Source organism: Gadus macrocephalus, chromosome 20, assembly GCF_031168955.1.
Source record: "Gadus macrocephalus chromosome 20, ASM3116895v1".
Taxonomy (NCBI): domain Eukaryota; kingdom Metazoa; phylum Chordata; class Actinopteri; order Gadiformes; family Gadidae; genus Gadus; species Gadus macrocephalus.
The window spans coordinates 11,061,425-11,181,140 of record NC_082401.1 but is presented as its reverse complement, the minus strand read 5'-3'; the positions used below and the strand labels follow the sequence as shown (position 1 = coordinate 11,181,140).

Here is a 119,716-nt window from a genome sequence, read left to right as displayed (position 1 = left end):
ACCTGGTAAGCCCAAACGAGTAGTGCGCCTTCCTTGGGAGGTGTTTCAGGCACGTCCAGTGGGGAGGAGACCTCGGGGAAGACCCAGGACTAGGTGGAGAGATTATATCTCAACACTGGCCTGGGAACGCCTCGGGATCCCCCCGTCAGAGCTGGTCAATGTGGCCCGGGAAAGGGAAGTCTGGGGCCCCCTGCTTGAGCTGCTCCCCCCGCGACCCGACCCCGGATAAGCGGATGACGATGAGGAGGAGGTCTCGCAAGCGAATATCAGAAGATGTGATACCAAACATGTACCAGTCCGTGAGGGAGAAAGTCAAGACACACATTCAGTCAGCAGAGAGGGTGGGGGTTACCACTGACACGTGGACATCTGTAGCTACGGAGTCATACATGAGTGTCACCACACACTTTATTGACGCCGATTGGAATTTGACCTCATATGTGCTACAGACAACCGAAGTGCAAACGGACCACCGCTCAACTAGCCTGATGCTGACAGGTGCGATTGAAGAATGGGGGCTGATGAGCAAAGATCCGGCTATCGTAACAGACAACGCCTTCAACATGGTGCGTGCTGTTGAGATCATGGGGCTAACGCACGTTGGCTGCTTTGCACATATCATCAACCTCGCCTCACAAGCCGGCCTGAAACTCCCAAATGTCGCACGCCTGCTTGCGAGAGTGAGACACATTGCGAAGTTTTTTCATCGCAGCACCACAGCCACCCGCGTCCTCAAAGAAAAACAGAAACTACTTCAACTCAAACAGCACAAACTAACAATTGATGTGATAACCAGATGGAATAGCGCACTTGAAATGCTGGAGAGATTTCTCGAGCAGCAGCCTGCGATATCTGCCGCCCTGCTCTCCCCCGAGGTTCGCCGTAATGAGAGCGACCTCTGAAGGAGGACGATATCACAGATGCGGAGGATGTGGTTAAAGCTTTAAAACCCATGAAAAGAGCGACGCAGGTGATGTCGGAGGAGAAGACTCCAACGCTGTCAGTAATTACACCTCTGCATTCTCTGCTTATCATGGAGATGACGAGCCAGCCAGAGGACTCCATGCTTATTAAGGAGATAAAGAAAAACCTGCAAACGAGGTAAGCCTATGCTATGGGTGTGGGAGAGAAAACTTATGAATTGTGTGTGTGTGCTGACCACTAGTGTGTGCTGACCACTAGTGTGTGCGTGTGTGTGCTGACCACTAGTGTGTGCGCTGACCACTAGTGTGTGCGTGTGTGTGCTGACCACTAGTGTGTGCGTGCTGACCACTAGTGTGTGAGTGAGTGAGTGAGTGAGTGATAGAGATAGAGATAGATAGAGAGAGATATATATACATACATACACACGTGTGTGTGTGTGTGTGTGTGTGTGTGTGTGTGTGTGTGTGTGTGTGTGTGTGTGTGTGTGTGTGTGTGTGTGTGTGTGTGTGTGTGTGTGTGTGTGTGTGTGTGTGTGTGTGTGTGTGTGTGTGTGTGTGTGTGTGTGTGTGTGTGTGTGTGTGTGTGTAAGCATTTGTAAATATACACATAAATGTATGTGTATTTGTATGTATATTTATGAATAAATATCAATAAATGTACTTATGTATACATGCAGGCAACGGCAGAGGAAACAAGCTGGACAGGGTGATTATTATCCTGCCGTCAAATAGTTGACAGCATGTACTACACACGCAAAGAGGAGGGAACAGTAGAGGCTCGACCAGAGACGATGCAGAGAGAAACAGAGGCAGGTGGCGGCAGTGTTTCCCATACATAGACCATTGTGTGGCGCGGCGCCACAGAATCAACATCGAGCGCCACCAATTGATTGTCTTTTTTTATTTTTTTGACATAAAAAAATATATATATGCATAAAAATGAAAATGTAAGCCTACTCGAGAAACTGCACCAGAGTGGCCTTGTAGGCATTAGGAGTACTTCTGAAGCACTTGCGCACATTGTGTGCGATTTGAAAAGCAGGGCGTGTATGTTTAGGCTGTGTGCGAAGTGCTTCTATACCGATATGGAGCCATTCCTTCCAGACGAAACCAGCCAGGTGTCATGGAGTCAATGGCAGAGGGAGAGGGTCTGCACTGAAGGGAAAACGTGTTCACATTTTGTGAAAAAAACTCTTGACTGGGGCGTGGGAGGAGCTTTAATGAAAAACTCGATTGATTGGCAAAGTACACCTGGACTTCTCTGAGAACTAAGCTTGTAAGGTCCAGCACTACCATTGGGGGGAGACGAAAACGGGCCACTGGCCATACATGCATGGTTTATACTGCAGAAGGGTCACAAGCTTATGTCACAATCTCTGACTCTGTAAGACATGACGAGCGGGCAGTATGGGCACATCTGAAGCCTGTGTTAGACGAAGTTCAAGCTAATGCAAGCATTACAACTGTGCACTTCATGAGTGATGGCCCACTAACGCAATATAGGAATAGGAAAAATGTATATTTGATGTGCACCTTGTGCTTTCTTCGTTGCATAAAGGAGCTAACATGGAACTTTTCGGAGAAGGCACATGGAAAGGGTGCACCAGATGGTGTTAGTGGCTCAATAAAAAGGATTGCCGATGCATTTGTGCTTCAAGGAGGTGATATCCAACGCCCTGAAGAATTGTACTCCTTTCTGACAAAAGCCAATTCTAGTGTGAAATTCCATTGGGTGTCAGAGGCAGACATTGCCAGGGTGGATGAGGCTGTGCCAGGTAGTTTGCCAGTAGTCAGAGGCACTTTGGGTATTCATAAAGAGACAACAAACACCCCAGGCAAGATCTTCTACTACTTCTTCTAATTAGGGAATGATCTTGCGCCCCAAGGGCGAAAGGAGGAGGCGTGTTCTGGCTCAAACGTTCCCTGGTGCTATTTTGCAGTTTCAGAAACCACTTGCGCCACAAACCAGGCAATACCTGGTTTAAAGTCAGTGGCACGTTGTTCAGATGTTATTTTAAGGGCGCATGCATAATGTTGCTTATGCACCTCGCGCATACACTTTGCTTCTCTCATCTACCTAGCCACACATTCTTGGTAAATTATTTGGGAAAGAACAGCTGATACAGTGGTAATGAGTTGTACTTTTAAATCAATGCATCTGCAAACACCGTACAGCAAACACATATTTTCTTGACAGACATCGTGTACTACATGCCCATAACTTTTAGGATTGATGAATATTTGATCTTGAGAAAACATTGTTTAATCATGAGTGAGAAAAGAATGAATGAATGCGGGCGCACGTGTGTACGTGTAAAATAATGAATGAATGCGGGTGCACGTGTGTGCGTCCATCTGTTTAAACACACGCAAACTAAACACGTAACGCATAATATAGTCCATGGCAATGTATATTAACGGTGAGACACATGCATATTAGGAACACAAGTCGATAACGATAATGCATACAATACCAGTGTTTCCCGCAGGATTTTTTTCAGCAGCGGTGGTGTGGTCCCCGATCCCTCTAGGGGGGTCCGGGGGCATGCTCCCCCGGCGTAATTTTTTTTGTACCCTTTACATTGGAATGCATGAATCTGGTGCACTTTGAGAGGAGAATATGCACTTAAATCCTATTCAAACAGTCCTGTGTATTACTGTAGATGGGATTATTGGTGTTGTAACTTTGCCTTTTGTGTCTTCATTTACAGATTTTTATATTTTTGTATAGTAATATTTAAACAAAAAATGCCACAACGCAAATATAATTTGCACAATTTATTTACAGATTTTTGCCTAATGCTTAAACACTAAACATGGTTGCTATGCCCAAAGCATAACTGTTTTTTACATAAGACACTTTGTTCAAAAATGAAATCTCCTGCAACAATGGGCAAAACACATCTTCTTAAATTATAAACCTAACTAAAATTTGAAAAGAACACAGACTCACACACATGAAAAATAAAAAATAAAGCTAATTGAATACCAATCAGTGTGAGCCTTAGCACTACAAATAGACCTCAGGTGAGCTCAGCTCCTATGTGAGACAGTGAGAGTCAGGGGAAGAGGACAAGAGAGCGATGATAAGCTTGTTATTGCTTAAAACACTTCTTCTTAGTCTTGGGAGTCAAAAAGTGATGAGAAAATTATAAAATAAAAATAAGTTATACATAATAGAAACTATTCATGATCTTTTAAGAAGTCCTTAGGTTTTTTCCCTGCATTTATGCTAATGACCACATGCTTACAGGCGATTAGCATAAATCCCTAACTAAAATACGCGATGTAAACGGATTTTATATGGCAATAAAGAACAACATCGGATCTAACAGTATGGATTCATTTTTCAAAGTTCCCGAAAATACCTAGGCTATAAATTCCTGACTGGATATAAGCTCCTGTAAAGGCTATGAGTGATCCCAAAAAGAGCGACAACACGCACACATAGGCCTACACACACACACAATACTAGAGGAAAAACGGCAGGTTGCGGTTTATAGATACAATAAAATAATTGGGCTCAGAGGGTTTTTAACACTGGTGGTCATGTAGTCTCTCTCTCTCTCTCTCTCTCTCTCTCTCTCTCTCTCTCTCTCTCTCTCTCTCTCTCTCTCTCTCTCTCTCTCTCTCTCTCTCTCTCTCTCTCTCTCTCTCTCTCTCTCTCTCTCTCTCTCTCTCTCTCTCTCTCTCTCTCTCTCTCTCTCTCTCTCTCTCTCTCTCTCTCTCTCTCTCTCTCTCTCGTAACTTTGCAACCGTGTAGGGTAGCCTACTGCAAACAACTGCCACACTCGCTGTGTATTTTTCTTCTTTGATGTTGGTTACGTGACGATGTGCCGCGTGCTGCGCAATTGACGTTACGCGCTGTACATTTTCTAAAAGGAGCTACGTATAAAAAAAAAAATAATAATTAGGAGAAGGATTTTTATTGCAGCGGCGGAGAAAATTCAGCAGCGGCGGCGCGCCGCTGCTGTGTGAACGTGGGGGAAACACTGAATACTGATAAGAAACAATGTTTATAATGTATTGCGTATATCATTAAATAGAACCAGTTATATCATAGAAGTTTTCCTTGCCAAAATTTATTTGAGGTATATTTCTGAAGTTGTGGAGGAAAACCTTATTCCATGTGTGAATTAGGCCATATTATTTGGCCATTTGAAGTTTGAAATTCATGTGCATCCGTCTCATCGGAAACTGCAGACGCGCTGTCAAAATATCAACTCTCATCTCATCTCATTTTCGACCGCTTATCCGGGGTCGGGTCGCGGGGGGAGCAGCTCAAGCAGGGGGCCCCAGACTTCCCTTTCCCGGGCCACATTGACCAAAATATCAACTCGTCAGATTAAAATGCGCTCATGGCTCTTAAAGGGGATGGGAGCTGGCACTCATTGGTTTATTGCACGTTACGCCCAAATCACACCTACGGGTAATTAGGCTACTTCAGACCAACCCTTTTTAGATTTGCGCCGGGCACAAGTCATTTTTTGCGCCGGTAAAATAGCGACATCTCCATAGAACCGTCCACAAAGCTACTTGCGCTTGCCGCTGTTAAAGGGAACCTATTATGCTTTTTCGTCATGTTTAACCATACTAAAGTGTCAAATAATGACTTACATGCATTTCGACGTATTCCCTGCTGACAGTCTGGGATGGCTGTGCAGAGCGCTTAAGACTCGGGACAACGTTTGAAATTCACTTGTTCACATTTCCAGGAAATCATCTACGTAGAGGCACTCCTGCCGCGCCCCCATATGCCTGGTCAAATCTGCCCGCGCGCGCTTCAAGGAAGGTAACCAATCACAACGGAGTTCGGTTGGCAGGAGGGGGGCGATGGGGCAGAGAAGGACGAAACCGAGCGTTGACAGAAAAGGCTGAAATCGCCCAGATGATAGGAAGAGTTTCCCGAAAATCTATATCGTTTTTTGTGTATGGTTAAACATGAATATCAATAATTAAAACAACGTTTATAGGTCATAAAAGTCGAAAAGCATAATAGGTCCCCTTTAAAATAAGGCCCGTGGTTGGAAAGATGGTTATTGTCTCTTATAGGGCCCGACTGATATTGATTTTTGAGGGCCGATGCCGATTATTTTCAGAGAAAAATTACGATTACGTTTTAATCGGCCGATAAAAAAGAAAAGAAAAAAAAAGCATATAAAACGTAGTTTTTGATACCTTAAATATACTTGAAACACTTTTGACGAATATGTGAATTGAATGCAGAACCTTTGAGTGTTTTAGAATACATTTACAGTCAAAAATTAGTGTAATTTAAAATGTAAAATAAATAACTAACTCCCAATGTGCTGCGCTCGTGAGCAGTGACTAACACGTGCGTGCTGAGCAGTATGGTCTCACCGTTAGAGTCTACAGTATAACAGATTAACATGGCCTGGGACCTAAAGAAAAACAGGCACAACATGCTCAAACAACGCGTCTTGTGTACATTGGTGAGGTGAGCGCGCAGCTGCCTGAGCGAGGGTGCTTTCATGTTGTACGGTAAAATTCAATCTCCTCTTTTTTACTCCAGCTAAAGTTGTTAGTTAGCTAGGCGAGTAGGAGCGCAATCTGCAGGATACTAAGCGCAATAACATTTCTAAAAATAAAAATCGGTTGTAATCTGCGTCTTTTTGGCAGATGTCGATTATTTTCAAAAAGGCTATAATCGGCCGATTGAATCGGTCGGGCCCTGACAAAAAGCCTTTTGTTGGGCAGGTACTGAAGATCGTAGAGGAAGAAATCGAGGTCTCCTGTATGAAATTCTTCGGCTGGGATGAAGAATTGCTTCATATGGCCCCAAACCCGAGATGTGCTATTCCACTTCCAATCAGATGTAAAAGCGGTCATCTCAGAACCAGAACCATCAACCAGTCGAAGCTCAAGATTGTAATCTGAGGATTGGGAAAGACTCATCAGTCTGAAAATACAATGACAAGCCCTTTGTAGTAGTGGTGTTTGTTTGTGTGCGTGCGTGCGTGGGTGGGGGGCGGGGGATGTTTCTTCATTTGCATCGAGAATAACAGGTTTGTCTTTATTTTTAGTGGTTTAGTAAAGCGTTTAATTTTGTTGCAGCTGAAAGGCGAAAAAGAGTGTGGGGTTATGCATTTGATATGAACTACATTTTGAGATATTAAAGAAGACATGATTGTTCATAACCTGATACCAGATAAATCAACTGACAATTCGATTGAAAGATAATATTCCTGTTTGTCTCAACAATGGTACAATTATTTGTTATGTTATACTGTTTTTCGCAGCCAAGTGAAAAGCACAAAACGGTGTGAGTCTTTTGATATGAGCCGTTACTGTAAATGATACGAGATTAGGTTGTTCATAGTCTCGCAAAGCCAGACCAAACTACAGCAAGTAGAATGGTCTGGAGCCACGTTACCTCGAGCCGTCTATCCGTGGGGAAACTGGGCGGGCCTCTTTTTATTTCTTTAAACCAATCACAATCGTCTAGGGCGGGGCTAAGCCCGGGAAGCAGCAGCAGTGTCCATGCAAAATAGAACATCTTTCTTCCTCAGCAAATGCTGTAAGCAAATCTTTTGCAGTTCTTTGCAATTTTCGATGGAAAGAGCCAAACATGCCAACTTTACAGCGCCGTCAAAGTCCTCTTCAAAACTCGCCATACTGCCTAGTTTCCGAGTTTGAGGGGGAGCAAACGGAAGGGGAGGAGTCGCGGCCAAATCCGACGCTAGGCAATAGACGCTGTCCACTTCCGTTCAGCCAGACTAGGTTGTTCATAACCTTTTGATAGCAGATATGAATTAGAGCCCGACCGATATAGAATTTTTAAGGCCGATACCGATACGAATATTTTGTGATTTAAAAAACCGATATGCCGATATATCGGCCGATATATATATATATATTAAAAAAAAATCCAGAAACGCGCAACAAAACAAACACATTTCCCTAACATTGGTAATTTGTAGTTATCCTTTAAATCCTTTTCACTCTCAGCTAACACGTAACAACAGCAAAACTGGACATGGTAGTCATGAATTAAGTCATGCTTATCGACTTTAGAGAATTGATGGGGATGTTCTTTTAATTGTTATTCAAGCAATGTATGTCTCGTGACAGTTGCCAACTTACCATAAACACACTTGCACACATGAACAACACCGATGATCACCGTCGATCTCCGTCATTCACTCTGCCTAAATCACCGGGTTTGGGCGTTAAAGCGCCCTCTGGTGGACAGACTTTTTTTATTTTTATATTCATTTATCGGCCATTATAAATGCCGATACCGAATAGTTTGAAAAATGCCTAATATCGGCCTGCCGATATATCGGTCGGGCTCTAATATGAATATTACTGGGTTTTTTTAACTGATAATTTATCTCACTGTTTTAAATTTGACTGATAGTCATGTATTACATATAGCACATACTGGCTGTGTTCCTTCTTGTATTGAAGAGAGTTGAGTTGACTAAAAGTGTTGTTTGTTGGGAAATATATTCTACTCTTTCTTTGAAACTATTCTGAATTGGCCTACATCAATTTTTTACAAAAAAATGCAATGAAAGATGTACTATGTCATATGGTAAAACTAAATTTGTCATAAGGTAAATCATTTCATTTTAAAATAAAGAAAATAAATACTTTGTTAGTTTACATGGTTAATGAAAATAATGGAGCTAGTATGATATATATAAATATATAACTTCATGGCATTTAGTTATATATTACGTTTATATTTATTATATTTACGCTGGCATGCAAAATAATGGAGAGCTAGTATGATATATATAAATATATAACTTCATGGCATTTAGTTATATATTACGTTTATATTTATTATATTTACGCTGGCATGCTAGCCGCCTGTGCAAGGTACACGCCCCCCAGGGCCCAGACCTGGTTGTGCCCGCTGCTAGAGTTCGGCCGGCTGCATGGTTAGAGGCTGCACCAATCCCAGCTCCTCCAGCACAGCCCAACGGGCCAGTGTTTGTTGCTGTACCTGAGCCCCGCCCAGTTCGGGCATGGCAGGCCCGAATGTGGACTTGCTTCCACCAACTAGCCTTTATCATACATAGTTATGCATATAAAAAAAAAAAAGATAAGACGACACGTGTTTACTCATTGTATTGTACTATATAAACGTTAGACGTACTGCATGTAAACATATTTTTGGAAAAATTATATAAAGATCTAATAAATATGGGTTGCTTGCACGTTGTGTTGCATGATAGCAAAATTATGACTTCGTTACAATACCTGCCCAAAAATACCACGATACTTGATACTGAACTGATAACACGGTGAAAATCTAAAATATCTGGTAAGAGACGAATAATGGTCCATTTCGGTCTCACAAATTACTAATGCATTTCTTGGCTCACATATGTGACCAGTGTTGTACCTGAACACGTTCATTGAACGATAGTTCATCAAGTCGTTCATATTTTGGGCAAACGTGAACTGAACGTACTCTATTACTGCCTGATGAACTTTACTGGGAACTCGTTCATTCTGGTGTCTGTGAACGGCACGCTCGGTTTAACTTCCTTCAATAGGGGGATTATTTGTTTATCAACACGGCGGATGCGTGCAGAATGATCGAAAATAGAAAATTTGTTTGACCGGTTGCCATGGTTATCTCTGTGTGGTTAATTTGCAGTTGCGGTGTTCTCAGCTTACTGTCACATTAAACTATAATCAGAAAAGGCTATATGCTATAGACCCTATAGTATCTGTGGTATAAAGGCTGGGACGAATTTCAAATTATAAATATGTACACTTTATGTTGAAAGTATAGACCGTCGCGATTCCCATTGAAACGAATGGCAGGTTGATTATTCATCAAAACAAAGGCTGGTAAATTGTGAAAAATGAATGAAACTAATCAGACAACGCGGTTTTATGCTATAGACCCTAGAGCAGGGGTCTTCAACGTTTTCCAGGCCAAGGACCCCCAAATTGATGGAGATGGAGCGGGGACCCCCTACTTATAGTATAAAATTGTGTTTCATAATTAAACTGGTCCTATTGTGCCATGTATACATTTACCTTGTTATTTTGCATTCAATACAAAGACATTCAAATAATATACAGGTTAATATATTCATGTTTTTATTTTGAACATGTGCAAGGTACAGTGAGTAGGGTGACCATGCCACTGCCATGCATAAACATAACATAACGAAGTGATACCTTCCAAGATCACCAATGTCTGTCAATTGCCAGTCATTATCGAAAATAATACCCTTCAGGGCGAAGCAAGACATCACCGCTTCGCTTCGCGTCGGGTCGGGGCTCCCGATAATGACCGGCGTTCTGTACAACATTATCCCTTACATACATCAGTCCAGACCAACATAACGGTTGTGCGTGAGACATACGGACATACGCTTACCCTTTTTGTAAATGCCATACATACAGTACATTCGGATTGCATGACAGGAATAGATCTATTCCGATCAGTAATCTAATCAGAAGTGTCAATAGCCGCGCTTGCTGCTACTGCTTCTTTATCAATAAAAGTATTATTTTCTTTTTAATAAAAGTCAGGATACTAAAAAATAAGTGTATTGTATCCTTTTTTGCGTGAGGGTATCGTGATACCTTTCTAGCATCGGTATACCGTGCAACACTAATATGGGTAGATTTAAAATGTCAAGTTCATATTTGAAACCTCCAAGTTTGTCAGCAAAGCATCCGTCTATACATTAATTTAGCTCAAACCTGTTAAGAGCAGGTGGAAGCTTCTCAATGGGCTTCTACAGTACGTTGAGTAGATGTCATGAGTCAGTAGCTTGAACAATAGGGGGCCATCACAGTTTTAGGGGTCTTTTCAGGTATAAATGGAGGGGCTTGACACAGGTGGATCATCAGTTGACCAACGGATCTCTGAGAAACCAACACAGCCATCATGATGGGCAAGGTATATATATATATATATATATATATATATATATATATATATATATATATATATATATATATATATATATATATATATATATATATATATATATATATATATATATATATATACACACACACACATAGTTTTAACATAAATAATTGATTTGCGTCAAGATAATGACATGATACAGATTAAAGCCAACTAGTTAAATTAAGAAATGGCATGATATACTGAAATTATAAACTTTGGCTGACAAATTCTTTGTTTCAGATCACTTTCTACGAGGAGAAGAACTTCCAGGGTCGCTCCTATGAGTGCATGAGCGACTGCTCCGACATGTCTTCCTACATGAGCAGGTGCCAGTCCTGCAGGGTGGAGAGCGGCTGCTTCATGCTCTATGAGAAGAACAACTACATGGGCCAGCAGTTCTTCATGAGGAGGGGAGAGTACAACGACATGCACCGCATGCAGAGCATGGGAATGATGTTTGACAACATCAGGTCCTGCAGAATGATCCCCTTTGTAAGAGAAATCACAGTTCAACTTTTACGCTGAACTAGCTCAACTGTTACATTGACTGTGTTGATGACTCTGCTGACAATGTTTTTCTGAATCTCTGCTTTACAGCACAGAGGCCAGTTCAGGATGAAGATCTACGAGAGGGAGAACTTCGTTGGTCAGTTCAATGAGATGATGGACGACTGTGACAACATCCAGGATCGTTACCGCATGTCCGACTGCCAGTCCTGCCACGTGATGGACGGCCACTGGCTGATGTACGAGCAGCCCCATTACAAGGGCAGGATGATGTACATGAGGCCCGGAGAGTACAGGAGCTTCAAGGAGATGATGAGCTGCCAGAGGTTCATGAGCATGAGGCGTATCACTGACATGTGTTAAGTTTCCTCATCAATAAAACATGATCTAACTTAAATTTGCTGGATTTCTTGCTTGACCACTGAGCATACAGAAGACCAGAAGAGCAACATTTTAAAGCCAACCTTGAGTGTTTTGAACCACTAATCTCACAGCAAGATTCCATGAGTTGGCCTAATGTAGGAACTAGGGATGCACCGAAATAAAGATTCTTGGCCGAAACCGAAAATGAGAATGAAATTATTAAGCCAATTATTAGTTCCATTTAGGGTTGCCGCGGTATACGGAATTACCGGTGTTGAGGCCAACACCAAGTGTGTTGCACACCGGCAACTACGAGTTATTATTTTATTTATTTTTTCAGTAATAAAAAGAAATTCGACGTCATCTTTAGGCCTATTTGATTAAAAAAAAAAGTTCGGCAGTTTGTCTTTGCACTGTTTTATTTTTTAAACTGATAGAAAGGCTACCTAAAAGCGTTGGAACGCACAAGACCGGTAACCATAGCAACGCCAGTAAACAAACCCCCCGAAGCCCAATCCCTACGAGAGCTCCCCACGCTACAGCCATCTGGAGGCGCACAGAGCTTTTGGCCGTGATATTATCTATAAAATTATATTATACTATTATATATAGAACGTTATAAGACGCCGCACCGAGAATTTACGCGCTGCCAGACGCTGTCACCGAGTGTGAGAGGAGAGTTGACGGAGAAGATGGCGGTTGACCTAGTTTCAACGTTTATACCGTTTATATACCGGTGTTGACACGAGTATATTACTCGGTGTGAAAATGTCAACACGCGGCAACCCTAGTACCATTGCATTTATGGCTATGACTGTGTACTAACTTCATTAAAATCAAGGCATTGCAATTTTTGCAAATCGCTATACGTGGGTCTTTCTCAGAAACATTGAAAACGTCGACACCACAGATACTGGCGCTTAACCAGATTCCAGACAAGCGTGTGCTGGCCGCGCTTTTTGTTTGCGTCATCACAAATTTCTGTTTCGGTCGGGTTTCGGTGGCCGAAAAATCGGTGCATCCTTAGTCAGAACCAAGGCTTCCAAACGTCTATCCTCTGAGGTTTATCACGTTAATCACAGAATGTGCAATGGTAGAGAAGGTGTAGCATTATTTTAAATGTCGTTTGCACCAATGGTTTGCACCATCGCTGCATCTCCATAATCATAATTTCCAACCAATTTATTTGTCATCTTTAATTTCGGAATAGCCAGGGTATCTTCTAGGTTCCCCCACCTTAGCCTCGTAAGATCATCCTGATATTCAGGGGTTGATTTTATCAATGGCCTGAATGGGTAGCCATTTATTTCCTAATAAGGGCACAGCCTTACATTGTTAAAAAAAACTCTAGACTGGTACTCTTGATGGTCAACTCCCTCGAGTGACTGTTGATTAATCCAAGCATTATTTTAATGTTTTCCGAAAGGGAGCCGGAGGTATTCTCACGAGACTACCTCCGCTTCAGAAGTGATACAGTTCAATATGAAAACGAAGATCTTAATCACCAATGCCGGTATGGGTGATCTAACCATTGTATGTCTCCCCTTGCTTCACTAAAATATCCGTTTCGTTTCAATTATCAAAATCACTTTGTTATGCTGATTCTACATTTTGCATAAGCACAAGACAATTTGTAGTACTTTTATGGAATTCCCTGTTAATTTGTCCACATGCTCTTTACCAACCGATAAAGATTGATTCCAAAAGACAGTGGCAGTGTTACTATAGCAGTGAAATGTGTTCAAATTGTATCCAAAAATAAGAATTAGTCTTGGCAATTGTGAGTATGCACATAGATTTGGTGCCTCTAAGCTTGATTGTATTGATTACATTATCTGAGCGTTAACTCCAACTAATTTAAGATTAAAAAAACAAAATATTAATTCAAACACAAAATACATGGATCTTCCGAAAACGAAATAAAATGAAAACAAATCAATAAAGGTCGGAAAATCTTGTGCCCACCGTCTGCTGCAGTTTGTTTTCTAATAGGTGGGAATGGTATTAACGCTGTATAAACTCTGTTGCAGCAATCAGCAGGCAAGATAGTGACGGATAAGAAAAGAGGCAAACAAACAAACTGAAATAGAGCAATACCTTCCAATGGGAAAACAACGATGAACAAAAGAAAACTGATTAAATATTACTTATATTTTACGTAAACAATAAATAAAATAACTTATCCCAATGTCCAGATGTCTTTGCCTAGCTTGGTCACTAGGGCTGTAATGATACACCAACTCACGATTCGGTTTGTATCATGATTTTTCACCCACGGTTCGACACATCCCCCAATTCTTTTAAATTGAAGAAGCATTTTAAGTTATATTAAGTTACATAACAATTAACTTAATGTAACATTTAATAATAAATAATTTGGAACACTGAATAGATTAGAACAGAAAGAATAATATTAGGGTACAGCTAAATGAATAAATAACTAGAATAGTTTGGTAACACTAACCTAGCGTTGCCACTAGAAAAAAACGGTGCCGGTCAAAGTGACCTGCATAGGTTTCGTTTTCCATTGTGTGTAAGAATTAAGTACCCAGCCTGTCAAGATTCGATGGCCGCTTCATTCCGACCTATAAGCAGACCAACTGCCAGTCAAAGCAAACAAAACACTAGAGACAGGGATCACGCAGGCTATTTTTGCGTGCTTGGCCCACTCTGGATAAATGTTGTTCAGTTCGCATACGAGGACTTTGCAGGCTGTGGAGAAATGCAATCCACCGTAGCCACAGAGCGCTGTTTTCACAGCAAGGGCATCTCGTCGCAGACTTACGGCATCGATAAGAGGAGCGGACAACAGAACCCTGGCACTAACAGCTCATATCATGTGGCTTGATCTGGACTGGAAGGATAATGGGAGATAGAAAGGGAGTGTCGCACTCCTGCATCCTCACACCGCGAGACAGGTTTTTGGCTCAGAGTGTCGCGATTTCGGTTTCGATACGCATATCATAACAGCCCTATTGTTCACCAAAATAGGAAAGGATAGTGAAAGTCAGGTTGCACAAGTCCATTCTTTACTAGTACGGTGACATAACTTCAAACCTAGTCACCATTCAATATTTATTCTTTTAACAACTTCAACATTAGGGAGCAGCCATGATTTACAGCCAATGACATCATAGTGGCCCTCACAAGGTCAGGTGACCTCTGTGATTGGGCAACTAAAATGTGACATGTAGTTGCCCAAACTACATGTCAACTGGGCAACTGATTATTTGCTTTTAAATACGCTAAATATGACTACAAAGTAAACGTCCTCCTATATCGTGGGAGCGGAGCTTTCTACAGCGCTGTGCATCGGTTTTTGGTGAAACAGGAAAATAAGAATCATAACAATAATTTGTGTTCAGTCACTTCCGTAAAGCCTAACGCCACAGATTGAGTAGAAGAAAAAGAGTCCCTTTCGTTATGTTCCTTCAGACTCCGAAAACTGCCCATGTGCGAAGTAAATGTAACGCAAATAAAAAAATAAAGACCTGAAAATTAGACAACGCCAGGATAAGAAAGGCAAAGAAAGGAACTTCTTAATAAGTGGGACGAGAAGTTTCCGTGGGTCAGTCATGACAGCAGATAAAAGTTGACCGATTGTGGTTTTGACTTCCCCGCAATCTGATTCATCAACACAATTTCACTATATTACAGGTGTAGTATGTTGACAGTTTAGGACACCGTATCGGCAAAAAACCTAACGACATTAGTTGCTATCGAAATCTGTGCGAGAAAACACTTAAATCTAAGTTCTAGCTACTTCTGTTTTAGGGACCGTACACAAATTACACTCCAGACTGGTGGCATAGACTTTACCATGGAGTTGTTTCAGGAAAGAAATCACAAATAAATAGAAAAACATTTTCTTATTCTGATTGCTGTAGTACTTGCAATGGTAGGCTGCCATTTGCTACAGGGGGCATTTGCTGATTGCTTCTATGCTGCATTATAGCGAATCAGGATGCAATTAAAGGTCCCATGGCATGCTACTTGATGGATGCTTTAATATATATATTATGGGGCCCCTAGCACAGTATTTGAAGACGTTCCCGAAATTCAGCCTTGTTGCAGAATTACAGCCACGACGAGCCAGTGGCATATTGAGCTTTCCCAAAACGTGCCGTTCCGGTGTCTGTAGCTTTAATGCAAATGAGGAGGAGAGAGGCGGGTCAAGGAGGAGGGTGGGGGTGTGGCCCTGAGCAGCTTGCGGCCACGGAACCATGCGCTGTGACAAGTGGACGCATCGCAATGGCGAGGCGCACACAGCCTTTGCCCGTGTTTTGTAAATATTCAGTCCAGGAGCTCTATATCGAAATAATATCATATCATAAATAAATATCTATATCATATCATGTATATTATCACGGCCAAAGCTGTGTGCGCCTCCAGACGATATTCTGGATCTCAAACGACTGCGTCGGGTTCTCCGACGTCTCCAAGGTATATGCAGGAATCAGAGATGAATTTACTACCTTTTACTACCTCCACAATAGAGCTGCACGATTATTGCCAAAATGATTATCACGATTATTTTGATCAATATTGATATCACGATTATTCATTGAAAAAAAAAGAATTTCTAACACCCCCTATTGGTAGGAGCCAGACACTGTGCTCTAGGGCTGTCACTTTTTCCAAAAATGAAATTCGAACGAATTTCGAATGTCCATAATTAATTCGAATACATTCGAATACATTCGACCCCCCCCCCCATAGAACTATTAAAAAAAAAAAAAAAAAGAAACACGACAACAACTGTTGTCGTGTTTCTTTTTACTTCTTGTGGAAATCACGTATACCTACTGAATTCATAACAGCACAGGATAAAAACACATCTTTGATAACACATTTGTAAACACAACAAGAGGAAGCTCCGACACACAAGTGCGGCTGTCTTTTACGCATTAACAATAACTGCTCGGAGCGCGATATGCGGAGCGCATGTCGTCCATGGCACACACAGCCTATATAAACGAACAATCTGTGAGGCCGACCTCCAACACGGCATGCTGCTCTTTTGTACTTGTAAAGAAAATTACAAGTAGTCTCGCAGCTCTCCGTTACCGCTGCAGCTGCAGCCGCTACAGGCTGCCCATCGCGCCCAGCGCAGCAGCGGACTTTTCTCCCTGTCGTGTGCGATCAGTGTCGGTCTCCGTTTCAATGAGCTCGTGTGAGAGGCTTTCAGTCACGAGATGTTTCTGTGCAGGGGAAAGGTGGACTAACCGGGAGAAGCGGGGATCCAGGAGGGCCGCTTTATTGAGGAAAAGCCACTCGCCGCTCTCTTCTTTATAGCGCATTTTTACAGTTCGAATGGAGAATTACACTTCGAATTCGAACTTTTCACCCCACCTTCGAACGAATATTCGAACTTCGAATAAAAAGTGACAGCCCTACTGTGCTCAGCGGCAAATTGCCGCGAGGCCACGCCCCCCCCCCCCCCCACACTTTTTCCGGCTTTGCGCCGCTGTGTGCAGGATGGACTCACGCAGTCGCAGACAGGTGTACAGGGAGCGCTTGGTTTGCTTTGCAGCGGAGGTAGAGGTATACTGCATGGGCGGGGCTCGTTTCTTTTTTTGCGGATGCATTATTAAAAAAAAAATATCGCAAAAATATCGCGAGAACACTCACTACGTGTCATCGTGAGACGCCAATATCGTCATTGCGATAAAATTCGATATATTGTGCAGCCCTACTCCACAATATCTTTTACTACCAACACGACAACAAGCAGCGGGGCAGGGGGGTATGCAAAGCACCACTTACTATAAGGTATAAATGTGACACTGCCGCAATCCCTGTAGTCCTAGTGCTGCTGCTGCTACAACGACAGAGAGTAGAGGTCTGCACTCCCGCCGAGGTCCCGCGGGATGTGACGCAAAATAGTGCGGCGCGGGACAAAATATGAAAGCTCATTGCGGGTGCAGGCGGGAATAGAGGTGCATTTGCGGGTGCGGGCGGGCGGGATGATACACTGCACTACCGCAAATTAAATATGAGGGTAAAGTAAAATATACAAATTATCATGAAGCCCTCATCAATAAGCAAAACCTATTTTTCAAACAACTTTTCCTTCATGGTCGAAGCAGCAGCCGTTTCTTTTACCTTTCATTTTTCATTTAGACGTGCTGGTACCAACCTGCAGAGTTTTTATTTTTTTAATATGCGACTGTTTCGTGTTTCAGTTACTGAAACAAGGGCCTTAATTTTAAATTTGATATTTTACTACCTTTTACTACCGCGCGGACACCCTGGTCTCTGGTTCTTCCACATCAATCTGAAGTAAACTTAACCGCACGCTGCCGGACGATGGCTAGGGTTAGGGTTAGGGTTGAGATTACCCCAACTACAGTATTGTTGTGGAAATACCAGAGACGTCAAAGAACGCCATAACACCAACACCAGAATGGTTATCCAAATAACAAAGAAGGCCGAATGCCTCTTTGATTTGTTTTTCAATAAAATGAATAGTTTAGATGTTACAGATGTAAGAGTTAAGTCTACCTCAGTTTTACTTGAATTTCTTCTATGTTTACTAAACACTGCATATATTTAAAAATAAAGTTATTCACCAGAGGGTGAACTTTTTTGCACTGAACTTGCCGTAAAAAATATATAGTAGATATTTCTTCTCGGGTCTCAGGTTTCTATATGTTTACATTTTACACTTTGCACATGTTTTTGGAACACTTGATTTTTGTTAAGCACTTTATTATTGATAATTGTTAAGTTTTCATCAGGATGGTATTTATTTGAGTGTTTTCCATGGCTGTGTTGTTGACATTCATTTCCATTGTCTGCCTACAACCAAAAAACGATGTCGATTTTCGGGAAACTCATCTGGGCGCTTTCAGCATTCTCTGTCAACGCTCGGTTTCGTCCTTCTCCGCCCCCTCGCCCCCCTCCTGCCAACCCAACTCCGTTGTGATTGGTTACCTTCCTTAAAGCGCGCGCGCGCAGGCAGATTTGGCATATGGGGGCGCGGCAGGAGTGCTCTACGTAGATGATTTCCCGGAAATGTGAACAAGTGAATAGCAAACGTTGTCCCGAGTGTTTAGCGCTCTGCACAGCCACCCCAGACTGTCAGCAGGGAATACTTCGAAATGCATGTACGTCATTATTTGAAACTTTGGTATGGTTAAACTTGACTATCAATCATTATAACAACGTTTATAGGTCATAAAAGTCGAAAAAGCATAATAGTTAAGATTAATAAAAACAAAAAAAAAGTATATTTTTACTTACAGGAGAACGGATTCAAAAAGTTTTGGATTGTCAAAGGACAAGCTGTTGCTCCCAGACTGGCCAAACACGCAGTAAGGAGGGTTATTCTGCCATTCAGCACTACATACCTGTCTGAGACAGCATTCAGTGCCCTTGTGACAATAAAAACAAAAGCCAGAAACAGACTTGATGTCCACCAGGACTTTAGAATGAGTTCACATCTGAGTGTAGGCTACAAGCACGGTCAACTATTTACAAGTGCAAAAACACAACATAGGCCTATTCTTTATTTTGCTGACCACTTGTTTTTTATCCCGACAAAAGCCTCGTAAGGACAGTTCCTCTGATCGCACCATCTTTCAACATCTTTGTTTAATGCGACTGCATCACCTTCTCTTACATGATCAGCAGCTAGCGGATTTCTTTCTTTTCAGTTTGAACTGCTCATGATGATATGCTGCGTTGTCTCTTTTGAGACAGCGCAACCGCCCCCCCCCCCCCCCCCCCCCCCCCCCCCGCAAAAAAAATAATAAAAATAAAACTCCAATGTGTGTAGGGTCCGGGGGGGTAAATTGGGGTTCTAGCTCAAGCAGGTAATTTACCTCGGGCAGTGTAATCGCGCGGACCGTGCCGCGAAAAAGGCGTGCATAGGCCTCGCCTCGCGCTGCTCGAGCAGTGCGTCCGTTCGAGCTGAGACGACACGAGGATCACTGGTGGCGCTCTACTCTCGACGAGACACGATGTTGCGCTGGTTGAAGCCGAAAGAGCAGCAATCTGAATGTGCCCAGCCCCAGAACATAGCACAGCCAGGCCCCAGCCACCCAGTACAATATGGAAATGCTGGCGACCCACCTTGTCCCAGAGAGCCTGAGGTAAGCTAACGTTAACTACAGAATCACCACCACCATTCCCGGCAACGACGATGCCCGCGAGTCTCGTGGCAGAAAGCTTTTAGTGGCTAACGATGCCAGTTTAAGAGACAGTTTAGGTGTGTTATTACCTTGTTTCAACAGTGTAATTTAATTATACTGGTTATCCACCATCAACAAAACTGGTAGACTGTCAAAGTTGACTTTAGCAGGGCTATTCCTACCTATTTCTTTAAATGGCAGTCGTTAGCAGAAATATTATCGCAGCTCTAAATCTATGTGTATTATCGTTATTTCGGCTTATAAACACCTGATTTATTATTATTATACTTTATTATGAAATATTATAACGAGGGTGGAGACCCACTCACTAAGCACAGACGGATTCTGCCCCGGATTTACGCACCACGAAATAATGTTTGTTAAAATGAAACTCATGTAAAGCCTACTTTCGAGGCAGGAGCATTGCTAGATCATATCAAAACCATATTTTGTGGTTCTAAATCCTAACAAGTATACCAACTGCATATCATATGTCAGTGTAATGCTAGCCGTTGGAAGATTTGTATTTATTTTCTTTTAGGGTTTAGTAGGCTGTTGTGTTTTTGACAATTTGGTTGATTAATCCTTTATTAATCAACATCAACATTTCTTATTTTCTACAGAAACAAGGAAGCTCCTATGAGGCAAAAAGGAAGAGAAAGTTCCTTCCAGAGTGGAAAAAAGATTACGCTTTCACTGACTGGGATGCAGATGCGGAACTGATGTACTGCAAGACCTGTCGGAGCTGTCCAACCCAGGCCAGGGGGAACAGCCTGTTCAATGGCGTCACAGGAGAAAAAGTCAGGGTGAAGACGATTAAGGAGCATGTAGCCACAGCGCTCCACAAATCGGCAGCAGAACCCTTGCAAGCTAGAGAATATCCAGTGGGGGGGGAAATAGTGTCAGCCTTTGACAGGATGGAGGCAGCTGTGCAGGACAAGATGGTTAAACTATTCAACATTGCCTACTTCATTGCAAAAGAAGAGCAGCCATTCACCCTTTTCCCCAAGCTGATGATGCTTCACAAAACCAATGGCCTCGACCTTGGCTCAACCTATCACAACAATGTGGCCTGCAACACCTTTGTTGAAGTCATAGCCTCATGCTTCATTGAGGACCTCAAGGAGGAGTTGCAAGCAGCCAGGTTCTTCTCCGTCATGTCTGACTCCTCAGTTGACCGTTCGGTTAAGGATCAGGAGATGATCTACTGCACCTACCTCGTGGATGGCAAACCAGTGAACCGGTTTATCCAGATTGTTACCCTGGATCACACCCATAGCCAGGGCATTTTGGATGCCATTCTGAAAGGGCTGAAAGTGGTAGGTGGTTTTGTTTACTTTTGAATGTATGAATGAAAGAATGCATGCCTCTATTGTATTCATATTATAACCTAATGTAATGATGCTAAATCTTTTAAAAATTCCAACTTTATCTCCAAGGTTGGGGTTCAAGAGGAGGACCTGAAGCTGCGTCTTGTGGGGTTTGGATGTGATGGCGCTTCCGTAATGCTGGGAGTGAACAACGGAGTCACAGCCAGACTAAAGCACCTGTGCCCCTCCCTAGTGGCGATATGGTGCGTCGCTCATCGGCTGGAGCTGACTGCGCTCGACTGTTTGAAACAGCTTCCCAAGCTGAAGGAACTAAACGAGCTGCTACGTATCATCCACAAACATTACACAGTCTCTTCTAAGGCGTCACGGGAGCTGGAAGAGATCAGCAAGGCGATGGAGGTCTCCATTCTCAGGCCAGGGAACACCGAAGGTATTAATATGATAAAGATCTGTTTGTTATATTTTATTCTTAATTGAGACAGTGTATTTTAATAGGAGACAGTGCACATTAATGAACATTACTGTAAGATTTGTAAATATGCCGGTTCAGACAGCCAGGGGGGCTAGTTTTCAACTGTAGTCTAAAGGCTTGATTCCACCGGAGGCGTACGCGCCGCGGGACGGCTGCGCCGCGGTCACCGCTGCTGATCGCTTCCACTATAATCAATGAGACCATTTCCACCGGGCGCGCCGCGGAACGTTTCAGCAGCGTCCCAGGAGCGACGTGCTGCGCCGCGGCGCTATCTTTCCGACCAATTCTATTTTTGCCGCGAGCCGCTGCTAAACCGCGTCAATTTCGACAGAGCAGGTCGAGCCGGGCAGGAAGTGAAAAGTAAAAGCCATAGAGCATCCGGTCAATTTTCAAAATAAAACAATACTCAGCACATGTAACTTCACATCAACATTATTACGTCATGACCGGTGGCACCAGGTCAGCAGTCAATCAATCAAAGGGTCTCAGAGGGTCGGCAACATGGACGACGAGAGACTCAGTCGAAGTTCAGCAACATGAAGTCATTTATGTACAAAGCGTGGCATTTAATTGCAATAGTTTTGGGAGTGGAAGGTGAGTACATTAGGTTTAGGATTATCGCGTGATCTCGTGATCTCGCGTGAATGCGGCTGTCTCGCAAGGCAGCGCTACGCTGCCGTTACACGCCCGGTAGGAATGGACGCAGGGCAGAGGACGCAGCCGTTCCGCGGCGCGTACGCGTCCGGTGGAATCCCGGTGTAAGACAGATGTCATGAGCACTAAAAATAAATAACAGCATAAAATAATATCAATGTTGATGATAATGATGAATTAAAACCAAAGTGAAACTGAATGTCTAATCTCTGCTGTCTGATTGCAGGTACCCGCTGGCTACCACACACATCGCATGCCCTGGAGGTCCTCATGAGGAACTACAAGCCTCTGCTTGTACACTTTGAGAACCACGCCAGTGATCCCCATGACAGGGAAGCGAGTGCAGCCATGAAGGGGAGGGCAAAGCTTATGCTGAAGTCTCTGAAGCAGTACAGCACTCCTCTTCATCCACCTCATGCTGGACGAACTGAAGCAGCTCAGCCTCTTGTTTCAGAAAGACGGCCTCACACTCCAGATGGTCTCGGATGGGCTGCAGACTACATGCATGTTTTTTGTAGCTATGCAGGTGAGGAACAATGTTCCCTTATTTTACATTATTGCATATTAAATTTAGGCTGTAACAGCTAAAAGTCAGAGTTGTATGATTGAATTGTGGTTTTTGGTGATGAAATTATTATAAATGTTTGTTCATGTAATGCAGACAAACCCAGGCCCAAGGCTGCAGCGGTTCCTGACCGAAGTTGGGACTGGATCCAACTGGCAAGGGGTTGAGATCAACAGGACCAGCACCGATGATGACATCTTTAACAACATCAAGCTTCGCCTCACCAACAGCTTCTGTGAGTTTGTGTCAGAGCGTTACGAGAGTCTCGAGACTGGCATTCTGAAAACTATTCGACTTATCCAGCTGGCCAGAAGACACCACCGCCCTGGCTACATTTGGCACAGATGAACTAAATGTCATCATGGAGCATTTCCGCCCAGTCCTGGAGCCATGCAAGGACTTTGTATCTGAGGATGCAGCAAGGCGAGAGTGGCTTGACCTCAAGATCCTGGTTGCCCGTCGCTACAGGCATCTCGATTCCCAGGTGAGTGATCCTCCAGGGGTTTCCTCCCCACTAACAGCAACATTGTACTTAAATAGCACATTTCCTACAAGTAGATTGCAGCTCAGTGTGCTTAGGTCCACAAAGAATCCCAAAATAAAAACATGCAGGATGAACAGACTTTCAACCCATTTTCTCAGGTGCTGTGGCAGAGGCTGATCCAGGGTGCCATTGGAAGAGCCGGTCAGTTCCAGCACATGCAGGTGGTAGCAGAGATCAGCCTTGTCCTCCCCATGAGCAGCTCCTGCTGCGAGCGTGGTTTCTCGTGCATGAAACGGGTGAAGTCGGACTGGAGGTCTCACCTAGCAAATGACACTCCGACCAGCCTCATGCTAATCTCAATGCATGGCCCTCCTCTGGACGAGTACAACTCAATAAAGGCAGTCACTAAATGGTGGAGTACTGGCAGAAGGTCACGTAGACCACAGTTCTGCGACTGTGGGTCCTTGTCATCTACAAATAACTTACTATTTCCTCAACATACTGTTTTGTGTTTATTATATTATCAGTAAGTAACAACTGAAACTGTAAAAAAGATTTATGGGAAAATTCGGGACGATTCGGGACGGTTCAAAATGTTTTTCGGGACGGTTCCGGGACGGTGGTGAAACAAAGTTAATTTTAATCCCTGCAAGGTAGCCATTAGTTTATGAATTAATTAACTGGCACAGAGTAAAAAAACGTAAGGAATAACTTGTTTACTGTTATTGATGTTTACTGTTCTTGTAATTATTACACATAAACGTGTATAGCTGTGTCCCAACCTTCACTGACATGATGTGCATGTGAATATCAAAAGACTACCCCTGTTTTGTTGTCTGAATGAGATCTGTGACAGAGCTATATGTAAGAAGGTGTGTGTGTCCACTCACCTGTCAGTTGTTAAAGGAAAAGAGATAGTAAAATGTCCTTGCAGTTATAATTTCTGTTCATATTTGTATACAGTGTGTGTCTGTGTGTGTGTGTGTGTGTGTGTCTGTGTGTGCGTGTCTGTGTCTGTGTGTGTGAGAGAGAGTCCATGTGTCTATATACAGTGTAAAAGCAGGAGAATAAGAACAAAAGCCTACAACTGCTGTTTATTTTTGCAAATCAAAGTTTGTAATTAATCACTCTATTCTTTATTTGTGTGTATGTGGGTCGGAGTTAGGGTTGGGGGGGCCTTGCTTGTCTTGGACCCTGGCAGGGGGGTCCTCAAGGAAAAAAGGTTGGGAACCACTGCTTTAGGCCATGCTGTAACCGTCAAAATTGTGGTAAAAAACGTCCGTGTTGCCATAATAGGCTGCTGACAGACAATAAGGAAAAGCGAGACAGTAGGCTAATGTAGGCCTAACAAAACTGATTTGTACAGTGTTACATGAACGTTGGAGACACAGAGGAATAACCAAGGAATAATTAGTTTATTGGCTAAAAATAAAAAAACACAGACCGATTGTCCCTCCGTTCCCTCAGCACTTCGGGAGAATGCAGAACCAGCAATCCAAACCATGCTGGGTCATTTTGGCCAAGACATTGCAAGCGAGGACGATTCGGCAACAGCCACCACATTCATCGATGCCGCAAGCGCGAAGCGAGATGCCATCCCAATGATGACAGCCCTCCGCAGTTACGGGGGCTTGTATTTTTCATCGGCCTGCGAGATGCTCATAAGAGATTACGCGGAAATCTTCCCAGAGTGGGTCAAACTGGCAAAGGTAGCCTGTGTTATCCCCGTCTCCAGTGTGCCAGCGGAGAGAGGCTTCTCCCTGCAGAACCGCATAAAGACTGCTCAGCGAAGCCGCCTTGGGGAAGGAAGAGTCACAAGGCTTATGCGCATTGCAAGCAGCAGAGACACTCTCGATACATTTGACTTTAATTCAGCAACGGCACGCTTCACAGCTGCCGAATATCGAAAGAAGTAAAATATTGTTTTTATTTATTTTATGCTGTAGGCCTAGTTCAAGTCACGGCCGGCAATTCACTGTTTCTTATCCACTTTAAAATACTCCCTTCTCTTGTTACACTGTAGTTTAATGATTTTAATTTAATTATTTTCATTACAGTCTGCATTTTATAATGTTAAGCGCCAGTTTGTTTTACTGTAGGTAGCCTACTATGTATTGTTTTAGGCTATTATTATTTATGCCTTGCCTTGCATTATATTATATTTGTTCATCTGCACTTTTTTTTAAGTGCAATAAACACGGTTATTATATCCGACCGATTTTTTTCCAATTTGACCGGTAAAATTAAACCTTCCCGGTCATATGACCGGCACCAATTTCTTCTAGCGGAAACACTGCCCCCACTACAGTCTCGTTTTGGAAATATGAGAGACGTCAGTGAACCAACGTGTTATGCGCCATTACACCAACAGCAGAACGGTTATCCAAATAACTCATTGTCGGGCCAAATTCTCTGGGCGGGCATGGCAGAGAAAGGGGATGTAGCTTGGCCCTTATGACAACATATGGGGCCACATTCCAAATCAGCGCCGTTGAGCTTCTATTATTTCAAAGGCGATAAGGATACCTAGTGCTCGGTTTACACCGAAAGCAGGTTTTAGCCATTGGGGGATCATAGGCAGGCTAGGGGAACTCATATTTATGTTAGAAAATCAAAGTGAGATTTTCATGCCATGGGACCTTTGATAGTTTTAAATATTCACCAAAAATCTACAAAAATACATTTTGTCATTCTGATTGCTGTAGTAGTTACCAATGGTGGGCTGTTACCTACTACAGGTGATTAGTTGCAGATCATTTTTCATTATATCGAATCGGGATGCAATTAATAGTTTGAAATACTCCCCAAAAATCTATAAAAATAGATTACTATTCTGATTGCTGTAGTAGGCCCTATATGAATATATTAATTGATTAATTGAGGCCCTAGGGTTTCTTCTGTTGGGCTAGCTGGTTTGACAGCTTTGCAACCATATTAGTTACGTTTTTTATTTGAATAAATTATTATAATTCAATAAATAATAAATGAATAGGCCTACATTTTTCATTTTGGGCAGGTATGTTTTGTTATTGGGCAAATAAAACGTAACACTTGCCCAAAGGGCAAGTACAGGGCTCCAGAGTGCAACCAAAATATTTAAGGCTGCGACATATAATTTTTCTAGGTCGCCCTGGTGCACCTAACGCTGCCCGGGTGAAAACATACAAATCAACAAACACCACTAACCTCTTGGTGAGTTGCACATTTCTGAAAACGAATGTTTAGGATTGTTTAAGGACAGGTTTGTGAATGTCAATAGCCAGCCTTCTAAAGCAGGCAGGGGTGATTCAAAATGCGCCAAATACCCGAGACAGGACCAATAGTCAACATTTCGGTGTCAACCACTATATTTCATCTTGGACAAATGTAACCCAGGTCCCATGTAGTTAAAATAAGCAAGAGTGGTTAATACAATGGGACTGGGCCTGGGCTCGTTGTAGTAAACTACAACTTTGTGTACCCTTAATAATGTTTGCTATTTTAATAATGACCACCACAACTGTACTTTAAATGCAAAAATCCCTTAACAGGTATTTATTCATCAAATGAATAAATGAAATAAAAGATTTTCAAAATAAACTTGAAAATAAATATAATCACTTTTAGAATTGTTAAGGTACCTTCAAATAGTAATTTACAACAACTCCCAAACGCAATAGTTTACCTGTGGTCCCACACACACATTCATATGAACTCAACATTAAATAAGATTTGAAAGCGTTGCAGGCCTGTTTATTGAAGCTTGTGCGCTGTGGGGCCTGAAAACGGTAATGGCCGCCTCACTCAAGAGCTGAGCACAAAATAAAAGCACGTGCATGTGTATGTTAGTACTCACGAATCCAGGGTGTTGTTAGTAGAGATAGGAGAAGGGGGATGAGTCTCACGATGATAATGGCAATGGCGTTAGCGGTCACAAATCAAACACACGAGCGGGCAATGGCACGGTGGCGAAGTCACAAGGAAGAAAAACACAGCACAGCCGGGCCATCGGTTGGAAACCCGTCTCTCTCTCTCTCTCCAACGTCCGTCTCCTTAAAGCATATTATCCGAATTGAGCTGCAATATCAAACGCTATCTCATGTCAAATTAGCTTTGCTTTAGCTTCAGAAATGTCACAATGTTAAAGCTACGATATGCAGACACATTAGCACCGAATGCTACCGCTAGCGAGCACGTCGCTAACCGTGTGTAACACATCCAGTCTCTTTTCACTATAACAGTTAGATATAGCACAAAATACAGGCATATATATATTCACCTCTTGCAAGTCACACACAAGTTTATATCAGGACCACGAGTTGTCGACCTCCACGATAAAACTTAAATGCTCCCCACACCGCGATGCCTCCTCCTTTAACTCTCAGGTCGATAGCGTCTGTTTCTCTAGTCCTCACTACTCTACTCCCCACACTAACCTGCGCCACTAATCCCGCCACTTACACAGTGACTTTACTCTGATTGGCTCGTGAGGCCTTAACACAACCAAAGACAAAACAGGAATGAAATGATTGACATATGACAGGTAACAGGTTAGCTTACACGTACACACACGCTTCTTCTTCTCTACTTTTCTCTCGGATCACAGATGTTTTACAGACTTAATGAACTTAAAGACCTTTATATGAATTTATCTTTTAACTGTAAATAGTCTTCATAAACTACATTTTATATTTATGCTTTTAACCAGCACACATTTTAAACATTTTTAACTATTATGAACTCTATTTATAAACCTTTTTAAAGCACATGTTATTCCTACTGTAAATAATTTTTTATGCTCTGTAACTTATATGCTTTTGTACAGGGCTACACAAACCAGAAAGGGGGCTCAATGTGCCAAGTACCGGAATTATCCTTCAAACATCGACGAGCACGTGAACGCACAACTTTTATTTTTTTGCATAGTGAGCCGATCCGTGGATCACTTGCGTCCCAAACCGTGAAGGTTGATCCGTTGCACCACTAGCTTGTTTGTTTAAAATTGCGAGCGACCTGAGTGCCAGCGTTGCTGAAACGGAGTAAAAATTGCGAGCGACCTGAGCGCCAGTAACTGAAACAGAGAATTATTTTTCATTAAAATACTAAGCCTTATGTTCCATCAGCCCCCGATAAACTAGACCCCACGACACGCACAAACTTGAACACGCAATAAACGGCAGCCGTGTTAAACAACCCACTGCATGTAAAACTACCCATCTGTCCTAAAGGACAGCGCGGATCCGTCTTCCATCTAATAAGCAAATTTTTTATTTAAAACATGATCATTGCACACCAGGTTTATATTTTGCTACTTTTGTTGGTAGGATAACATGCGTCTCTTGCAGGCCTTTATTAATCTGTAGGCTACCCTATATTTAGGGTGTATCGGTAAAAAGATTTACTCTTTAATTTGGAGTCTCATCTCATCTCATTTTCTTCCGCTTATCCGGGGTCGGGTCGCGGGGGGAGCAGCTCAAGCAGGGGGCCCCAGACTTCCCTTTCCCGGGCCACATTGACCAACTCTGACGGGGGGATCCCGAGGCGTTCCCAGGCCAGTGTTGAGATATAATCTCTCCACCTAGTCCTGGGTCTTCCCCGAGGTCTCCTCCCCACTGGACGTGCCTGAAACACCTCCCAAGGAAGGCGCCCAGTGGGCATCCTTACCAGATGCCCGAACCACCTCAGCTGACTCCTTTCTAAGTAAAGGAGCAGCGGCTCTAATCCGAGTTCCTCACGGATGGCTGAGATTCTCACCCTATCCCTAAGGGAGACGCCAACCACCCTTCTGAGAAAACTCATCTCGGCCGCTTGTACCCGCGATCTCGTCCTTTCGGTCATCACCCAGCCCTCATGACCATAGGTGAGGATAGGAACGAAGATCGACCCGTAGATCGAGAGCTTTGCCTTGCGGCTCAGCTCTCTTTTCGTTACAACGAAATTTGGAGTTAGCATATTAAAATTGCAGCATATTCACCTATAAATATATGATAATACAATTATCATATAGAATTGTTTTAATATTATAAATAATAGTGTTGGAGCACAATGTTGTTTAGGGGAGAACTACCCGCCGTTCCAGGGCATTTGCACAGGTAGAAGGTTGTGAAAACACGGGTTAAGGGTTGCCTGGAAAGCACCATTATCAGGGCTCCAGACCGTGACCAAATGGTTGCATTCTGCGACCAAAATGTGAGATTGTGTGACTGAAAATGTGCCCTTTTTTGTTTTTTTATTTAACAGGGGAAGGGCGCGTCAACGATTCCGGAATCTGCAGCAGGCCAATGAGTGTGAGAAGGTTAGGGAATGGCCACTGTTAGCGGCTAATGTGTAGAGAGGGAGGGTCATAGAGATTAGATATCAAGCGTGCGTAAACGTCTCTGTGAGCAAACTATTGACTCGTTCTTCCGACTTGCGGCTAGTGAGCCAGTGCCAGAGTCCTGCACGGGACTTATTTTGCAAACCTGCACCTCTAATACTTAAAACCGCATTGACCCGTGTTCAGACAGTAGCGCAAATACATTCCGCACCCAGCCTGACCCACTATAAATTGATATCGACACACGCCCCGCACCCGAAGGAATATTAAAGATCCCATGGCATGAAAATGTCACTTTCTGAGGTTTTCTAACATTAATTTGAGTATCCCTAGCCTTCCTATCCTAGCCCAGTAGCTAGACATTTTGTATGGTGTAAAACAAGCACTAGGCATTCTGCCCCGCCTTTGAAAAACGAAGCTCAGACGAGCCATTTTGGAATTTTCCCCGTATGTCGAAATAAGGGGAGATGCCACCTCCCCTTTCTCTGCCTTGCCAGCCCAGAGAATTTGGCCCACCAATGAGATACGACCGTGCGAGTGCCACGTGCGTGTGTGTGTGTGCGTGTGTGTGTGTGTGTGTGTGTGTGTGTGTGTGTGTGTGTGTGTGTGTGTGTGTGTGTGTGTGTGTTAGTGTGTGTGTGTGTGTGTGTGTGTGTGTGTGTGTGTGTGTGTGTGTGTGTGTGTGTGTGTGTGTGTGTGTGTGTGTGTGTGATTACACACACTGTAACGCAAGTGTTGTACACTTGCGTTAACCGTGGGGGTTATCTCAGCCATAGTTGAGAAGGAATTGGGGGAAAGGAACTTTGGCTTTGAAACCCTGAGGTACATGAACCACAACATGGAGGAGAAAGGCATTGTTGCCTCTGAATGTCTCCCGCTTGAGCCCTGCTTCCCACTGCCGAGGGACCACCGCCTCGGTGCTGCCCGCTGCAGGAGGCGGTGGTGCCCAAGCGCTGCCGAGGCGGTGGTCCCTCGGCGGCGCGGCTCGGGCGGGAGACAACCGCAGTCAACAATCCCTTTCTCCTCCATGTCGTGGTTCAGTCTACTTCAGATTGATGTGGACGTGGAAGAACCAGAGACGTCGGAGAACCCGACACAGTCATTGGTGATTCATAATATCGTATGGAGGCGCACACATCCACTGTACACAGAGCGCATGGTACCGTGGCCGCAAGCTGCTAAGGGCCACACCCCCAACCTCCTTCTTGACCCACCTCTCTCCTCCTCATTTGCATTAAAGCTCCAGACACCGAAATGGCGCGTTTGGGGAAAGCTCAATGTGTGACTGGCTCGTAGTGGCTGTAATTCTGCACCACGGCTGAATTTTGGGAACGTCTTCAAATACTGTGTTTGGGGCCCACTAATATCTACATTAAAGCATTCATAAAGTAGCATGCCATGGGACCTTTAAACACATTAGATGGAACGCCGGGGTTTTATACTATGTTGTGTTTGGCCTGGTGCAAAAAAAGCACATAATTCACTGGTTTTAGTTGACCGCGTCGCTTCTGAATAACTTATCCTGCACCAGAGAAGTCTTGTTGCAATTGCAAATCCTGTGTCCGACCCACGCTGTTCAGGCTTCCGATCCCGACCCGCACCCGTGTCCGACACAGTACATTATTTTTCATCTGTTTCATCCAAATTGTGAGGGTCACCCGTCGAGTACCCCCGGGTACCCGAACCCGGTCAGGCCTTCATGTGCCATAAAGGGCTTTTAATACGGCAGGTGTTTGTCGTGCCTGCTGCATTCTCAATGGAGAGGCGAGCGGGCAGAGAAGAGGCGCAGCTTCCCGTCAAGCGGCACGACAAGCGGGCGCACTCCCGTGAAACTGTCGCTTCCGTGCTCGTCGAACGTAAACGTGCACGCACGTGGAAACAGTCGCAATAGATGAGAATCACAATAAAATGCGACACTGAAATTGAAACTGCACATTGTTATTTCTGCATCTATCATCAAAATATGTATCAGTAATACAGTGGAAAAAAAAAACACATTGGCATGTTGACTTACGGTGTGTGCCCCTAAAAGTTCTGTTTGTGCCCCTACAATTTTTAGTTGGGGAAAACAGTGCTCCTAGTTAAAAAAGTTAGTCTGGAGCCCTGATTATTCTTGTTTAAAATACATTCATGTCAAATGAAAGCTATAGAGGGCGATAAAAGGTGACGTTATGCTGTTAAAGGCGACGCAATGAAATTCTGTGCTGGTGCACCAAAAAAAAAAAGGTTAGGTGCACCAGTAGAATCAAAAAGTTAGTCTTGAGCGCAGAAGTGGCTTAAAAAGCTTAATGTCAAGTCCCACTAGACAGCCCTACTCAGCAAGCTTTATTGTAAAAAAAAAAAAAAAGTATGGTTACATGTGTTGACTCTGTCTCTCAGAGTTTAAAATAGCTGACCGGATTGAAAAATTCCAAGTTCATTTTGAATCCTCTTAAGGTTTTTCCGTGAAGTATCCATCTATACGTTAAATAAGCTCGACCCTGTTAAGAGCATGTGGGAAGCTTCTCAATGGGCTTCTACAATACATTTAGTCAAGAGTCATGAGTCAGTAGTTTGAACAATAGGGGCCGTCATGCAGTCTTTTGGTCTGTTCAGGTATAAATGTAGGGGCTTGACACAGGTAGACCAACAGTTCACAAACCGATCTCTGAGAGACCTGAGAAACCACCACCGCAATCATGATGGGCAAGGTAAGGATATATTAACATAAACCATTGATTTGTGTTTATATAAGAACATAAATATATTGTATATTAAATATTGTAGCAAACTTGTTATTAGCAATAAGTTATAGCACAATGTTCTATAAAGATATACCATGGTTGACAAATTATTTGTTTCAGATCACTTTCTACGAGGAGAAGAACTTCCAGGGTCGCTCCTATGAGTGCATGAGCGACTGCTCCGACATGTCCTCCTACATGAGCAGGTGCCAGTCCTGCAGGGTGGAGAGCGGCTGCTTCATGCTCTATGAGAGGAACAACTACATGGGCCAGCAGTTCTTCATGAGGAGGGGAGAGTACAACGATATGCACCGCATGCAGAGCATGGGAATGATGTTTGACAACATCAGGTCCTGCAGAATGATCCCCTTTGTAAGATAACTCACCAACAGTTCAACTGTTACACTAACAAAATTAAACTGTTAAATTGACTTTGTTTGCTAATAAGTCAGCTTAAACTCTTTCTCTGAATCTCTGCCTTACAGCACAGAGGCCAGTTCAGGATGAAGATCTACGAGAGGGAGAACTTCGGTGGTCAGTCCAATGAGATGATGGACGACTGTGACAACATTCAGGATCGTTACCGCATGTCCGACTGCCAGTCCTGCCACGTGATGGACGGCCACTGGCTGATGTACGAGCAGCCCCACTACAAGGGCAGGATGATGTACATGAGGCCCGGAGAGTACAGGAGCTTCAGGGATATGGGCATGAGCGGCCAGAGGTTCATGAGCATGAGGCGTATCACTGACATGTGTTAAGTTTTCTCATCAATAAAACATGATCTAACTTACATTTGCTGAATTTCTTGCATATTATTTGTGAAATAGGACCACTGAGCATACAGAAGACCATCAGCGCAACATTTGAAAGCCGACCTTGAGTGTTTTGAACGTCTGATCTCACTGAGAGATTCCATGAGTTGGCCTAATGTCGGAACCAAGGCTTCCAAAGGCCTATCCCCCTGAGGTTTATCAAAGAAGAACTATCCCGTTAATCACAGATTTTGTAATGGCAGAGAAGGTGTAGCTGTGTATTACGATCACTGCCTCCATTTGATCAACAATTTCAACCGATCAATTTGTCAATTTGTCACCTAGCCGGAGTATCTTCTAAATGTTCCTCCACCTTAGCATTGTGAGACCATCCTGATATTCACGGTTGGTTTTAGCAATGATCATTAGCCATAGGCAGCATATCTTTCCTAATATGGGCACAGTCTTATATTGTTAAAAAATCTCTATACTGTGGTACTCTTTAGTTTCATCATCAATAAAACATGATCTCACTTAAATTTGCTGGATTTCTTGCTTGTTATTTTTAGTGAAATAAGACCACTGAGCATAAAGAAGACCAGAGTAACATTTTAAAGCCAACCTTGAGTTTTGAACCAAGAGTTGGCATACTTTCTGAACCAATGGCATCCAAAGGCCTATCCCTCTGCATCTTTCATACAACAGTTGATTACAACCAACAGACCTTATGTGCACAAGAGACTGAAACTTTAGTAAAATGTTCATACAAGTTGATGTTTACCTACCTTTTCTCATTTAATTTCATTGAAGTGCATTGATACTCACATTGTGTTGATATTGAGCTTACATTTATTGGTGGTTACACTAAATCAATAAACTGTATTACTGTGATTTTAAAAGTGTATTGCTGTTACTTAGCAAGTGTTTAATGTGTCGGTAGCTTACCTTTGCAAGAGGTAGTACGTTTATTTGTTCATCACTCAGAGTAATTTAAGATAAATACAGCTGAAAACAAATTCCTAAAAAATATTGCAAGCTACACTGTACTGAGGTAATTACTAAGCTAAAGATAATATTTGATTCAAACCCAACCGAGTAAAATATCAAGATTTGGAGCTAGCCCCTGAGAGTGACGAATAAGGTGACGGGTACTGATGAGATGAAGCAGCACTGCACAGAGGCACAACCACAAATGACTGAAGGCACTGAAGCTGATAACCCCACTACCTCAGAAGAGCCAAAGAGAAGAGCCAAAGAGAGCCAAGAACTGCACAATGAGTTGCAGTGGAAGACTATCATTAAGGATTCGAAAGGTACGCTGAGTGGTCAATGCTCAAACGAACTGCTGCATGAACTCATTACTAATGTAAGCTATACTTCAAAGAATCTGAATAATGTTTATGAAGAGCTAAGACAAAATTACATTCCAGACCATGACACACATCGCAGAGTAGACAACTGGGAAGCAATAACAAAGAAGGTAATCAGAACTGCAAGAGGTTATCTAAAAACTGAAAAAGGTTAAGTTCAAGTGGATGAAGAACAAGGTGTTGTCTGCAGCCTCAGACTTTAACAGTCTGCAGCCTCAGATAAGATAAGCGTCAAATCTCAGTGCACCAAGTCTGCTCAATCTGAGGTAGGGCTGAACGATTAATCAAATTCAAATCAAAATCGCGATGTAATAGACCGCGATATGCAAATCACAGCCACATTTTTTTACGTTACTAACTGGAGATCAGTACGATTTTTATTTATTTTGATGTTAATAACGATGTTATAATATATGTATTTAGATGTTAATAAAGATGTTATAATATAAATTCATCTCAGCACATCGGCCTGGCCTAAAGGAAAGAGCAGTTTATATGTTGACTGCATATAAACTGCTTTTGAATCGTGAATAATACAGAACATAAGGAACTTCAAAATAAATCACAAATTTTAAAAAATCAAATATTAAATCCCAATTGCAAACTTGGTCAAAATAATCGCCATTAGATTATTTCCCCAAATCGTTCATCCCTAATTTGAATGCAGCTCCAAAATCATAATTTTCACACAGGCAAGACTCCAGATTCACCCTTTCACACTGTAGGCTCTTTCAGTGTGTTAGGAGGAAACAGGGGAGATGAAACGGTATTTTGTTCGAACCCCTCACTACTTGAGATCCAGTCTTTTGGAAGAGTGATGCGCTAAAAAATGGATTAAGCGTGAATGGTTATTTGCCTAACAAAGGATGAATGTTGAGATTAGGGTTATCCGCCTGTTAGCCCCGCCACTAGCCTATTAGCTCTGCCGCAAGCCTCTTAGCCCCGCCGCTGGCCTGTTAGCTCCGCCACTAGCCTGTTAGCTCCGCCTCTAGCCTGTTAGATCCGCCGCTAGCCTGTTAGCCTTCTAGTGAGAGAGAAATGGAAGAAAAGAAAGCTCAGAGTGACCACACCAAGAAGAAGGTCATTTGAGGTCTACTCAATGGTGCAGATGCCCCTAGCAAGAGAGTCCTCAACTCATACAGCTACAACACCACCTACTCAGAAGATGAATGCGAATGGAGCGGCCTCCGTATTGACGCGATGGACTTTCTGGAGTTACTCAACTGCTAAACATCTCACATAAACTTTCCCACCCACAACCGTAGACACATCCTAGACCTGGTTTTCTCCACTGGCCTCCACATCCACAATGTCTCCAGCAGCGACCTCTCCATCCCGACCACCTGGCCATCACACTTTTCATTGACATTACCGCCCCCCAAGCCTGGGTCCTCAGCGTCTTTAGGGATAGATCACAGTTTCTGATGCTCACCCTCTTCAAGACAATGGTAAGGAGTAAAGTGGAGTACTGTTGTCCTGTCTGGAACCCGTCAAAGATATCCGACATTGAAGCTATCGAAAGAATCCAATGTAACTACACATGAAGAATCAGCTCCGGAGAGCTTCACTACAGGGAGCGTTTGAAAAAACTGGATCTGCTGATCTCCTATCCTCCACACTTGAAGATAGCAAACGGCCTTGCCCCAAATGATATTGGATGATGTCAAAGACCTAATCCGACAGGGGCTAAGGGCTATTGTACCACCACTGAACAACAAAGCCCAGAGGTCTGTGGCCAAACACTAAGCAAACTCCTTTGCTGAAAAGGCGGCAAGACTATGGAACAACTTGCCGAAGAACACCAGTACAATAAATAAACTGGATCCCTTCAAAGTTGTGCTAGCCAAACTACTGAAGTCATTCCCTGACACACCGCCAACCAAAGGCTATACAGCAAAGAATGATAACTCACTTCTCGAGTGGAACCTGCAGAAAGGATCTTTGACGGGATGATGGGTGGACTGACATGATACTGTGGACCCGTTACGATCCTCGCCGGACCTACTCTAAAAACTCTCAGAAGAATGCTCAGATGAAGAAATGGAAGCGCCGCTCCATCAACATGTCCCCCTGAAGGAGGACAAGAAGGAAGTCAAACAGGAAAGTAACCTGTCAAAGCATCACCCTTAAATCACTATCTATGCCACGCCTGAACCAAGAAGATAGCACAGCAGCTCTTGTGAAAGTGTTCGCAGACTTTATCAGTGCAAGTCGTCTTCCTATACCTGCCCATCAACATTTAACGGCATCCACTCAGATTCAACGACTGTAAGGTTTAATTTCAGAGACTGAAACAGATAAAACATACCTGGTGAAGAGAAGATATATTCCCTGCGAAGGCATGCGGGTGGAGTTGCAAAAAAGGCCAGAGAGTTATTTCCTGCTAGGCACAGAGTGGGCCTATCACCCAGCGTTGACCATCTTAGAGGAGAGATATGGCAATCCATTCCTCATTGCCAAAGCCTCCAGAGACAAGCGTAATACGTGGCCCAAAATAAGATCCAAAAGGTAGCTTTGAACTACGACAACTTTCTGACTTCCTGCGCAGCTGTGAGGCCACCATGTCTCAAATTAAGGGTCTTGAGTTAATATAATGACTGCAACGAGAATAAGAAAATGCTTGCTAAACTTCCAGCCTGGCTGAGCTAAAGATGGAATAGGAAGGTCATGGAGGAAGAAGAACATAGTCGAAGGTTCCAAAGCTTCAGCCAGTTCGTCAACCCGATAACATCCCTGCATGCTCTAAAACCAAGTGAAAGTGAGAAGAGTAAGGATCCAAGGAAGAGAGTTCCTAGAGTAAAGGTATTATTATGTGTGAATGGGGGTCATCAGCAAAGGAACCGGCAATCGTCACTGACAATGCTGCCTACATGGTACGTGCTGCAGGTCTGATGGAGCTTTTGCATGTTGGCTGCTTTGCCCACACATTTAATTTAGCCTCGCAGGATGCTCTTAAAATCCCTGCTGTCACACGGCTGCTAGGAAGAGGGATGCGCATTACCGGTTTCTTTCACCGAAGTAGGGGAGAGCCGGGTCGATTGAAACACTTTTCAGTTAAACGTCTTTTTCAAAGATGTCGTTATGTATACAAATAATTTCAACATGTGATCAACAACTCACATGTGTGTTCTCTTAGTTACAAGTGTAATTTAATACATATGTTGGATGATCGAACTGTTTTTTAACTTCGAACGTAGGTTGGTCGGGACGTTTGAAACACACATGCGGGACAAATGAAACAGCATATTTTAAAAAGAAACTATTGACCTTACTCTTGTTTTTATGCAACATACCGGACAACATAATAGTGTACTCATCATTGCAAAAATTTCACATAATTCCGCACAATATAAATAGGTCAAAATATATTTTTGGCCCGTGCGTAATTGTGCGTGATTGTCAAGATGCACATTTCGATTAAAACTCACCTTTCTTCTTTTGGACGACTAAATTTGCATTAAATTTACTTATTTCCCTGTCCTAAGTCATGTTTAGGGATACAAAGTTGAACGTCCTTTGATTTATTTTAAACAAAAACTACCAGTTCAACCGGATAACATGACACCTGTTGCGTTTCAAACAAGTGTTTCAATCGTCCCGACAGCGACTACTGACACTTAAACCTTTTTTACCTCTAAACTTCAAAACTCTGACATTGCACACTTTGTCACAGGTTTATACTAATTCATCAGTTGTATAGTCATATTATTATGGCATGAAACAAAAAACACAACTATTTATTACAAAAAAACTACCGCAGGAAGGACTTTACTTAGCGCTCTCGAAAACAGGTTTGGGGGATAATGGTGCGTTTTAATATCCATCCGTCTCGGAGGTCCGAGGACGTTGCCTAGCGACAAGCACAAACACGCCCCTTTTCCTCGGACGGCGATCTCGCCATCTCGGAACTCAGTGGTGACCGAGCGAAATTCCGAGACAGAATTCAAGATGGCTGCGCCCGTTGTGACTTGAAGTATGAACTGTTTTCATTGTGCTTGGACCACTTTGGTGGCTTAAATTGTAATTTCAATCACTCGTATTACTGCAATACCTTACTGCGTCCGTATCTCTGCCTATGTACACAAATATATTGTATTTGTGTACAGCACTTCGGTCAACTACTGTTGTTTTAAATGTGCTATATAAATAAACTTGACTTGACTTGACTATGGCCTATAGCCTACTTATATTGGATCGCCTGGTCCTCTGCCAATGCTACCGCGACAACAGCTTTCCGGGTGGCGTCCATGTTTTCCTCCAACGACCGAGCGAAATAATAAAACGCTTGAAGTGTGGGCGTGGCGTCAGATCCGAGATCCGAGTCGGTTCGCAGAGAATACTCGAACGCACCATAACATTTGAACGGTGGGACGTCATTACACGAAATTTCCCGGGGTTGGTCAGTCTTGCGTGCTGAACGTAGTGACGAAGTTTGACGTGAAAGCCTTGCGTGGTTTTCGAGGAAATCACTGTGTTTCAATCGTCCCGTGTTTCAATCGTCCCACGTTTCAATCGACCCGGCTCTCCCCTACCTTAGCCAGTCAGCCACTCAAAAACGATGGCACATTCTAATCCTAATTATAATTGTTTATACTTTCATGCTGCAAGTTTAGCTCAGGAACTGTTTTATGTTCATGATAATAAGCTAAATATCGTCGTTCATTATGGCCATCAGTCCAATGCAAGTTATTTTGTAAGCAAAACGATGGCACTTTCTAAGCCTAATTATAATTGCACTTCTTTAAAAGTATGCACATTATGAGCTTCACAGTGTTGACACTTCAACCTAACAGAAGAGGGACATTTTCTATTTTAAAAGCATACTCAGTCATTGTAATCTAGAACCGAGTATGCCTAAATTGATATGCCCTTTTACATTTGTCGATGTTATGTTTATTACTTTTATGCTGCAAGTTTAGCTCAGGAACAATACTATACAATGTTTTATTCCCTTTTTGCTAATTAAAGCACCCAAACAAAAAGAGCGCTCAAGTCACTAGGGGGACCGCTGGTGCAGGAAGGTCTGCTCTCAGAGCAGAGAGCCAGATAGCAACAGTTAGCCACGATGCCCATGTCCAAATGTCCGAGGGCGATAGAGTGTGTGAGTGTCAGCGTATGTGTAATTTTTTTTTAATTTAATTTGATTTAATTACTTTGGCAGGAAGTATCCACATGGATCCTGCCAAGGAAAGAGAGGTAACAGACTGGCTCTCAGCCTCCCACCAGACATCCTGATTCACTTATACCCAGCTTTAATGTCAAAAAAAGATATGGTTTACTACTTGTTCAGAATTTGTGTTTTTGTCTTTGGGTTGAGAAATTGTCATATAAGGCAAGGGATAATGCACAAAGTGGTGTCCATTATCAGGAATTAATGGACGACGACGGTGGAGGTCTATGCCTTGGGGCTTCTTTGTTCACGCCTTGTTCACACTACATGCGTCCGTCGACGGAAAGCTGAGGGCGTGTCTGATGTATAGGGGACTACTAGTCTTTGTAGACACATACTGCAGCAAATCAAATCGCTTCCCGCTACAAAGCCGATGTGTGGATTAAATACAAAAGGTGAAACTAACAAGAGGTGACCTGATTTTTCCTGCTTCTTCCTGCTTGTTATGGCAAAATGGATCCAGTAGATGCGTGGGTAGGCTACTATTTGCATAACCGCGATCTGATTGGCTGAAGGATCCGCTGCTGCCTGAAGAGTTGAACATTTCTCAACTTTTGACGCCCCACAATGCATTCCCTTTTCATAACCGATTCATACCTCCGGTTCCGGATGGAATTTGTCTGTCCGTACCAAGGGTTGTCTCCGGGACTACCCTTCATACCTCCGTCCGGTTTCAGCGTTGTTATGGGTGCTACGCAATACATCCTCTAGAGGGCAGTGACTCTTGCGTCACAAATTACCGGCATCGACAATCGCAAACATGGCATCTGTAGAGATGATTTTGCTTTGTGTCATCCGAAATTGGCAAAAAAAGGCGCATAAAGTGTAGGCCTACGCGACGGTGGCATGTGACACCCCTCACCAACCCGCAGAATATCTCCTCAAAATGTTTCGCCATTTTTAAATGACCAGTACAACTCATTGCCAAAGCAGGTGAACAATAAAATAAAAAGGTCAGGTATATTGTATAACATAAGTATAAAACGTTAAATACAATATATATATGCATCTTAGATATTATACTACTCTCTATTTTCGCGAATGGTTGCACTTACTCTACACTGACTCTATATTGCCGCCTTGATTTCCGGTGGTATTGCTCCGTTTCTCCCGGAGCACTCCGGATTCGTAAGCTCAGAGGCGACGGACCCACTGACGGACGAAACGACCTCCGGGAAAGGACGAAAGGGTTTCTATCCGTATTTACCGTACGATATGAATGAGCCTTTAAAGGCCCATTCACACCCGGTAAATACGGAACCGGACCGTTTCGTCCGGTCCCGGAGGTGTTTCGTCCGTAAATGGGTCCGTCGCCTCTGAGCTTACGAATCCGGAGTGCTCCGGGAGAACCGGAGCAATACCACCGGAAATCGAGGCGGCAGTATAGAGTCAAAAGTCAGACAATTCGCGAAAATAGATAGAGTAGTATAATATCTGATATATATATATATATATATATATAGCCTATATATATATATATATATATATATTGTATTTTAAATTTTGTACTTATATTATACTATATACCTGACATTTTTATTTTATTGTTTGTTGTTATTGTTCCCCTACTTTGGCAATGAGTTGTAACTGGTCATTTAACAACATTTTGAGGAGATAATCTGCGGGTTGGTGAGGGGTGTCACATGCCGCCGCACACTTTTTTCACTTTTTTTTCAGATGACACAAAGCCAAATCATCTCTACAGATGTCATGTTTGCGATTGACGATGCCGTTAATTTGTGAAACTACAGTCACTGCCCTCTAGAGGTTTTATGAATTTCGTTCGGACGAAATTCGTCCATCGCCCGAAACGTTGCCCCTGGAGCTACCCTTCATACCTCCGTCTGGTTTCAGCCTTGTTATGGATGTTACGCAATAAATCCTCTAGAGGGCAGTGACTGTCGTTTCACAAATTAACGGCATCGACAATCGCAAACATGACATCTGTAGAGATGATTTGGCTTTGTGTCATCCGAAAAAAAAGTGCAAAAAGTGTGCGGTGGCATGTGACACCCCTCACCAACCCGCAGATTATCTCCTCAAAATGTTGTTAAATGACCAGTTACAACTCATTGCCAAAGTAGGGTACAAAACGTCAAATACAATATATATATATATATATTGCTTAAAAAAAATATTTATGAATTCCATTTAGATCATCAGTAAGTGTGCCTGATTACTATCGGTTCCTATTGCTTGTCATTCACTGTTTATCTCTTTTGAATGAGTTCGTTGTTTATTGTTGTTTGTTTTGTTTTGTTGTTTGTATTATTCTTCTTTTATTGATATAGTGTGACTTTAATAATAATTTATACTATATACCTGACATTTTTATTTTATTGTTTGTTGTTATTGTTCCCCTACTTTGGCAATGAGTTGTAACTGGTCATTTAACAACATTTTGAGGAGATAATCTGCGGGTTAGTGAGGGGTGTCACATGCCGCCGCACACTTTTTTCACTTTTTTTTCAGATGACACAAAGCCAAATCATCTCTACAGATGTCATGTTTGCGATTGACGATGCCGTTAATTTGTGAAACTACAGTCACTGCCCTCTAGAGGTTTTATGAATTTCGTTCGGACGAAATTCGTCCATCGCCCCAAACGTTGCCCCTGGAGCTACCCTTCATACCTCCGTCTGGTTTCAGCCTTGTTATGGATGTTACGCAATAAATCCTCTAGAGGGCAGTGACTGTCGTTTCACAAATTAACGGCATCGACAATCGCAAACATGACATCTGTAGAGATGATTTGGCTTTGTGTCATCCGAAAAAAAAGTGCAAAAAGTGTGCGGTGGCATGTGACACCCCTCACCAACCCGCAGATTATCTCCTCAAAATGTTGTTAAATGACCAGTTACAACTCATTGCCAAAGTAGGGTACAAAACGTCAAATACAATATATATATATATATATATATATATCAGATATTATACTACTATTATACTACTTTCGCGAATTGTCTGACTCTTGACTCTATACTGCCACCTCGATTTCCGGTGGTATTGCTCCGGTTCTCCCGGAGCACTCCGGATTCGTAAGCTCAGAGGCAACGGACCCATTTACGGACGAAACACCTCCGGGACCGGACGAAACGGTCCGGTTCCGTATTTACCGTAGGGTGTGAATGGGCCTTTACACCCCTTGCCCACTGCATCCATCTGTTGACGGATCTCATTGACTTTGCATGGGGCGATCACGAAATGCATTGTGGGTTTGTTCGTTCCGTCGGCTCCCTCTCTTGCGTTCAGATGTTGAGAAAATTGTAAATTTTCAGGCTGCAACGGATCTGTCAGCCAATCAGATCTTGGCTCCGTCAGCAAATACCACTCCCCCATCTGTCAGACACGCTTTCTGTCATCCGTTGACGGACGGATGCAGTGGGCAAGCTGCGCTAGAACCAGAGGCAGGCCTCTGCAAAGTCCATTAATTCCTCATTATGGACACCTCGAAGGGCATTATGCCGCTTATACAATGGTCACTTGCCAAAGAAAAGAAATTTAGACCATTAATTTATATTTTCAGGCATTTTACAATCCAAAGTAAAGTAAAGTAAGCACTGGTCATCTGGTTGTGCCAAGTCCACGAACAAATTTAATGATGAGAACTGTTCTCTATAGAACTTCTTCTGCTTGGAATAAGCTCGCCTTTAGCATCAGACTCACCAAAAGTAGACGTTCTTTCAAATATTTGCTTAAAAAAAATATTTATGAATTCCATTTAGATCATCAGTAAGTGTGCCTGATTACTATCGGTTCCTATTGCTTGTCATTCACTGTTTATCTCTTTTGAATGAGTTCGTTGTTTATTGTTGTTTGTTTTGTTTTGTTGTTTGTATTATTCTTCTTTTATTGATATAGTGTGACTTTAATAATAATTTTAATAATTTACCAGCTCTCGTTTTGAAGGCTGAACAGACAATTTTACTGGAACTAAAGGTGTCCATGTATCAGGAATTAATGGACGCCCTGCAGCCCTTCAGAATCAAGTATTCCCAAGACTATGGTGTAAAAATAATTTAAAAATATCTGAGCGAATTGAACAATTCTGGGTTTTAATCCTATTTAAGTTTCTCGTGTATCCATCTATACGTTCAATTAGCTCAACCTTGTTAAGAACATGTGGAAGCTTCTCAATGGGCTTTTACAGCATGTTGACTGAGAGTCATGAGTCAGTAGTTTGAACAATAGGGGCCGTCATGCAGTCTTTGGGTCTGTTCAGGTATAAATGTAGGGGCTTGACACAGGTAGAGCATCAGTTCACCAACCGATCTCTGAGAGACCACCTACACCACAATCATGATGGGCAAGGTAAAGAAATATTAACATAAATCATTGATTTATCATTCTATTTTTATAATAACATAAAAAATAAATTGTACATTAAATATTATAGCCAACTTGTTATTATCAATAAGTAATAGCATAATGTTCTGTAATGATATACCATGGTTGACAAATGTTTTGTTTCAGATCACTTTCTACGAGGAGAAGAACTTCCAGGGTCGCTCCTATGAGTGCATGAGCGACTGCTCCGACATGTCCTCCCATATGAGCAGGTGCCAGTCCTGCAGGGTGGAGAGTGGCTGCTTCATGCTCTACGAGAGGAACAACTACATGGGCCAGCAGTTCTTCATGAGGAGGGGAGAGTACAACGACATGCACCGCATGCAGAGCATGGGAATGATGTTTGACAACATCAGGTCCTGCAGAATGATCCCCTTTGTAAGAGAACTCACCAACAGTTCAACTGTTACACTAACAAAGTTAAACTGTTAAATTCATTTTGTTTGCTAATAGGTCAGCTTACACTGTTTCTCTGAATCTCTGCATTACAGCACAGAGGCCAGTTCAGGATGAAGATCTATGAGAGGGAGAACTTCGGTGGTCAGTCCAACGAGATGATGGACGACTGTGACAACATCCAGGATCGTTACCGCATGTCCGACTGCCAGTCCTGCCACGTGATGGACGGCCACTGGCTGATGTACGAGCAGCCTCACTACAAGGGCAGGATGATGTACATGAGGCCCGGAGAGTACAGGAGCTTCAGGGAGATGATGAGCGGCCAGAGGTTCATGAGCATGAGGCGTATCACTGACATGTGTTAAGTTTTCTCATCAATAAAACATGATCTAACTTAAATTTGCTGAATTTCTTGCATATTATTTGTGAAATAGGACCACTGAGCATACAGAAGACCATCAGCGCAACATTTGAAAGCCGACCTTGAGTGTTTTGAACGACTGATCTCACAGAGAGATTCCATGAGTTGGCCTAATGTCAGAACCAAGGCTTCCAAAGGCCTATCCCCCTGAGGTTTATCAAAGAAGAACTGTCCCGTTAATCACAGATTTTGTAATGGTAGACCATCACTGCCTCCATTTAATCAACAATTCCAACCGATCAATTTTTCAATTTGTCACCTTGCCGGAGTATCTTCTAAATGTTCCTCCACCTTAGCATTGTGAGACCATCCTGATATTCACGGTTGGTTTTAGCAATGATCATTAGCCATAGGCAGAATATCTTTCCTAATATGGGCACAGTCTTATATTGTTAAAAAATCTCTATACTGTGGTACTCTTTGTTGGTCAACTCCCTCCAGTGAGCGTTGAATGATCAAGGCATTATTTTAATGTTTTCCAAAAATGGTCTCACGAGACTAGAACCTCAGAAGTGCTGCAGTTCAAAAAGACCAGGAAAAATGTAAGGTACACTGCCGTTCTTGGTGGTCCAACCATTGTAATCGCCTCCCCTTGCTTAACTAAAATATCTAAGATACAATTATCCAAATCGCTTTGTTATGCTGATTCGGCATTTCACATAAACACAAGACCTTTTGTAGTACTTTCATGGAAATTCACTGTTATTTTGTCCACATGCTCTGTACCAACCGATAGAGATTGATTGCAAAAGACAGTGGCAGTGTTACTATAGCAGTACAATGTGTGTAATCCAAAAATATAAATGAGTCTAGGCCAGGAGTCTTCAATGTTTTCCAGGCCAAGGACCCCCAAACTGATGGAGAGATTGAGCGGGGAACCCCTACTTATACAGTGCATACAATTGTGTTTTATCTTAAACTGGTCCTATAGTGCCATGTATAAATGTACCTTGTTATTTTGCATTCAAGACTAAGATATTCAAATAATACACAGGCTCATATAGTCATGTGTTTATTTTAAACATGTGCAAGGTCCAGTGAGTAGGGTAGCCATGCCACTGTAATTCATAAACATAACATAACATAATAAACTGATACCTGGCAAGATCATCAATGTCTTTCAATTGCATGTAATCATGCATAAAAGCTATTCAAATAGACATTTTTAAAGCATAAATGTGGAAACGAAAATCAGTGATTTGTTAGTGTCTTTCTTATCACTCCGAAATAGTCTGGTAACTTATCAACCCCAGCGAGTCCGGTTGCTAGCGACGTCAACGTCTTTGGTGGACTATTTCTCTGCTGATCGCTTATTTCCCCGATAATGGCCGGCATTCTGTACATTATCCCTTACATAACAGCACTCTCTCTCTCTCTCCCAACAGTCTTGGCTGCGCACTAACATCCATATACGTATTGTTTGCGGCGGAGGAGCGGGTAGATATAAAGGCCGGACGAGTCGCTGTGCTGTCCTTCTTCTTAATTGAAGGAGCAGGCAGAGAAAAGCTCTCTCCTGCTGGGCTTTCACTAAAATCAAATACATAAAATTGTTGCAGCCAGTCCTGATGTGTCAGGTGTGCGTGAGAGACATACGAACGTACGCTTGACACTTTTGTAAATGCCATTCGGATCGCATGATAGGAATAGATCAATTCCGATTAGAAATCGGATCAAAAGTGTCCATGTAAACGTGGCTAGTGTGTTGGATTCATGTTAATGTGCATTTAAAGACATTTCAATTTGTGGAAAAAATTGCGGGGGGAATATAAAATAATTGTCTGATCAACCACAACTTTCGCAACCCCCCTGCAGTACCCCCTAGGGGTCGCGGATCCCCTGTTGAAGACCTCTGGTCTAGGCAATTGTGAGTATGCACACATATGTGTGCCTCTACCTTATCAGCTTGATTGTATTGCTTACTTTATCTAAGCTTTTACTCCAACTTATTTGAGATTTAAAATAATAACGAAATTGTGTGTTTACTTCAAGGCATTTTAATTAACATTGCAAATATAAGATGGAATATTTGCCAACACAAAATACATGGATCTCCGGAAACTAGATAAAATAAAAACATAAAAATCAATAAAGGTTGGACCATCTTGAGGCCACTTTCTGCTGTGTTTTTTTTTTCTAGTAGGTGGGAACAGTATGAACGCTGTAGAAACCCTGTGGCAGCAATCGGGAGGCAAGACGGTGCCGGAAAATAAAATGGGCAAACAAACAATAAACTAACCAATAATTCCAGCTGGGTAAACAATGAACGAAACAAAACAGATTAAATATGACTTATATTGTACACATCAACAATAAATAAAATAACTTGACCCAATGTCCAGTCGTCTTTGCCTAGCTTTGTCACCAAAATAGGAAGTGAAGATCAGCTTGTACAAGTCCTTTCTGTACTATTATGGTGCCCAAACTTCATACATAGTCACCATTCAATGATGTTTTTTTTAACACCTTCAACATTAGGGCACAGCCATGATTTAAAGCTAGTGACATCAGCAGAGTGGCCCTCGCGAGCAAGAGTCCATCATCCGTCCAATACAAAGTGAATGGGAGGGGAGAGCCACACTCGAGGCCCTGCATTAGGTGGGGCAGAGCCGCGGGCAAGGGATTCTTCAAAGGCTCGCGTGTGGTCAGGTGAACTCACTGGCGGTTAAAGGGGAGGGAAAAAAGTTGAACTTCAGTTAACTTTATGGAAATGAGCGCGACTCGCAGCGCGTGTTCGGCCATGCGTTTGGACAATTGGAATTTAGTGATTACTGGTGGAGCATACGGACTCTTGGTGGAATTTAATGTCCTGGTTTTAAGCCCTTCCATCGACAAAGTGGTAAACTCCCGACAAGCATCCAATAGAGAGGCTTTGAACAGGGCGCTGCCACATTCGAGGCAACGCATTTAGCGGGCCCAGCTGTTAGACTTGTGAGATCACCATGACCTTGCGAGTAGCCGAGTACCCATACTGTTTTTCTTTCTGCATAATCATTCTGGCCTTGACCCCATTGAAAGCTACTTAAAAAATAAATAAAAAATAGGTCGAATCGGTACTCGGAGGAGGACCTTTCTGTTGATGATAACCAAGAAATACCGCAGTCTGCTGAATTAAGAAAATACATGGCACTCTTAATTGTTCATCCAAATTAAGACAGAATCATGGTCAAATATTTACAGAAATCTACACAAAAGCTTTTTTGCAGCGGAGTATATGTTTTGATTTACTTCAAACTAGATACGGCAAGAGCAAAGAGAGCAAGACCAGCACATAGTTATTTTATCCGTTTGGCAAAGGCCAGACAAATTCATATGAAAAGCAAACTTGACTATCTGGATGATCCCACTAACTATAGCCTCCTTGTTCGGGAGGGCTTTAGAATTCGAATCAATTACTTGATCATTTTGAATGGATGTGTTTTTTGACAATTTAGAATCAGAATTGTCCAACATCCAAGTTAAGGTTCAATTATTGTGTCATATATATCTATACATATATCTATACATATATATCTATATCTATACATATATATATCTATCTATATATATATATACATATATATATATATATATATATATATATATATACAAGTTCATTTTGAATCCTCTTTAGGTTTTTCAGGGCAGTATCCATCAATACGTTAAAATAGCTTAACCCTGTTAAGAGCATGTGGAAGCTTCTACAGTATGTTGAGTCAGAGTCATGATTCAGTACTTTGAACAATAGGGGCCGTCATGCAGTCTTTGGGTCTGTTCAGGTATAAATGTAGGGGCTTGACACAGGAAGAGCATCAGTTCACCAACCGATCTCTGAGAGACCACCAACACCACAATCATGATGGGCAAGGTAAAGATATATGAACATAAATCATTGATTTGTATTCATGTAATAAGATTCAATATATTCTACATTAAATATTGCAGCCAACTTATTGTTATCATTTAGTAATAGCACAATGTTCTGTAATGATATACCATGGTTGACAAATTCTTTGTTTCAGATCACTTTCTACGAGGAGAAGAACTTCCAGGGTCGCTCCTATGAGTGCATGAGCGACTGCTCCGACATGTCCTCCCACATGAGCAGATGCCAGTCCTGCAGGGTGGAGAGCGGCTGCTTCATGCTCTATGAGAAGAACAACTACATGGGCCAGCAGTTCTTCATGAGGAGGGGAGAGTACAACGACATGCACTGCATGCAGGGCATGGGAATGATGTTTGACAACATCAGGTCCTGCAGAATGATCCCCTTTGTAAGAGAACTCACCAACAGTTCAACTGTTACACTAACAAAGTTAAACTGTTAAATTGACTTTGTTTGTTAATAGGTTAGCTTATACTGTTTCTCTGAATCTCTGCATTACAGCACAGAGGCCAGTTCAGGATGAAGATCTACGAGAGGGAGAACTTCGGTGGTCAGTCCAATGAGATGATGGATGACTGTGACAACATCCAGGATCGTTACCGCATGTCCGACTGCCAGTCCTGCCACGTGATGGACGGCCACTGGCTGATGTACGAGCAGCCTCACTACAAGGGCAGGATGATGTACATGAGGCCCGGAGAGTACAGGAGCTTCAGGGAGATGATGAGCGGCCAGAGGTTCATGAGCATGAGGCGTATCACTGACATGTGTTAAGTTTTCTCATCAATAAAACATGATCTAACTTAAATTTGCTGAATTTCTTGCATATTATTTGTGAAATATGACCACTGAGCATACAGAAGACCATCAGCGCAACATTTGAAAGCCGACCTTGAGTGTTTTGAACGTCTGATCTCACAGAGAGATTCCATGAGTTGGCCTAATGTCAGAACCAAGGCTTCCAAAGGCCTATCCCCTGAGGTTTATCAAAGAAGAACTGTCCCGTTAATCACAGATTTTGTAATGGTTGAGATGGTGTAGCTGTGTATTACGATCACTGCCTCCATTTGATCAACAATTCCAACCGATCAATTTGTCAATTTGTCACCTAGCCGGAGTATCTTCTAAATGTTCCTCCACCTTAGCATTGTGAGACCATCCTGATATTCACGGTTGGTTTTAGCAATGATCATTAGCCATAGGCAGCATATCTTTCCTAATATGGGCACAGTCTTATATTGTTAAAAAATCTCTATACTGTGGTACTCTTTGTTGGTCAACTCCCTCCAGTGAGCGTTGAATGATCCAGGCATTATTTTAATGTTTTCCAACAATGGTCTCACGAGACAAGAACCTCAGAAGTGCTGCAGTTCAAAAAGACCAGGAAAAATTCAAGGTGCACTGCCGTTCTTGGTGGTCCAACCATTGTAATCGCCTCCCCTTGCTTAACTAAAATATCGAAGATACAATTATCAAAGTAGCTTTGTTATGCTGATTCGGCATTACGCATAAATACAAGAGCTTGTGTAGTACTTTCATGGAAATTCACTGGTATTTTGTCCACATGCTCTGTACCAACCGATAGAGATTGATTGCAAAAGACAGTGTTACTATAGCAGTACAATGTGTGTTATCCAAAAATATAAATTAGTCTAGGCCAGGGGTCTTCAATGTTTTCCAGGGCAAGGACCCCCAAACTGATGGAGAGATTGAGCGGGGAACCCCTACTTATATATTGCATAAAATTGTGTATTATCTTAAACTGGTCCTATAGTGCCATGTATAAATGTACCTTGTTATTTTGCATTCAAGACAAAGATATTCAAATAATACACAGGTTCATATATTCATGTGTTTATTCTAAACATGTGCAAGGTCCAGTGAGTAGGGTGACCATGCCACTGTCATTCATAAACATAACATAACATAATAAACTGATACCTGGCAAGATCATCAATGTCCGTCAATTGCATTTAATCATGCATAAAAGCTATTCAAATAGACATTTTTAAAGCATAAATGTGGAAACGAAAATCAGTGACGTTTGTTAGTGTCTTTCTTATCACTCCGAAATAGTCTGGTAACTTATCAACCCCAGCGAGTCCGGTTGCTAGCGACGTCAACGTCTTTGGTGGACTATTTCTCTGCTGATCGCTTATTTCCCCGATAATGGCCGGCATTCTGTACATTACCCCTTACATAACAGCACTCTCTCTCTCTCTCTCTCCCAACAGTCTTGGCTGCGCACTCACATCCAAACACGTATTGTTTGCGGCGGAGGAGCGGGTAGATATAAAGACCGGACGAGTCGCTGTGCTGTCCTTCTTCTTAATTGAAGGAGCAGGCAGAGAAAAGCTCTCTCCTGCTGGGCTTTCACTAAAATCAAATACATAAAATTGTTGCAGCCAGTCCTGATGTGTCAGGTGTGCGTGAGAGACATACGAACGTACGCTTGACACTTTTGTAAATGCCATTCGGATCTCATGATAGGAATAGATCTATTCCGATTAGAAATCGGATCAAAAGTGTCCATGTAAACGTGGCTAGTGTGTTGGATTCATGTTAATGTGCATTTAAAGACATTTCAATTTGTGGCAAAAATTGCGGGGGGAATATAAAATAATTGTCTGATCAACCACAACTTTCGCAACCCCCCTGCAGTACCCCCTAGGGGTCGCGGATCCCCTGTTGAAGACCTCTGGTCTAGGCAATTGTGAGTATGCACATATATGTGTGCGTAGACCAATAAATTCAGCTGGGTAAACAACAATGAACAAAACAAAACAGATTAAATATGACTTATATTGTACACATCAACAATAAATAAAATAACTTGACCCAATGTCCAGTCGTCTTTGCCTAGCTTGGTCACCAAAATAGGAAGTGAAGATCAGCTTGCACAAGTCCTTTCTGTACTATTATGGTGCCCAAACTTCATACATAGTCACCATTCAATGATGTTTTTTTTAACACCTTCAACATTAGGGCACAGCCATGATTTAAAGCTAGTGACATCAGCAGAGTGGCCCTCGCGAGCAAGCATCCATCATCCGTCCAATACAAAGTGAATGGGAGGGGAGAGCCACACTCGAGGCCCTGTATTAGGTGGGGCAGAGCCGCGGGCAAGGGATTCTTCAAAGGCTCGCGTGCGGTCAGGTGAACTCACTGGCGGGTAAATGGGAGGGAAAAAAGTTGAACTTCAGTTAACTTTATGGAAATGAGCGCGACTCGCAGCGCGTGTTCGGCCATGTGTTTGGACAATTGGAATTTAGTGATTACTGGTGGAGCATACGGACTCTTGGTGGAATTTAATGTCCTGGTTTTAAGCCCTTCCATCGACAAAGTGGTAAACTCCCGACAAGCATCCACTAGAGAGGCTTTGAACAGGGCGCTGCCACAATCGAGGCAACGCATTTAGCGGGCCCAGCTGTTAGACTTGTGAGATCACCATGACCTTGCGAGTAGCTGAGTACCCATACTGTTTTTCTTTCTGCATAATCATTCTGGCCTTGACCCCATTGAAAGCTACTTAAAAAATAAAATAAAAATAGGTCGAATCGGTACTCGGAGGAGGACGTTTCTGTTGATGATAACCAAGAAATACCGCAGTCTGCCGAATTAAGAAAATACATGGCACTCTTAATTGTTCATCCAAATTAAGACAGAATCATGGTCAAATATTTACAGAAATCTACACAAAAGCTTTTTCGCAGCGGAGTATATGTTTTGCTTTACTTCAAATTAGATACGGCAAGAACAAAGAGAGCAAGACCAGCACATAGTTATTTTATCGGTTTGGCAAAGGCCAGACAAATTCATATGAAAAGCAAACTTGACTATCTGGATGATCCCACTAACTATAGTCTCCTTGTTCGGGAGGACTTTAGAATTCGAATCAATTACTTGATCATTTTGAATGGATGTGTTTTTTGACAATTTAGAATCAGAATTGTCCAACATCCAATTTAAGGTTCAATTATTGTGTCATATATATATATATATATATATATATATATATATATATATATATATATATATATATATATATATACATATATATACATATATATATACATATATACATATATATATACATATATATATATATACATATATATATATATATATATACACATATATATATATATATATATATATATATATATATATATATATATATATACATATATATATACATATATATATATCAGTGGAGGCTTCTCCATTGAGGAGAGGGAGGAAGATCCTCCCTAACATTGTTGAGAATAAAAAATGTAGATTGCCCAGACTATTGTAATGAATTAATGCCCTTAAATATGACTACTTTATTGCCTTTGAATATATAATGTTCGTTTCCCTGGGTAAAGGGACATTAGCACCTCCTATCGCCTTTTGACAATTACTTCAGGGAGGAACGTCCTCCCTCCGCCTCCGTTGACTCCCATTCATTTTCCCGAAAGTACTGGCGGCCGGTGGATAACATGGGTTTCAATGGGAGAGAGGAGGAAAGTCCTCCTCTGAGTGGGTGGGACCTTAAGGGGTCTGATTCGCGCAAAAATCTATCCGTCTGCGCTATGAACCAATAAGTAGGATCCCTGGATGTTGAGCAGTGTTGCCAGATTGGTCCGATTTCCCACCCAATTGGGCTACTTTTAACCATGTTAGGCTGGAAGAATTATCATTGGGCGGGAAATCTGCCCAATCTGGCAACGCTGTCGATAACAAACCCGGTCTGCATTGACGCGGTGCTCAGTCTGAGAGACGCAGAGCAAGTGAAATCTGCGATAGCGAGATCCTAAATGCACAATGGAAACATTGTAAACGGAGGACATTGTTAACGTCTTATTACAAAAAGCATTCCATTCATTCAGTTACAGTGCTAAGTTAGCGACCAAAGAAAGAGGTAGACCACTTCCCAAAATCAAGGTCTCCAGAAGTAATGGCAACGTCAGTGTTGTTGTGAGTGCTACATGGTTTGCTAGGTACGCAATGACTTACTGGTAGCATTACAAGCAATTGTAACTGAAAATAAACATAGCTAAATAACTTCAGTCAGTGAGGGCAAAAATAGGCCCAATGATAGGCCCAGATTTTTTTATTTACTTTTACAAATCAATAGTAGGCCTGATTTGACTAATATGCTTTGCATCCTTTCCTTCTCAAATTACAGTGATGCCACTGGTGGCTTTGTATACATTTTGTTCACATAACTCCCTCCCTTCTATTTTGTAGTTCACCAAAACACCCTGAAACAACTTGAGTCTCACATTCTTATGCCACCATACACCAACAGTGCAAGCAGGCCAATGGCAACCAAGCGCGCAGTCCTTCCTCCCTCACTTTAAAAACGACCAGCCGCCACTGATATATATACATATACATATATATATATATATATATAAATATATATATATATATATATATAAATATATATATATATATATATATAAATATATATATATATATATATATATATATATATATATATATATATATATATATATATATATATATATATATATATATATATATATATTTATATATATATACAAGTTCATTTTGAATCCTCTTTAGGTTTTTCAGGGCAGTATCCATCTATACGTTAAAATAGCTTAACCCATTTAAGAGCATGTGGAATCTTCTACAGTATGTTGAGTCAGAGTCATGATTCAGTACTTTGAACAATAGGGGCCGTCATGCAGCCTTTGGGTCTGTTCAGGTATAAATGTAGGGGCTTGACACAGGAAGAGCATCAGTTCACCAACCGATCTCTGAGAGACCACCAACACCACAATCATGATGGGCAAGGTAAAGATATATTAACATAAATCATTGATTTGTATTCATGTAATAAGATTGAATACATTCTACATTAAATATTGCAGCCAACTTGTTGTTATCATTTAGTAATAGCACAAAGTTCTGTAATGTTATACCATGGTTGACAAATTATTTGTTTCAGATCACTTTCTACGAGGAGAAGAACTTCCAGGGTCGCTCCTATGAGTGCATGAGCGACTGCTCCGACATGTCCTCCCACATGAGCAGGTGCCAGTCCTGCAGGGTGGAGAGCGGCTGCTTCATGCTCTATGAGAAGAACAACTACATGGGCCAGCAGTTCTTCATGAGGAGGGGAGAGTACAACGACATGCACCGCATGCAGAGCATGGGAATGATGTTTGACAACATCAGGTCCTGCAGAATGATCCCCTTTGTAAGAGAACTCACCAACAGTTCAACTGTTACACTAACAAAGTTAAACTGTTAAATTGACTTTGTTTGTTAATAGGTTAGCTTACACTGTTTCTCTGAATCTCTGCATTACAGCACAAAGGCCAGTTCAGGATGAAGATCTACGAGAGGGAGAACTTCGGTGGTCAGTCCAATGAGATGATGGACGACTGTGACAACATCCAGGATCGTTACCGCATGTCCGACTGCCAGTCCTGCCACGTGATGGACGGACACTGGCTGATGTACGAGCAGCCTCACTACAAGGGCAGGATGATGTACATGAGGCCCGGAGAGTACAGGAGCTTCAGGGAGATGATGAGCGGCCAGAGGTTCATGAGCATGAGGCGTATCACTGACATGTGTTAAGTTTTCTCATCAATAAAACATGATCTAACTTACATTTGCTGAATTTCTTGCATATTATTTGTGAAATAGGACCACTGAGCATACAGAAGACCATCAGCGCAACATTTGAAAGCCGACCTTGAGTGTTTTGAACGTCTGATCTCACAGAGAGATTCCATGAGTTGGCCTAATGTCAGAACCAAGGCTTCCAAAGGCCTATCCCCCTGAGGTTTATCAAAGAAGAACTATCCCGTTAATCACAGATTTTGTAATGGCAGAGAAGGTGTAGCTGTGTATTACGATCACTGCCTCCATTTGATCAACAATTCCAACCGATCAATTTGTCAACATTGTTGAGAATAAAAAATGTAGATTGCCCAGACTATTGTAATGAATTAATGCCCTTAAATATGCAGTAGGGCCGAGATCGTTTATTGGCCTGTGGCATGTGCCACCGCGACCACTGACATACCATGGCATATGCCATTCTGGAACGGTAACTACCGTTCTGAAACGGTAACTGCCGTCGCGACCACTGACATTCCATGGCATATGCCGTTCTGGAACGGTAACTGCCGTTCTGAAACGGTAACTACCGTTCTGAAACGGTAACTACCGTTCTGAAACGGTAACTACCGTTCTGAAACGGTAATGCCATGGCATATGCCTTTCTGGAACGGTAACTACCGTTCTGAAACGGTAACTGCCGTCGCGACCACTGACATACCATGGCATATGCCGTTCTGGAATGGTAACTGCCGTTCTGAAACGGTAACTACCGTTCTGAAACGGTAACTACCGTTCTGAAACGGTAATGCCATGGCATATGCCTTTCTGGAACGGTAACTACCGTTCTGAAACGGTAACTGCCGTTCAGGTGGAACGGTAACTGCAGTTCCCAACAATGGTATGTGACACCAGCATAACTCCTCCGTATAATTTCAAGACAGGTATTGCCATAAATGTAAAGGTATATATATTTGGTATTTATTGACACAATATCACAACATAACGCCGTAAATAAAGGGATTTACACGTTTCTCTCGTCCGTGCTGTTGTTAGGATATTTCCGATCTGTTTTGTTGTTGCTTTTGTAATGACAGATGCTTTTGAAAACAGCCGGACTTGCTCCGGTGACGGTAGTTATAGCCTAGCCTTCTAGGTGGCCATAGAGCTAGTCTATTGCTTTGTTCCAATATCCATACTATCCGCAGTCATTATACTTTATTTTAGTATGACTTTTTTTTTTATATATTGTTTGAGTACGTAGTGCGTTGCAATTAAGATCAGGGCGAAAGGAAGTGTAGTGAAAGGACCCGGATGGTATACTCAAACGGTCAAACCGATGAGTGTGGATTGATGTACACCTTTCGTGCTCCACGGCAGCGATCTAATAGCTACGTAGCTGAAGAGGCGGAGCCAGGCTGAGCCAACGTCGGCGCATTTTCTTTAATAGGTCCATGCATTTTCCACGTATCCTGCATTAATGGAGTCATTTTGTTGTTTTAATAGCTTTATAACTACTATGTGTAAAGAGTTCACCGTTCAAAGCGAGATGTTTATTGCGGTTGCGATCGTAGTTTCCGGTTAGTGCACCAGAGCCAGGTCCCTATAGGGGTGGCACTGTAGGCTATGGCTAGACAGTCATCCATTTTTCCACTCGTGTTTTATCAAGATGTTCTAGTAGCGTAGACTATAATAAAGCCTATACTGTATGACTGCTTCAGCTCATAACTATTCAATAGGCCAAATATTAAGTTTTGCATTTGTTGTTATTGGTGTTTAACCAAATAATTTAAGCAGGCCTATAGGTTCCTATCATTTAACCCTGATCCAGTGTCATAAACCTTTCTATATCGACATGATCCAGTGGTATCATGGCATACAGGCCACCGTTTTTCCGCTGGCATGCCACTCATGTAAAATGGTATTACCAGTTTCTACTGGCACCTACCGTTTTTCCGCTGGCATGCCACTCATGGAAAATGGTAATTACCAGTTTCTACTGGCACCTACCGTTTTTCCGCTGGCATGCCACTCATGGAAAATGGTAATTAACAGTTTCTACTGGCACCTACCGTTTTTCCGATGGCATGCCACTCATGGAAAATGGTAATTACCAGTTTCTACTGGCACCTACCGTTTTTATAAGAATGATTGTGTAGCTGTGAATCATGAGTGGTATGTGTGTATGAACGGGCAAATACCACAGGAAAGGAATATCTACTGGCAAACGGTAGGTGCCAGTAGAAACTGGTAATTACCATTTTCCATGAGTGGCATGCCATCGGAAAAACGGTAGGTGCCAGTAGAAACTGGTAATTACCATTTTCCATGAGTGGCATGCCAGCGGAAAAACGGTAGGTGCCAGTAGAAACTGGTAATACCATTTTACATGAGTGGCATGCCAGCGGAAAAACGGTAGGTGCCAGTAGAAACTGGTAATACCATTTTACATGAGTGGCATGCCAGCGGAAAAACGGTGGTTCCAGTAGGAAATGGAACTTCCGATTAACATAATTGGCTTGCCAGCGGAAAAACTTTTGGCCTGTATGCCATGATACCACTGGATCATGTCGATATAGAAAGGTTTATGACACTGGATCACTAGAACATCTTGATAAAACACGAGTGGAAAAATGGATGACTGTCTAGCCATAGCCTACAGTGCCACCCCTAACGGAAACTACGATCGCAACCGCAATAAACATCTCGCTTTGAACGGTGAACACTTTACACATAGTAGTTATAAAGCTATTAAAACAACAAAATGACTCCATTAATGCAGGATACGTGGAAAATGCATGGACCTATTAAAGAAAATGCGCCGACGTTGGCTCAGCCTGGCTCCGCCTCTTCAGCTACGTAGCTAAGATCGCTGCCGTGGAGCACGAAAGGTGTACAATCCACGATTCCACACTCATCGGTTTGACCGTTTTGAGTATACCATCCGGGTCCTTTCACTACACTTCCTTTCGCCCTGATCTTAATTGCAACGCACTACGTACTCAAACTATATAAAAAAGAAGTCATACTAAAATAAAGTATAATGACTGCGGATAGTATGGATATTGGAACAAAGCAATAGACTATAGCTCTATGGCCACCTAGAAGGCTAGGCTATAACTACCGTCACCGGAGCAAGTCCGGCTGTTTTCAAAAGCATCTGTCATTACAAAAGCAACAACAAACAGATCGGAAATATCATAACAACAGCACGGACGAGAGAAACGTGTAAATCCCTTTATTTACGGCGTTATGTTGTGATATTGTGTCAATAAATACCAAATATATACCTTTACATTTATGGCAATACCTGTCTTGAAATTATACGGAGGAGTTATGCTGGTGTCACATACCATTGTTGGGAACTGCAGTTACCGTTCCACCTGAACGGCAGTTACCGTTTCAGAACGGTAGTTACCGTTCCAGAAAGGCATATGCCATGGCATTACCGTTTCAGAACGGTAGTTACCGTTTCAGAACGGCAGTTACCGTTTCAGAACGGCATATGCCATGGTATGTCAGTGGTCGCGACGGCAGTTACCGTTTCAGAACGGTAGTTACCGTTTCAGAATGGCAGTTACCGTTCCAGAACGGCATATGCCATGGTATGTCTGTGGTCGCGACGGCAGTTACCGTTTCAGAACGGCAGTTACCGTTTCAGAACGGCATATGCCATGGTATGTCAGTGGTCGCGACGGCAGTTACCGTTTCAGAACGGTAGTTACCGTTTCAGAATGGCAGTTACCGTTCCAGAACGGCATATGCCATGGTATGTCTGTGGTCGCGACGGCAGTTACCGTTTCAGAACGGCAGTTACCGTTTCAGAACGGCATATGCCATGGTATGTCAGTGGTCGCGACGGCAGTTACCGTTTCAGAACGGTAGTTACCGTTTCAGAATGGCAGTTACCGTTCCAGAACGGCATATGCCATGGTATGTCTGTGGTCGCGACGGCAGTTACCGTTTCAGAACGGCAGTTACCGTTCCAGAACGGCATATGCCATGGTATGTCAGTGGTCGCGGTGGCACATGCCACAGGCCATTAAACGATCTCGGCGTCTCTCTAAATATGACTACTTTATTGCCTTTGAATATATAATGTTCGTTTCCCTGGGTAAAGGGACATTAGCACCCCCTATCGCCTTTTGACAATTACTTCAGGGAGGAACGTCCTCCCTCCGCCTCCGTTGACTCCCATTCATTTTCCCGAAAGTACTGGCGGCCGGTGGATAACATGGGTTTCAATGGGAGAGAGGAGGAAAGTCCTCCTCTGAGTGGGTGGGACCTTAAGGGGTCTGATTCGCGCAAAAATCTATCCGTCTGCGCTATGAACCAATAAGTAGGATCCCTGGATGTTGAGCAGTGTTGCCAGATTGGTCCGATTTCCCACCCAATTGGGCTACTTTTAACCATGTTAGGCTGGAAGAATTATCATTGGGCGGGAAATCTGCCCAATCTGGCAACGCTGTCGATAACAAACCCGGTCTGCGTTGACGCGGTGCTCAGTCTGAGAGACGCAGAGCAAGTGAAATCTGCGATAGCGAGATCCTAAATGCACAATGGAAACATTGTAAACGGAGGACATTGTTAACGTCTTATTACAAAAAGCATTCCATTCATTCAGTTACAGTGCTAAGTTAGCGACCAAAGAAAGAGGTAGACCACTTCCCAAAATCAAGGTCTCCAGAAGTAATGGCAACGTCAGTGTTGTTGTGAGTGCTACATGGTTTGCTAGGTACGCAATGACTTACTGGTAGCATTACAAGCAATTGTAACTGAAAATAAACATAGCTAAATAACTTCAGTCAGTGAGGGCAAAAATAGGCCCAATGATAGGCCCAGATTTTTTTATTTACTTTTACAAATCAATAGTAGGCCTGATTTGACTAATATGCTTTGCATCCTTTCCTTCTCAAATTACAGTGATGCCACTGGTGGCTTTGTATACATTTTGTTCACATAACTCCCTCCCTTCTATTTTGTAGTTCACCAAAACACCCTGAAACAACTTGAGTCTCACATTCTTATGCCACCATACACCAACAGTGCAAGCAGGCCAATGGCAACCAAGCGCGCAGTCCTTCCTCCCTCACTTTAAAAACGACCAGCCGCCACTGATATATATACATATACATATACATATACATATATATATATATATATATATATATATATATATATATATATATATACAAGTTCATTTTGAATCCTCTTTAGGTTTTTCAGGGCAGTATCCATCTATACGTTAAAATAGCTTAACCCATTTAAGAGCATGTGGAATCTTCTACAGTATGTTGAGTCAGAGTCATGATTCAGTACTTTGAACAATAGGGGCCGTCATGCAGCCTTTGGGTCTGTTCAGGTATAAATGTAGGGGCTTGACACAGGAAGAGCATCAGTTCACCAACCGATCTCTGAGAGACCACCAACACCACAATCATGATGGGCAAGGTAAAGATATATTAACATAAATCATTGATTTGTATTCATGTAATAAGATTGAATACATTCTACATTAAATATTGCAGCCAACTTGTTGTTATCATTTAGTAATAGCACAAAGTTCTGTAATGTTATACCATGGTTGACAAATTATTTGTTTCAGATCACTTTCTACGAGGAGAAGAACTTCCAGGGTCGCTCCTATGAGTGCATGAGCGACTGCTCCGACATGTCCTCCCACATGAGCAGGTGCCAGTCCTGCAGGGTGGAGAGCGGCTGCTTCATGCTCTATGAGAAGAACAACTACATGGGCCAGCAGTTCTTCATGAGGAGGGGAGAGTACAACGACATGCACCGCATGCAGAGCATGGGAATGATGTTTGACAACATCAGGTCCTGCAGAATGATCCCCTTTGTAAGAGAACTCACCAACAGTTCAACTGTTACACTAACAAAGTTAAACTGTTAAATTGACTTTGTTTGTTAATAGGTTAGCTTACACTGTTTCTCTGAATCTCTGCATTACAGCACAAAGGCCAGTTCAGGATGAAGATCTACGAGAGGGAGAACTTCGGTGGTCAGTCCAATGAGATGATGGACGACTGTGACAACATCCAGGATCGTTACCGCATGTCCGACTGCCAGTCCTGCCACGTGATGGACGGACACTGGCTGATGTACGAGCAGCCTCACTACAAGGGCAGGATGATGTACATGAGGCCCGGAGAGTACAGGAGCTTCAGGGAGATGATGAGCGGCCAGAGGTTCATGAGCATGAGGCGTATCACTGACATGTGTTAAGTTTTCTCATCAATAAAACATGATCTAACTTACATTTGCTGAATTTCTTGCATATTATTTGTGAAATAGGACCACTGAGCATACAGAAGACCATCAGCGCAACATTTGAAAGCCGACCTTGAGTGTTTTGAACGTCTGATCTCACAGAGAGATTCCATGAGTTGGCCTAATGTCAGAACCAAGGCTTCCAAAGGCCTATCCCCCTGAGGTTTATCAAAGAAGAACTATCCCGTTAATCACAGATTTTGTAATGGCAGAGAAGGTGTAGCTATTACGATCACTGCCTCCATTTGATCAACAATTCCAACCGATCAATTTGTCAATTTGTCACCTAGCCGGAGTATCTTCTAAATGTTCCTCCACCTTAGCATTGTGAGACCATCCTGATATTCACGGTTGGTTTTAGCAATGATCATTAGCCATAGGCAGCATATCTTTCCTAATATGGGCACAGTCTTATATTGTTAAAAAATCTCTACTGTGGTACTCTTTGTTGGTCAACTCCCTCCAGTGAGCGTTGAATGATCCAGGCATTATTTTAATGTTTTCCAAAAATGGTCTCACGAGACTAGAACCTCAGAAGTGCTGCAGTTCAAAAAGACCAGGAAAGATTCAAGGTGCACTGCCGTTCTTGGTGGTCCAACCATTGTAATCGCCTCCCCTTGCTTAACTAAAATATCCAAGATACAATTATCAAAATCGCTTTGTTATGCTGATTCAGCATTACGCATAAACACAAGACCTTGTGTAGTACTTTCATGGAAATTCACTGTTATTTTGTCCACATGCTCTGTACCAACCGATAGAGATTGATTGCAAAAGACAGTGTTACTATAGCAGTACAATGTGTGTAATCCAAAAATATAAATGAGTCTAGGCCAGGGGTCTTCAATGTTTTCCAGGGCAAGGACCCACAAACTGATGGAGAGATTGAGCGGGGAACCCCTACTTATATATTGCATGAAATTGTGTTTTATCTTAAACTGGTCCTATAGTGCCATGTATAAATGTACCTTGTTATTTTGCATTCAAGACTAAGATATTCAAATAATACACAGGTTCATATATTCATGTGTTTATTTTAAACATGTGCAAGGTACAGTGAGTAGGGTAGCCATGCCACTGTCATTCATAAACATAACATAACATAATAAACTGATACCTGGCAAGATCATCAATGTCCGTCAATTGCATTTAATCATGCATAAAAGCTATTCAAATCGACATTTTTAAAGCATAAATGTGGAAACGAAAATCAGTGATGTTTGTTAGTGTCTTTCTTATCACTCCGAAATAGTCTGGTAACTTATCAACCCCAGCGAGTCCGGTTGCTAGCGACGTCAACGTCTTTGGTGGACTATTTCTCTGCTGATCGCTTATTTCCCCAATAATGGCCGGCATTCTGTACATTATCCCTTACATAACAGCACTCTCTCTCTCTCTCCCAACAGTCTTGGCTGCGCACTCACATCCAAACACGTATTGTTTGCGGCGGAGGAGCGGGTAGATATAAAGACCGGACGAGTCGCTGTGCTGTCCTTCTTAATTGAAGGAGCAGGCAGAGAAAAGCTCTCTCCTGCTGGGCATTCACTAAAATCAAATGCATAAAATGTAAATGCCATTTGGATCGCATGATAGGAATAGATCTATTCCGATTAGAAATTGGATCAAAAGTGTCCATGTAAACGTGGCTAGTGTGTTGGATTCATGTTCATGTGTATTTAAAGACATTTCAATTTGTTGAAAAAATTGCGGGAGGAATACAAAATAATTGTCTAATCAACCAAAACTTTCGCAACCCCCCTGCAGTACCCCCTAGGGGTTGCGGATCCCCTGTTGAAGACCTCTAGTCTAGGCAATTGTGAGAGTATGCACATATATGTGTGCGTAGACCAATAAATTCAGCTGGGTAAACAACAATGAACAAAACAAAACAGATTAAATATGACTTATATTGTACACATCAACAATAAATAAAATAACTTGACCCAATGTCCAGTCGTCTTTGCCTAGCTTGGTCACCAAAATAGGAAGTGAAGATCAGCTTGCACAAGTCCTTTCTGTACTATTATGGTGCCCAAACTTCATACATAGTCACCATTCAATGATGTTTTTTTTAACACCTTCAACATTAGGGCACAGCCATGATTTAAAGCTAGTGACATCAGCAGAGTGGCCCTCGCGAGCAAGCATCCATCATCCGTCCAATACAAAGTGAATGGGAGGGGAGAGCCACACTCGAGGCCCTGCATTAGGTGGGGCAGAGCCGCGGGCAAGGGATTCTTCAAAGGCTCGCGTGCGGTCAGGTGAACTCACTGGCGGGTAAAGGGGAGGGAAAAAAGTTGAACTTCAGTTAACTTTATGGAAATGAGCGCGACTCGCAGCGCGTGTTCGGCCATGTGTTTGGACAATTGGAATTTAGTGATTACTGGTGGAGAATACAGACTCTTGGTGGAATTTAATGTCCTGGTTTTAAGCCCTTCCATCGACAAAGTGGTAAACTCCCGACAAGCATCCACTAGAGAGGCTTTGAACAGGGCGCTGCCACAATCGAGGCAACGCATTTAGCGGGCCCAGCTGTTAGACTTGTGAGATCACCATGACCTTGCGAGTAGCCGAGTACCCATACTGTTTTTCTTTCTGCATAATCATTCTGGCATTGACCCCATTGAAAGCTACTTAAAAAATAAAATAAAAATAGGTCGAATCGGTACTCGGAGGAGGACGTTTCTGTTGATGATAACCAAGAAATACCGCAGTCTGTCGAATTAAGAAAATACATGGCACTCTTAATTGTTCATCCAAATTAAGACAGAATCATGGTCAAATATTTACAGAAATCGACACAAAAGCTTTTTCGCAGCGGAGTATATGTTTTGCTTTACTTCAAACTAGATACGGCAAGAGCAAAGAGAGCAAGACCAGTTACATAGTTATTTTATCGGTTTGGCAAAGGCCAGACAAATTCATATGAAAAGCAAACTTGACTATCTGGATGATCCCACTAACTATAGCCTCCTTGTTCGGGAGGGCTTTAGAATTCGAATCAATTACTTGATCATTTTGAATGGATGTGTTTTTTGACAATTTAGAATCAGAATTGTCCAACATCCAAGTTAAGGTTCAATTATTGTGTCATATATATCGATGTATATATCTATATATATATCGATATATATATCGATATATATATATATCGATATATATATATATATATATATATATATATTTATATATATATACAAGTTCATTTTGAATCCTCTTTAGGTTTTTCAGGGCAGTATCCATCTATACGTTAAAATAGCTTAACCCTGTTAAGAGCATGTGGAAGCTTCTACAGTATGTTGAGTCAGAGTCATGATTCAGTACTTTGAACAATAGGGGCCGTCATGCAGCCTTTGGGTCTGTTCAGGTATAAATGTAGGGGCTTGACACAGGAAGAGCATCAGTTCACCAACCGATCTCTGAGAGACCACCAAAACCACAATCATGATGGGCAAGGTAAAGATATATTAACATAAATCATTGATTTGTATTCATGTAATAAGATTCAATATATTCTACATTAAATATTGCAGCCAACTTGTTGTTATCATTTAGTAATAGCACAATGTTCTGTAATGTTATACCATGGTTGACAAATTATTTGTTTCAGATCACTTTCTACGAGGAGAAGAACTTCCAGGGTCGCTCCTATGAGTGCATGAGCGACTGCTCCGACATGTCCTCCCACATGAGCAGGTGCCAGTCCTGCAGGGTGGAGAGCGGCTGCTTCATGCTCTATGAGAAGAACAACTACATGGGCCAGCAGTTCTTCATGAGGAGGGGAGAGTACAACGACATGCACCGCATGCAGAGCATGGGAATGATGTTTGACAACATCAGGTCCTGCAGAATGATCCCCTTTGTAAGATAACTCACCAACAGTTCAACTGTTACACTTACAAAGTTAAACTGTTAAATTGACTTTGTTTGTTAATAGGTTAGCTTACACTGTTTCTCTGAATCTCTGCATTACAGCACAAAGGCCAATTCAGGATGAAGATCTACGAGAGGGAGAACTTCGGTGGTCAGTCCAATGAGATGATGGACGACTGTGACAACATCCAGGATCGTTACCGCATGTCCGACTGCCAGTCCTGCCACGTGATGGACGGCCACTGGCTGATGTACGAGCAGCCTCACTACAAGGGCAGGATGATGTACATGAGGCCCGGAGAGTACAGGAGCTTCAGGGAGATGATGAGCGGCCAGAGGTTCATGAGCATGAGGCGTATCACTGACATGTGTTAAGTTTTCTCATCAATAAAACATGATCTAACTTAAATTTGCTGAATTTCTTGCATATTATTTGTGAAATAGGACCACTGAGCATACAGAAGACCATCAGCGCAACATTTGAAAGCCGACCTTGAGTGTTTTGAACGTCTGATCTCACAGAGAGATTCCATGAGTTGGCCTAATGTCAGAACCAAGGCTTCCAAAGGCCTATCCCCCTGAGGTTTATCAAAGAAGAACTATCCCGTTAATCACAGATTTTGTAATGGTAGAGAAGGTGTAGCTGTGTATTACGATCACTGCCTCCATTTGATCAACAATTCCAACCGATCAATTTGTCAATTTGTCACCTAGCCGGAGTATCTTCTAAATGTTCCTCCACCTTAGCATTGTGAGACCATCCTGATATTCACGGTTGGTTTTAGCAATGATCATTAGCCATAGGCAGCATATCTTTCCTAATATGGGCACAGTCTTATATTGTTAAAAAATCTCTATACTGTGGTACTCTTTGTTGGTCAACTCCCTCCAGTGAGCGTTGAATGATCCAGGCATTATTTTAATGTTTTCCAAAGATGGTCTCACGAGACTAGAACCTCAGAAGTGCTGCAGTTCAAAAAGACCAGGAAAAATTCAAGGTGCACTGCCGTTCTTGGTGGTCCAACCATTGTAATCGCCTCCCCTTGCTTAACTAAAATATCCAAGATACAATTATCAAAATCGCTTTGTTATGCTGATTCGGCATTACGCATAAACACAAGACCTTGTGTAGTACTTTCATGGAAATTCACTGTTATTTTGTCCACATGCTCTGTACCAACCGATAGAGATTGATTGCAAAAGACAGTGTTACTATAGCAGTACAATGTGTGTAATCCAAAAATATAAATGAGTCTAGGCCAGGGGTCTTCAATGTTTTCCAGGGCAAGGACCCCCAAACTGATGGAGAGATTGAGCGGGGAACCCCTACTTATATATTGCATAAAATTGTGTTTTATCTTAAACTGGTCCTATAGTGCCATGTATAAATGTACCTTGTTATTTTGCATTCAAGACTAAGATATTCAAATAATACACAGGTTCATATATTCATGTGTTTATTCTAAACATGTGCAAGGTCCAGTGAGTAGGGTGACCATGCCACTGTCATTCATAAACATAACATAACATAATAAACTGATACCTGGCAAGATCATCAATGTCCGTCAATTGCATTTAATCATGTATAAAAGCTATTCAAATAGACATTTTTAAAGCATAAATGTGGAAACGAAAATCAGTGATGTTTGTTAGCGTCTTTCTTATCACTCCGAAATAGTCTGGTAACTTATCAACCCCAGCGAGTCCGGTTGCTAGCGACGTCAACGTCTTTGGTGGACTATTTCTCTGCTGATCGCTTAGTTCCCCGATAATGGCCGGCATTCTGTACATTACCCCTTACATAACAGCACTCTCTCTCTCTCTCTCCCAACAGTCTTGGCTGCGCACTCACATCCAAACACGTATTGTTTGCGGCGGAGGAGCGGGTAGATATAAAGACCGGACGAGTCGCTGTGCTGTCCTTCTTCTTAATTGAAGGAGCAGGCAGAGAAAAGCTCTCTCCTGCTGGGCTTTCACTAAAATCAAATACATACAATTGTTGCAGCCAGTCCTGATGTGTCAGGTGTGCGTGAGAGACATACGAACGTACGCTTGACACTTTTGTAAATGCCATTCGGATCGCATGATAGGAATAGATCTATTCCGATTAGAAATCTGATCAAAAGTGTCCATGTAAACGTGGCTAGTGTGTTGGATTCATGTTAATCTGTATTTAAAGACATTTCAATTTGTGGAAAAAATTGCGGGGGGAATATAAAATAATTGTCTAATCAACCAAAACTTTCGCAACCCCCCTGCAGTACCCCCTAGGGGTCGCGGATCCCCTGTTGAAGACCTCTGGTCTAGGCAATTGTGAGTATGCACATATATGTGTGCGTAGACCAATAAATTCAGCTGGGTAAACAACAATGAACAAAACAAAACAGATTAAATATGACTTATATTGTACACATCAACAATAAATAAAATAACTTGACCCAATGTCCAGTCGTCTTTGCCTAGCTTGGTCACCAAAATAGGAAGTGAAGATCAGCTTGCACAAGTCCTTTCTGTACTATTATGGTGCCCAAACTTCATACATAGTCACCATTCAATGATGTTTTTTTTAACACCTTCAACATTAGGGCACAGCCATGATTTAAAGCTAGTGACATCAGCAGAGTGGCCCTCGCGAGCAAGCATCCATCATCCGTCCAATACAAAGTGAATGGGAGGGGAGAGCCACACTCGAGGCCCTGCATTAGGTGGGGCAGAGCCGCGGGCAAGGGATTCTTCAAAGGCTCGCGTGCGGTCAGGTGAACTCACTGGCGGGTAAGGGGGAGGGAAAAAAGTTGAACTTCAGTTAACTTTATGGAAATGAGCGCGACTCGCAGCGCGTGTTCGGCCATGTGTTTGGACAATTGGAATTTAGTGATTACTGGTGGAGCATACGGACTCTTGGTGGAATTTAATGTCCTGGTTTTAAGCCCTTCCATCGACAATGTGGTAAACTCCCGACAAGCATCCACTAGAGAGGCTTTGAACAGGGCGCTGCCACAATCGAGGCAACGCATTTAGCGGGCCCAGCTGTTAGACTTGTGAGATCACCATCACCTTGCAAGTAGCCGAGTACCCATTCTGTTTTTCTTTCTGCATAATCATTCTGGCCTTGACCCCATTGAAAGCCACTTAAAAAATAAATTAAAAATAGGTCGAATCGGTACTCGGAGGAGGACGTTTCTGTTGATGATAACCAAGAAATACCGCAGTCTGCCGAATTAAGAAAATACATGGCACTCTTAATTGTTCATCCAAATTAAGACAGAATCATGGTCAAATATTTACAGAAATCTACACAAAAGCTTTTTCGCAGCGGAGTATATGTTTTGCTTTACTTCAAACTAGATACGGCAAGAGCAAAGAGAGCAAGACAAGCACATAGTTATTTTATCCGTTTGGCAAAGGCCAGACAAATTCATATGAAAAGCAAACTTGACTATCTGGATGATCCCACTAACTATAGCCTCCTTGTTCGGGAGGGCTTTAGAATTCGAATCAATTACTTGATCATTTTGAATGGATGTGTTTTTTGACAATTTAGAATCAGAATTGTCCAACATCCAATTAAAGGTTCAATTATTGTGTCATCTATACATATATATATATATACAAGTTCATTTTGAATCCTCTTTAGGTTTTTCAGGGCAGTATCCATCTATACGTTAAAATAGCTTAACCCTGTTAAGAGCATGTGGAAGCTTCTACAGTATGTTGAGTCAGAGTCATGATTCAGTACTTTGAACAATAGGGGCCGTCATGCAGCCTTTGGGTCTGTTCAGGTATAAATGGAGGGGCTTGACACAGGAAGAGCATCAGTTCACCAACCGATCTCTGAGAGACCACCAAAACCACAATCATGATGGGCAAGGTAAAGATATATTAACATAAATCATTGATTTGTATTCATGTAATAAGATTCAATATATTCTACATTAAATATTGCAGCCAACTTGTTGTTATCATTTAGTAATAGCACAATGTTCTGTAATGTTATACCATGGTTGACAAATTTGTTTCAGATCACTTTCTACGAGGAGAAGAACTTCCAGGGTCGCTCCTATGAGTGCATGAGCGACTGCTCCGACATGTCCTCCCACATGAGCAGGTGCCAGTCCTGCAGGGTGGAGAGCGGCTGCTTCATGCTCTATGAGAAGAACAACTACATGGGCCAGCAGTTCTTCATGAGGAGGGGAGAGTACAACGACATGCACCGCATGCAGAGCATGGGAATGATGTTTGACAACATCAGGTCCTGCAGAATGATCCCCTTTGTAAGAGAACTCACCAACAGTTCAACTGTTACACTAACAAAGTTAAACTGTTAAATTGACTTTGTTTGTTAATAGGTTAGCTTACACTGTTTCTCCGAATCTCTGCATTACAGCACAAAGGCCAGTTCAGGATGAAGATCTACGAGAGGGAGAACTTCGGTGGTCAGTCCAATGAGATGATGGACGACTGTGACAACATCCAGGATCGTTACCGCATGTCCGACTGCCAGTCCTGCCACGTGATGGACGGCCACTGGCTGATGTACGAGCAGCCTCACTACAAGGGCAGGATGATGTACATGAGGCCCGGAGAGTACAGGAGCTTCAGGGAGATGATGAGCGGCCAGAGGTTCATGAGCATGAGGCGTATCACTGACATGTGTTAAGTTTTCTCATCAATAAAACATGATCTAACTTAAATTTGCTGAATTTCTTGCATATTATTTGTGAAATAGGACCACTGAGCATACAGAAGACCATCAGCGCAACATTTGAAAGCCGACCTTGAGTGTTTTGAACGTCTGATCTCACAGAGAGATTCCATGAGTTGGCCTAATGTCAGAACCAAGGCTTCCAAAGGCCTATCCCCCTGAGGTTTATCAAAGAAGAACTATCCCGTTAATCACAGATTTTGTAATGGTAGAGAAGGTGTAGCTGTGTGTTACGATCACTGCCTCCATTTGATCAACAATTCCAACCGATCAATTTGTCTATTTGTCACCTAGCCGGAGTATCTTCTAAATGTTCCTCCACCTTAGCATTGTGAGACCATCCTGATATTCACGGTTGGTTTTAGCAATGATCATTAGCCATAGGCAGCATATCTTTCCTAATATGGGCACAGTCTTATATTGTTAAAAAATCTCCATACTGTGGTACTCTTTGTTGGTCAACTCCCTCCAGTGAGCGTTGAATGATCCAGGCATTATTTTAATGTTTTCCAAAAATGGTCTCACGAGACTAGAACCTCAGAAGTGCTGCAGTTCAAAAAGACCAGGAAAAATTCAAGGTGCACTGCCGTTCTTGGTGGTCCAACCATTGTAATCGCCTCCCCTTGCTTAACTAAAATATCCAAGATACAATTATCAAAATCGCTTTGTTATGCTGATTCGGCATTACGCATAAACACAAGACCTTGTGTAGTACTTTCATGGAAATTCACTGTTATTTTGTCCACATGCTCTGTACCAACCGATAGAGATTGATTGCAAAAGACAGTGTTACTATAGCAGTACAATGTGTGTAATCCAAAAATATAAATGAGTCTAGGCCAGGGGTCTTCAATGTTTTCCAGGGCAAGGACCCACAAACTGATGGAGAGATTGAGCGGGGAACCCCTACTTATATATTGCATACAATTGTGTTTTATCTTAAACTGGTCCTATAGTGCCATGTATAAATGTACCTTGTTATTTTGCATTCAAGACTAAGATATTCAAATAATACACAGGTTCATATATTCACGTGTTTATTTTAAACATGTGCAAGGTACAGTGAGTAGGGTAGCCATGCCACTGTCATTCATAAACATAACATAACATAATAAACTGATACCTGGCAAGATCATCAATGTCCGTCAATTGCATTTAATCATGCATAAAAGCTATTCAAATAGACATTTTTAAAGCATAAATGTGGAAACGAAAATCAGTGATGTTTGTTAGTGTCTTTCTTATCACTCCGAAATAGTCTGGTAACTTATCAACCCCAGTGAGTCCGGTTGCTAGCGACGTCAACGTCTTTGGTGGACTATTTCTCTGCTGATCGCTTATTTCCCCGATAATGGCCGGCATTCTGTACATTATCCCTTACATAACATCACTCTCTCTCTCTCTCTCCCAACAGTCTTGGCTGCGCACTCACATCCAAACACGTATTGTTTGCGGCGGAGGAGCGGGTAGATATAAAGGCCGGACGAGTCGCTGTGCTGTCCTTCTTAATTGAAGGAGCAGGCAGAGAAAAGCTCTCTCCTGCTGGGCTTTCACTAAAATCAAATACATACAATTGTTGCAGCCAGTCCTGATGTGTCAGGTGTGCGTGAGAGACATATGAACGTACGCTTGACACTTTTGTAAATGCCATTCGGATCGCATGATAGGAATAGATCTATTCCGATTAGAAATCGGATCAAAAGTGTCCATGTAAACGTGGCTAGTGTGTTGGATTCATGTTAATGTGTATTTAAAGACATTTCAATTTGTGGAAAAAATTGCGGGGGAATATAAAATAATTGTCTAATCAACCAAAACTTTCGCAACCCCCCTGCAGTACCCCCTAGGGGTCGCGGATCCCCTGTTGAAGACCTCTGGTCTAGGCAATTGTGAGTATGCACATATATGTGTGCGTAGACCAATAACTTCAGCTGGGTAAACAACAATGAACAAAACAAAACAGATTAAATATGACTTATATTGTACACATCAACAATAAATAAAATAACTTGACCCAATGTCCAGTCGTCTTTGCCTAGCTTGGTCACCAAAATAGGAAGTGAAGATCAGCTTGCACAAGTCCTTTCTGTACTATTATGGTGCCCAAACTTCATACATAGTCACCATTCAATGATGTTTTTTTTAACACCTTCAACATTAGGGGCCCTATTTTAACGGTCTGAAACGCAAGTGGAAAGCGCAAAGCGCAAGTAGCTTTGTGGGCGGTTCTACGGCGCTATCGCTATTTTACAGGCGGATAAATGACACTTGCGTCGCGGCGCAAGTGTCAAAAGGGTTGGTCTGAAGCAGCCTAATTACCCGTAGGTGTGGTTTGGGCGTAACGTCCAACAAACCAATGAGAGTGCCAGCTCCCATCCCCTTTAAGAGCCATGAGCGCATTTGAATCGGACGAGTTGATATTTTGACAGCGCGTCTGCAGTCTCCGATGAGACAGATGCACATGAATTTCAAACTGCAAATGGCTCAGTTTATTGCCAAATAATATGGCCTAATTCACACATGGAATAAGGGGTTTTCTTCCACAACTTCAGAAATACTGAGTCCTCAAATAAATTTCGCCAAAGAAAACGTAAATAATATAACATATGATATGCGGTAACTGATCTATTTAATGAAATACGCAATACATTATAAACATTGATTCTTATCAGTATTGTATGCTTTCCTAATATGCATGTGTCTCCGCGGTAATAGACATTGCCATTGATTGTATTATGCGTTACGTGTTTAGTTTGCGTGTGTTTAAACAGAGCACACACGCGCACCCGCATTCATTCATTCTTTTTAACACTCACTCGCGGTAAAACAATGTTTTTCACGATCAAATACTCATCAATCCTAAAAGTTATGGGCATGTAGGCCTATACGATGTCTGTGTCAAGAAAATATGTGTTTGCTGTACGGTGTTTGCAGATGCATTGATTTAAAAGTAAAACTTATTACCGCTGCATCAGCTGTTCTTTCCCAAATAATTTACCAAGAATGTGCGGCTAGGTAGATGAGAGAAGCAAAGTGTATGCGCGAGGTGCACAAGCAATCCGTATGCATCGCATGCAGGCTATGCATCCGCCCTTAAAATAGCATCTGAACAACGCGCCACTGACTTTAAACCAGGTATTTCCTGGTCAGTAGCGCAATGGTATTCAGCAACGGCAAAATAGCATTTGCGCCAGAACACGCCTCCTCCTTCCGCCGAACCGCCCCTTGGGGCGCATGATCAATCCCTAATTTACCGGCGAGTGGCGCTGGTGGGAAAAGAACGCTCTGCGCCAGTTGTAAACTAGCAACGACACATGCGCCAGTGACTAAGTCACTTGCGCCGGATGCAAAATAGGGCCCTAGGGCACAGCCATGATTTAAAGCTAGTGACATCAGCAGAGTGGCCCTCGCGAGCAAGCATCCATCATCCGTCCAATACAAAGTGAATGGGAGGGGAGAGCCACACTCGAGGCCCTGCATTAGGTGGGGCAGAGCCGCGGGCAAGGGATTCTTCAAAGGCTCGCGTGCGGTCAGGTGAACTCACTGGCGGGTAAAGGGGAGGGAAAAAAGTTGAACTTCAGTTAACTTTATGGAAATGAGCGCGACTTGCAGCGAGTGTTCGGCCATGTGTTTGGACAATTGGAATTTAGTGATTGCTGGTGGAGCATACGGACTCTTGGTGGAATTTAATGTCCTGGTTTTAAGCCCTTCCATCGACAAAGTGGTAAACTCCCGACAAGCCTCCACTAGAGAGGCTTTGAACAGGGCGCTGCCACAATCGAGGCAACGCATTTAGCGGGCCCAGCTGTTAGACTTGTGAGATCACCATGACCTTGCGAGTAGCCGAGTACCCATACTGTTTTTCTTTCTGCATAATCATTCTGGCCTTGACCCCATTGAAAGCCACTTAAAAAATAAATTAAAAATAGGTCGAATCGGTACTCGGAGGAGGACGTTTCTGTTGATGATAACCAAGAAATACCGCAGTCTGCCGAATTAAGAAAATACATGGCACTCTTAATTGTTCATCCAAATTAAGACAGAATCATGGTCAAATATTTACAGAAATCTACACAAAAGCTTTTTCGCAGCGGAGTATATGTTTTGCTTTACTTCAAACTAGATACGGCAAGAGCAAAGAGAGCAAGACCAGCACATAGTTATTTTATCGGTTTGGCAAAGGTCAGACAAATTCATATGAAAAGCAAACTTGACTATCTGGATGATCCCACTAACTATAGCCTCCTTGTTCGGGAGGGCTTTAGAATTCGAATCAATTACTTGATCATTTTGAATGGATGTGTTTTTTGACAATTTAGAATCAGAATTGTCCAACATCAAAGTTAAGGTTCAATTATTGTGTCATATATATCTATACATACATACATATACACATATATATATATATATCTATATATATATATATATATATATATATATATATATATATATATATACAAGTTCATTTTGTATCCTCTTTAGGTTTTTCAGGGCAGTATCCATCTATACGTTAAAATATCTTAACCCTGTTAAGAGCATGTGGAAGCTTCTACAGTATGTTGAGTCAGAGTCATGATTCAGTACTTTGAACAATAGGGGCCGTCATGCAGTCTTTGGGTCTGTTCAGGTATAAATGTAGGGGCTTGACACAGGAAGAGCATCAGTTCACCAACCGATCTCTGAGAGACCACCAACACCACAATCATGATGGGCAAGGTAAAGATATATTAACATAAATCATTGATTTGTATTCATGTAATAACATTCAATATATTGTACATTAAATATTGCAGCCAACTTGTTGTTATCATTAGAAATAGCACAATGTTCTGTAATGATATACCATGGTTGACAAATTATTTGTTTCAGATCACTTTCTACGAGGAGAAGAACTTCCAGGGTCGCTCCTATGAGTGTATGAGCGACTGCTCCGACATGTCCTCCCACATGAGCAGGTGCCAGTCCTGCAGGGTGGAGAGCGGCTGCTTCATGCTCTATGAGAAGAACAACTACATGGGCCAGCAGTTCTTCATGAGGAGGGGAGAGTACAACGACATGCACCACATGCAGAGCATGGGAATGATGTTTGACAACATCAGGTCCTGCAGAATGATCCCCTTTGTAAGAGAACTCACCAACAGTTCAACTGTTACACTAACAAAGTTAAACTGTTAATTTGACTTTGTTTGCTAATAGGTCAGCTTACACTGTTTCTCTGAATCTCTGCATTACAGCACAGAGGCCAGTTCAGGATGAAGATCTACGAGAGGGAGAACTTCGGTGGTCAGTCCAATGAGATGATGGACGACTGTGACAACATCCAGGATCGTTACCGCATGTCCGACTGCCAGTCCTGCCACGTGATGGACGGCCACTGGCTGATGTACGAGCAGCCTCACTACAAGGGAAGGATGATGTACATGAGGCCTGGAGAGTACAGGAGCTTCAGGGAGATGATGAGCGGCCAGAGGTTCATGAGCATGAGGCGTATCACTGACATGTGTTAGTTTCCTCATCAATAAAACATGATCTAACTTACATTTGATGGATTTCTTGCTTGTTATTTTTAGTGAAATAGGACCACTGAGCATACAGAAGACCATCAGAGCAACATTTAAAGGCCAACCTTGAGTGTTTTGAACCACTGATCTCACAGAGATTTTATGAGTTGGCCTTATGTCAGAACCAAGGCTTCCAAAGGCCTATCCCTCTGAGGTTTGTTAAAGATGAACTATCCCTTTATTCACAGAATGTGTAATGGGAGACAAGTGTCGTGGCAATTTCTCTATCAGATATTGCGTCTAAGCAGATGAGATATTTAGATGCAAAAAGCACACAATACTTGCAGGCAATTGCTGGTCATATATATTTGTAATAAAAGTACGAACAAAGATACATCACAACATGCATGAACAAACAACATAACAGGCATACATTACAATATTCTGAGGCCTCAGATGGGAGCTTCTCTTTGCGTGTTACTTCATACTCTAAAGGTACGCTCGGGAGAAGTCCACTGAGTAGCTAAAGTTAGGAGCTTTTATACACTTAGATCGGATCCTTGAGGGCAGTTGGCCCCCAATAAACCAAAAGCCTTTGTTAACCAGCTGGTAATCTTTACTATTGAAGCTCCCCTGGATGCCATTGGAGGGGCTGGTGGCCGTGCCATGTAACCCTCTGGCTTCGTTGATGCTAGCCAGGGGGTCGAGGAACAGGCCCATACATCAAAGGATTGCATGAAAGATGATTTACAACACACGAAAACATGGAACAGGCAGGCAATAAAATGCATCACACGACCCTCGAAGTTTCACACGTTAGATGACCGAAAAGGAGAGTAGAAGGCAGGCAATATATACATCACACAAAATAGTAACAAAACTTAAGTTCATAGATAGACCAAAAATGTAACAACATGTAGATTTTCCATCACACAAGGTGTAGCAGTGTATTAAATGTTTGCACCACAATCGCTGCACTTCCATGTCATACATATTTCCAACCCATCAATTTGTGATCGTTGATAATCTCCAACTGTCCATGGTATCTTCTAAAGCAGTGTTTCTCAAATGGTGGGTCGGGACCCAAAAGTGTCTCCTCAGGCCAGACCAGTTGAGAACAATTGTTTTTAAGGTTCCTGCAACAAAGCATCATGAGACCAGCCTGATATTCATTTTTGTGATTTGCAATGATTATTAGACTGGCCAAGCAGGAATTAATATCATAATATGGATGCAGCCATACATTGTTAAAAAAAATTCTAGACTGTTGAACTCCTGGTTGGTCAACTCCCTCCATCTACCTCCACCTCAGAAATGATGAAGTTCAAAAATACCAGGCAAACCTCAAAATAGGGGGTTATTGAATAGGGGTGATTGAACCATTGTAGCAAATAATTTATCAGCATACATACATAACATACATACTTTTTGTGCAGATTCTGCATTTCCCATAAACAAGAGACATTTGGTAGTACTTTTATTGAAATTAATGTTATTTTGTCCAGAAAATTCTGTACCATCCGATAAACATTGATTTCAAAAGACAGTGGCATTGTTACATTAGCGGTGCAATGTGTGGAATCCAACAATATTAATTAATGTAGGCAATTGTGTGATTGCACATAGATGGGGTGCATCTATCTTATAACCTTGAATGTATTGCTTAATTTATCTGAGCTTAACTCCAACTAATTTAAGATTTAATAATAAAAAAGGAAATTCATTATTAACATGAATGTATTTCAATTAACAAGGCAAATATAACATCAGATATTTGCCAACAACTAAATACATGGATCCTCGTAAACTAAATAAAATGACCACATATGAATCAAGAAGAATCGGGCCATCTTAAGGCCGCTGTCTGCTGTGGTTTTTTCTCTAGTAGGTGGGAACAGTATGAACGCTGTAGAAACTCTGTGGCAGCAATCGTGATGTAATACGGTGACGGAAAAGAAACTAGGCAAACAAACAATAAACTAACATAGACCAATAACTTCAGCTGGGAAAACGATGAATCAAACAAATTAAATATGACTCATGTTATAAACATCGGCAATAAATAATACAATTTAACCCAATGTCCGGACGAGTTTGGCTAGCCAAACTCGTAGTTACCAAAATAGGAAGTGAGGTTCAGGTTGTAGAAGTACATTCTGAACTAGTAGGGTCCCCAAACTTCATACATAGTAACCATACATAGTTTTTTTTAACAACTTCCACATTGGGGCGCAGCCATGACTTGCAACCAGTGAAATCAGCAGTGTTTCAAAATGACAGTTCACGTCTATGTATCCATATGATGGAATCATCAGGAAGCCATATGTCGATGTTACTTTCAAACACCGCCCTCCTAAGATTAATTTGGTGAGACCTGAGGTGTGACTCTAAAACCCAGGTCTTTCAGTGGCAAGTTCTCAGGTAGAACTTTTAGTCCCTGTTGTATCATCTAAGCACTGCAGAGACCGGCTCGAGAGCATCCTTAAAGCAACCCAGCAGTTTAAGATTAATTCTGTGGCATATGCCGCCAAATGCACCACTTCCTGCAATTGGTCCACGGTGTCATGTCGATGATTGAGTCACTTCCCACGGCGACTTGCGTCATCTAACAAACAAATCCATACACCTCACAGTGACTATATTGTACCCTGTCAAAATGACAATATTCCACAGCTCTTCATTAGCACGTCATATGCATGAGTGTTATATGCATTGGGGGAGCTGTTCAATAGGTAAGGCTTACTTTTGTCGCTTACTGAAAAAAACCGTTATTTACAATAAGAAATGTTTTAGCCAGTCTCTGTTTCAAACGTTCTGCTCTGCTTTGAATTAAAGTTGGGTTCTTTGTTGACATCAAAGTGCCTTTTCCGAATGGATCTCCGTCTGGGCAGCGTTTAATATTGATGGCCATGTCCCAGAGATGGTTAAGCCTCTCGGACACTTATATTTTATGGCACAGTGTATGTGTGTTCGTGGATGTGATTAGCTCAATCTGGTCAGTGGATTATTTTGATGTCCGAGAGAGGGTTACGCCTCTCGGATGCTTATAGTATGCCATTTAGTGTTGCGCATTTCCTATCGAACATCATCATTATAACACGCCAAGTTGACGTGGGTCATACCCATGGGGATAACACAACCCCAATCCTTCCTAGAACTCCCAGCCCAATCCACTTTTTTAAATATATCTTAGTGTCTGGATTCAAGCTTAAACACAGGGTTCACCTACACAACTCTTTTTCCAGAAGATCAATTTGGAGAATTTGACCCTGTTAGAACACGCGTAAGCCTCTGTATGGAATTCTATAGCATGTTGCTGGGTCAGTTGTTTGAACAATAGGGGCGTCATGCAGTGTTTGAGTCTATTCATGTATAAAAGTACCGGCTTGAAACAGATTAGGGTATCAGTTGACCAACCGATCCCTGAAGGACCTGAGAAACCAACACTGCAATCATGATGGGCAAGGTAAAATACACCAAATTATTTAAAATATTGAAGCCGACTTAGATACTTCCTTTTAGAATCAATGAATAGCGGCAACATCCAAGCATGATCTGCTATTGTTGACAAATGATTTGTTTCAGATCACTTTCTACGAGGAGAGGAATTTCCAGGGTCGCTCCTATGAGTGCATGAGCGACTGTGCCGACATGTCCTCTCACATGAGCAGGAGCCAGTCCTGCAGGGTGGAGAGCGGCTGCTTCATGGTCTACGAGAGGAACAACTACATGGGAAACCAGTACTTCATGAGGAGGGGAGAGTACCGTGACATGAACCGCATGATGAGCATGGGAATGATGTTTGACAACATCAGGTCCTGCAGGATGATCCCCTATGTAAGAGAAGTCCCCAACGTTACACTGTTCAATTGAATTGAACATTTCAGCTGTTAGATGGATTGTGTTGTTGTTATAAGTCTACTGACATTATCTTTGAATCTCTGCAATACAGCACAGAGGCCAGTTCAGGATGAAGATCTACGAGAGGGAGAACTTCGGTGGTCAGTCCTATGATCTGATGGACGACTGTGACAACGTCCAGGATCGTTACCGCATGTCCGACTGCCAGTCCTGCAACGTGATGGACGGACACTGGCTGATGTACGAGCAGCCCCAGTACAGAGGCAGGATGATGTACATGAGGCCCGGAGAGTACAAGAGCTTCAGGGATATGATGAGCGGCCAGAGGTTCATGAGCATGAGGCGCATCACTGACATGTGTTAGTTTTATCATCAATAAAACATGATCTAATTTAAATGTTCCGGTTTGCTGTTTATTAATATAACTTAAGTAGCACTTGCATACACAGCTGTACGACGGAATATTAGGGCCACACATGAAGAAAAAAAATATTTTTGCCGTGACGAGATTAAAGTCGACACATCGACTAGTAAATTAACATGTCTGACAGGGCCTCCTCCTGAACAGACGAATTTTTCCGCACAACCTTTTCAGCATCTTTACACTAATCACCACACTGTGGCTCTGCATTTCGACATATTCTCGACATTTCGAGTTTAATGTCGACATGTTGACTTTAAAGTCGACGTGTCGACTTTAAAGAGTGCGCAGAGCCAACACTATTCCGCACCGAGTGACATGATACAGATATGAGGATGACAAATAAAAGCCAGTTGCTGTCGGGCGCCTTTACCGAGGCACGCCGTGCTTCCACTGCAACTACAGGTTGCTGCCGGTTTAGTTGCGCAATACTGTCGGCTCTGCGCTCTCGTTCATCACACCAAACATAGGCAAAGTGACCTCTGCGGATTGCCCCGCTCCTTGACCCACTACAATTACCCTTACACTGCATGTAAATCCAGCCAAGTCACTGCAATCACACACACACTTCACCTACAGGCATTAGTTCATCGTTTATTTCATGCTGCAGTAAAAAAACGAAAAACTGTGTGCTTTATAACAAAAACATAATCAAAACATAAGATCTCCCCCCCGCCTCACCTTGTTATTAAATATGCTTAGTAAATACATTTGATTTGATTTGATTAGCATTTTACAGACCGATACAATGGATAGGGCGTTTATACGGTCCACCACCGTTGCTTTTCTCCCCATAAAGAGCTACAGTCAGTGTTTAATGACGTTGATTTACCTTTGAACATTAACGTTTGTATCAAGAAAGAACCAGTGACGCTCTTATTCCCGCTCTCCTTGTTTGACCGCGATCTAGCATCTAGGATTGATTGCTCTTCTTTGGTTCCCCGGATGTTAACACTGAATTTTCATACATTGAATTTTGCAGCTGAATTTGGCATGTTGAATTTGGGGAGGTTGAATTAGTTAACATTGAGAAAATAAAGCTGAAAATGATTTATTGAAAAATTAAGTTAAATTCAGAGGCAAAAAATTCAGATTTTTTTTAATTTCTAAATTTTAATCTGACTATGTAATATTTTTGGAGGAATGCGTAGAAAAAGAAATCCTGAAAATGTGTGCCTCTTTAGAGTAGCGCACTTCAATTAATAATTGAAAAACGAAGTTAAATTCAGAGGCAAAAAATTCAGATTCATTATTTCAATTAATAAATATTCAGTGCTTATAATTCAATGGCTTTTTATTTTCATTAATGGCCACGTTTAGACCTCCAAAATAAAAAACCTACACAACCAAAAACACTGCAGCATTTGGGAAAATATTTGCACGTTAATATGTATTTACGGGGATGTGTCTATTCATGATATGGTGAATTATCGCCTACCTACCAACCACATCTGTATCATGCGTTGCTGAAACAGAGGCATACATCACTTTAAACTGTGGTACATCATTTCCCTTTAATAGTTTACTCCACACCCATGAACCTCTCAGTTCATTTTTTTTCATTTCTAAATTTTAATCTGACTATGTAATATTTTTGGAGGAATGCGTAGAAAAAGAAATCCTGAAAATGTGTGCCTCTTTAGAGTAGCACACTTCAATTGAGAATTTGGATTCTAGATAAGACTATGGACCGATACATGATAAAGTTGTTTTCCAGAATTATTTTATTGTACCCTGCTATTTGCTTTAAAGGGGACATATTATAAAAACAACGCTTTTCCTGGGACTTGTTTTGGGTCTCTGGTGCTCCCACACGCATATAAACTTTGAAAAAAGTCTGTACAAGATTTTTTGAGTGATATATGCATTTCTGAAAGTACCCCGCCTACAGTTACCAAACGAGCGACTCAGTTTCAGCGCACCCCCTACGTAGGAAGGGGGTACATTTGAATATTACCTCCCACTTCCCCACTCCCCTCCAATCAGAGCATAGCTAAGATTTTGTGGACCAGCGGATGAGCAGCTTCGGCGGGAGGAACTCGGCGGCAGCTCAGCTCCGGGAGTACAATCCCTTTCTCTACCGGCGGCACCACCGGAGCTGCCGGACTGCTGCCGAAGCTTTAGCGGCAGTCCGGAGGAGGAGAAAAGTCAGGCGAGCTACCCCCGCCAGACTTTTCAGCTCTTGGAGGACACCCGCCGGTGCAGCTGGAAAGCTTCGGCGGCAGTTCAGCTCCCGGAGTACACCGCCGGAGCTGCCGGATTGCCGCTTCGGCAGCGGCCGGACGACTTCGAGGGTGGTCGGACTGCCGCTTCTCCCGCGGTGCCGCTGAAGCTTCGGCAGCAGTCCGGCAGCTCCGGCGCGGGGAGCTCAGTGGCAGATCGGCATCTCAGCTCCCGGAGTACAATCCCTTTCCCCTCCATGTCGCGGTTCATGGACTTAATAATAATAATAATAATAATACATTTTATTTATAATGCACTTTATATTCAAGAATCTCAAAGTGCTTCAGAGAAAAAAAAATATTAAAAGGGGGAACCTCAAAGAAAGTTTAGCTAAATGCTCTTTTAAAGAGATGGGTTTTGAGGTTTCGTTTAAAAAGAGCTGTAGTCTATGGAGCCCTCAGGTGGTCAGGGAGGGCGTTCCATAGTCTAGGGGCAGCAGCAGAAAAGGCCCGATCACCCATGGTGCACAGCTTCGTATGTCGGGTTTGGAGGGTGTGAGTGGACTTCAGGGTCAAGGCCAAAGTTCCTTTCCCCCAATTCTTCTCAACCATGGCCAAGATATCCCCCACTACGAGTCTTTACTTGTTGTTAAAGTGCAAGAGACGTCAAACGGCGCACATAGCTTTTGGCCGTGATATTAGACATATAATATTATATAAATACCCATGTATAATATTATTATTATATTATATTATGTAGAGCTCCAGGAGTCCGCAAACACCTTCTCCTCCATGCTGACATCTGACAGCTCATTTGCATTAAAGCTACGGACACCAAAAACAGCGCATTTTGAAGGGACTGAAACAGATGGGAATAGCGGTAGGCCGATTTTTTTTCCCAAAAGCTTTTTCCAGCAAACAGCTTCAAAAACATGTTTTCTGGAACTCAAATACTATGTTTACTTGTTCTGAAAATGCCATAATATGTCTCCTTTAAATAGCATATGTGGTTGTATGTTCTATCATTATATGAAATGCAGTGCAACGTAGACAAAGGGACGGGACAAGTATAACGAACCAGGGGAACAAGGGAATAAGGAAGTGAACTGGTGGGAGAGAATAATTGGGGAATGAGGTGCATGTGGGAAGATTGACAGGGAGCTCTGGGGAGGGGAATGGTCTAAGAACATCTGGAGGACAGGTTGAGAAAGGAAACTAAATTAATAAAATGACATGACACCATTTAACACCATTAAATGTCAACAAAGGCAGAAAATGGACACAGTCCCTCTCTTTGGGAAACAAATACTGAGCAGTGGCTGTAGAGCGAGGTAGCACACACCATTACTGCACACAACCTAGATGGCTGCCACACTTCCTAGGTGACTTATTTGGGGCTCCTCCATACAAAGGACGATGGTGTTGAAAATGCGGTTTAATGCAAAATTATGAAGATAAACATGGCAAGAGTGCTCCCACGCCATCCAGGAGTTCTCCCTAGTGTGTGTGGAGATGGCTGGTTCAACCTGTGCATACTGATTAATCAATGTGCAACAGGTGTGCAGCCTCACCCAGCCCTGGTGAGGCCGCTTAAAGAGATACTTCACCGGTGGGAATATGAAGGTTTTATGAATTAAATAATTCAATGTATTATAAATGTGAAAAAAAAATTGAAATCGGTTCATCCTAGCCTGAAAAAAGGCAGAAAGAGTGTTTCCATGGTCTCGCTGGCTCAAAGTAAGAAAACCTCCAACTACCACAGTGCATTGCGCCCGCCCACCTGTCGGTCTCCCGTCCCCCTCATTCCCCCTCAGTACGCGAGCTCCCGCCCCCTCTCATTCCTTATTGGTGGAAAAATTTGCCACCAAAAGTGTGTTGTAGTCCTCGGCCCTTCTAGCGGGACAAGAGGTTTCTCCCGAAATGACGTCAAACGCGTCATTTGACGTCATTTCGGGAGAAAATTTGATGAGAAAAAATGGGCCAAGGGGAGACTGGTTTAGACTGATATTTATTTATATATTTATTTATATTACAATAGCGATTTTATAATGATAGAACGCCGGTTCTAAATGGGTGAAGTATCCCTCATCCATACATACTCCCACAATCTTTAAAACAATGAGATGAACTGTTATAAGCTATATTAGCTGGGCAATAAGCTTTTCGAATGCGATTGTTGCCACTGTTCATAACTTGTAAATGGAATGGTGTTTTTTCCAATGTTTACGTTGGCATTATCTGCTGCATTTGCTGTGATGCAACTAATATCGAGTTCATGCTTTTCCAGACAGGTCATCAGAACTTGATGTAGGCCATTTGCAGTAACATCATTGTCTTTATCAAAGTCAAGTAACTTGCACTGCACTCCATCAGGCACAGAGAAACACCTCATGCACACTTAATGGGAGACCATCATCTTTTTTAAAACTGGATCTTAATGATTTGTGAGGCCCCAGGCTTCAAATTCTGTCTTCTGATTTGTGTATCATCTGCAAAATCTATACTGGTGGTATACATGCTTTTGAATGTATTTGACTGTTCTGACTCTATGACACCAAAAAAAATGATGTGGTTCATTAGACCTAACAAACAAAGCAAACTGTACACCAATGTCCATGGTGCAGGTAAAATATGCAGATATTAAGATATATTATATTATTATTAGATGCAGCTTCTCATTTTCATGTTTGTCACTGGCAGGAATCATATTTTAAAAACACAAAAGATCAACATGTAAAAGAGAAATGCGAATTAAAAGTATAAAATAAATACTAATAAATATATATATATATATATATATTCATTAAAATCATTACTTTGCTTGACATGGTACATGGAAAAACACATAATATTCCTAGAAATCTTCTGATGACGTCGAGACAACCTCATGGTTAGGCAAGTGTCGTGAGAGGAATGGATAAGGAAGGTGAGGTTAAAGGATTAGGGCGACTGGGGGTTCCTTGATGGATAAGGGAGGCAAGGTTAATGGATGAGGGAAACTGGGTGAAAATTTTTACACCAGTACGTAGAAAGCCAAGTTCTGCTTGGAGACCACAAACATAATGGAAACAACAGCAGTCTTTTGACGCTGGAGCCATGTATGTGCATTGTTTGATTATTGTTTGATTAACACTGGCTTGGAGCTTATGGGAGGAATAACAGAGGCAGACAATAAAAAGTGTTTGCCAAGCTGGAAAGCAGGTGTTCTGTAGACCAGCTCAGCTTTTGTATTACTCTTTTAACATTCTCAATAAAGTTGCAAATGTAAATGTATTCAGCGGTTTTCCGATCTCGTTCCTTGTTAGACTAAATGTGTTCTTTCCACAACAAGCGCCCTATTCTAACTGCAGCTTCTCATGGTTGATGGTGATTATTGAGTTCTGCAAATTTTTATGATATAATATTAATTTCCCATGTCAACTGTTATATCAACATCAACATTAAACTGATGTTGCAGGAACCAAACCATTGAAAACAAACCCTTCAGCATACTAAATTGTTCCTTTTTGATAGGTTGCTGCAAAATCAGTTTTCTTTGGCTCCAATGGACCAATGTTTTTTTTATTTTACATTAACAATGCAACAATGCCTACCAACTACATATTGTATCATACAATTCTTGGGCAAATCAAAAAAGGCTAATGTTTTTTTAGATTTAGAACAATCTAGAAATGTTTATATAGAATGTGTTTCCAAATAACCATTGTCCATCACATTGTGCTGCATGTTCATGTATTGTGTGCACCACCCAATAGATCTATTATTAGTTCTTCTATGGCCATCAAGGCTACTGGACATGTGACCAACCCCATTTAGCCCTCTATATGCCCCTATACCATGCTGCTGGGTCAGGGGTTTAAACAATGCAGGGGTAGGGGGTTGCTCAGGTATAAAAGTAAGGGCTTTTAACAGAAACAACATCAGTGTACCAATAGCACAGATCGTAGCAACAACCACCGCCATCATGACCATGGGCAAGGTAAGCATTGTCACCACAGTTTGAAATTTCTTAAATGAAGGTTAATATGAACAAATTCCAACAGTGATGTTGAACTTCTCACTTTAAAACACTCCTTTACAGATCACGTTCTACGAGGAGAAGAACTTCCAAGGTCGCTCCTATGAGTGCATGAGCGACTGCTCCGACATGTCCTCCCACCTGAGCAGGTGCCACTCCTGCAGGGTGGAGAGCGGCTGCTTCATGGTGTACGACCGCACCAACTACATGGGAAACCAGTACTTCATGAAGAGGGGAGAGTACTCTGACTATATGAGCATGATGGGCATGAGGGACTGCATCAGGTCCTGCCGCATGATCCCCATGGTAAGAGAGAGTCCGTTCCTTCCATTTAAATTCTAATCATACTCATGAACCACATTCTAAGCTCTCTATTTAATCCCAACAGCACAGAGGCCAGTTCAGGATGAAGATCTACGAGAGGGAGAACTTCGGTGGTCAGTCCAATGAGATGATGGACGACTGTGACAACATCCAGGATCGTTACCGCATGTCCGACTGCCAGTCCTGCCACGTGATGGACGGACACTGGCTGATGTACGAGCAGCCCCACTACAAGGGCAGGATGATGTACATGAGGCCCGGAGAGTACAGGAGCTTCAGGGATATGGGCATGAGTGGCCAGAGGTTCATGAGCATGAGGCGTATCATGGATTCCATGTAAATCCTGATAAATTAAATGTAAATAAAGATACAAAATGATTAACTGGTAAAATGAAAAGCTGTTGCTTGATGTGAACTTTGTAATACACCTACATATTCGGCAAATACTATTTTAAAATCATAACATATTTCTAAAAAAATAAAATAAAAATCCTGCTTCAGGGTATAATCAAATCAAGTCAATGCTATTAATCACAGGTACCGTCTCAAAGGGCCTAACATTCCATATATCTATGACACCCCCCTGACCCTAGCTCCCCAGAGGGCAAGAAAAAAATCCCTTAATTAGTAAGGAGTGGGGGATTTTAAATGGTTGGTTTATAAAAGTAATGTCTTTGGTGGCTGACTTCAATGTTAAGGCTTTCTTATATTCAGAATGTAATAATACATATTTTCATAGCCGTATTTGAAATAGCTACCCAAATAGAAAAAAATATTACATTTATGACAGATACGCACTGCATTAAGATTCTCTTAAGCCCTCCACACACCAAAGCTCAAGTGGAACTTTCTTGCATTCTTGTTTCCCACAGAAGGCATAAATCCCACGTGGACTCACTTATCTAGGTCATTATAATTGAACAGCAAATTTTTTTTTTTTAAAAAACATCAGGTGGGTGCAAAAAAAATAGGAGGGGTGCTTAATGATTAACATGTGAATACAACGTCAACGCATTTTGAGTTAGCATTCTATACATGTGCTCTATGCTTGAGTTTTGGTTTGTTGAGGCCTTAGATTGCAACTGAGGCTAATTTAAATTTTTGGGTAATTAGCCAATTAAAGACACTTTATTCCAAATCGATTTACAACGCTTCATACACACATTCAAGGCGGAGTCATCCATGAAAAGGTAACAGACTCTTCAAGAGGCAGAAACCCCGCAAGGCAGCTGGACCGGACTCTGTCTCCCCCTCCACCCTCAAGCACTGTATCAGCTGTCTCCAGTAATTACAGACATTTTTAACACCTCACTGGAGACATGCCATGTACCAGCCTGTTTTAAATCCTTCACCATCATCCCCATCCCCAAAAAAATAAGGCCCAAAGAACTCAAAGACTACAGACCAGTCGCCTTGACCTCTGTGGTCATGAAGTCCTTTGAGCGCCTTGTCCTGTCGCACCTCAAATCCATCACGGACCCTCTCCTGGACCCCATGCAGATCGCCTACAGAGCCAACAGGTCTGTGGACGATGCTGTAAACATGGCCCTCCACTTCATCCTCCAGCACCTGGACTCAGCAGGAACCTACGCCAGGATCCTGTTTGTGGATTACAGCTCTGCATTCAACACCATCAACCCCACTTTGCTACAGGACAAGCTCTCCCAGCTGCACGTGCCCGACTCCACCTGCCGGTGGATCACTGACTTCCTGTCTGACAGGAAGCAGCATGTGAAGCTGGGGAAGCACGTCTCCAACAGCCTGACCATCAGCACCGGATCCCCTCAGGGCTGCGTTCTTTCTCCCCTGCACTTCTCCCTGTACACCAACAGCTGTACCTCCAGTCACCAGTCGGTCAAGGTCCTGGAGTTTGCAGATGATACCACGCTCATCGGGCTCATCTCTGGTGGAGATGAGTCTGCCTACAGGTGGGAGATTGACCACCTGGTGACTTGGTGTGGCCAAAACAACCTAGAACTCAATGCTCTAAAGACAGTGGAGATGGTTGTGGACTTGAGGAGGAACGCAGCCCCACCCTCCCCCATCACCTTGTGTGACTCCCCAGTCAACACCGCAGAGTCCTTCCGCTTCCTGGGCACAGTCATCAGCCAGGACCTCAAGTGGCAGCAGAACGTCATCACCAAAAAGGCACAGCAGAGGATGTACTTCCTGCGGCAGCTGAAAAAGTTCAACCTGCCAAAGGCCATGATGGTGCACTTCTACACCTCCATCATAGAGTCCATCCTCACCTCCTCCATCACCATCTGGTACGCTGCTGCTACCATTTGACCTTGGGTGTCTTGAAAGGCGCCTCTAAATTAAATGTATTATTATTTATTATTATCAAAGACAGGAGCAGACTGCAGCGTATCATCCGATATGCTGAAAAGGTGATCGGCTGCAACCTGCCGTCCCTCCAGGACCTGCATGCCTCCAGGACACTGAGGCGTGCAAGGAAGATCATGTTGGACCCCTCCCACCCCGGACATATACTCTTTAAAACACTGCCCTCTGGTAAGAGGTTGAGGTCTGTCAAGACCAAAACCTCCCGCCACAAAAAGAGTTTCTTCCCGTCTGCAACCGGCCTCCTCAACAACGGCCCCGGACCCCCACCCACACTGACACGCACACTACCCCCCCTTCCCCCCCCTTCCCCCATCAACACCCACAGTCATCTGCCGATGATCACAACAAGTTTTGCACTACTTTCACCATCACGCACAATTGTACGTATATTATTTTCTTTTCTTTTCTTTTCTTTTCTTATCTTATCTTCTTATCTTATTACGGTGCATATGTATATATATATCTCTTTTTATTTATTTATATTTTTTTATTTACTGTATTTTTTATTTACTCTTATCTTTTTCAGTACTTATTATTCAATACTTGCTTATTGTTTATTGTTTGTTAAGATCGTGCGCAACAAATACGAATACCAAGACAAATTCCTCATATGTGTAAATGTATTTGGCAATAAACCTTTTCTGATTCTGATTCTGAAAGCCAGCTCGTCAGGAACAGTTAAGGTTAGGTGTCTTCCTCAGGGACTACTCAACACTCAAACTATCAACCCTCCGGTTACAAGTAAACCCGCTCTACCCCCTGAGCTAAGCCAACCCTTTAATTGGTTGATTGTGATAAAGATTTTCTATTTTCTTCTATTCCTTTTGCCTTTTGACTGCATAAAAGCAAATGTTGCTATTGGTGGATATTTTGTAATGATAAAAGGTTTCTTGTCATGTACATACGTAATATGTTATAAGCAACAGATTTATATATTCCATTGCAATTGCACAAGCGATAATACTACACAATAAATAATAAAATTGTATTTTAATGTCATTTATTATCGCATGTACATTTAAACAATTCCTAATTCATTGAGGCTGAGAGCAATCAAAGTATAACAGCATAAGCGTAGTAAAGTACACAATAGTTCAGCAACCACATCAACATTAGAGCAAATAAACATAAAATGCTTGTCTATCTAAGACACTGGTCTTCACAGTGGAGGTAGTGCTAGACGGTGTTAGGACAATATGTAATTTTAAAAAAGAAAGGTAATCACCTGATTTAGTGTAATTATTGTAAATTGTTCTTATTAAATCGTATGGCGACAATACCCAGCTTCTGTTAATTCTGCCAGGGTGCAGTGTCAAAAACACCACCTTTGAATCTAGTCTGCTGATTCTTTACATAAATAGCTTATGAAAATTGTAAAAAAAATAGGTGTTTTCAAAAGTAAACTACTTATAGAAGATTGGTATTTGTGAGTACCCCAAAACGAAATGAAACCATGATGAAAAATAATTTCTTGTAAGACTCTTCTTGAAAGCAAAGTATTTGTTTTAATGGAGCATAATCAGATGACCAAACATCTTCAGGTAAAAAAATGTGCCTAAATGAATCTCATCCCATTGTGGGCAGTCAACATTGCAAAGATTATTAGGTCTGATATTAGCAAACCTTAGGTAAAGGGAGTGACTGTGGAGAGGATAAGAGTGTTTTGGATGGGCCGGGGTGGGGAGGCAAAGTTAATGGGGGGAAGTGGGAATGCAAGACAACTAAAGGAATTAACACAATAAAGAAGTCAGGCCAGGGATAACATGACGATAGTATCAAACGTCTTGTATAAAGTGATGATACAAAGGCTAATGACCAAGCCTCTTTCAATTGGAGTGAGGAAGGAAGCTACCTATCGGTAAACGTTATTAACGTAGACATTAAACTGTATAAATAAATAATCTGTACCTACTAATGAAATAAGGTTTTTATTTATTTGTAATATTATATCAAAAATTATATCATATTAAATATAATTTTCCCATGAAAGAGCATGCATGTTTGTACCTCTTAATTTGGGAATAATCACAATTGAGTGACAAATTGTCCTTCACATATAAATACACTTATTATCCTTCATATATGTATATGAATAGTATTTGTTTGTCAGTGAAATGGCTTTCTAAAGAGAAAGACAACAGAGATGCCAGAAACGTGCAGGGGGATCCCCTCAGCATCAAAAGGATTGTGTAGCTGAGTAAGGGCTTTCTGACAGGAAGGGCCTCTGGTTGTTTAGGCTTGACATCATATAAAAGGACCTTGGTATAACAGATTGAAAGGCAGTTCACCAGTAACAGCAACATGACCACCACTGACAGGAACATGATGGGCAAGGTACGGCTGATTTGTAAACGTATTTGGATACATGGATAACATATTGCAGTTTCCATTTCTGCAGAGGTTTACAAAGGGGTTATATTTCAGATAGCATGCAAACATGGATGCCATGTATCAAATAGAGGACTAGGGCCACACTGAACCGCCACAGACAATGGGGGACAGTATGCAAACCAAGGATAACTATTCTACAATACAGGACATTATTCTGTTTTCTACCTTTCTGTCATAAGTAAACCTTTCTGTCATAAGCAAATAAGTAATAATGTGCTAATTATTCTACTCTTTCAGATCACCTTCTACGAGGAGAAGAACTTCCAGGGTCGCTCCTATGAGTGCATGAGCGACTGCTCCGACATGTCCTCCCACATGAGCAGGTGCCAGTCCTGCAGGGTGGAGAGCGGCTGCTTCATGCTCTATGAGAAGAACAACTACATGGGCCAGCAGTTCTTCATGAGGAGGGGAGAGTACAACGACATGCACCGCATGCAGAGCATGGGAATGATGTTTGACAACATCAGGTCCTGCAGAATGATCCCCTTTGTAAGAGAACTCACCAACAATTACTCAACAATTTTATTCTCAAAAATTCAATTTATTTTCATCTACTGTTAAATTGACTGTGTAATGGTTATTAGTCTGTTTACACCATTTCTCTGAATCTCTGCATTACAGCACAGAGGCCAGTTCAGGATGAAGATCTACGAGAGGGAGAACTTCGGTGGTCAGTCTAATGAGATGATGGACGACTGTGACAACATCCAGGATCGTTACCGCATGTCTGACTGCCAGTCCTGCCACGTGATGGACGGACACTGGCTGATGTACGAGCAGCCCCAGTACAGAGGCAAGATGATGTACATGAGGCCCGGAGAGTACAGGAGCTTCAGGGATATGGGCATGAGCGGCCAGAGGTTCATGAGCATGAGGCGTATCACTGACATGTGTTAGTTGATCATCAATAAAACATGATCTAACTTGAACTTCCTATTTTCTCACTGGTTATTTGAACTTACATAACAACTGAATATACAGAAGAAAACTGATTATTTTGGAATTTGCAGTGGTTTAGGTAGTTGGGTATAGGCCTATGAGGTATTTGTTAGGGAAACGTTTGTGTTTAACCTCTGAGTTATTTTCTTAACGTAACTCTTATTCAGGTTACATTTGAGTGACGATTGCCGGTCAATGCTGAACTTGGGTAGGCCCCTGCCTTAAGTTGAATGTTTTTACTGAAGGAACTTGAAAGTACTGAGGAAAAACAAAGAACCAAACTCCACAACACCATTGTGAACACAGTAATCCAACTTAGGTGCGGTGTGTTAGGTGTGTTATCGCACCAGTTCCAGTCAAATTCTGCTGTGGTTTAGATTGAGAACACTTGCCGTGGGGGATCTTATGGAGACAAAGTTAATAGGAATTATTTCTAACCCTCTTTCATTGCTTTACTTCATACCATCGCTCAAGCACTTTCCTCTCCTTTATGCCAATTTCTAAACAAGGTGACTGCTCTTCGTCTCTTTCACCTCCATCCACCTTTTAAAATATAAAATATCATACTAGAGTACTTCCTCTAATATCCTTTTGATATCAGGCTGAGGCTAGCCAAGATTACAGTCAACATCAATGATGTACGATACAGGTCAGTTCACCTGGGCCGACCAATACATACGATCAATAATCAACACATGAATAATGATCCCTGTCTGCACCTTCAGATCTTCCACCTTTTCCTCAGCTCCTGATAAAACAGAGACTCTGGAGAAATCTATACTTCCTGTCAAACGTCCTCAAATATGACCTTGATGTCAGGCTGGGGCTAGCCAAGAAGATGTGTGCCGCTAGATACAAAATAGGTCCCATTTCACTATGTACCCGCTTGGGGGATAGTAACATAGTAAAGGGTGGACACTGATTGAAATGAAAAATTTTCCATTTCCTCATTAGACCACACAATATTAAATCAAACATTATGATGTCATTGGACCACACATAGTGCCTACATCAGTTCTGATAAGTTTGTGCTTCTACATATAGAGTGGTCAAGACAAAAGCGTTTTGTGGGACAGATGAATAAGAAACTAAAGGTGTGGCTTCTCTACCATTCAGCCTATACCAACATAGACAGAGGATATACCTGGGTAAATCAGACTCTATAGGCGTGAGATGCTTCATGAACCACCTCCAGAGTCCATTTCCATATACCTTGAATCTCTGAATAAAACACTATTAAACCTTTACCAATCTGTTGAGTCATACCTAGCCCCGAATCAACGATACCAGAGGCATCAAGATTACGCTTCATCTACACACATTAGTGCATTAACCTTCACTTCCTGTTTCGTTCTGGTTCAGCTTTAGAGACTGTGTTTGTTGTAATTAGGCTATTATGATGATTTAGATTTAAACTATCAGAGCTAGACAACTTCGGGGAGCTGCCGGGCTCATGTCGTATGATATCCAGATCTTCCGAGAGTCCGCGGCCGGGCTGCAGAGTATAATTAATAAAATAATTAAAAGTTAATTACAGAGAAAACACTTACATTTGTGTTTTTCCAATCCTGTCACATCTTTTCGCCCTCCATCTTGTCTAAGATATTTCTTGATTTTCCGTTTTCTCGCAAGGTATTGTGGAAGCAAGTCAGAACTAAAGCGCTTTGAGTGTGCCCATCGAAAATCTCAATTTTGAGGGGATGTTAGCCCTCCCCCTTACCCCTTAAGCTACCTCTAAACTGGTATTGGGACATGGCTCCACGGCGCATGAACGCGCAACAGCGAGGGGTAGGGCTGAGATTTTCCTTGGAGCAAATGAATGAGATTCGGCCTATAAGTAGGGCTGAAATGATCAGCAGTGATTTTGTTCACAAAATTATGTAATCATACAGGGAAAAAATGTCATTTTAAAATGTCAATGAAGTCCAAATAAACAGTGTCTGTTTTTTACATATTTCAGATCAGTTAGATCAGAAGAATATCAGCATATCTAGTCACTATTCAGTTAGCATAGCTAAATTGTTCTTTATTTTGATTTTATTAAAAATAATATAAAATTCAACTCTTTACAAAGTTAAATATTCTTTGTGAAACATTGCTGCAATGTGTGAATTGTGTCTCTTTCTTAAATGTAAAAACAGCTACACAGCTACACTGGTCTTGGTGATGATTATCCATCAGAGACATAAATTGTGTGGTGCTTGCAGATGAGTGGCTTATGGATGCATGGTCACTCTCATTTTCTTCCACCTCATCCATGAGCAACTGAGTGGAGTTTACAGATGAATGGCTAATGGATGCATGGATGCTTCTGCATCATGAACCACTGCTACATGAAGAGCTGCCAGGGTTTATTTTTGTCAAACTTGAACATGGCTTTAAAGTTGGCAAGCTGATGAGATGCACACCTTTTACACAATGGCTCTCACCTTCTCCGCTTTGGTGTAACCGGGACACCTTGCTGCCACAAGAATATCTGATCCAAACAAGAATCATAACTTGAGAACATATTAGTGTATTTTCTACATGAATACAGATCGGAAATCAATTTAGACTAAGCAATATGCAACAGGTTAATTTATTAAAGTGTACAATTTTATGTTTACCAGTTTATTAGTCTATTTAGACGTAAAAAAGCATAAAAGCATGGAATGTGGAGTTTTATATTGAGAAACTGCTATAGGCCTAACAAAACTTACAAAACTTAGATGCAACAATGAAATCAGGGTCTTTTTTTTCAGCACTGGTTCTTTTTTCATTCCAAAATACCTACCAACAAATTTCACACAAAATAATACAGAAGAGTAAAAATGCTTGTATGTGTGTTGTCTCAGCAAGGATAATATTATATGAGAATAGTTGATCTACAGGAGTATAAATATTTTAAAGCTAACTGTTAGAGCAACTACCAATGGCGTCGGTTTAATTTGAAAACTGACTTAGTTTTTAGATAATGCATAAGGCAAGACATAGTATTTCTATATTTTTCAAACCAAATATGATCTATAGTCATTTGTTTATGTTAATAAATATATATGATGAAATCTTGTACAAAAAAATGTAATGTCTAAAATAACAACCTATTACCTATATAGATAGATAGATAGATAGATAGATAGATAGATAGATAGATAGATAGATAGATAGATAGATAGATAGATAGATAGAGAGATAGAGAGATAGAGAGATAGATAGATAGATAGATAGATAGATAGATAGATAGATAGATAGATACTATCGAACAGCACAAGACAATAGATTGCCATTGGCTCAATGACGACTGTTAAAATGCATTGTGTTATCTGATGAAAGGGATCAGGAAAAAATCGAGTCTTCGAGAGACCAGTCACATGACAGGGTCACACAGCCCTATACAGGCCTCTATACTGTTGCTGGCTAAGGGCTTTTCACAATGGGGGCCACAAATTCTTTGTAGGTATTGGCAAGTATAAAAGTAAGGGTAAAACCAAACCAGACAGCAGCAACACCAGCACCACAGCTCAAGTATGACCACCACCGGCATGAACATGGGCAAGGTAAGCAACTAAAAAAAATGAAATAATACATTCATTGTAGAGCATTGCAAATATCTAAGCTTTATCTTTGAATGTCAATTTAACAATATTGAAAACATCTATATTTTTTCAGATCACCTTCTACGAGGAGAAGAACTTCCAGGGTCGCTCCTATGAGTGCATGAGCGACTGCTCCGACATGTCCTCCTACATGAGCAGGTGCCAGTCCTGCAGGGTGGATAGCGGCTGCTTCATGGTCTACGAGAAGAACAACTACATGGGCCAGCAGTTCTTCATGAGGAGGGGAGAGCACAACGACATGCACCGCATGCAGAGCATGGGAATGATGTTTGACAACATCAGGTCCTGCAGGATGATCCCCTTCGTAAGATAACTCAACAATTAATTTATTTTCACCTACTTACACATGTTTTTCATTGACTGTGTATTGGTTATTAGTCTGCTTACACTGTTTCTCTGAATCTCTGCATTACAGCACAGAGGCCAGTTCAGGATGAAGATCTACGAGAGGGAGGACTTCGGTGGTCAGTCCAATGAGATGATGGACGACTGTGACAACATCCAGGAGCGTTACCGCATGTCCGACTGCCAGTCCTGCAACGTGATGGACGGACACTGGCTGATGTACGAGCAGCCCCACTACAAGGGCAGGATGATGTACATGAGGCCCGGAGAGTACAGGAGCTTCAGGGATATGGGCATGAGCGGCCAGAGGTTCATGAGCATGAGGCGTATCACTGACATGTGTTAGAAATGTAACATCTGTAATTAAAATCTAATTGAATTCAAAGCCATGAATCTGCATATTTGTTTTCAGATACACAAAGCAGTTTGAGTGTAAGTATATTTTGAATATTGAAATGAGCTTATAGTAAAATATTACACATAATTAGAAAATAACTATGAAGGATCTCCGAGTCCAGCCCCTCCTAGCCCTTCACTAGGGGGCTTCATGTGGCTTGATACCACCAGACCACTTCACAAATGCATATAGGTCTAAAACCTCTCAGCTAATAATCCATAATCCAAGAGGTGTTATAAACTGGTGCAGGCCAAAATGCCAATGCAAACAATTGGAAAGACCGACAACCAATCGGAGCCGCCAAATGGATGAAACATCAGCGGCAGCCATCTTTGTTGTTTATGAACAGGCCTCAGCAGCGCTCCCATAGAGCGGTCCTCTGTACAGTCATCGTATCAGTCAGCCACATTGAACTGTCTGAATGGGAGTGGGGCCAGTCACATGCCAGATCAAATGAAAAGCTTGCAGAATCGTCTGGTTCCAAGGCTAGGCTTAATGCACTATTATCATTTCAATTATATTCTAGCAAATGCATCTGGATAATGACCAGTGTTGGGCGATTACATTTTAAAGGAAAACCTTATGTTACAATGTTACTTTAGTAACATTATTATCATTTCAACTTCACTACATTGTAGTAATGTGTTACATATTACCTTTAGCAGATACAGAAGCCGAGGAGTCTAGCGTCCGCTATCAGAACTGGTCCTTAAGAGAGCAACGAGCATCACCTCAAAACAACTGATAGGCCTTTGTTTATAGCACTTAAAGGTGACATATGCACTAGGGGCCCTATCTTGCCTCCGGCGCAATTGACTTAATCACTGGCGCATGTGTCGTTGCTAGTTTAAACACACGCAAACTAAACACGTAACGCATAATATAGTCCATGGCAATGTATATTAACGGGGGACACATGCATATTGGGAAAACAAGTCGATAACGATAATGCTTACAATAATGATAGGAAACGATGTTTATAATGTATTGTGTATATCATTAAATAGAACCACTGTTACCGCATATCATATGTTGTATCATATAGGCCGAAATGTATTTGAGGAGTGGACTCAGTATTTCTGAAGTTGTGGAAGAAAACCTTATTCCATGTGTGAATTAGGCCATATTATTTGGCCATAAACTCAGCCATTTGCAGTTTGAAATTCATGTGCATCTGTCTCATCGGACACTGCAGACACGCTGTCAAAATATCAACTCGTCATCTTCAAATGCACTCATGGCTCTTAAAGGGGATGGGAGCTGGCACTCTCTTTGGTTTGTTGCACGTTACGCCCAAACCACACCTGCTTGTAATCAGGCTACTTCAGACCAACCCTTTTTAGATATGCGGCGGGCGCAAGAGTAATTTTTCGTGCCGATAAACTAGCGACATCGCCGTAGAACCGCCCACAAAGCTACTTGCACTTGGCGCTTCTCACTTTTGAGTATTTGCCTCTTTTGACATCACAAGTTGGTGTAAAGGTGACACATATAATATGTCCCCTTTAATTAACATTCAGAAAATAGTTCGGGGAAATAAGAAAATAGTTCAGAGTTAGACCTAGACCCTGCACAGCCTCCCCATTATCCCCCCACACCCCTCTTACTCACTCATTTGATGTTGTATATCATGGCACTTAATGTACACAATTATTGTATGTTGTATGTCCTGGCACTTTACAATACCAAAAATTACTTGGTATTTTGGAGCATTTTATCCTAACTATCTTTGTTGTGTATGGGGAATGGATTAACCTAAAAATTGTTCTATGAACATCCTTACTGTCCCCGCACCGATATATTGTTTCTATTTCTTCTGATAAATGCACTTATATATGTCAGTTTGGATAGAAGCGACATACATAATCGTGGGGCAGATAACCAGAAGGATTGGGCATTTTATGATAAAAGTGTCAAATTTGGTATGCTTGTGGCCAAAGGCATATAGAAAAAAATTAGATGTGGAGGCACGACAAATTTTCAATATGGCCGCCATTTTTCAAGATGGCCACCAGTGATGACTGTTTTTTGAATAAATTTCACATTAACAAATGGATAATAGGTGTTAGAAACATACATTTTGGTACAATTATAGCCAAAGACATGGGGAACATGTAGATAGACCAAGAGTTCTCAATATGGTGGCCATTTTTCCAAATAGCCACTGGTGACAACTGTTTTTAGATGAAATTCCACATTAACAATAGATAATATGGGATAGGAGCATCCAATATGTTACAGTTATAGCCAAAGACATGGGGAACATGTGGAAGGATCAAGACTTTTCAATATGATAAAAATTTGATGTGGAGGCACGACAAATTTTCAATATAGCATCCATTTTTTCAAGATGGCCATCAGTGACAACTGTTTATAGATAGATAATAAAAAATAGATTTCACATTAACAATGGATAATATAAGCATCAAATTTGGTACCGTTATGGCCAAATACACAAAAAAATACAGATATGGACCCTCATAAATGATCAATATGGCGGTCATTTTCCAAATTGGCTGCCAGTGACAACTGCTTTCAGATCAATTTTCAAATAAATGAGGGATACAACGTGATGTTGATTATATATCAAGGATATATGTTGGATTTATCTGCATTGCACTTGTGAACTATCATTTAGATCATACTATTTTTGAAGATGGTGACCAAGATGGCAGCCAACGAGCAAAGAATGGTAGTTGCAATAAAGTTGCATAGATTTCTCTGATTTGGATGATCTTTGTGTCGTTATATTTTTCTGGATCTGAAGTAAAGTAAAGCTGCAATTTAAGACTCAAAATATGTGATAGTCTAAGTAGGTCCAGCGCAGGAAAGTCTATTAAGCACTCCCCTTCACAGTAACAGAGAGCTGTGCATTCTAAAGCAGCTTTTTTGCACCTGCACTGCCTAACACAACCCTTCTTACATTGAAAGGAGACAAGTTCATATCTGGACTGGCTTGCATCCCACAGGCATGTCCAGAAGGGTGTATACTAACCCTCAGATGTCTTTGAGCAGCCCCATTTACATGGTGAAGGTAGTTCTGGTGTAGGTACCAGCATCTGACCCCACACATGTCCTCCTTGGTAAACTGCTCTCTTGAGATGTTCTTCTAGGGCAGCATTTGTCAGTGGGATAGACAGAACATTTTTTCTTCACAAATAACTTCCTCCTTGCAGTGTCTATTTCTGTGCATTGGATGGTTTCGGTCATATAGCAGTATAACAAACCTCTCGATTTTAGCTATAACATCTTGGGGTATGTATGCATTTGTAAGTTCTGGAAAGACAATCGATAGAGCCCATGCAGTCTTCTTCCCATGGCCAGCAAAGCTGGATGCAGTGTCACAGCCGTTCAGTGCATGGAACACTGGAAGGGCTTGTGACTTCTCAGGCCCCAGTCCTGCTGCAATTGCATTGGCTGCAAGGTATCAACAGTTTTTATCATGATTTTCTGATGGCCATTTCTTGCTGCATGGGCCACATGTAATAACATTCTACCATCAGCTTCCTCATGTGTACATGGAGCAATTGAAGACAGATCATGAAGAAGTGGTTAAGGGTGCACTCACACTAGGCCATCTGGCCGTGGCCGTGGCCGTTTTCACACCAAATCTGCCAGTGTGAGTGTGGCCAGTCTGGCCAGGCCAGGCCAACTTGGCCACTTGGGAGAGGTGTGCTGCTACGGTACGGGCCGCCGCGGTACAGATGCTAATGAGCCGACACGCACACACGCACGGCTACGCAACCTGAGCTGGATGACGTATAGTCCATGCGACGACCATGGACATAATAAAGGCGACGAGCCTTCTTTCCCATTAAACGGTAAACATGACGTCAAGCGATGTTTACGCTTGTTTGCGTACTCGAAAAAATCAGTAGTGAGCGTGGTCTCTATCTGAGAACGGCTCCAAATAAGCAACAGACTCAGCAAAGTGTGAACTGTGTTCTCTGTGTTGTTGTCCATTGTTGTTAAAACTCTGACTGGCGGCAGACTTACTTACGACGTGATGACGTATGTACAAGAGCCTACCGTGGCCAGGCCACAGTTGCGATGGCCAACGGCCACGGCCAGATGGCCTAGTGTAAGTGCAGGCCAGAGAACAATGGGGCCAGTTGAGCACGATCGGGCTAGGTGTAGGGTAGTTATCACATCTGAACCTAGTTGTATCCCATAGCACATTGGTAAAAGGATAGTCCCTCGGCCTTCACTTAAGAAAATGGCGAAGAACTTTAAAGTTGTGAATCTTGTTGGTAAAAGGTCTACATCTAAGGCTGACTGGAATCTCTGTGCAATATGTCAGGAAGTCAAAGCACAAGAATCATTGAAATGCCCATTGCAAAATAGGCGAGCGGCCACGGCCAGATGGCCTAGTGTGAGTGCACCCAACGAGCTGTTGGTCTTCCAGCATAATTCCCCGAGCAGAGCCTCTGAGAGTAAGGTGAACAACTCGGTCTTATTACTGTCAACTCTAAGAAAGCTTTGCCAGTTCCTGAGAATGGGTGCAGCACCCACCACACGTCTCTCTGCACTCCTTGGCCACATTTTGCTCTTGTAGCAGCTTTCAAGGTTTCAGACCAGTAGCGGTCCCACACCAGATCAATCCTCATCTAACCGTCCAAGTGCGAACATTGAAGGGAGCTGTTCAAGTTAATTGAACTTTGTCAAATGCTCTGCAACTGAACTGTACCCAGTCCCCTTGTCTACTCGCCTATTTTGCAATGGGCATGTCAATGATTCTTGTGCTTTGACTTCCTGACATATTGCACAGAGATTCCAGTCAGCCTTAGATGTAGACCTTTTACCAACAAGATTCACAACTTTAAAGTTCTTCGCCATTTTCTTAAGTGAAGGCCGAGGGACTATCCTTTTACCAATGTGCTATGGGATACAACTAGGTTCAGATGTGATAACTACCCTACACCTAGCGCGATCGTTCATCCAGTGACATTTAATTCCTGTGCGATCTGTACACAAGTTCCGGGTAACTTAAGGAAAGTCATTTAAAGCCCGGCCCTTTTACCCTTGGTTCGGCTCTCCCGCGCTGGCACTTCCTGTCTATTCAGGTGCGGCTATCTAACTACATCATGTCATCAACAACTAGATGTGGGGCTAACATTAGATAGCATTTAGGAAACTAAACTACACTACATCTAAACTATCACTAAATTACCACAAATAAGTGAAGCTTTATCAATGTTCCCCTCTTTGTATGAGACTGGGGAACATAGGACCCTTTTTTAAAAAATGGGTCCTATGTTCCCCGCTTTTCCCAAAAAGGGTCCTATGTTCCCCGATATGTATTGCCGCGTTTCCACTGCAGGGTGCGGAACGGATCGGATCGCAAAGGGGCGGTAGGGAGGGGGCGGTATAGCCCAGCTTAGTTCCGAGGTCGCGTTTCCACTGCCGACTGTACCCTTTGTGGTAGGCCGGATGTCGATCGCCGCGGCAGCTACGTAAACATCGTAAAAAACGTCTTCCTCCCCAAGAATGCAGACGAACGTCTCCACCTCCTTGTTCGCCCAAGCAAGCGTTTTACGCGACAAGTTAATTGTAAAGAATAATACCTCGAGGCTACTGTTCGTTTGTTTTTATCCCCGCGTCACCCGGAAGTGACGATTCTGTCGACCAATCAACGGAGGGGGGGGGTGTAGCTAGAATTTCACTCGTCTCGTTTGCGGTACCCCAACGGAGGAGTCCCGAGAACGGGGCCGGAACGGGTACGGCAAAGTCCGGGTCACGCCCACTTTTGGCGGTGGAAACGCGACCCGACCCGCACCTTTGCGATCCGATCCGTTCCGCACCCTGCAGTGGAAACGCGCCATATTTGACCGGGGAACATCGGACCCTTTTTTAAAAAAAGGGTTTTATGTTCCCCGGTCTGTTCATTTTTGCCGCCATTACTGCCAAATACCGCCCGAGATAACTACCATTGCATGTGTTTACCTTTTGTGGAAGAGGGAGAGACGTCGGAGAACCTGACGCAGTCTATTCATACGCCGGTAAACAAACCCAGAGAAGCCCAATCCCTACGAGAGCTCCCCGCGCTACGGCCATCCGGAGGCGCACAGAGCTTTTGGCCGTGATATTATTATACAATTATATTATATTATATTATATTATATACTATTATATAAAGAGCTCCGGGAGTCGCAAGCGGCAACAATCACTTTCTCCTCCATGCTGCAGTTCACCCCGGACTGCACTGCACTGAGTTTCCCGGTTGAACGCTGATTGGCTGTTACGTTACACATGTCACTCAGTGGCCACGCTGTTGAATGCCGATTGGCTGTCATCACGCGAATGTCGCTTCAAAGTTTAAATATTTTTAAAGATCGATGGATGGCGGGGAACATAGGACCCTTTTCCCAGAAAAGGGTCCTAAGATTCCCCGCTTTTCCCAAAAAGGGTCCTATGCTTCCCGCCGTATGTATGGCTACAGGGGAACATAGGACCCTTTTTGGGAAAAACGGGGAACATAGGACCCGGGGAACATAGGGATGACCCCAAAATGTACACAGACTACCCAAACTCTTACGCTAACTGATATCCAAACAAGATAATTGCAATTGTATTGAAAGCACTGTTTTCCTAGGCGACCAGGCATATGGTGGCATGCCCGCCACGTATTGAAAAAGGAGCAATTAATTTGCAAAATGGTCGCTATTTAAAAAATGCATGATGGGTCAATATCTGTATTGTTTTTCATTTGTGTCTTTTAGCATTACTATTAAATTTCATGTTTCTATCACCTATTATCCATTGTTAATGTGAAATTTAATCTCAAAACAGGCGGTCACTGGCGGCCATCTTGAAAATGGACGCCATATCGAAAATTTGTCATTCCTCCACATCTAATTTTGTTCTATTTGTCTTTGGCTACAAGTGTACCAATTTTGACGCTTTTATCATAAAATGAACAATCCTTATATAGTTTCTAGCTAAGTTGCCAAACTATAAGAACTATTTCTGCAGCATCAACATTTTAGTGTTCTACATAAAGGTTAGTATTTTGAATCCACCCTGGTTGAGTTGATGATTGGATTGTGAATTGTAGTTATGTATAATGTTTTTATATGATCCTGTGTGCCACAAAAAAGCTGTTCTCTTGAACAAGCGGCCATGAGTTAGTGTCCCCTCCCTCTGGATGACTTAACATGTCTTTGCACCTCATGCCAACACATTGTTACGGCCCAAGAATGAGGGAGCCCAAACAAATGGCGACAGACAAGGCTTGTAAAGTTCAAATGTTTATTTGATGGGAATGAGGAGAGGCTGGTTTATACGGAGGGCCGACCGGGTCGATGGGGAAACCAGGAAGGAGGTGTGGAATGATAGCAGCGGTAGAGAGAAGATCAAGACAGAAGCAGAGGGTTAGAACCCGACGTTCTTGAATATAACAACGAGGATACATAGAGACAAAGAACGCTACTGACATTGCTAGACTGTTTGCCAATCTGGCGAAGAATGGTTGGGAAGCCGAAGCAGGAAGCATTGATTAAGATGATCCACAGGTGTTTCTGGTTGAGTAGGAGAAAGGCGGACTCCTAGAGACAGTCAAAACACACAGGGTGATCCAATCTCCCTCCAAGATCTACGGCAGACACTGTAGCACACATACATCTGTACAAGAATGATGTATATACAAATAGAACGACAATTGAACGGTTAATTTTGTTGTGTAATGCAAGACAAAACCTTTACTGGTCCTAACTAAAACGTTCCTACAATATTTCTACCATTCATATCTTCTGCAATTGTTCAATTGAATATTCAATATTATTCTTTGTTGAGGAAATAATATCTAAATATATTATTTTTTTCTTACTGCCTTAAATTTTTATACAGTGTCATCCTAAACCAGTATTACTGCATTCAAGAGTGAACACAATTAAACTAAACCACTATTTTATTACTACATTCAAGAGTGAACAAACTGTATTCAAAACTATGGGTATAGAAAAGGCTGATGGTCTAGAATCATTTTCTCCATTAGCGTATAGAAACATTAGTGTATAGAAACATTGGAAGCAAACAGTGAATGACATTGCATACTGCTGACTGCTTGCTTTCCTACAATGGTCCCATAGATTGTTTGGATGCCTCTCTCGGTATAAAACAGGCTTCCATCAGGCATTAGAGCTACAGCACTGCCCACTACATCAGCAATCATGCACGGAAAGGTACGCTCACAGTGGACAGAGCAGAACATTGTTCTGCCCATCATTTACTATCTTTAATTGTTTATTGCAAACATGGTAACGTTTTCATTCTGTATTCCAGATCATCTTCTACGAGGACAAGAACTTCCAGGGCCGCTCCTATGAGAGCAGCAGCGACTGTCCCGACATGACCTCCTACCTGAGCAAGTGTCACTCCTGCAGGGTGGAGAGCGGCTGCTTCATGGCCTACGACCGTTCCAACTACATGGGCAACCAGTACTTCATGAAGAGGGGAGAGTACTCCGACTACCAGCGCATGAATGGCTTCAGTGATTGCATCCGTTCCTGCCGTATGATCCCCATGGTACGACTTGTTACAACACTGCATATTTAGCACCGTGACATCTCAGAATGTGACTTGTAGCTACCACTGATGGTTGGTGATACAGTTCTGTTTTACAGCTGTAATACAGCCAGCATTGTTGGTCTTCAAACATGCATGGGTTCACTGATCAAACACAGCCAAACTGTAAACGACTGCCTCTCTATGTCTCCCCTATACAGCACAGGGGAGCCTACAGGGCCAGGATCTACGAGAAGGAGAACTTCGGTGGCCAGATGCACGAGATGATGGACGACTGTGACAACTTCCAGGATCGTTACCGCATGTCCGATTGTATGTCTTGCAACGTGATGGACGGCCACTGGCTGATGTACGAGCAGCCCCAGTACAGAGGCAGGATGATGTACATGAGGCCCGGAGAGTACAGGAACTTCAAGGATATGATGGGCGGACAGAAGTTCATGAGCATGAGGCGTATCACTGACATGTGTTAATTTATTTTGTAAATGAACAAATAAAGCACTATTATAAAATAAAGTATTTCATCTGTTGCTAATTTGTTGTGTTACCTGTGTGGTCTTTGTCAATAAAATTTGACCCAAAAAAATATTGCTAAAAATAATATATAAAAGCTTGCATATCAAAGGTTTTTATATATATATTAATATTCAATTAAAACATAAAAGTGTGAAAGACATTAACTGAGAAACAGCATTCAGACATTAATTTCTAAATATATTTGCTATTAAAGTAAATATATTTTACTTTAATAATAAAATACAAAAAAATATATTTTATTATTAAAGTAAAATATATTTACTTTAATAGCAAATATATTTTTTACTATTTTTACTATATATTAAAGTATATACTATTCACTATACACTATATATATTATAGTATAGTATATAGTTTAAACCAGGGGTCTTCCTTGTTTTCCAGGCCAAGGACCCCCAAACTGATGGAGAGATGGAGCGGGGACCCCCTACTTAAATATTGTATGAAATTATGTTTTATATTAAACTGGTCCTATAGTGCCATGTATAAATGTACCTTGTTATTTTGCATTCAATACTAAGATATTTAAATAATACACATGTTCATATATTCATGTTTTTATTTTAAACATGTGCAAGGTACAGTGAGTAGGGTGACCATGCCACTGCCATTCATAAACATAACATAATATACTGATACCTTCCAAGATCACCAATGTCTGTCAATTGCATGTAATCATGCGTAAAAGCTATTGAAATGGACATTTTTAAAACATAAATGTGGAAACGAAAATTAGTGATGTTTGTTAGTTTCTTTCTTATCAATTCGCAAGTAGTCCGGTAACTTATCAACCCAAGCGTGTCCGGTTGCTAAGCGACGTCAACGTCTTTGGCAGACTATTTCTCTGCTGATCGCTTATTTTCCCGATAATGGCCGGCGTTCTGTACATTATCCCTTGCATAACAGCACTCTCTCTCTCCAAACAGTCTTGTCTGCACACTCTCATCCAAATACGTATTGTTTGCGGCGGAGGAGGGGGTAGATAAAAAGACCGGACGAGAAACTGACGTCGCTGTGCTGTCCTTCTTAATTGAAGGAGCAGGCAGAGAAAAGCTCTCTCCTGCTGGGCTTTCATTAATATCAAATACATAAAAATGTCGCAGCCAGCAGAGGTGTCAGGTGAGCGCGAGAGACATACGAATGTACGCTTACCACTTTTGTAAATGCCATATATATAGTGCATTCGGATCGCATGATAGGAATAGATCTATTCCAATTAGAAATCGGATCTAAAGTGTCCATGTGAACGCGGCTAGTGTGTTGGATTAATGTCAATGTGTATTTAAAGGCATTTCAATTTGTGGAAAAAATTGCGGGGTGAATATAAAAAAAATGTCTAATCAACCAAAACTTTTGCGACCCCCCCCTGCAGTACCTCCGCGGACCCCCTGTTGAAGACCTCTGGTTTAAACTATAATAGCATTATAGTATAGTATTAGTTTTAATATATAGCAGTAGATCTACTTTCAAAAAGTTGGATTTAGGGCTACTGCTAAACCTAACCCTCTCAAAGCTTTGTAGGAGTGTATGTCATTATTTAAAGCGGTGAAAGTGTTGGTGGTTCAATTGGCCCGACATCCCAACTAGAGTTAGTTACTTTAATAAGATTACATAACCCTCTGAATTGACAGATACGATTATTGCTGTATTTGACTATCGTCAAACACTATCATCTTTCATCCAACCATCAATCCAGTCAGCCAGCCATCACACCATTCAGTCAGCATTCCGCAATACAATCCTCCATCCTTGCATCGTGGTTGTTACATTCTCAGCATTCTATTCATCCATGCATTCAACCCTGCTGGCATCCATCCAGCCAGGCAAACAACCTTTAATCCATCCATTCTTCATCCAAATATCCACCCATGCAGATATCCCTCCATTTGTTTATCCCACCACCCATCCTACATCTATCTTCATTTAGTACCGTTGTGGTAATAAAAAGCCTAAACCGGCTCTATTTAAATTGACCCATTAGCAGCATCTAGTGGCTTGAGTTGGAGCTGCAGATATAGCTATATCATTTGGAGATTTTATCATGATGGTTGGGAAAAATTCCAAAGTAAACAGCGGCAGAATAAAAATGACATAGTGCAGGTTTAAATTGCTGTATGCAAAAAACAACAGTTACCTCTGTTTTGAGGCACTCCTGGATGACCCAACAATTTAACAGAGAGTAAGCCCAATCCAGAGGAAAATAAAGTATTTTTGATCAGGGATTTTAGCACGCTCACAATCTCTCTCAAATGAAGTAACCAGATTTTTTTTTTACAGTAATGGTAAGTACCCCTTTTCTTGTGAGAAGGGCCACAAGTAGTGTACAGGCCCCTGGGCTGGGGGTCTTAGGGCCGTCAATGGCCCCCAGTGGAGGTCAAGGAGTTGAATCTGAGATATATATATATATATATTATTTTATTTTTTTTATTATTATTTTTTTTTTCCACAATGTCTTGTTTTTAAACGATTTATGATGACTTTATGCTCTGTAAGGTGACCTTGGGTGCCTTGAAAGGCGCCTCTAAATTTAATGTATTATTATTATTATTATTATTATTATTATTATAGGGGGGGGGGGGGGGGATGCAGCAGGGGCAGCATGGGCAGCATGGGCAAAGCCCCCTGGACCACATATTTCCACCTGGTATGACATATTTCAAGCATGGTAAAATTGTAATAAAATTAATGTTTGAAACGAAACGATGAATTTACAATAGTAAAGATGGTTAATAGATATCACTGGCCATCTCGTAGAGACTTTAGCCCGTATATTTTTTATATATAACTGGTGTTGCTGCAGAGCCACGCCATGTTTTTAGGGGCCCTTTGGGGCACCCGCCCTCCCCCCCCCCTATCCCCTATTGGTGCTCCTGCGTGCACCATGTTCTCATACTGATTTGCATACAATACTCACACCAATTTGCAAGCCATTCCAATATGACAATAATGTGCTTAAGAACACAGGACAACATCTACTGCAAATCGTATAGTTTCTTTACTAAACAGATAATTAAGTCGCTAAACCATGGCTACACCTAAGACACCTCCTTCCTGCTAATGAATCTCACCCTCGGCCACCGAAGAAGAAGAAGAAGAAGAAGAAGAAGAAGAAGAAGAAGAAGAAGAAGAAGAAGAAGAAGAAGAAGAAGAAGAAGAAGAAGAAAGGGAACTCCTTTCAAGAAAAGTTGCAGTTCAGTTGAAGAGATTAAACTCCTCACCAACTGTAGGAAACTCTCAATCTATCTGTGAAATCTCTTAATCAATCAAAATGTTAGGTAATGACGATATCAGGCCTTGGATCAAGTTTACGTTTAGAGAATGCTTTAAGCCAAGTTTTTTTCAATTGCTTGAACACTATAGACCACTATAGACATGCTTAGACCAAAGCAACACAACTTCAAGTTTTTGTTTCTATACCTTAAAACGTACACACACACACACACACACACACACACACACACACACACACACACACACACACACACACACACACACACACACACACACACACACACACACACACACACACACACACACACGTGAATGCATCCACTCCCCCATAGGGCCGCCTCGTTTCCACATACGTATGTTTTTCGTATCCGTGCTTCCGTAAATTTACGGAAGGAGTCGCTAGTGTTTTACGTACGGACATGAATTTATTTACGGACAAAAGATGGGGGAGCGTATGATAATGGCCGTTTTTAGGAGAACGGTACTTTGGAACATGAGGATCGACATATACAGAGATAAAAACAAAACCAACCAGGCTTGGAAAGAGATCGGCGAGGAGTTTGGCCTGCCAGGTACTTACATGTTTTGTGAAAAACATAAAAACTTCCATACTTTATCTCCGTAAAACGACGGCGAAAGTTAAATTTTTTGAACGTATATTACGGACATACCGGACAGAAATTTTACGGAGGGGAGGAGTCTCGGAGGAAAAACTGACATTACGGAGAATCACATAGGAATGAATGGACTTTCGGTCGGAGACGGTTGCATACGAGCATCCCTAGATCACACGTCAAAATCACGGAAACATTATTAGGACCACGTACACTGTATTTGCAACACACTGCCTACTATCAAAAACAAAACATAAATACTCCATTCAGCTGAACACACAACTACATTTCCCAAGCAGCACAACTATGGCCTAATCAAAATGGCCAATGGTAACATACTCCTACATGGCACAGCGGCCATAACCAATAATAAAATAACAACTGCTCTTACCCGTTCAGAAGTTAACTCTGCGTGCCTTCTGTTCAGCAAACTTGTTGATAATAGAGGTGAAATCCAATTTCCTTGCTTTTTCATTCTCGATTGAGAGTATGGCCAATACACTCAATCGCTACTGTGCCATGGCGCTCCTTAGAGAAGTCTTTATCAATTTGAGCTTGGAAAATGACCGCTCTGCCGTGGCTACTGTCACTGGTATGGTGAGGTAGCCTACAGGAAAAACGCTGTGCAAACATTTCGAATTGCGCGCCAGGTCTTTCTTCTCTTTACGTTTTTTAGTACCACTTTTTAGCTTGCAAAACATTGCAATGGTATGGCTTAGCTTTTAACAATATGTTAGAGTTGGAGATACTAGCTGTGTTCGAAGTCGTTCGCTATACACTCACTCACTATTCCCTATATAGTGTTCATGATATAGTGCACTATATAGGGAACGAACAAACGAGGATTCGGACACTACGCTGAACATTTTTAAACGTCATGTGCGTCAGTAAATGCGCCGGGTATTTGTGTGACGCAGACAGATGGGCCCACATCATGTAAACAATCCGGGCACTCACGAGGAAAGCTGGAGGTTGGATTGATGTTGAATGTTACATTTCCTTGTTCAAGTTTTTTTTAATTAATTTTGAATGTTACATTTTCTATGTTAGATTCCAAATCAATTGTTGACGTTTCTAAACGAAGACAGAGACTCCATCATTACAGTTTTTTTCAATTGCTTGAACACTATAGACACATGCTTAGACCAAAGCAACACAACTTGAAGTTTTTGTTTCTATACCTTAAACAAATGTAACCATTCCTTAAACAAAAGCGCTGCTTTGCACTTTAGTTGCAATTGTGCAACACACTTGCTCCTTTCTGCAACACACTTGCTCCTGCACACTACACACTATTTCATACATAAGACACTTAATTCAAAAATGACGTCTCATTGTACCATTGCTAAAACACATCTATTCAAAATCCTAAACACATTGGTTAATTGAGAATACTTACTTACACACCTGAAAACACTTTCTTCCAAAACTGAACACCAACAGTTTCATCCATAATAAGGACATTCCAACTCGAAAACAGGTATGTCTTCAACTCTCTACTTTCTACTCTACTCAGACTGTATCTAGAGTATTTGCAGTACTGTACCATATCACATGTACTGTATTGCAGGGTGGCTAATGCTCCTTTTTGAACGAAAGTGGTAGTTTTGTGATTACCTACATTGAGATGTTTCAGTACTTTCTATGGTATATACAGTAAAGTACAGTATATACAGTACTGTAAAAAAGAAGCAAACCAATACAGTAACATTTCGTGGTTGCTTTTTTCTATAGAATGACTAGAAGACCTTCTGGGGGCGGACGCCAACGCCTGTTCACCCAACAGCAGGAACTTTATGAAGGTATTATTGTAGCAAAAGTCTTTAGCACCTGTAACTGCAGAATTTGAATGCGTACACTAAAGTCACAGTAAATTTGAAGTCGTATATATTTATTTTGCATGTGTACTCTAAAGTCACAAAAACGTGTAACAGTACATTTGTAGTCGTAAAAAAAATATAAATATTTTTTATACCATTGTAAACACAAAATAGGGTCTACGAGTACGCTAATCTGTGTTACAGGTGCACAAATCCTTTTGCTACAATTATTGCAGCGCAGTTGGTGTAAAACACATTCGCACACCCGTGTTTCATAATCTGAGAACATGCCCAAAAGGTGTGCATTCGTAAACCCAAATTTGAACAAATGCATCAGAAGTTGCACATCTGTGAACGCTATGTTAATTCAGCATTTTAATGAGCGAGCACAAAACCATTTTACAACTGCTCGAATCTGCTCCTGCAAGTCTCAGCTGTGGGTTTTTTTGCAGGTTGTTTTGCAACACCCCTAGGTGGTAAATGTGTAGCAAAAGTATTCGTATCCGTAGATGACAGAGAGTCCGTGAGCGGGACAAAATTGTCCCGCCCATAATTTCCTAATCCAATGAAAATCGCCGGCAGGGATGCATTTCTCAAATTACACTGGGACCCACCCCGTGCCAGCCATGGAGCTATAAAGATCGCAGCATACTCAGCACGGGATACGTTTATTTCTGGAGAAGTGAAGAGGGCGTCCTACTGAACGGAGATGGGTATCCTACATTATGTTAAATGAAATGACTCAGTTCAAGTGAATTCCCCCCAAAGTATTTCATTAACATGCCGCAAATGTCCTTGAATGTATTTTAATGGTCGCCATAACATAAATTCAGAAATGTTAATGCAATACTTTGGGGAGAATTCCCTTGAACTAAGTCATTTCATTTTACATAATGTAAAATGACATAATGTAAAAGGACCCCTACATGTCCTTCATGATTGACGGCGACACAGACGTCTCTACCAAAGAGTGTGTGATCGTCTACAGCCGCATTTTGCGCAAAGGGAGACCAGTCAACATTTTAATTGTGTAATACTTTAAGCACAAAAAAAGTTTTATTTTGCTTAATGGTTTAGTTCGAAATGTTCAATTTCAGCTCAGTGAAGCACCTTATTTTTCTTTTTATTTATAATTGTGCTTCAAATAAAGAAATGCCTTTCTCTACACCTTAATCTTGTTTAAAAATCATTCACATTATATGAAAGTTATGAACAGAGATATAAAGGTGACCTCATGGCGTCTGGACCCCTGTGAAGTATTGATAAATGTAATGCATTCTTTAGCCCACCCACCCAAAATCACCACCAGCCGTCACTGTAATTTGAGAATTGCATCCCTGCCGGCGATTTTCATTGGATTAGGAAATTATGGGCGGGACTATTTTGTCCCGCTCACGGACGCTCTGTCATCTACGGATACGAATACTTTTGCTACACATTTACCACCTAGGGGTGTTGCAAAACAACCTGCAAAAAACCCCACAGCTGAGACTTGCAGGAGCAGATTCGAGCAGTTGTAAAATGGTTTTGTGCTCGCTCATTAAAATGCTGAATTAACATAGCGTTCACAGATGTGCAACTTCTGATGCATTTGTTCAAATTTGGGTTTACGAATGCACACCTTTTGGGCATGTTCTCAGATTATGAAACACGGGTGTGCGAATGTGTTTTGCACCAACTGCGCTGCAATAATTGTAGCAAAAGGATTTGTGCACCTGTAACACAGATTAGCGTACTCGTAGACCCTATTTTGTGTTTACAATGGTATAAAAAATATTTATATTTTTTTTACGACTACAAATGTACTGTTACACATTTGTGACTTTAGAGTACACATGCAAAATAAATATATACGACTTCAAATTTACTGTGACTTTAGTGTACGCATTCAAATTCTGCAGTTACAGGTGCTAAAGACTTTTGCTACAATAATACCTTCATAGAACTTGCCATTGTGGACCTGGTCCGAGCAAACAATGCAATCCGTCTCAACCAGCTACAGCAACAAATACTTGCAGATAGAGAAGTATTCAATAACATAGAGCGAGTGAGCATTTCCAATATCAGACGCATCATGGTAAAGCACCAAATTACCATGAAGCAATTGTACAGGGTCCCATTTGAGAGAAACAGTGTCAGGGTCAAAGGACTTCGACGTGAACATGTACAGGTAAGTGTTACAGTCCTTTACATTTACAATACAGTATTGGTGTCATCCAGTTACAGCTGAATATGTGCCATTGTATCAGTACCACATATACATTGTTGGTTTCCATCGGGCTGCTCTGGTCCGCAACTGGTTCACCAACCATCATCAATTTGAAGTCCTATACTTGCCCCCTTACACACCATTTCTAAACCCCATAGAAGAATTATTTTCGGCTTGGAGATGGTGCGTATATGACCGCCAACCTCATGCTCGCATGTCTCTTCTGCAGGCAATGGAACAGGCCTGCAGAGACATCAACATAGGGTCAATCCATGGATGGATTCGGCACACAAGGCAATATTTTCCCCGATGCTTAGCGGAAGAAAATATTGCTTGTGATGTTGATGAGATCCTATGGCCAGACCCCAACAGACGGCAGGGTCCATAAGCCCACCCATGCACAATTGCCATGTTTTTCTGTGTTCACAGTACAATAGGGTTTATTTATTTATTTTTGCTCAAACTGTATTTACTGCACTGTAATGTACAGTAGAGCAATATACAGTATTTAGTCATTCTTTTGGTTGTGGTGAAAACGTGCCCTCTGTGGTGCTGAATAAAAACAGTGAACATGAAAGACTGCAGTGTTTTATATAAAGTAGACCAATGTGTTGCTGCTGATCTGAAAGTGTATTCATATGATGCAAGTGTGTTTCATTTTGACATCAGAGTGCCATTTTTACAAAGAATTGTTAGGTTTCGATAGCCGAGTTTCAATTTGACATAGATGTGAATGGTTTATTTCCCAGTGTTGTTATCTTATTTGCTTGTGTGTTGAGTTTTGACACAACAAGCCAAATTTTGCAAAACGTGTTCAAGCGATTGAAAAAAACTGTAACATGTTTAAGGTTATGTTATGTTTTGAGCATCGGTACATTGAAAATATCACACAAATAAGCAATCAAATAGACAATTGTATTAGGTCCCATTATGCAGATGGTTTGCAGTAATAGAATATGACTGCAGCATTTTCTTTTTTTCTGCAGCAATAGATGAAGTACTTTATTTTATTGTTAACAATCTCTTCACTATACTCAATGTAATTTAGATATTTAGAATGCCCATGTTGGTTGATAGCTCATTTACAGTTGAAGTATCTCAAAACAAATATAAATGGTAACATGAACACCTTTTTAGCTCATTTATATTTTCACTTTCACAGTCACCCCCTTATCAGCAATACCCATATCAGAACAATAGCCAAACCTCTTTTAACATAAGCCACCAGCACAAATCAGGTGCTTTGAAGTCCACGTTGTGGTACACATTGATACACAAAGTTCTATTGTACAGGGGGCCTCTGTTCCATGTTGCTCTGTCAGGAATTTGAACAAAAGGGTCATGTATTCTTTGGGTGTGGGGTCAGGTATAAAAGCAAGAGAGACACACAGATGAAACTGTGCAATCACTTTGGGCCAATACACAACCAACTGCAATCATGACTATGGGCAAGGTGGGAAGTAATTTGAAATGTTTCATCAAACTGGTGTTTGGTTAATGTAATACACATCTGAAATACACTGCTTTAAGATAGTGACCTCTTTGGAAATTCTTTTCAGATTATCTTCTACGAGGACAAGAACTTCCAGGGCCGCTCCTATGAGACCAGCAATGACTGTTCCGACATGACCTCCTTCCTGAGCAAGTGCCACTCCTGCAGGGTGGAGAGCGGCTGCTTCATGGTCTACGACCGCTCCAGCTACATGGGAAACCAGTACTTTGTTAGAAGGGGCGAGTACTCTGACTACCAGCGTATGGGCATGAGCGATTGCATCAGGTCCTGCCGCATGATCCCCATGGTAAGCGGTATTAAACATTGACTTTGAAAACACACATCCTCTTTTGTGCAAATGTATAGCCTAATTGTATTCTGTACCTTGACTAAAGTCAAACCCTAGTGCTGATTGTTTTTAATATTTACAGCTGATTGAAATGTGTCTCTCCACGTATGTTGACTTACAGCACAGAGGCCAGTTCAGGATGAAGATCTACGAGAGGGAGAACTTCGGTGGTCAGTCCAATGAGATGATGGACGACTGTGACAACATCCAGGATCGTTACCGCATGTCCGACTGCCAGTCCTGCAACGTGATGGACGGACACTGGCTGATGTACGAGCAGCCCCATTACAAGGGCAGGATGATGTACATGAGGCCCGGAGAGTACAGGAGCTTCAGCGATATGGGCATGAGCGGCCAGAGGTTCATGAGCATGAAGCGTATCATGGATTCCTGCTATTGAAGCCAGTGAATAAAATTCAGTAACTTTTAATACAGTATCACTCACTTGTAACTAGTTACTTTCTTTTGACTTTTGAAAAATTTATGTCAATGATCTTATGAATGCATGACTGGATGGCTAAACATATTTGATGGTTAGGTAGCAGCAGTTTACACCTTTTAACATATAAATACCATCATCACACCAAATACATTTATTTCCCATTATATGGTCAGAAGAATATAGTATAGTGGTGTTAAACTTAAGTACTTTGTTTGAGCCCCAAGTTGGCAGTCTTTATCAAGGCATCCTTAAATGAGAAGCCAAATCCCTAGCTGATCCTTAATGACAGGCTGACAGGTACACTTTGGATAAAATAATAAATAAAAATATGGCAAGCACAAACAACACAATAAAATGGCAGCGTTAAAGTTAAAAGAGAAAAGAAACAATGCCTATTTTTGGAATAATTGTGTGTGCGGGCACTGAACACACACAAACACACACACACACACACACACACACACACACACACACACACACAACCACACAAACACACACACACACCCAATCAAAGCTAAGTTGCCGACTGTAGAAATATTCATATTCCTCTAGAAATGACATACAATGACATTGTACACATAGTGTACTGTAATACATTGCCTGTCTCGTGTCTGGGCCTTGGGGTGATAACATAGAGTTCTACAGCTGGAGACAGAAACACACATACCACAATAGTGGATAATCAACCCTAAATGTAAGCTGTCTGTCAATATGTCCATATGTGTCATGATAACAACCGATACATCCTCCTCTAATGGCGATGGATCTTAAATGCAAGCTCATCATTTTGTTCAAGATAGTATGATGATCAAAGCTGTTGTTTTTTTTTGGAACCTACAGATAATCATTTTTTTGCACTCAATGCAATAGAACCATGGAGAATTAAGGGGTGCGTGGGAACTGTTGCACTACATTGGCTGAGTCCATCCAGTGTGTAGTTTGACTATAGACTGAATCCAGAAACTCTGGGTTGATTTCATAATACTCTCAAGCAGGTCTGTAGAGACCATTTAGAAAAATAGCTGCCATGGCCCTTAGCACTCGCTTTGTGTTCATGGCAAGAAAGTCAGGCGATGTAGTATAAAGAGCCACAAATTACATGGAGGTTAGGAGGTTGTAGTGGATGAATGGCTCGTATTCAGGTCTTTCTCCCAGTGGTTGTTGGTCCATGGTCTTTTATAGACTTACTTGATTGGGTTTAGGCAACAAAACTACTTGGTTAGGATTTATAAAAAAGTGTCGATTTCATGAAGTAATAAACATGACTATTCTTGCAAACATTTTCTGACTTGGTTTCCGTGTAACTTTCCAACCTGTGAATGGCATTGTACGGAGAGTGGTACAGGCTCCTGTTTGCTTGCGTCTTGTGTTTGTGGGGGGGAGCAGGGTTCAGTGGAACTCCCAATTCTTGGCCTTTACTGCCAGTTTACTATCAGTAGAGCTATGTATACTTTTTGACGACCTACACTCAAAGCAAGTCAGAGTTGATATAAAAGGGTTTTATACGCGTCTGGACAATAACCGATCTGAATTGTCACTGTCGATGAGAATAAATAATTGTATTTCTATTTAGATGTTATGGGTCAAATTAATGAACCTAGATACATCTAGTTTGGACTGTTTTCAATGAGCAAGTGTTAGTTAAGGTAAAGGACATCCTATAATGGGATTTTTTTATGGTCTCTAGGAGCTTATACAATAACTGAAACATAGAATTGATAGCCTGTCAGAGCAGTATGTGCCATACTCAATCTCCGCCACCAGATGGCACTGCTGGGCCACACTCATCAGTTGGTAAAGCTGTCCAAGAGCTTAGCCCTTGGAGAAAGCCCATAACGGTAATAAGTGTGTTATGAATCAATAGCTATAAGTAATGAATCAATAGCTATAAGTCATTTGTATGGTCATGTACATTTTCCTACAATTTGTGAATATTTATATCCCAATTCAGAATCGCACACTGCTGACCACAACCATGCACACTGTGTGATGAAGTGTTGTGTTCTTGTACCAACCTCAGGTCTATACAAGTAGCCCACAAACCAGCCCCAGCTGCATGCTGAATCCCACTTGAAGGCAGTAATCCATTATGTACATCAAGAAAACTTGTGTTTCAAAAATAAGATGACACTGTAGGCCTACTATATATGAGCTAATGGGAGTTAACATGTCATTAGGAGCCATTGTATTTCTCACTTACAAAAAGAAAGACCTACAGTTGACGTGTTTGAATAATTTCAAATAATTACCCCATATTTAGTTTCTAATTAAATATACATTTGTGTAGAGCAAGGTAACGTGTGACACGTGCAAACATCTGGGATAGACACTGAACCAGTCTTAGGTGCAATACTCATGTTTTATGTAAAACAACAAGTCTTTAAATCAGTAGACCTGAGACACACAGGGAGAGGGAGGAGACGTTTGGAGAAAACAGAGCCTTATCCTTACTAGATCACAGCACAAGCTCAATGAGGTTGGGGACCACGACGACATGCAACTAAGTGTGGTTTTTGTCGACAAACAAGAGTTGGTCGAAGCCTCCCAAGGAAAAACTTCCTCTACGATTTTTTTTTCTTTATTAATTTTATTTGTATATCTCCATGTAGGCCGGCTTACAATAGCCCTATATCATATTTGTAATCAGCGTAATCCATCGCGTTGAAATGCACTAAAAACATTGGTCAGAAGAGGGCGACGTTGTTATTTCAAAATTGTCGCTCAAGGGACAAAACGAACACTTTCTATTATAACATTGATTGCCATTTTAATGATCCAACCCCGAACCAATGATCCAATAGTAATTTTTATTAAAAAAACAGACAAAATCACTAACAAATGCAAACTTTTTGTAAAATTTGGAATAGGCATACATGTAGACCATAATCTAGAGACAGAATTCTGAATGAAGAAATAAAGTCCATGTATGCTCTTATAAGCGGGCAAATACACGCCCGGCCCAGGCATGAACGCACATGGAGTAATACTCGCGCACTTAGCATGCAGCACTATATTCTTTTAGTGGGTACGCTTGTCTAAATTGGCATCGTGCCCATGTGTCGACCGTACGCATCAAACGAGTTCCACTCCATCGGTCCGGCGCACGAATGCTGGTCACGTTCAGTAGCACCCAACATGCTTGCTGGGAAGATAATTCATTTCCCTGACCATTATTCCACAGATATTTGCTTTAATTTATTTCTGATTGGGGAGAGTCTAGTAGTAGGCTACTTCATCGTTCAAAAGAGCAAACTATAGGCTAATATATATAAATAAAAAATATAAAAACACTAAATAGCAATAAGGAAAAGTATTGGTGCCAATCACAATGACGTTGATGCCTTCTGCATCATACCTTCCACAAGAAATGCCTCAGGAAAAGAGCACTCTCCTCCAACCCCCCCCCCCCCCCCCCCCCCCACCCCTCTCTCTCTCTCTCTCTCTCTCTCTCTCTCTCTCTCTCTCTCTCTCTCTCTCTCTCTGTCTCTCTCTCTCCCTCCCGCCTTCTCTCTGTCTCTCTCCTTCAATCTCACTCTGTCTCACACACACACACACACACACACACACACACACACACACACACCACACACACACACACACACACACACACACACACACACACACACACACACACACACACACACACACACACAGAGGCCTACGCACACAAACACACACCTAGGCCTACACACACACACAATAATAGGTCTACACACACACACACACATTCCAGTTAGCTCAGAGTAAAATGAGTCCTCCATGTTCTAAAGAATATATATATCCCACACCGCAGTTTTAATTCTGCAGAGGGGAGCTCCAATTCACACTGAGGAAGGCGCAGCTTGTTAATCAGTGTTAGAGTTTGGTGGTAAACCAACCTCCGCAATGTGACAATAATTAACACCAAACAGTGGGGACTGGTAATGAGCAGACGAGAGGGAGAGCAAGACGACGGCGGAAAGCACAGCGTGGTTAATCAATGTTTCGAAATGTAGGCCTATGTCAGCGCTAAAGCATGGACAGGCAGACCTCAAACAGCAACTGGCATCAAGTGGTGGGGT

The 119,716-nt window shown here is 41.9% G+C and overlaps 14 protein-coding genes and 1 long non-coding RNA gene across 16 annotated transcripts; 14 read left to right on the top strand and 1 right to left on the bottom strand.

Moving 5' to 3' along the window:
• Positions 1–10,761: 10,761 nt before the first annotated feature.
• On the top strand, positions 10,762–11,740 carry LOC132449140 (gamma-crystallin M1-like). Its single transcript, XM_060040789.1, has 3 exons — positions 10,762–10,821; positions 11,077–11,328; positions 11,434–11,740. The coding sequence occupies exons 1-3, from the start codon at positions 10,810–10,812 to the stop codon at positions 11,704–11,706; spliced, it is 537 nt and encodes a 178-aa protein (XP_059896772.1). The 5' UTR covers positions 10,762–10,809; the 3' UTR covers positions 11,707–11,740.
• A 12,732-nt stretch (positions 11,741–24,472) lies between these two features.
• On the bottom strand, positions 24,473–27,805 carry LOC132449149 (uncharacterized). 2 transcript variants are annotated; one of them, XR_009523519.1, is made up of 3 exons: positions 27,606–27,805; positions 27,183–27,378; positions 24,473–25,143 (listed from the first exon to the last, which is right to left on the bottom strand). It is a non-coding gene; the product is annotated as an uncharacterized LOC132449149 (long non-coding RNA). The 2 variants fall into 2 exon arrangements; XR_009523520.1 differs by having other exon boundaries at positions 24,473–25,107; positions 27,606–27,804.
• Positions 27,806–32,229: 4,424 nt separating this feature from the next.
• Positions 32,230–33,659, top strand: LOC132449135 (gamma-crystallin M1-like). The gene is made up of 4 exons (XM_060040783.1): positions 32,230–32,332; positions 32,486–32,737; positions 32,851–33,126; positions 33,627–33,659. The coding sequence occupies exons 1-3, from the start codon at positions 32,321–32,323 to the stop codon at positions 33,124–33,126; spliced, it is 540 nt and encodes a 179-aa protein (XP_059896766.1). The 5' UTR covers positions 32,230–32,320; the 3' UTR covers positions 33,627–33,659.
• Positions 33,660–43,923: 10,264 nt separating this feature from the next.
• On the top strand, positions 43,924–44,805 carry LOC132449139 (gamma-crystallin M1-like). Its single transcript, XM_060040788.1, has 3 exons — positions 43,924–43,971; positions 44,134–44,385; positions 44,499–44,805. The coding sequence occupies exons 1-3, from the start codon at positions 43,960–43,962 to the stop codon at positions 44,769–44,771; spliced, it is 537 nt and encodes a 178-aa protein (XP_059896771.1). The 5' UTR covers positions 43,924–43,959; the 3' UTR covers positions 44,772–44,805.
• A 3,728-nt stretch (positions 44,806–48,533) lies between these two features.
• Positions 48,534–49,497, top strand: LOC132449146 (gamma-crystallin M1-like). The gene is made up of 3 exons (XM_060040794.1): positions 48,534–48,671; positions 48,826–49,077; positions 49,191–49,497. Exons 1-3 carry the CDS (start codon positions 48,660–48,662, stop codon positions 49,461–49,463), a joined length of 537 nt encoding a protein of 178 aa, XP_059896777.1. The 5' UTR covers positions 48,534–48,659; the 3' UTR covers positions 49,464–49,497.
• A 4,916-nt stretch (positions 49,498–54,413) lies between these two features.
• On the top strand, positions 54,414–55,323 carry LOC132449144 (gamma-crystallin M1-like). Its single transcript, XM_060040793.1, has 3 exons — positions 54,414–54,497; positions 54,652–54,903; positions 55,017–55,323. Exons 1-3 carry the CDS (start codon positions 54,486–54,488, stop codon positions 55,287–55,289), a joined length of 537 nt encoding a protein of 178 aa, XP_059896776.1. The 5' UTR covers positions 54,414–54,485; the 3' UTR covers positions 55,290–55,323.
• A 5,325-nt stretch (positions 55,324–60,648) lies between these two features.
• On the top strand, positions 60,649–61,551 carry LOC132448638 (gamma-crystallin M1-like). Its single transcript, XM_060040088.1, has 3 exons — positions 60,649–60,725; positions 60,880–61,131; positions 61,245–61,551. The coding sequence occupies exons 1-3, from the start codon at positions 60,714–60,716 to the stop codon at positions 61,515–61,517; spliced, it is 537 nt and encodes a 178-aa protein (XP_059896071.1). The 5' UTR covers positions 60,649–60,713; the 3' UTR covers positions 61,518–61,551.
• Positions 61,552–65,029: 3,478 nt separating this feature from the next.
• Positions 65,030–65,844, top strand: LOC132448640 (gamma-crystallin M1-like). The gene is made up of 2 exons (XM_060040089.1): positions 65,030–65,424; positions 65,538–65,844. Exons 1-2 carry the CDS (start codon positions 65,128–65,130, stop codon positions 65,808–65,810), a joined length of 570 nt encoding a protein of 189 aa, XP_059896072.1. The 5' UTR covers positions 65,030–65,127; the 3' UTR covers positions 65,811–65,844.
• Positions 65,845–69,412: 3,568 nt separating this feature from the next.
• LOC132448910 (gamma-crystallin M1-like) lies at positions 69,413–70,126 on the top strand. The gene is made up of 2 exons (XM_060040463.1): positions 69,413–69,706; positions 69,820–70,126. The coding sequence occupies exons 1-2, from the start codon at positions 69,413–69,415 to the stop codon at positions 70,090–70,092; spliced, it is 567 nt and encodes a 188-aa protein (XP_059896446.1). The 3' UTR covers positions 70,093–70,126.
• A 4,591-nt stretch (positions 70,127–74,717) lies between these two features.
• LOC132449147 (gamma-crystallin M1-like) lies at positions 74,718–75,675 on the top strand. Its single transcript, XM_060040795.1, has 3 exons — positions 74,718–74,853; positions 75,007–75,258; positions 75,372–75,675. Exons 1-3 carry the CDS (start codon positions 74,842–74,844, stop codon positions 75,642–75,644), a joined length of 537 nt encoding a protein of 178 aa, XP_059896778.1. The 5' UTR covers positions 74,718–74,841; the 3' UTR covers positions 75,645–75,675.
• A 3,271-nt stretch (positions 75,676–78,946) lies between these two features.
• LOC132448367 (gamma-crystallin M1-like) lies at positions 78,947–79,896 on the top strand. Its single transcript, XM_060039566.1, has 3 exons — positions 78,947–79,104; positions 79,224–79,475; positions 79,591–79,896. The coding sequence occupies exons 1-3, from the start codon at positions 79,093–79,095 to the stop codon at positions 79,861–79,863; spliced, it is 537 nt and encodes a 178-aa protein (XP_059895549.1). The 5' UTR covers positions 78,947–79,092; the 3' UTR covers positions 79,864–79,896.
• A 6,025-nt stretch (positions 79,897–85,921) lies between these two features.
• LOC132448368 (gamma-crystallin M2-like) lies at positions 85,922–86,821 on the top strand. Its single transcript, XM_060039568.1, has 3 exons — positions 85,922–86,061; positions 86,164–86,406; positions 86,489–86,821. The coding sequence occupies exons 1-3, from the start codon at positions 86,047–86,049 to the stop codon at positions 86,762–86,764; spliced, it is 534 nt and encodes a 177-aa protein (XP_059895551.1). The 5' UTR covers positions 85,922–86,046; the 3' UTR covers positions 86,765–86,821.
• A 4,128-nt stretch (positions 86,822–90,949) lies between these two features.
• Positions 90,950–96,426, top strand: LOC132448909 (beta/gamma crystallin domain-containing protein 1-like). Its single transcript, XM_060040462.1, has 7 exons — positions 90,950–91,104; positions 91,399–91,650; positions 91,783–92,053; positions 92,826–92,940; positions 95,576–95,636; positions 95,749–96,000; positions 96,112–96,426. Exons 1-7 carry the CDS (start codon positions 91,072–91,074, stop codon positions 96,385–96,387), a joined length of 1,260 nt encoding a protein of 419 aa, XP_059896445.1. The 5' UTR covers positions 90,950–91,071; the 3' UTR covers positions 96,388–96,426.
• An 8,109-nt stretch (positions 96,427–104,535) lies between these two features.
• On the top strand, positions 104,536–105,496 carry LOC132448370 (gamma-crystallin M3-like). Its single transcript, XM_060039570.1, has 3 exons — positions 104,536–104,618; positions 104,719–104,961; positions 105,162–105,496. The coding sequence occupies exons 1-3, from the start codon at positions 104,607–104,609 to the stop codon at positions 105,432–105,434; spliced, it is 528 nt and encodes a 175-aa protein (XP_059895553.1). The 5' UTR covers positions 104,536–104,606; the 3' UTR covers positions 105,435–105,496.
• Positions 105,497–114,731: 9,235 nt separating this feature from the next.
• On the top strand, positions 114,732–115,643 carry LOC132448369 (gamma-crystallin M3-like). The gene is made up of 3 exons (XM_060039569.1): positions 114,732–114,825; positions 114,932–115,171; positions 115,335–115,643. The coding sequence occupies exons 1-3, from the start codon at positions 114,811–114,813 to the stop codon at positions 115,611–115,613; spliced, it is 534 nt and encodes a 177-aa protein (XP_059895552.1). The 5' UTR covers positions 114,732–114,810; the 3' UTR covers positions 115,614–115,643.
• Positions 115,644–119,716: the final 4,073 nt, after the last annotated feature.

What these genes read in the sequence shown, in the direction of transcription:
- LOC132448910 (XM_060040463.1), top strand. Translation starts at nt 69,413, where the DNA reads ATGTTCTGTAATGTTATACCATGGTTGACAAATTTGTTTCAGATCACT. An exon ending in CCTGCAGAATGATCCCCTTT is followed by an intron (nt 69,707 to 69,819) that starts GTAAGAGAACTC and finishes TCTGCATTACAG; the next exon opens with CACAAAGGCCAGTTCAGGAT.
- LOC132449147 (XM_060040795.1), top strand. An exon ending in CCTGCAGAATGATCCCCTTT is followed by an intron (nt 75,259 to 75,371) that starts GTAAGAGAACTC and finishes TCTGCATTACAG; the next exon opens with CACAGAGGCCAGTTCAGGAT.
- LOC132448909 (XM_060040462.1), top strand. Translation starts at nt 91,072, where the DNA reads ATGACCACCACTGACAGGAACATGATGGGCAAG. An exon ending in CTGGGGCTAGCCAAGAAGAT is followed by an intron (nt 92,941 to 95,575) that starts GTGTGCCGCTAG and finishes AAACCAAACCAG; the next exon opens with ACAGCAGCAACACCAGCACC. An exon ending in CCTGCAGGATGATCCCCTTC is followed by an intron (nt 96,001 to 96,111) that starts GTAAGATAACTC and finishes TCTGCATTACAG; the next exon opens with CACAGAGGCCAGTTCAGGAT.
- LOC132449135 (XM_060040783.1), top strand. An exon ending in CCTGCAGAATGATCCCCTTT is followed by an intron (nt 32,738 to 32,850) that starts GTAAGATAACTC and finishes TCTGCCTTACAG; the next exon opens with CACAGAGGCCAGTTCAGGAT.
- LOC132449139 (XM_060040788.1), top strand. An exon ending in CCTGCAGAATGATCCCCTTT is followed by an intron (nt 44,386 to 44,498) that starts GTAAGAGAACTC and finishes TCTGCATTACAG; the next exon opens with CACAGAGGCCAGTTCAGGAT.
- LOC132448368 (XM_060039568.1), top strand. An exon ending in CCTGCCGCATGATCCCCATG is followed by an intron (nt 86,407 to 86,488) that starts GTAAGAGAGAGT and finishes TAATCCCAACAG; the next exon opens with CACAGAGGCCAGTTCAGGAT.
- LOC132449146 (XM_060040794.1), top strand. An exon ending in CCTGCAGAATGATCCCCTTT is followed by an intron (nt 49,078 to 49,190) that starts GTAAGAGAACTC and finishes TCTGCATTACAG; the next exon opens with CACAGAGGCCAGTTCAGGAT.
- LOC132448640 (XM_060040089.1), top strand. Translation starts at nt 65,128, where the DNA reads ATGTTCTGTAATGTTATACCATGGTTGACAAATTATTTGTTTCAGATC. An exon ending in CCTGCAGAATGATCCCCTTT is followed by an intron (nt 65,425 to 65,537) that starts GTAAGATAACTC and finishes TCTGCATTACAG; the next exon opens with CACAAAGGCCAATTCAGGAT.
- LOC132449144 (XM_060040793.1), top strand. An exon ending in CCTGCAGAATGATCCCCTTT is followed by an intron (nt 54,904 to 55,016) that starts GTAAGAGAACTC and finishes TCTGCATTACAG; the next exon opens with CACAAAGGCCAGTTCAGGAT.
- LOC132448367 (XM_060039566.1), top strand. An exon ending in CCTGCAGGATGATCCCCTAT is followed by an intron (nt 79,476 to 79,590) that starts GTAAGAGAAGTC and finishes TCTGCAATACAG; the next exon opens with CACAGAGGCCAGTTCAGGAT.
- LOC132448369 (XM_060039569.1), top strand. An exon ending in CCTGCCGCATGATCCCCATG is followed by an intron (nt 115,172 to 115,334) that starts GTAAGCGGTATT and finishes GTTGACTTACAG; the next exon opens with CACAGAGGCCAGTTCAGGAT.
- LOC132449140 (XM_060040789.1), top strand. An exon ending in CCTGCAGAATGATCCCCTTT is followed by an intron (nt 11,329 to 11,433) that starts GTAAGAGAAATC and finishes TCTGCTTTACAG; the next exon opens with CACAGAGGCCAGTTCAGGAT.
- LOC132448638 (XM_060040088.1), top strand. An exon ending in CCTGCAGAATGATCCCCTTT is followed by an intron (nt 61,132 to 61,244) that starts GTAAGAGAACTC and finishes TCTGCATTACAG; the next exon opens with CACAAAGGCCAGTTCAGGAT.
- LOC132448370 (XM_060039570.1), top strand. An exon ending in CCTGCCGTATGATCCCCATG is followed by an intron (nt 104,962 to 105,161) that starts GTACGACTTGTT and finishes TCCCCTATACAG; the next exon opens with CACAGGGGAGCCTACAGGGC.